We start from the raw sequence: 144,179 nt of genomic DNA on the forward strand, positions 1-144,179 counted from the left end.
CTGATTTCCACCCCCACCCCTGCACTTTCTGCACAGAGTTGTAAAAGACTCCTTGGGAGTGCGGAGATAAACCTGAATAAAGCAGAATTTGAATTGCTTTTTAGGGCACCTCATTTTAATGGCACCTCCCAACAGGCTGAGAGGAACAGGCAGGAATTCCTGATGAGGAGCACCAGAGACACAGTGAGAGCATGAACTGACACCTGGCCTGTAATCCAGGGAATTTCCCTCATTGCAACAGCAAAGGCTCCATCAATTTAAAAAAAGGGTTCTCAACCTGCTCTAAAATTTGTCATTTTTTGTTGCAGACACTGGGAAGTGCTCACAAGGATTAGCAGCCAGAAATTACTTCCACAAACACTTCAGTTGGGAGGAGACTGAATGGGAATTGGTGCAGGAATACAGCAGCGGATAAAACATTTGACAGCAGGAATTAATCATTTCAAATACTGAACAAATCAGCAAATAAACACCTTCAGCATCTGTGTGCAGACTGTCCCTTGCAGTAGGCCCTTCAATTTGGAATCACCAATTTGATGAAGGTTGGTCTCTCCTCTATATTGAATCATCAAATGTTTACTGTCCCTCAGCTTCCCTCTGTTTTTAGAATTATTCTCAGGAATAAAATGAGAATTCACTGTCAGCTTTGATGTTTAAGTGTATCCTGTTGAGCCTGCTAGACCTGGCTGGGAGACAGAAAAACAGGGTCTGTTTTGATCCCTGCTGAAAACAAGATGAAGAAGGAGGTAAAAATAAATCAACAAATAAGCCCTCCAAGTTGAGTTTAGTTTGTGCAAAGTCAGCTCGGGAAAAATTGATCTATTCCATCCTCAATTAATGAATAACAGCTGCATTAAAAACAAAGCCACAAATACATCACTGAAAATCAAAACTAGCTCTGGTAATATCTGTGTTAAGGATGCTTAAAAAAAATAAAATAAGAATTTTGCATTTTTTTTTCAGTTTTCCCACTGGCAGACTTCCTTTCCCAAGATAGGTTTGACTAGAACTCTAAATGCTGGCATCAAGAAGACAAGGGAGAGGCTCATCCTGCACCTGTTAGGTGCAAGGGTTGATGTGACAGAGAGCTGACAGGGTGAGGCCCCAGCACCCACTCTTGTGACAGGCATCACTGAAATGCAAAATCCTGAAAACTTTAACCACAGCAGAAGCTCCAGTGTGTAATGTACAAGCAGGGTACGAAGTCAGCTCAAGTTAATTTAAAATCTATCCATGGGCAGCTTTCCATTGACTTCCACGAGCACTGCTAACGGTGGCCAGGCAGTGGGAAAAGCCCCTGGAGCTGGGGGGTGAGAGGGACAGGATTCACATGGAACAAGGTCTGACTGTCCCTGGGGCATTTCCAGCAGAATCCTGGATTTAGGAGCTGTGAGTTCCAAAGTGCATTCCCTGGAGTTGCAGAGCAAAGCCTTGCTGATCATAACTGCAGCAGAGTGTGGAGCTGAGGGAAGATTTGAAGCAAGAACCTGACTTGGGCGCTGCCATTTGCCAGGAGAAGCTGCAGAGATGAAGAAAGAAGAGGTATTTAATTTGGCTTTGGAAACAGGTTAGAAATGACTGACCTACAAAAAAAAATTTAAAAAGGAGAGTGTTAGATGGAAAAAAAAAAAATCTCGATTCCAAATATTTGATTCAACCTGAAACAAAAGCATTTGTAATAATTCTTTCCCTCTTCTCACCTCTTTTGCAGCTTGAATTTTAAGCCAAGCCCAGCTAGCAATGCCCACATGGGCTGCTTGCTTCTGCATTTCCCTGGTGGAACTCGAAAGCGCCCACATTGTTTCCACACTTCCCAAATGTTCCCCCTCCGTTTATTTTTTCATCCCGTCTGTCCCCCGGCTCTCCCCGCCGCCCTTTCCAGCTGAAGTTTGTGTCATCTGTTCCCGGCGGGTTCCTTTTTTTAACTTGCGGGGCCTGCGCCAGCCCCCGAGCGCGGCAGGTGCGGGGCTGGGCCCGCGGCTCCGTCCCCGCCCGAGGGCTGAGGAGCAGGGATGGGATGGCAACACGGCTGCCAACCCACCGGGCTGGCCCTGCCCGCGGGTACCATCCCCTCCCGAGGGCTGAGGGCAGGGATGGGACTGCTGGGATGGCAACACGGCTGCCAACCCGCCGGGCTGGCCCTGCCCGCGGGTACCATCCCTGCCCGAGGGCTGAGGAGCAGGGCTGGGACTGCCGGGGATGGGGATGGGAACACGGCTGCCAACCCGCCGGGCTGGCCCTGCCCGCGCTCCCATCCCTGCCCGAGGGCTGCGGAGCAGGGCTGGGACTGCCGGGGATGGGGATGGGAACACGGCTGCCATCCTGCGGGGTTCGGTCCTGCCCGCGGGTACCATCCCTACCCGAGGGCTGAGGAGCAGGGCTGGGACTGCCGGGATGGGAACACGGCTGCCAACCCGCCGGGCTGGCCCTGCCCGCGGGTACCATCCCTGCCCGCGGCTCCCATCCCTGCCCGATGGCTGAGGAGCAGGGCTGGGACTGCCGGGGATGGGGATGGGAACGCGGCTGCCAACCTGCGGGGCTCGGCCCTGCCCGCGGCTCCCATCCCTGCCCGATGGCTGAGGAGCAGGGCTGGGACTGCCGGGGATGGGGATGGGAACACGGCTGCCAACCTGCCGGGCTCGGCCCTGCCCGCGGGCGGGGAGCGCAGCCGGGGATGCTCTGCTCGCCTGGTGATGCTCGGTGGTGATGCTGAAGGAGGAGGAGGAGGAGGAAGAGAAGGAGGGGGGAGCTGGCGGGACAGCCTGAGGTGGGCGGAGGGGGGAGGCGGGTGTTAAACCATCGCTCCGGGGAGGGCTGAGCATTTGCAAATTCCGGCTCCAGAGCGCGGGGAGCATCCTACAACCCACGCCGGGCCGCCAGCAGCGGCAGGGCAGGACGAGGCTTCCCGGCTCCCGGGGATCCCGAACGCCTCCTCCCCGGGCCGCCGTGCCCTGCCCGCGCTCCCGGAGCCGCAGCATCGCCCGCAGGCAGCGCTGAGCACAGCCCGGCCCCTGTCCCCGGCGCGCAGCACGGGCAGAGCCCTGGGTGAGTAATGCCGGAGCCCCGGTGCTGCAGGCAGGCCACAGCCAGCCCGGCCCTCCTGCACAGCCTGAGCGCTCAGGTGTGCGCCCGGAAGGTGCGGCAGGTCCCTGTCCGCTGCTAGGGCAGGCAGGCTGCGATCCTTGCCTGGAGAGGGATTTTTGAAAGGCTTCCCTCTATGAAAGCAAGTTACCTGTCACCACTTGGAATTACTCCTCACCTTGCACAGAACCTTCTCTCTTCCCCCCCAACCCTTTCTTTTCCTTTTTCCCTGCCTTACAACTTTCCCAGCCTTGTGGAGTTGCCTCCTTCATTTTCACCCGCAGATTTCCATAGGTAACAAGAAGCCAGTGCCACCCTGGGAGATTTCAGTCGTTGAAGATCAGTGCCAGCAAGTGTCTTAACACACCTGTGTGTTTTTCTTTTGTTCTCCACTAGGCTGAAAAGTCATGACAGCTGAAAAGACTATTCCTATAATTAATGGCAAGCCAGAAGATGCTTTGGACCCAGAAGCCTCAAGTACCAACCTCGTCCACAGCAATGATAAGAAAGTTCATGAAAGAGGTCACTGGAACAATAAGGTTGAATTTGTGCTTTCTGTGGCAGGGGAGATTATTGGGCTGGGAAATGTCTGGAGATTCCCATATCTTTGCTACAAGAATGGAGGAGGTAAGATGGCATCACGTGTGGCTTTACGTGGGAATTAAACAGTTAAGAGTGCTTTGCTGTGATTTATTGCACTAGTAAGAGAGATGTGTTCAGGATTTCAGTGCATGTGCAGACAGGGAAGCATTAACATCTGACAACTCAGAAAAATCGTTGTGTTTCTCTTTCCTTCTCTCCAAACACTGCGTGGTTTATTTTTACAAGTTGCTGTTGCGTTAGTAAATTGACGTATTTTTTTCAGGAGCATTTTTCATGCAGGAGAAGCCAGCATTCAGTTATAGTAGTACACTCTGTCTTCTGCATGTGAATACACACCCAGGCATACTTAACTAAGTTTGCCTGACACAGAAAAGAAGGCAGCACTTCATTTGTCACAGCAGTTTACTTTGGAGAGGATGAGTATTTTTTTTTTTCTAATAATGCCACAAAGACTAAATTTCTTTTCTTTGTCGCATGAAATTTTTATACCTCATTGCTCTTTTTTTTCCCCTCAGTACTTCCCCAATTCCTACAGCAAGGTAGGGGAAGATGTAAAACTACAGGTTACTCAAAGAGAGCAAGCCCTAATAAACATAACATGTGAATGTTATTTGAGAGAGAAAAGAGCAGCCTCAACTTCTACAGAGTATAACATGTGGCATGTATTGGTTATAGCCAACTATAAACTGTATAAGATAAATGACAGTTGAGAATAAGCACATCAGCTGGGACTTGGGCAGCAAGAAAGTAAATTACAAACTCAGTTTAGAATTCTGTGGTGGACTGGGTTCAACTTTCTTCCCACTTAAGGCCTGAGTCAGTGGCAGTGTAAACACAGAGGCTGGAAGAAAAATAGGATGTTCAGGGCTGATAAGCACTGATCTGCTCCTTGATGGGTTTGTTTGCTCTGCCAATTTTCTATTCCTTGTCCCTCCTTATCTGAACTCAGGGATGGTTTTTAGCCCATTTTGTGTGCTGTTTCTACAAGACAAATCCTGCTGTGCAAATTGTGTTTATTGTTGGAAGTTCCTTTCTTTATGTCTCTGTATTTTGGCCAAACGTAGGTACAAAGAGTTCAGCTCTTTAGAGAATGCTGCTACCAGATCCTGAATATTAACATGCTGCACATCATATACACAACCCTTTCTTGTTGATGGTCAAAGTGTTCCCAGAGAACTTTTGGCAGAGGAAATGACAGGAATATATTTTTGGGGTGCGATTTTTTTGGTTTCTTGCAGCTTTAGGTGCCCATTTGTAGGTGTGTACCAACTTGTCAAAAGCTGATGCTATCATTTTAAAGGCTGTAACATGAGGTAGAAGGAATTTTAATCATTGTTTTGGGTGATTTGAAGAAAAATTAATTACTTAAATATCATATTTTATCACCACTGAACTCTTTAAGAGTAGAATAAGGGGGTGTGATTTAATTGCTCGTGTCCTGGCACCATGGGACATTTGCCATTGACCAGTTTTAGTCAATGAAGGCTCAGTCTGTGAGCTTGTGTAACCCCCTGCTGGAATTAAACCAGAGTTTGTTTTTAGTGCTTAAATTTGATGTATCCAACCCCTTGGCGTGTGCTAGGGGAAGACAGTGGTAAATATCTGAGCTAGTTGTGAAATAAATTTCTCTTTACAGAACAAATCTAGAAGCTGTAGTTTGGAACTTGTGAGGTGTGACCTCTCTAGCACTTACTCCAAGTCATAACAGGAGTGTAGGAATAATCATCCATAAGTTTAGGCTGTGGATGTTCAGGTTTTGAGGAAAATTGATTTCTTTGTGTTTTTAGAATGAGGTATTTCTTGGAATATGATCTTTTTGCTGGGCATCCTGATGTTTTCTAATGTTCCTGATGTATGCCGGTTGGAAAAACAAGCTGGTAATTTGGATTTCCACAAGTTGCATTGTTAAACTCACTGTGATAGCGTGTATGATGATGCTGGCCAGTAAATTATCCAGAGGAGCCATGCAAGTATTCCATTCTTTGTGGAATCCCTGTGGATTGCTTGAGAGGCACCTGGGGTTCATCTCTAGGGAAATTTCCTGGCTGAAGGAAGAGACTCCTGGTGATGAGATGAAAGAAACTCAGTCAGAGCAGGTGGATGTAGTTTTCTCAGCTTTCTAATCAGGGAGATCGAATCAGGGTGAAGCACAGCAGCTGTTGCAGGGTGTGGCTGTGCTGTGTTTGCTGTAGTTCACTACCTGTGCTGGAGTTTACTGTCAGCATCCAACCAAAATGCTGATGCTTTATTTTCTTAAAATTTCACATCAATATTCCTGGCTGATAAGGTCAGGCCCTGCTTTTCTGTCCTTGTAAGTAGTTCTGAAGTTTGTTTCCTCATCCCCTTTTCACAATCCTTATGGTATAAATAACATGAAAAGGATTTCTCAGCTTTAATATCTGTAACGCTTCCTCACCCCTGAGAAAAGCAAGGAGGGTGGTGCAGACTGATGTGGTGCTGGGCAGAGCAGAAGTCTGAGCTGAGCATGGCTGTGATCTTTGTGTTTGAGAGACTCCTGAGCTGACTTTGACCTGGCTGAGGAACTTTGACCTGGTCTGTTTTAGTCCATGGCCCTGCTTTACAGGTTAATGTTGGCCATTTGGGGCAGGATAAACCCTTCCTGCACTGCACTGATGGCTCCCAGCTGATCCTTCCCATAATGGAAAAACCCTCACTGAGGAGCCCTGTACATTCTAACCAACACCCCTTCAATATCCACCCTCAGGTGCTTTCCTCATCCCCTACGTGGTCTTTTTTATTTGCTGTGGAATACCAGTATTTTTCTTGGAGACGGCCTTGGGACAGTTTACAAGTGAAGGAGGCATCACATGCTGGAGGAAAGTTTGCCCTCTCTTTGAAGGTAACAGTTCTGTGTTCTACTGCAAAAGAAAGCATTCCATTTGAAGTAAAATGAAATAAATTGTATCAAAATTAAAGTTAAGATAAACTTAAGAGTAAGCTTTTGTTTTTAAATTAAATAGAGCCTCAAAAGCAGAAGTTTTCTTTACTATCTCACTTTTTGTTTTGCTCCTCCAGGCATTGGCTATGCTACCCAAGTTATAGAAGCACACCTAAATGTATATTACATCATCATTTTAGCATGGGCTATCTTCTATTTGTTCAACTGCTTTACTACAGAGCTTCCCTGGGCTTCCTGTGGCCACGAATGGAATACAGGTATGACCCCAGCAGAGATTACCACTATAAAAATCCTCTCAGGTGATTATTATATTGAAATGTCCTGAACAAAGCTATTGATGTAGCAAAATCTGTGCAAATGGGCCAGTCTCATCCCACTACAGCAAAAAAAGGAAACCTGGAGTGAAACTGCCTTGGACCTTTTTGGGTTAGGTCATTGTAAAGCATTTACTCCTCTAGAATATAATGTCAGCAGAAAAAGACTATGGATTTGTTAATTCTGTAAGATCTCCTGGCTAAATCCCAAGACTCTCATTTGCAATCATATCTATTCTCCCTGAACACAGTGAGTGAATTCTGCAGCAGAGAATGACCTGATGACAGGTTGCAATCTTGCTCTTTCACTCTAATGAAGTCAGGAGGAGTTTGAATGGAGAGAGAAAAATATTAAATGTGGATCTTTGGAATTGCTCTTTTAAATGCCAGATGTTGAGGGATAATGTTCATCAAGCTACTTCTGGAAATGTAGTCTCATAAATAATCCTTGCTGCATGTAAAGTAGCCTCCTGCATGAAGGATGAGGTATGTATTCAGGAGGGTTTGCAGGGTAGGGCTCTGCATCTGTCCTCTCATTGATATTTATAGCTGTCATTCTCTGCTTACTGAGTCTCTAGATCCCAAACATCCATGGGGAGGATCTCATCCCACTCTCCTTGTTCCTGAAATTTTGCATGTATCCCTTATATGAATCCAATTTCAAATCAAGTACCCATCATGTTGTCTTTCATAGTTTTCACTAATTGGCCATTTTTTGTGTTCTTTGAGCACACCTAAAGCTGCCTGAAATCTTAGTTTCTGCAATATTAGGGAGGTAATTTTGGGCCCAGTAGATGTGGAAGGCTTTGGTATCAATTTTGGCAGCCCTGCCAAGGAGCTTGGCCAGTGTTATCACTGCTCAAATGCTCCACAGTGCTGAGCTGCTTTGGCCTTTGTGTTAGAGAGAATAATAATAGTGATAATAATAATAATAAAAGCAGTGATAAGCCAGAGGAAATACCCACTTTCTTTACCAGGAAAAAGTGGGAGTTTATGGCTGGCCATGTTCCCTTTGTAGCCATAAACTAGTGAAGCAGCAGCTGGAGTAGGAGCACGTTGTAATTGTAATTCCCAATCCATTGCCTCAATGTTTCTTTTGTCTGCCTGAGGTGATTTGTTGGCCCTGTGCCTCTGGGAAGTGTTGTAGGAGAGTTCTCATGGATGTTTCTCTGAGTTATCATAACCTGGTGTTGCATAAGTAGCAGCTGTGCCCCCTTAGTGCCCCCAAAAATCCCTTCCAGAAAATGTGGTGTAGAGTGGGGGCTTTCCAAGGTGCACAAAGTGGGACATGAACAAGAACTGTACTTGCATGTCAACATAGCAAACTCTTTTATTTTTTTTTTGGTTGTTTTCTAGAAAACTGTGTGGAATTTCAAAAACTCAACATGAGCAACTGCAGTCAAGTCTCTTTACAAAATGCCACTTCTCCAGTGATGGAATTCTGGGAGTAAGTGCACAAAAACTTTCTATTTGATCAGACTATTCACTACCTTTCTATTTGATCAGACTAGACTATTCATTACCTTGCAATGATTTAGACCTTGTAACCCTAGAGCACTTAGGGGTGTGAGTTCAGCTGGAAATTTTCTTATCCAGCCATGGTCTGGATAAGAAAATTTAACTCTTTTTAACTCTTTTTTAAGAGGATACAAGGAAAGGAATTCCATATCCTGAAAGGACATAGAACAAAATGTGCCACTTGCTCGGGAGCTTGGCTCCTGCTGCTGGAGGAAAGAGCCTCCAACCCATACTAATGAGGAGGCAAAGGTGAAAGAAAGAAGATGATTTACAATATTCCTTTATTTTTTTTTCCTTCCCCCCCAAATGTTTCTTCCCTTAGGAGTTTGAGAGCTACATCCTCATCCTTGTTTCAGCTAACTAATACTCTGGCTTCTGGATCTCATTATTTTTTAAAGGACTGTGTAAGTGTTAGTTATTCAGCTAGAATAACAGCAGAGTTTAACTCTCTCCTGTCCCCCTGACTCTGATTTCTTGTTAGACTAAGGGAAGAAAATCAGATGTTTGCAGAGGATGATCTGCTTTTGTGGTGACATATTTTTTCTGACTATAAATATTTAATCAGCGCAGTGTAGCCTCCCATTTGTTCCTTGCAGGGTTTAGTGTGTGTTAAGCCAATCAGAGAAATGGAATGTTACTTTGAATTCTGAGTGATTTCACAATTCAAAGCTTGTTACACAATTCTGGGTTACTACAATTTCTTGAGGACCCATTAATTTTATTTTTAAGACAGAGCCTTTTTCTGAGGCTGTTTTGTGTTCAGGACAGCAACAGCTACACTTTAAAGAACCAGGAATTAAAACTCCTTGAAGGGAGAACTCTACATTGACTTAATTTCCTTCAATCTTAGGACATGCTATTGTCTGCCTGAATCTCTTTTTCTTGCTACATCAGTAAGTTTAGATTTCATGAGTTATTTCAGCAAATAATACTGTTTTATTTAAAAATAAAATACCTCCCCCAACTAAATTAAACCTGATTAATATGAGAGACATATGCACTCTCTGGGTAAAACTGAAATTTTATTTTCTGTTGAAATTTTCAATAATCTGAACACCTAACACCTTAAATCAAAATATATCTACCCACAGATAACATTTCAGAATAAACAAGAGTTTCTCAGGTGGTGTCACTTAATCCATGCAACTTTACCAGATTTTTGCTAAAATAAAATATAGTTCTTTGGGACAACGAGAATTAAGTCTTAACATCAGTGGAATAAATGAACAATACATTTGCTCAAGTATTAGCCAATTTACCCTCTGCATTTATATGATTTTTCAACAATATTCCCAACTCTGCCACTGATGGTAACTCCAGTTATCCAGAGAAGTAGGAAAGGTTTAGTTCAGTTCTATGGAGGGCACAGAGTAAGTTTTACACTCTCATATTCCTATGGTTTTACACACTCAGATTTCTGTGGTTTTGTGGGTTTTGTGTTAGTGCTCATCTCTGGAGTGCCTGAATTCCTGGGTCACTGTTATTTTGAAGCACAAACAAATCCATTTTAAGGATGTCCCTTCTCAGGGATCTCTGAAAATGAAGCTAAACAAGATTGTCTGGCTCTGTTTGCAATCAAGTTGCAGTGGGTTTTAATCCCTTCCATTTCGGGGCATATTTCCCTGCCTGATTTTGGCCAAATCAGGAATAAATTACGAAACTAGAAAGGAGAATCAGATTTAGCCCTTTCTCTAGCTGGTTGTACAGTCTTGTCAATAAAAAGTTGAAAATACACATTCCAAATCTTTTAAAATCACAAACACTTAAAAAAAAAAAAGTTAAATTAAATAATCTGTTATTTATTTGGAATGCCTGTCTTTATTGTGTCACAGACAAACTTTTTGTAACACTAACAGTTTGCTGGCCAAAATAAGTTAAGATATTAAACTTTTCTACTTTCTCAGTCCAAGTAAAACTGGAGTTGCATAGTTTTGCACACAGGAAATAAATGTACTCTCTTCCTGCTAAGGAAAGTGTTTGCCCTGTTTGAAATTTAAGTAGTTATGATGTTGCATGGCTTCAAAATTGGAAAAAAAAACCCCATGAAAAACCAGTTTCATAGTGGAAGAATGAGCTTTATTAAAAATCAGGAATGATTTTGCCTTGAAATAACTAATTGGAATTAAGATTACAATTAAATTATGTCTTAAATATCAGACATAAAAGCACAGCAGGGTCTTTCTGTATAAAGAGCAGACCACAGAGCAGTTCATACAAAGTGAATATTGCTAGAAGGGTTACTTTGTGTGGAGATAAGTGTTATCAGCAACGTTATTTCCCTCAGCTAGAGGTGGTGTTCTCATCATGCTGCTTTATGATTTTGTAAATTCTGCTGCCAGGAGCCACAAACTCATTGCAAGCTTGTTGAAACAAACAGTAAAAAGGAGAGTTGCTGGAGCAGGGAAGGGGGAGGCTCCAGGTTTCTTCTGAAGAACCATTCAGAACCTTCACACTTTGCTCCCTGCAATGCCAAGGCTGCCATTGAAACTCCTCTGAGTTAAATAAAGCCAATTTATTGTGTGAAGGGTTGGCTGTGGGGGGAAAAAATGGGGTTTTGTAGTTTTTGTTTGGTTGGTTTTTTGTTTTTTTTTTTTTTTTTGTCTGTTGATTTAATCTGTGGATTAGAGTGGTAATTGTTGTGCAGTGATCCTGTCTGCTTTTTGTGAGTGAGCTTGTTTACATGTGAAACTCAGCCCTGCATTTGTAAAGTGTCAGGCTGATGCTGCAGCTCTCCTTTCACAACCATGTCCCACTGCCACAGCCTTTTACGGTAATTACACCATCTTCAGATGGTTTTAACTAAACCCAGCCTAACAAGAAGAGACTCAGTAATTCCCCAGTGGCTTTGCGGTGCTCTGTGCTGCTCTCAAGCTCAGTGCTTCAATCTGAGAGCTCCTCATCCTGGGCAGGTTCAGGTTGTTGTTTCACACAGGATTTACGTTCCCAAAGTGCCACCAGAGGTTGGGAGCAGGGGGATAAGTTGGATTTGGATTTAAGTGTGTAAATTAATACATCAGGCCCAAACCATCTTTATTTCTGGCTTTGGAAAGGAATTTTTTCCCTTTTACCTGGTGCTGCTAAGTCTTTTCCACCAGCTAGGCTGTAAGGCTCAGCCCTTATTTACACACGACTGGAAGTAAATCCAAATCCTCAGCTGGCTTGAGGATTGCAAACCCAAACTCCAGCCTCTCTGCTGAAATATTTGTGGGTTTTGCTGTTTCTGCAGCCTTGGCAAGTCCTAAAGCTGTGGCTGAAGTCAGCCAGGGACTGAGCCATCAGCAGAGGTGGCAGAGGACACCTGGCAGTGCCATGAAGCTTTTCCAGCTCCCCTTCCTCAGGTGTGCCCAGAGGATGCTGCTCCCTCAGCCAGAATAGTCTGACCTCTGAGAATTCATCTTCTCTCCCTGCTTTGGTAACTGTCTCACACAGAAAGTTTAATTTTTGTCTTGCACAGACTGTTTCTTTGTTAAAACAAACCAAGGAAGGACCTTTGGTAACTGTCTCACACAGAGGGTGAAAGTTTAATTTTTGTCTTGCACAGACTGTTTCTTTGTTAAAACAAACCAAGGAAGGATTCAGAGAGAAATCCTCCAGCAGGTCCTAGGTGCTGTTTTCCTCCTGGTACACTCTAAAGAACCTCATTAAGCTTCCAAACTTTAAACGTTTTTGTGAGACTGTAATTGATGACCATTTCCCTGTAGCTACACAGTGGAAATGGGCTGATCCTGCTGGAGGTGCAGCAAAACCAGAGTTTGGACACTCTTTTATTTTTTTTTCCTGCTTAGAAATATCTATTTCTGTCAGTGTTTTAAGGCTTCATTTGAGAGAGCAGACACCACTGACAACTGATCAAAATTAGGGGATTAAAGGATTTCTTACTCAAGAAGGCCTTGCAAGCTGCAGCCTTGAGAAGTTCCAAATTCTGTGTGTACAGGGAAGCAGCTAAACTGATAAAAATTCACTTTTTATTCTTCAAACTCACTATTGCTGTGTTCCAGAGGACAGATAAGAGTCTGAATTTCCACTTTTCCCTTCATTCTCATGCCAGCATTCAGAGACTTGACCTGTTTTGTCCCATCTATGGCCTCACCCCAATTGTATAGTTTAAGAATTTTCTAAGAAAAAGTAATAATCACACTTTCAAGGTGTGGCACATAGAATTTTTGGTATCCAAAATTTGAATAGTTAATACTGGTAGCTGCTAATTACTGCTAAATTAAAGCAGAGTATGAAAAAGCACTGTGGCTGTGGGTAAGGGTGCATTTGCAGCCTGGCAAATGGAGGGGAGATGCTCTGATCCATCATTTTTCTGCTTTCCTAGGAGAGGAAATTGCCTGGCAGGTGTGAGGGCTGCAGCCATGCCCCTATGCCCTTTTGGCTGCTGCTCCAGTCTGTCCCCACAGGCAGGAATTGGAGCTTTCCAGTGCCTGGGAAGGGAGCTGGACAGAAAGAGGAGCCACAGCTTTGTGGCTGATTCCACCTCAATGGTTTTTTATTGGCTGTGTAGCAACAACTTGGTGCTCTGTTCAAGGAGGTCTGGTTGTTGGCCTGTCACTCTCTGGAGGGGGTGACACATCCCCAGCCTTTCCAAGTAAAGCCTAGTGAGAAAAAACATTGGTTTTGTCTGGGCTAAAAGAAAAGGGGCTGTTCTCAGCAAAAAGGAAAAGGCACAAACCCTTTCCTTGCAAAGTCAAAGAAGAGGTTTTTTCCTGTTTCATTCAGGCTACAAACGAGTGCAGGAGTCACACTGTGGTTAATCCTCAGCACACTGAAAAGTCAGGGGTGAGCTGAGCCTGCTCAGTGCCCGGGGGATCCAGCACCACCCCGAACCAGCCCCTTTGTGGGTGTCTTGTAGGACATTGAGCAGTGCCAGACCCTCCTCTTGCTGCCCAGCTCATAAGGGGCCGTGTGAAAATGGCTTTTTCTTTGGAGCCTCGTGAGCTCTCCATCTGGGTTTGCCTCAAGATCACTGACTTTGCCTGACTTCAGCTGAAAAAAGCAAATGGGATGGGTAGCAAAATGCTGCCAATTTTTCCTGTATTGAGGGCTGGACCCTAAGTCAGGAGGATGAAGTTCCATGGTTTTTGATTTTTACACTTCCTGTTGTACGTAACACTTTCACTATGGATGATAAAAAATGACCTTCAAGTTTGCAAATTCTCCTGACTTTGTACTGCTCTGGGAATTTGTAGCATTTTCTGTGTTAAAATACAGTCAAGTTTTGGCTTGCAGCGGTGTCAAAACCAGAAATCAAATGTTTGTAGCAAAGGTCCTACGTGAGCTATTTAAAATATCCCTTAATTGCACAACTGTTAAAATTTTAAAAATGTTATTATTGCTACTAATGGTAGGTAACATGCACAGAAACTGAGTGAGGTGCTTAAAATTATGATCTTTAGAAGCTGCTGGCTTAGATATCCAATTTTGCTGAAGAATGGTCAGTCTGTTTTATTTGTAACAACAAGGGCATTTTCATTATTGGGGTTAAGATAGGAATGTGTGTTCAGACTTGCACATCTGTATAAGCACTTTTTGCTGTTGTAGGGAAAGAATGACATGAGAGAAGCACATTTTGCTTGAAGGGGTGAAATTAATATAAAATGGAAGGTCTAAAACAGCAAAACCTCAGGGGTGCCATGATGGGCTTGGCCAAAACAGCCACAAGCAGCACAAGCCAAAATAACCAGGAGTGTTTCTTCTGCCTTTGCCAGGGGTTCACTGGTTTCTCATAACTTGTTGGTTTGCTGGGTTTTTTGTCAGGGTTTTAAAATTATTTTTTAAATTAACTATTTTTAAAATTTTAATAATTTTTTTATTATTTTTTATTAAAACTCTTCCATTGAAAGGCCTCCCTTCAGCTATATCTGGTTTTATGCAATTATAAAACCAGCTGATCCCCTTTTTCCTGAATTGTTATATACAACATCCTACAAATATCTACACAAACTTTTAAATCGTCTAGAAAACTGAAAGTAGCAAGTATCTACACAAACTTTAAAATCTTCCAGAAAACTGACAATAGGAAGTGTCCACGCATACTTGGAAATCTGGAAGACTGCAGTTAGGAAGTATCTATACAAACTTTGACATTTGCAAAACTGAAAGTAGGAAGTATCTACACAAACTTTTAATTCTAGAAAAGTGAAAGTAGGAAGCGTCTACACAAACTTAAATCTGAAAAACTGAAATTAGGAACTGTCTAGATAAACTTTTAAATTTGAAAAACTGAAAGTAGGATACTTCTGGTGCCATTTGCTGGCTGAAACCAGTTAGTCCTCTCCAGCAGCTCCCACAGGACAAGCTGGAAAGTCCCATCCATGTTTGACAAAGTTACCCACTCCAGGAATTATTTCCTTTGCTGGTTGACCACAGGAAAGAGATGTGTGAGACTGGAAGTGCCAACAAATCACATGGAACTCTTCCAAGGCACATTTTTCATACCTCTGTAATCCCTCAAATATCCAAGTAAAGAAGAGACTTTTATTTCCAGCTGTCCAGGAATGTTTCCAGTACATTTATTCCCTGTCTTGGAATTGGGAATGGGAAGGGCTTTGCCAAGAGGGATTTTAAAGATGCACAAGCGACTGAAAACATCATTTAACAGGAATCACATTCCTCTGTGTTTTGGCTATCTCAGCATGGATACTATGTAAAGGACAGATTTCCATGCAATTCATCAAGCCTTTGTCTACTTTTGGCTCTTGAAAAAATGTCATCATAAATAAAATTAAATGTTTAGACACTTTTTAAGCATATTTCCCAATTATGGCTTTGTAGATTCAGGATGTTAACAGAAAGGGTCGTTGCTTGGGATTTTAAATCAAATTAAATGCTGAAAGGAGATGTGTTTTTACTGTGCAAAAATTATAATGAGCACAGGTTGGAAGAAACAAAACAAAATAACTTTTTTTAAATTATTTCATTGCTTTGTACTATATTCTTATATAGCAGCAAAATTGCTTTGCTGTGTCAGGAGGACTTCCTGAGGAAGCTCATTAAATATTGTCCTGGAATTTCTGGAAAGGCTCCAGGACACCAATCAGTGCAGGCCTTGGAACAGCACTGTGGGCACTGCTGTCCTCTGGTGCAAAGGAAATCACTGAAATCTCCCCAGATCCCTTCAACAGCTCTTCTTTCATTATTCCATAGTTGATGTCCATGGGCTTGAGTTCATACATGAACAATTGATCCAGTGGAATGAATCCAGATTTAATTAATAATCTGTCATTTGTGAGTGCTACAGCAGAGTGATATTTTATGAAGACCCAGGAGCTGCAAATGTGAACAAAGCATTGAGACCTCCCAAAATAACTCCTGTCCATTTACAGCTTTCTTTTTTCCCTTTTGGGCTGTAAGTTATTTTTTATTTCTTGTGCCTCCACTCCTTTTCACATCTTAGGGGGTTTTTTTGTGGCTGGGGTTTGAGGCCAGGGAGATATGAAATATGTTGACAGAGGAATTTTTCAATTTTTAAAAATTTTTCGCCAGTCAGGTAATGGTTTTCTTTTACCCTGTTCTGTGAGGAAGAGATAAGAGCTTATCATCTGTTACATGAATTTGTAGCCAAAAACTCACTGTGAAAGTCTGTTTTACAAGACCATGCAGTGGTTCTCAATATTTTGTGCTCAGTAGTTCTCATTTGATGAACATATAATTAATAGTGAAAAGCTGAGTACAACTGTACAGGTTTTCTAAAAGGCTCCACACAAATTCTGAGAGGCATCAGCTTGACTGGATTTCTTCTGGATGCTTTCAGTTCACAGCTGGTGCTGTGTGCTGAGCTAATTTACACCACTCAAGGTGAATAAAAAGGGAGATTTTTCTTGCTGGATGACTTCTTCAGAGAGGAGAAGAGGGAAAATTACAAAAAAAAAGCCTGAAGGAGTCATTGGATATATTGAGAAAAGAGACTGTAGAGCAGAGGTGAGTGGAACAGCACAAAAAGTGATTTAACAGGATTAAACCCTTGGGGTTGGTTAAGGAGAAGTTGCCATGACTTCAGTGAAAGGGGTAAGAAAAATAGGTCAGGAATGGGATGTTCTGTGTTTATCCCTCACTGTCTCAGTGTGAGAGGTACACAGCTACACACATGTAAAAATGAAAAAAATAATATACATTATTATTATACATGTATACACTGTTATACATTATATATATTAACATGTATACAATATATACAATAATATATACATTTTATTATTATTTATACAGTCAACCTGTACTGACCTTAATGAGTCTGGGGCTGACACAAGAAATGCGTCATTCTTTTTGTGTTTTGCAAGATGTAGTAGAAATTTCAGAGAAAATTCTGCAGAGGAAAGCCTAATTTCACTTTTTAATTGGGGGTGTGTAGAAATGGGTAATGAATGGGACAACGTTCAACCCTGGCAGGAATTTAAGGAGAAGGAGCTAGGCTGGATAGCAGCAAATGTGGCTCAGCCAGGAAGAATTCGTTCTGTTGTGTGTCATTCACACTGGATCTGCTGGAAGAGGTAAATTATTTCAGAATAATGCTGTAGCTGAGGGATTTTTGCAAATGTGACCACAGGGAATTGTCTGTCTGCTGCCTTGAGAAACAAGCCAGGTAGGGAATTCAGTGGATTTCCAGGAAGTCTTACGCTTTAAAGAATTTTCAGTAAATTTCTCTCAATCTGTAACCCATGGATTATCTTCTAAAAGCTGAACTCCTTATTTTTAATCCTTGAGCACTGATGGTTGGGGAGTACACGTGGGTATCCAGCAATATCTGTCAAGGGCCATTTTTAGCTCTTTTAGAAACCTGTGGGTATATTTCCTGTCTCAGTGTTTCCATGAAACCCTCAAAAGGGAGGTTGGGACACTACACAGAGCCTGTAGCTCTTATTCTGGATATTCCAGAAAAGACAAAGTGTCACCTCACATTGACTTGCAGGGACAATTTGGTATCCAGACTCTCTCTCTCTATTTTAAACCCTTTTAGTGACTAAATGTGCCAAAAATCCACTGGGATTTGTTTAACTTTGCAGTTGTAGCTGTGCTTGTTCTGGAGGTGTTTCAGTGATTACCACACCACTGCCCTGGGAAAACACCTGGCACAACCAGTCAGTTTGGTTTAGATTCCCAAATATCAGACTATAGAGGGGGGGGATACAAAGTCTGGAAGGAAGAGTGTCTTTTTAAGGCATGATCTCTGTCAGATATTTGCCTTCTGTAGGGTGTTAATGCTGTCACTGCCCATGTCATCATCACATCACCGAGCTCCTCAGGGCAGCAGGACAGAGCAGGGCCAAGCAGTGCCCAGTGTGTCTGCTCCTCCTGCTTTCCTGCTAGTCCAGATTGTTGGATTTGGGTGGAAATAAGGTCAGAACCAATTTCCTGCAGCCTGAGTGTTACCCTGCTGAATTCAGTGTGTGTTCTGTGTAGTGCAGGAGCAGTGTCCAGCTCTGGGCAGCACAGGAGGAGCTGGAGCTGCTGCAGAGCCCAGAGGAGGCTCCAGGGTGAGCAGAGGATGGAGCAGCTCTGCTGGGAGGAAAGGCTGGCACAGCTGGCATTGCTCACCTGCACAGGAGAAGCTTTGGGGTGACTGAGCTGTGGCCTTGCAGGGCCTGGAGGGGCTGCAGGAAACATGGAGAGATGTAGGAAATGGATTTGTAGAGAGTTTTAAAAATTTGATAGAAGGTTTATATAGTGTGTATTTGTATGTAAAGTTTGAGAAAAATGTTGATTTAGAAATGTTATAGAATAGGATAGGTATTGTTGAGAGAGAAATTGAACTAGAAACAAGACATCCAACAAGACTTTGGACAAGAGCATGTGGGAAAAGGACAAGGAAAAGTGGGAATAGCTTCAGACTGACAGAGATTAGGGTTAGATGGGACATTGGGAAAGAATTGTTCCCTGTGAGGGTGAGCAGGCCCTGGCACAGGGTGCCCAGAGCAGCTGTGGCTGCCCCTGGATCCCTGGCAGTGCCCAAGGCCAGGCTGGACAGGGCTTGGAGCAGCCTGGGGCAGTGGAAGGGGTCCCTGCCATGGCAGGGGTGGAACTTGGTGATTTTTGAAGTCCCTTCCAACCCAAACCATTTTATTATTCCGTGCTACTCTGGGGCTAAGACTCATAAAGGTAATCACTGCTCAAATATGTGTTTCCCTCCTGGAAAAGGGAGAGTTCTCCCACACATTTTTGCTCAAAGTTATGTGATCTTCTAACTATTACTTTTTGTTTATGCAATGAAACTCAAAACTTCTCTAATTTGATAGTTATCTTTTACAGTCCTGTAATGTATAGAGGAGGATTTAGGCGTTAAAGCTGAAAAATGTTTCCCAGCTTTGATATTTCCAGGACATAGAATGTTCTATACCTGTTCTCTAAGACAAGATTGCACCATTCTTTACATTTTCAGTGTCAAAAGATAACAAACCACACCAGAGAAGAGAAATCTTGCAAACCAGTACATGAAATCCAGTAATTAATTGGCTGAAGAATAAAAAAAGCTCTTTTTACATTCCTTTCATTGAAGGATAATTTTTTTTTTACTTTGATCTATAGAAAACATGTTTATCTTAAGTAAAAAAATCCAAGAATTTCACAAAGTAAGCTGCCAGCCTTTTGGTTTCACAGTTTTATATTTAGCATTCAGCATAGATTTTTTAAGTTTATCAGTATCATTTTCCAAAGTTGTCATCTAAGTAGATAAGGCAGTGGAGAATATCTCAAATCTTTAATACCTTGTGTTCTCTGGTTCTTTCAAAACAACTTGTTCCTTCTCAGCTATTTCTTTTCCACCTTGGAGTTCTGCAGTCTGGATGCATGGATCTGTCTCTCCCAAATTAGACAGCAATTAGCTCAGATTAGACAGCTACAGGGAAATGTTCCACCTTCCTGACAGGTATTTGGGCATGGGAAAACTCCTGGCACTTCAAGATCCACAGAAGATTCTGGTGCTTGGAATACTGAATTTTCAGAATTCTCAAATACCTGCTCAAGTTTCTGAGTCAGAAACTCTGTATTTGCACATATTTGCAAATGTATTTGCAGAATACCTGAATGCATTTGGGTATGAACTATTCAAAGCAATAAATTTTCACAGAAATAGATGAATATTAATTGCATAAAGTGCAATGAGAGAAAGAAAGATGTGAGTTAAGGAAATATCTTTAGGTAGAAACTTAAATTTACTTTCACACAGGAATAAAGGGTATCTAAAAGATTTTGATCCTTTTCCCTTAAACTGGTGAGGAATCTGTGCAGCACTGGCCCTCAGGTGTGTTATGATTTTTGAACAAGGAGCTCAGTGACGAGGTTCACGAGGTAAATATGGGCTGGGTTTGACAACTGCAGGGATAGAAGTGCGCCAAAATATAAAATAAAAAGGGCTCTGTACAGGGGCACTGCGTGATTTTGTTGTTTTTATGCCCTCAGGATGCTCTGAGGGCAGAGCCTGGCCCAGGGTAGGAGGGAGCTTTGCCCCTGAACTCCTGGCTGGGCACATCCCCATGGACAAGGCACCTCAAGGGGCTCCTCTGTTTGGGTGCTGTTTGCTGTTGGGTTTTTTAAAGCCAAATGGCCTGGAAACTGCTCCAAATGAAAGTGGAACATGAAGGAACCTTCCTCAAACAGACTGGAGCTGTTCTTCAGCTTCCCAAATCATGAAATAACTCAAGAAGTACCCCAGAAGATTCCTTTCAACACTGTGTTGGCAGCTGTTAATCCTCTTTCTATTCAAGAGCCTGCTCCAGCTCCTCCAACTTTATTAAAGACACTCTTTCCCAGGAAAATCCAGTGTTCCCATAGCCAATAAATAGTGTGTAACTTTCAGAAGGTTTGTTTTCAAATTGGGTGGAAATGTTGCTGTTCAGTTATCTCATAACCTTCCCCTCTCCAACAATTCCAACAAGAGAGGAGCCCTTCTTCCTCTCCCATGCACTGAGGCACCAAATTAAAATGGGTTTGAGTACTTTCTTAAACAAATCAGTCCTATTTTCAGCAGGTATCTAATGTTGAAATCATCTCCCAGTGAGATTTTATCTGTGTAAATTTTGCACATGCGGTGATGAGAATTGAGGGAACAGAGGTAACCTTTGGCAATGGGGTGTCCCTGGATGTGGGGAGCACCAGGTCCTTGTATGAGGTCTAATTTCTTCCTGGGTTTATTATTTTATGTGTACTGAAAATATGCTGAAATATTTCTTTACGTAGTTCTACTAGTTCTTTAACTCTATTTAGATAGTTCCTGACTATCCATTTTTATTTCCTTTTTAATCCATATTTGTATTTAGATTCAAGTGAGATTTAAGCCAGGCTTACAATATTTGTTACTCTAAGTAGAATTAATCTGTACTCTAGTAATTTTGTCATGATTTTGTTCAGCCCAACTGCACAGACCCTTGTGACCAGACCTCAGCATTTCTGACAGCCCCCCCTTTGGAGATGTGCCCTATTATTCCCCCTCAAATGTATCTTTTATTCATTAGATTCCTGGAACTTTTGCCACTCTCATTCTGTGTTAATTACAGGAAGAAATGTAAGAATCTTCACTAACATTTAGCCAATCTAAATGTGTGTGATCAGAGGCAATGAAACCTTCAAGCACAGTGTGAGACACCCCAAATCCACTCTGGCTGGGGTTTAATATTCTACTCACAAGGCAGATATGCTATGGAGAATTAATACTTTGGTACTACTGAACTAAAACCTTGCCCTGGTTTGAGTTAACCTTTGATCCCCAACTCCCCCATGGCAGTGGAGTGTGTTTCCCTCAGTATTCTGCCCAAGCTCAAGTGCCACCAGTCCCTGGCTTCTCTCCCAGGCTCTGGGTGGGTTCAAGTGGCTGAAGTGCTGAGGATTTTTACACAACAAAACAACACCCCCCTCAAACTGCTACAACAGAAAAACAAGCTCAATACCTACAATAAATACTTTCAAACTTTCATCAATTTCTGTTTTCAATGAGATCCAACAGCTAATTAATGATTTTTATCTTCAGTGCAGGACAAATCTTTCTCACAGCAAAGTTTCACACAGCCTGAAGTTGTTGCCAGCAAATTCTGCTTAAACTGGCTTGTACCAAGCAGGGATTTGATGTTCTGGAGTAACTCAGATGGTTACCTGCACTTGTACTGCTGTGGTCTCCCAGGTTCTTGGGCTTTTATCTGTCAAGAAATGTTGTTGATAATCATCTCTTCAAATCAAGAAGTGGCAGCAGTGAATTCTAGTGAGAAAGAGTCAAGACATCGCAATGAAATCTGTTATTTCTCATTTGATTAAAGAGGGTCTTAAAGATGCTCAGCTTTAACAAGTCTTAAATTAAAGAAAAAAAAATTAGGCTAAAATTATTTCTTTCTTTTCACCCAAGTATGATTCAAAGCAGCTGAGCTATAGATTCACTACAGAACTTTTCAAATGTTTGCTCTTTCAAGTCAGAGGGGAGCACACTGAGGGCTGATTTTACTGCTTGTTTCTGTGTTCTGTGCAGGAAGAGTTGAGGAGAACAAGGCAGTGCAGGTCTCTTGCAGGTAACAGAAGAGGAGGAAGGATTGGAAGAAGCTACAGAACGTTTTTTTTGTCGTTGTTTTCAGTGATTTATGGCAGGTTTTATGTAGAAGCTGCACTGCTGAGGAGCAGAGCTCTGATCTGACCTCTGAATATCAACCTCACGTCTCAGACTCAGGGGGAAATAATATATTTTCAAATGCTTCTCCTTTTCCTATTATTTCAGTTGAATAATAAAAGAATAGGCGTAGATATGACTGAACTGAGGCTTTGTGAGAAGAATTTAATATTCTGATTGCTCTCTCCTATCAAAACTTCATCCACTGCTGCTGCTCAGATGGTTCCAGCAGCAGAATTTAGGTCTGGCTTTAGGGAGAGTTGTGAGGGATTTCCCTGCTGGCCTCTGGGCAGGACTTTCCCCTCCTTGGATCCATTCTTTGCATACATTTTATGTTGCAGATTAATTATCACTTCTGGACTTGTTGCTGCTCCCTTTCTGAGGGAAACACCAACCCTTTGTTCTGCTGGAACAAAGGAAATCCAAAGCGATTGACAGCATTTCAGGGTAATTACATCCTCATTATGGTGCTGATAGTTCCCCTTGATTGGCACCACGTGGCTGTTTTCAATAGGACCCGCAGGGATAATTAATTGTGGCGAGCCCATTAATTTGCCATTGTGACACTTTACCAAAGTACCAGGCCAAGAGTCCACCGTGGGTGAAGGAGGTGTCTCTGTGCTCTGGGACTTCAGAGCATCCAGAAAACCCTGAGCTCTTTCTGCTCCCAGGAATCAGTTGCTTTTAAAAATCTTCACCTCAAGCCTTCCTTAAAAATTATGTTCTTAAGGCAAAGGCATCTTTTGGTGGGTAAAATATTTCAATCATGAGAGAGAGAGAACCCTTATTTATGAAGTTGTTTTGTGGGTAGGAAAGAACAGTGTAGGCATTGAAGTGACTTGCACATCCACTGTGGAAAAGGAACCTTACTCATGTTCAGGTTCACACGTGCAAAAATAAATCCAAATAGCCATAAAAACCTGGGTTGATTAAAACATAAGGGCTTTTTTTCATTATTAGCTCACAGTGAAAATATAGCTAAATGAAAAAGGTTTCCATTTCACTATTGTTGTGGCCCAACCATAAATATTTTGTCTCAGATTTCATCTTAAAAATGTACTGTTTTAAAAGGCCCTTTAGTATTTATTATTTATTCCTTTTCTTATCATATTATGCCAATATTTGTCCTGATTCTCTTGCAATTAATTCCTCTTCAAAGTGGTCTAAGAATGCAAGGATTTCATTTGGGTGTAGATGAGAGTTTGTAAGGAGGGTGGACCTCATCCTAGGTAAAATTCCATGTTCATCTGTCAAACAGCTTAGAAGAACTTGAATTTTAACGATGTATTTCATCACCTCTCTGTATAATTATGTCTCAGTGATGTTGTGTGCAGGTATCAATTATGTCCTTCCTCTTCTTGATTAAAATAACCCTTCATTAAAAGCCACCTCTCTTCATTTGGGTGCATTTTGATGACAGAACTTCAGGCACTTTGCAGGTCTTGGCTAACTGAGGGTGCTCTGAGCTGCATCACTTCTCTCCCAGATTAGCTGGTGTAGAGCTGAAAAATAAAGATTTGAAGATTGAATATTTGAAGAATAAAGATTTGAAGAATAAATGTTTGAAGAATAAATATTTAAAGAATAAAGATTTGAAGAATAAAACCAGTTCCTGGATGGGGAGGAGATGTGGATGAGGTGGCAGCAATTTTACATTTAAGTAGATAATACGTAAAAAGTTTGTGTTGACTTCCTGCCCCTTTATTTTTGACTGGGAAGATCTGTCTTTATTAATTGGGAAATGTGGAGATAAATTCTGTGATTTTGGGGTTTAATTATGATTTTTGTTTCCCCTGTTAATTCTGTCATTCCCCAGCTAAAGAGGAAATTTTAACCCCACATTTTAGGAGCGTCTGCCTCCATCAGGAGCAGCAGCTGCAGCTCTGGAGGTGTGGAACGTGCCCAGGTGCTGCTTCAATATTTCCATTTTCCCTTGTGGCATCTCCAGCCTCCCACTCCAGCACTCCAGGAATTTCCCTTCATGCTCACCTGCTGAGTGTGACAGCAGAGACAGAGCAGATTCCTCCTTTTTTCCATTTTAAAATTTAATTTTATTTCATTTACATGTTGATATCTCATATAAATATTCTATTTTTCATATAAATATTCTATATCATTTAACTGTTCTACTTCATATCCCTGAATCTATTGACTCAGACAATAACTGAACCCAATACAAAAGGAAGAATTATTTTATATATTTAACTGTGGTTTGCTTGGTTTGAATTTAATGCTTAACCTTTCTACTAAATTGTAATTAAATGTGTATGCCTATGTAGACATTAATTATATCATCAATTGAAAGCAGTGAAAATCAATTAATTTGTTTTCACTCACATTGTGGAGGGAGTGGAGTGCAAGTCAGGTTGTAATAATTTGTAATTTATATTTATTAGCTTATAACTTTAACTTTATTAATTTGTAACTTAGATTTATTTATTTAATAACTTATAACTTTAACTTTATTAATTTATAATTTCTATTTTTATTTATTTATTTATTAGCTTGAAATACAGATTTTAAAGAAATCTCAGGATGGTTTATTTCAGGTTGAGTGTTAAAAACTTTAATGTGAATATCTTTGTGTGCATTCGTTGCTTTAAGTTGCTTCAAAATTTTGAGGTTTTGAAAAGAAATATTTTAATGTTATAGTTCCAATTACAAAAGGAAATTCATGAAACTAAACAGGTAAAAATAAAGTTTAGATTTTTTTTCAGGAAAACATATCAAATTGAAAAAAACCCCATTTATTTAGGAAGGATTTTATTTTTGGCTCCTATGTGTGGGTAACTAATTCAAATAATTTATTTTTCTTGACTTTAGGGAAAAGAAAATTGTTGTTCTAAAATTAAAATTTTGTCACTGACCTGAAAAAGTGAAACATTTGTTCATTCATACCCAGACACAAAATACTGGGAATATTCTGCTTTTATCTTTTCTCTTCCTTTCAACTGTAGCAAGGGTATTTTCAGTAGTGAGTAAAGAGGAGTCCTTGAATGCAATTAATTCAGTTTTAACCCACTGTTTCACAAGTAATGCTGCTTTTCTTCAATATTATCTTTTTTTTTTGGTAATTAATTCAGTTTCATGCCCGTATTTCACATGTAGTGATGGTTTTCTTCAATATTGTAATTTTTTTCATAATAAATTCAGTTTTATTCTGGTTTTTTGTACGCAATGCCATTTTATTCAATATTATAATCTCTTTCTTTGTAATTAAGTCAGTTTTATCCCAGTATTTCCCATGTAGTGCTGTTTTTATTCTGTTTTTTTGTACACAATGCCATTTTATTCAATATTATAATAATTCTATTATAATCTCTTTTTTTTGTAATTAAGTCAGTTTTATCCCAGTATTTCCCATGTAGTGCTGTTTTACCTCAATATTATATTTTTTTTGTAATTAATTGAATTTTATCCTGGTTTTTCATATGTAATGCCATTTTCTTCAATATTATCACACATTTTTTGTAATTAATTGCAATTATTTTGTAATTAATTTAGTTTTATCCCAGTATTTTTTTTTGTAATTAATTATTAATTTTTAATATTATTAAATATTAAATTACTACTAATAATTAATTATTATTAGTAATTATTTTGTAATTAATTTAGTTTTATCCCAGTATTTAACACGTACCACTGTTTTAGCTCAATATTATAATTTGTTTTGTAATTAAGTCAGTTTTACCCCAGTATTCCATATGCAGTGTTGTTTTCTTCACTACTATCATCTTTTTTTGTAATTAAGTCACTTCTACCCCAGTATTTCCCATGTAGTGCTGTTTTAGCTCAATATTATAATTTTTTTTAGCTCAATATTGTAATTTTTCCCCTTCTTTTTCCCCATGGAAGACGAAGGGTGCTGGCAATTTCCGATGGGATTGAGCACATTGGGAACCTGCGCTGGGAGCTCGCCCTGTGCCTCCTGGCTGCTTGGACTATCTGCTATTTCTGCATCTGGAAAGGGACCAAATCCACTGGAAAGGTGAGCCTGAAATATTTCTTTCCACTAGAACAAGAGAATTTTACATTCTGTGTGAGGAACTGTAATTAATTTCAATTAAGAGTTGTTTGTGGCTTTTGTTCCTTTTGGTTTCATAATTTCCTTTTTCCCTAATTCTCTTAGGTGAGGCTGGGTGGTTTTGTTTTATTTTTGTTAATTTAGCAATGAGCTTTACTGGAAAGAAACCAGGTTGTGTTGATTTCTGTGAACAAATTCTGCAAAATTTGGATTTTGCCCCAGACTGTCAGGAGTCAAAACTCTCAATCCCACAAGAGAGTCACTGAGAGTTTTGATGCACATAAAAAGCGAATTTAAAAATACAAATTGAACATGAGGAGCAGAAATAATGAAAGCACTCAGAGAGGGACCAAGATGGGCATATTATGGGGAAAAATAAAAATATTTAGCACTTTTTGAGTGAATTCCACTCAATCCTGGGAGCAGGAAGAGGGAGCCCTGGGGTGAGGGAGAAGCTGTCCCCGGAGTGGTGTAAGCCACAGCTCTGGGTAGAATTTATGAATAATCAACTATACTGAGAGAGGAAAAGAGCCCCAGATCTGGAGGGAGGATCTAAAAAAAGCGCTGGTTTCTCATGTTGGAAATAAAGGAAACCAGGAACAAAATTGATGCATCGAAACATTTAATTTTCAGTTGTTTCTTACATAGTTTGGGTTGTGGTTGGGTTTTTTTTTTTTTTTTTGTTTCTGTTTTAGTGACCTCCATTATAAATCAAATATTTCAAATGTAATGGATTTTTGAAATTCAGAAAATGCCAGAGTGGAATTTTTCAGCTGTGTCAACTGCATACATCCTTGATACTATGAACATTTTGGCTGCTCCCAGTTGCTGATTCTGGGTGTGTTTGCCAACAGTGCCACTCAACCTGCTGCTGCATTTCCCATGCAAGAATTTCCACACACACACACACAAATGCAGAGATTGCTGCAGCCCCACCTTCATCACTGCAGGGAAATCACTGCTGAGAAACTGTCAGGGGTAGGGATTGATGCCTTGAGAGGGCTGCCCTAGAGACCAGACAGAGGTAAAGAATAAAGCAGGGATTTATTCCAAGGAGATGAGAATGAATAGTTTAGAGGGAGGGGAAAAATCCTAAAGAGAGGAATCTGGAGAAGCCAAAGTGATCCAAGGGAATGACAAGAAAAATGTCCTCACGCCTTTGACGTGGGCTCAGGGAGGTGCATGAGCACTTTGGAGTTTTCTGAGGGGTTGCAGCTGGAGGGGAAGAAATGAAACTGAGCAAAACTGGGTTTTTCTCTCCATCAGAAGGAATGTCTGAGGATGGAAATGTATTCTAGCATGGTTTAATCTGCCCCAGGGGTGCAGGGAAAAGCTCTGTGGCTGCATGTGTGTGCACGCACGCCAGGCTGGCCCTGATGCACTCACAGACAGAGCAGGGGGGAGCAAGGCTGGGCTCAGAAGGGGCTGAAGTGACTTTGGAAAGGATTTATTTTACATTTCTGGAGTTTACATCCAGGATTTTACTGTTCTTCCATTCTTTCAATTTATGCCATTTCCCCAGAACCAGATCTTGTGCTTTGAAAGTGGATAACCTGTCTGACCCTTTTTTTTTTCTTTTTCTGATGGCTTAGCTAAACCCTCAGCTTTAGGTAGGTGGACTAAATTGATTTTATTTCAGTGTGATTTTGATAAACACCTCTCTGATGAGGTCAGCCTGGGAAAGAACAGCCTGTCTTGAGCACGAGAAATGGGATAATAAACTTTTCAACAAGCACAAATAACTTCTAGTCTTGCAACAAAAGTGCACATAGAAGGGAATTCACACCCAGTATTCAGCTTTATAAAAACATTTAGACCAGGATTCTGTAAGAGGCAGACTTGTTGTATACTTGCACCATGTAAATCAGTTTGCCATGAGCAGCTGTTCTGTTTCCAGAATGCTGAGGAATTCCTCAGAACTGGTGAATTCCCACATTTCTCAGGACACCCTGTGATACCCATGAACCTGCCTTTGCAGAGGTCCATGGCTCTCAGGAAGGATCTGTCCTAGCCAATACTGATAATTCCTTTTTCCAGCTCTGTTTCTGCAGTGCAGGTTTTCACCCTGGGCATACATTTTCTGGTTTTAATTTTTTAATGCACTGTTTTTTCAGTATTCTTCCACTTGCCATTTTTTCCAGCCTAATCTCTGGAAATCTGGGCCATGGCATTGCCTTCCCAGCACAGCAAACTTCCCAGCTTAAAAACAAAGGCAGCACTCAGGTGTTAGGGATGCTATAAATGGATTAAATGTTCTGAAATATAAATGATGTAGCAGATTTCTCAGCTGAAGTTTCCATTTCAAATCTAATGCCATTTCTAAAATTCATATTTAAGCTCATCTATAAGCCTTCCCACTAAATTGAATTTATTATATGCTCATTTCCAGGAAACGTTGAAAATTGACTTCTGGGGTTTTTATTATAATAGTATAACAGTCTGTTAAATTTATGACATACTTTAATTGGATTGAATAATTTCAATGACAAAATACATTTATTCAAAGCAAAAACTTCTTAAAGTTTTATCACCTTTGAAACTTTTTCAAAGGGAGGTGTCTGTGGGACAGGATAGTGGAGAGAAAGAGGCAGGAGAAACAGAGGTGAGATGGAGAAGGTGTGTCCTCCCCACACACTTGTGCTTGGTGAAATATTCAGGAGGTTGGTTCACCCTTTTCCTCTTTTTTACTCTGCATTCTAAAGCATGGTGGAAAAAGAATCTGAGCCTTAAAAGCTGTTATAAAATAACCCCATCATTCTCCAACCAGCACTACCACAGATCATGAATATTTAATATTTCAGGATATTAAATATATTAAGACTAACGTAAAGTTTAACTCCAGAGGAAGTGCTTATTACACTGTTAACAGGATGTTCCAAACTTTTCCATTACTGTTCTTGAAATTCATCACTTTCTCACAAAGCATTTCCATTTCCCCTTCCAACAGGTGTGAAATAGCAGAATAAATCCAGGTGATTCTGGCAGCTTTCAGGTAGAATAGATTTGTGCCCTTTCAGAGGTCCTTGTCCTTAATTATTCAAGCTTTTCTTGCCCTGAATTATCCAGTCTTAAATCTGAAGGTATTTGTGTGCCAGCTTTCGCATTTTAAATGTTGCAAATATGCAAAATGTAGGATCTTTCAATGAGAAACTCAAAATCAGAAGGAGAAAAATACACCAATGCAGTTATTATAATTTGATGTGTATTTTGAAACTTGCTTGATAATATCTGATCTTCCATCTCATGGAGAAGAGTTTTCTGTAGCAGAGATCAAATGCTTCCAAAGATGAGGTAAGATCTATCTAGAAGACTGAAGAAAGTTAGTTTTTTTAACATTTAAATTATCATTCCGGTCTCTGATCATTAGGTTTGGTTCAGTATCTCATTTTTCCAAAATACTTTTGATTTCTGGTTATGACAATTCTGAGTTTTTCTATATTGTACACAGAGCTGCTGAGTCCCCCTAATTTTTTGATGTTCCTGTTTCATTAATGAAATCTTCAGGTAGAAGGGAACCTGCTTTTTTATGGATCTTGATTGTCCATTTATTAATTTAACTAAATGTCCTCGTGCTTTAAACTTTGAAAGAGCAACACCAGTAGCTGCCAATGTATTTTTCCTAAATTACTTGCTGAAGGCAGTAATCCTAATATTTTCCTTTTTATTTTTTATTTTCATGAGAATTTTTGCAAACAAAGCCTTCCACTGAGCTCAGGTCTCTCTGCCCCATTCCTTTTGAAGCCTGCTGGACTCAAAGTTACAGAAAAGCAATTCAAGTTTTCTTTCCTGCTCTTGGTTAATTTTTGGGTGCATCAACACATCCCTGTCCTGTGCTGATATCCCTGGTCTGAAACCCTGGCAGAGATTTGGAGTTATAAAAATGTAAAGGTTGGGAGGGACCTTGGAATGTCTCTGGTGAAACTTCGTGGTCAAAGAAGGTTCAGCACTCAACTTGGAACTGTTGTCTTGGTGTTTGGCTGCATCTTAAAAACCTCCAAGGGCAGGGATTGCTCATGTCTTGGGAAAACCTCTTCCAAAGCTTGATTTCCCTCCTTTAATCAATTATTCCCTACATGCCGCTTCATTACAATATTTAATTTTGTAAAAAAATTATTTCTTTTTTATTATCTTGTTACATTTCTGTTATCCAGCTCAATTCAAAGCTTGTTTATTGTATCATCTGTGTCACTATGGAGCATGGGTTTGAGAGTCTCCCATTACTGATTTGAAAAGACTTCTGTATTAATAATCTAAATTCATAGACTTAAGTTAAAAAATAATCTAGCTTTTCTGCCTGGACCACTTGAGGTGGAATGAGAGCTAATCAGCACTGAGGTGCTTCAGGATTTTTTGCTGTAGATGAGGAGAAGCTGAATCAAAAGTATTAAAACCCCCCACAGCCTTTGTATAAATTTTAATTTATTGATATCAGAACATTTTACCCCACCCACAGCACATTAATTAAACTGTGCATGAGGTTTTGTCATGCTATGGCTCAACACCAAGGCAGCATTTCCTGATGCAAAGTGTTAAAAGAATATTCTCCCTCTAGGATTTTACTGAATATTAGAATATTAGAATATCACACTGATTGTATGAACACTGAGCCAATTCTAATATATTCTGGGCCTTTTTGAACGGGCTCTTGTTAACATCATGCAAATATTCTTTTGCCAGAGCTGAACTCAAATAGTTCTTGCTCAGTGAGTTTTACTTCTGCACTAGTTACTGGTTAATAAGTGATGAGAAATCCTTCTCATTGTGCAGAACCAGCTGCAAGAGAGAAAAATCTCACAGGAATCCATTCTTCAACATTTCCTGGAACTCCTCTACATGCCATAATCACGGAATATTATTCTGTCTGATTCTGACTTCTGAATATTTTGATCCTTTCCTTCTCTTTGTGCTCAGTTCCCTGAATTTCCACTTCCTGCTGATGTTAGAAGGTGTTGGATTTAAGCTGCCTCTCAATATTTTATATTTTAGAGCTGCCCCAGGAGCAGAGGCTGGTGAATGCAGAGGGTGGTGGTGAGAGCTGGGAGCAGGGATGTTGTAGACCCAGAGCCAAGAGGCTGTGGATATTGCTCTGAAATAAATCTGCTTGGCTTTTCAGGTCATAATCAAATTTGCAAATGTCTTGCATGCTCTCACCAAGCCGTTGATGATATTGGGGCTCTGTCAGACACTTTTTACCCCTTTCCACCCTGCAGATGCTCTGTTACCCACAGCCCAGAGAGCTCTGCTGGGAGGTTTTGCTGTGCTAAATGAGCAAAAGCTCTGATGTGGTTCCTCTCTCTACACAAACACGAGCTAAGATGCTGGATTAAATACTCCTGTGAGTCAAAAAAAATAGCAGATTCGTGGTTGCACATGATCTCCTTTATGACTTTTCACCTGATTTATCACTGAGTGTCCACTGCAGCTCTAGAAGGACACTGCTCAGTTTGCAACTCATCGTTGTAAACCCTGAGAAATTACCTGGCAGATTTCTGGGTGGTGTAGCTGTTGAATATAAACATAGAAGGACAATGGGCTCTGATACTGTCCTTGCCACCTTCATTATTCATTAAAGTATTCCACTTTCCACCACAACCACGCTGGAAAACAAACGCCAGAGCAAAGCAGAGAACTTTTTTATTTTCTCAAAGGAACAACTCTGCTGCTGCAGGTACCACAAGAAGCAGGATTTGGGGTTGAATATGTGCAAATGAGGGCATAATTTCCTCTTTTTCGCTATTGATTTTTTTCTATTTTCCCTGTGATTGTGCTCATTGCCTTCACCTGTAATGTTCTCTAAAAGTTCCATTTAGGAAAATTAGTTAGATTCCATTCAGAGCCCCAGAGATCTCCTGCTTTGAGCATTTAATTTAACCTTTACATACAAAACTTAGACCAGAGTCCTGCAGAGGCTGCTGAGTGCATTTAAAGCTCTGATCAGTCTGAGGTGTTTAAGCTGAATTTCTGAGGGATCTGAGAATGTCCAGCCTGGAGAAAAGGAGGCTCAAGGAGGACCTTAGTGCTCTCTAAAATGATGTGGCAGGAGGGTACAGCCAGGGGAGGTTGGGCTCTGCCCCCAGGAAACAAGGGACAGGGTGAGAGGAGATGGCCTCAGGTGGTAGCAGGTTTGGGTTGGATATTGGGAAAAATTTCTTCCCTGAAAAGGTGATGAGGCACAGGAAGAAGCTCCCAGGGCAGTGGTTTAATCACCATCCCTGGGAGTGTTCAAAGGACACGTGGATGTGGCACTTGGGGACAGTGGTGGCTTTGCAGAGCTGGGTTAAGGGTTGGTCTTTTCCAGCCTTAATTATTCTGTGATTCCCTGCAATTCATTTTCTGGCTGCACAGCTGCTGTCCTTTGCAATGCTGCACTGCTCCTCACTTGGTAATTAATGCCACGGAGCACTTTGATCTGCTGAGCTGGGGGCACTGAAGGGCCAGTGAAGTGTCAGGAAAATTTTGGATTCTGTGTTAATTATATCTGTCAAAAAACAGAGATGAAAGAGAACAGGTACAGCCTGTTTGCTGGGACATCTTGACACAGGATCCTATTAACAACAACAGAAAAATGTCCTGAAAAGGGGTTTTGACATTATTGTTAATCTGTGATGGGCAGGAAACAGTCGCTGCAAGCTGGACCATTTGTAAGGAATAATTGAGGTGGATAAGGAAATTTACTAAAAAATCCTTAATTCACACTCACATTTTAATAAGGTGTAACTAAAGGTAGAGAGCCCTGGTTTTTTTTCATCTTATGGTGCTTTTGAGGATCACCTGTCCCAGGCTGCAGTTCTGAATAATTCAATATAAAATAGACACCTGACCTGTTGGGAGTTTATTCCAACAAATTAAGCTCTACACTGTGCACTACTAAATTAAATATATAAAATAAAGCTGCAACTGTAGTTAACTTTTGGCTATAATTTATTTTTCATTTTGCTGTTGAGGAAAATGCCCAGAATTTTTGTGAACAATTTAAAATGCAAAATAGGAGCTCCCTGGCCCTGGTGGCTGAGTGAACTCCAAATATTCCCCTTTAGCTCTGTTTTTACAGTTCTGCTCCCTCTTCCACCTGGAGGGGAGCAGGGGATGGTTCATGGATGCACTCCCCAGAAAAATTCATTATCCAGACATAAAAAGTTATTTTTGCACCCCTTCACACACTTCCAGCTCATACTTCTTTATATTTTGTGAATTGTTTCTGTCACTCTCAGAACTTTGAAGGGTTTTTTTTTCCCCAAGGTTTTTGTCCTAGGTCTGAGGTGAATTTCAGCTCTGTTGGTTTGAACTGAGCTTTGGTGGCTTTGAAATAATCTACCACACCATGTGCCCCATAATTATGTTCAATCTTATTGCTATTAATAATATTTTGATAATAAAATTGTAAAATGCAATGAGCAGAACCAAATAACTCAGCCCTATATCTGTTCTTTCCACATGTGATCTTTTCCCTGCCTAAAACAAAGAATTTCAAATACACAGCAGTAAGTTTCAATGGTTTCTCCAAAGAACAGCATCTTTTTAAGCTTAAAGCTGGTTGGATTTAGTTGCTTACCTCTCTGTAAGGCTTGAGCCTATCAATTCTGCCCAAAGATTTGCAGCAAGGCTGTAACAGCAGCCAGAAAAAGTCACAGAATTTCTAGAGTTGTCCCAGTCCCTGAGTCACAAAGCAGAAAAAACCCAAATAAGGGGAGCTAATATGTCTTTTGCTACTTCTGGGATATAAGCTGAGAAAGAAAATCAAGTGAGGTTTGGATTTCTGTTTCTGCATGCACAGGCACTAGATTTACACTTATGGAGCTGGGCTAACAATTCTGTGATGGAAAACAATGAAAAATAATTAAATTTTTTAAAAAAATAGGCCTGAACAGTGCTTGTATTTCTGACATGGGGTAATTCTGTGTTTATTGAGGACCTTTCTCATTGCAGAGCCTCTCTTGGGGCCTTGTCATTTCCACTTGTGCAAAAATCACTGGCATGTGGCCCTAAAATAAGAGAATATATTCATCTGCTGGGAAATCCAAGCAGCAAGAGAGCTCAATGTGTCAAGATTAATGCATGAGAGAAGTGGGAAAATTCCTGGGATTAGGTTATTCCTTTTCCTTGAGGAGCAAGGCACTGCTAGGTATCCAGTGTGCTTGAAGAGCCCAAACTCAGAGATGGGTTTTTCTATATTTTACCCATCATTTTCCCTCCCCTCAGGAGTTAAGCCTTGCTTGCCAGCAGTTAAGACACAGTCACTAGTCCCAAAGAAAATTTATTTCTCAATAGCAGGCCATCTAAAGGCCTTAATAGATTCAATGAGGCAGAAAGGAGGAGCAAAAGGACAGAAACAAAAAAAAAAAAAAAAAAAAGAAAAAGCTAGGGCCCATTGTAAGAGCCCAGGAAAAGGAACTGGGCAGCAAGGATTGTATCTCCTGAAGTGTCTTTTGTTTGAGGCTGAAGTAACAGCAAAGAATGGCCCTTCATGGTGAGGCTTTAACCGTGGCCAAGGCTGATGTCTGTATTCAAAGGGGGAAAGTAGAACATTCATGAGATGCATGCAGAGTTCCTGCTCTCTGAGGTTTCTAAACTAAGTTTTTTCTCCACTCTCCTGTGCTCTGAGCATTTAAGGACACCTCGGGTTTGTTAAAAAAAAAAAATCAACTTTTGTGCTTCTCGGTGCTTTTCCTGACCTGTTTGACAGCTGGGGATGGTTTCATATATAGGAAACTTCAATCAAAATCGCGGTTTTATGATTTCAGTCCTTCCCAGCTGCACCTTAGGGGGGAAATCCACTTTTACATGAATATTTAGGGTGGATGTAAGCCCTGGTGCACAGCTGAAGAGAGTAAAAAGTGTTTCAGGGCACAGCTCAGGGCACATGCAGGTAGGAGATGTTTTGGGCAGAGAAATCACCTGGTCTGTGAACTTAAAGTATGAAAAAGCAGAAGGGGCAGGGAGGAGCAGAGGGTGGAAGGCCAGCTGGGATATTTGCTGTGCCAATGCAGGGAAAATTGCTGCAAAATTAAAGGGAAAGTCCCAGGGCACAGATGAACACAGCAATCCCTGTGGGGAAAATGCACTGTTTGGCTCAAGGTGACAAATTCAGCTTCTTTTTGCCATTGAGGCTACCAGGAACTTTTAGCTCATTATCAAAATTACACTGACCCACCAAAGAGGCTTTAGAAATGTGACAGTTGCAGTCATTTATTCAGAGTATGATCTCTTCATGGTTCAGAACCTGCCCTTCCTGACCCATCCTCTTCCCCCCCTTCCCTGTAATCAATTAACAGTTGATTGAACGATAAAAAAACAAACAATTCCCTGCAGCAGAGCATCCAACAGGAGTCAAAATAGAACATTTCCAGGTTATTCTCATTGTTGATGCACATGTCAGGGTTAAAATGTTATTCCTTCAGGTGCAGGGCACTGCTGCAGGCTGGGATTTACAGCTGAGGGTTTTCCAAAGCTGCCTTTCCCAAAACTCTGTGGTTGCCACATCCTGGTCTCTATGTGTGCACAGAATTTCTGCACAGAAATTGCAATGAATATTGCTTTTCTTCAGTCTTGCTTTGTGTATTTGGAATATTATTTGCACCTTTTCTTCTTCAAGAGCACACAGGGTCCCTAAGATGGATTACACAAACATTTATAGCTCTGACTTTCCTAATGCTGCTCCAATTTCATATTTCTTCCCATGGAACAGAACAGCCACAACTCCCTATTCTCACACAGCCTGTTTGTCCTTAGCTCCTGCTAATCTGTCCAGCTTTAAGACTGGCTCCTTAACTGCAATTTTAGGTATCCATTCCCATACCCTGTATGCCAAGGCTATATTAAACCAAATTCCTGCCAGTGGGAAGGCAGACTCTGCTCTCTGCAGCCAGCAAAGTCCACATTTCTGCCTTTATCTCCAGTGTGAAGATGTCTTTGTAGTACAAGTTTTGTTTACAAGGCTGTTCTTGTGAGATTTACAAACTCGAGCCCTGTATCCCACCCCAGTGTCAGCTCCTGTGGCTCACATCCAAACTCACTCCCAAGAATGGCAAAGCTTAATGAAATGAAATAAATTGCCTCATGAGCAACAAAGGCAGCTTCAGGCAGCTGCTGGTGCTGGGCTGGTAACTAAAACACATCTCCAGGAGGGAGCTGGCTGCTGTGCACCTGCTATTCACCCCTGCTGCTGGAAAAAACCTGTGTGCTCCAAAAAAGAAAGGAAGAAACTCAAAACATCCTGTGTAAGATGGATTGTGTCATGGAAAGTAGACACTTGGGACAATTGTAGAAAGTGTGAGGCAGTGCTCTTAATTAAGTGTAGTAAAAAATTCTGGGTTCTTTCCTGTGGGTGTGAAATGAGTTTGGGAGAATTGCAGTGCTCGAGGTCAGTGAGGATTTTTGTGCCTTGGTTTGTGTGTCCCTTGTCCTTGGAGCACCTTGCTGAGGGTGGAATCTCAGTGCTCCAAGTGTGGGATGAGCACAGGGAGAGGTCTGTGCTCCCCAGGGAGAGCACCTTTACATCCCCAGAGCAGCCACTCGGGGATCTCTGCTCAGCTGAGGGCTTGGAGGGAGAGCTGAGAGATCAAAGCTTTTCTCTGAGAGAGAAAATCGGTCTGTGGCAGTCACGTACTCCTCAGCCCCCCTGTCTTCAGCCCAAGGGTTTTATCGTGTGATCCCTCTCATTTTTCTATGCATCACGTTACCTTTTCTTCCCAAACCCACGAATTAATTGCAGCAGTGTCAGATTGGTGTCCTACAAGCCAGCCTTGAGGTGATTTAGCAGCTATGCTAAGAGGCTGCTCAGAGGGGAAGTTAGAGAGCAGTAAACCTCAGTCAAGGTGTGACTAACTGCATTAGGGGGCTGGAGTAGCCACAGGGAAGGGAAACGTGGAGAATCAGGGTCAGGATGATAAGGATGCTTGTTAGTCTGCGTGCTGGGGCTATTTATTGTACTTTTGTTATTATACTTAATGCACAAGTAGCGTTGCAAATGCTCCATGGTGCATCCATCGCTCAGCTGTCACCATGGAGATAAGAGCTCGTGTTGCTCAGCGGCTGACAGGAATGGGCTGTCATGCTGGGGGCACACAAACACACCTTTTCCCAAAGAAGTGGGAGCTCTTTATTCTCCTACAGAAGTCCTGGACTCCCAATAGAATCACAGAATCACTTTCTCACTCTGAGGATGCTCAGATGCTGGAACAGGTGCCCAGAGAGGTTATGGAGTTTTTGTATTTGGAGATACTCAAAATTCAGCCAGTCCTTGAGCCACCTGATCATTTCCTCCTGATTTGTGCAGTGAAATGCTCTATATGCCATTCACATGCCCTACCTATAATTCACAACCTGAATTATACTAAATTTCTATGGCCCTGTAATCATTACAAAGAAATAGAACATTCCAAGACAGGGCCTGTCTGTTTAGCAGATGTGTCAACTAGGGAAAGCTTAAGGTCTGCCAGATATGGGTTTTATGGTTTGGTTGGAAGGGACAGGACAATTAGTGGATTCAGGGAATATCCTGAGTTAGGAGAGACCCACAGGGATCATCCAGTCCCAGTCCTGGCCCTGCACTGACACCCCAACAATCCCACCCTGGACATCCCTGGGAGCTCCTGGAGCTCTGCCAGCCTCGGGGCTGTGCCCATTCCCTGGGCAGCCTGGGCAGTGCCCAGCACCCTCTGGGGCAGAACCTTTCCCTGATTTCCACCCTGACCCTCCCTGGCCCAGCTCCAGCCCTTTCCTGGCTCCTGTCCCTGTCCCAGAGCAGAAATCACAGCTGCCTCTCCACTGCCCCTCCTGGGGAGGTCTGACCCTCTTCCTTCAGCTTCATGATTACAAAATCCATCAAAAGACAAAAAGGTGTGCCTTTGCTATGGGATATCTTTGCCTGCCAGTTTACAAATATTTTCTTTTTCCCCAGCATTTACTGCACAAGATTAAATAGTGCTGTGGTGCCCAGAAAATGCAGAAGTGACTGCTAGATTTAGAGATGTTTCTTTGCAAATTATCCACTCAATCCTCTAAGCACTGCAGCAGGTTTGCCACCACCAAACCTGCTGCAGTGCTTGGAGGATTGAGAGGAAAATTTGCAAAAAAAAGTCTCACATACGATTGGTTTTGGTGCAAAATTCTAGGGAAAATTCTTACTACCATTGAATTAATGTTCTGTATTTTAATATTTGCAATTATTTGAAATGTTATGCATTTATTTGGTGACAGAAGAGTCTGGCTGACACATTGATCTTTTCCAGCTGGCACTTTTTGCCTTTTGAGGCCATCTTTTTTACCTTTTTCTGGCTGGAAAACCTCCACTATAATCCATTAGTCATTGCATTTCCCAGACTTCATCCAGCATTTTTTTTTTCTCAATGATGATGTTCATTTGGTAGTGTGTTTTTGTGTTGTTGTTTTTGTTTGTTTGAGGGGTTTTTTGAATGACAAGTGAGGAAAATCAATTAGGAATCTAAGCTGGAGATGATAAGGAATGCTCTGGTAAATCCTGATTTTATTGAAAAACATTGATTCACTGAAGCTCATAACTGAAGGGAATCCATGATATAATATAATAATATATGATATTATACATATATATATATAATCCATTATATAATGCATAATAATTCCATGAGACAACACTCCTTCAGGAAACCCAGTTTCATGTTCTGCAGTAAGAGTCAGAGAGCAAACAAACCCTGAACCAGGAGAAGGAGTTGGCCAAAAATTTTGAGTCTATTCCAACACACATTTAAGATTTACACATTTTGGAGTGACAGGAAAAATCACCTCCTGCCCAGCCCTGACCTTTGCATCTCTGTCTGCTTGAAGGTTAACCATTTTTAGGATGGGTGAGGAGTGAGAAATGGAAGGTCTGTCTAGAATAAGTAGAAATTCTAATTAATGTAATGTCTTGTTGAACCCCTGTTTCTGCCTGTTTAAAATCAATTACACAACTGGAAATTCAGGTGCTGCTGTGGGATAATTCTGAATTATTTTCACAGAATTGGGGGTGTTATGAGGAATAGTCATCCCACATTACACATTTTTTACAGCAAAATGCAAACCTCTGGGTGTATGTGTAACTCATAGTATCAGGTTTGTCTGTGAAGGTAAACTAGGTGGCATTGAGAGCTCTGAAAATCCTAGAAAGTTCTGGAAAGGAACAGCTTTGTTTTATAAAAGCTTGTACATTTTAAACACCTTTACAAAATGGAAAAAAAAAAAACCCCAACCCTCAGTTGATTAATTAGTCCTAATTTATATTTAAAATTCTTCCTGATTGATTTTTAAAGTTGACTTTTACTTGATTAAATAGAAGTCTTTAATTCTGAGATATTTGTGGCTCTGCAAATTCCCTCCTTGATGGGAGCTCTACATAAACACTTTGCCTGCAGTGATGAGCTCAGCCAAGATGCTGAAATTTGCTTCCTCCCCATCACTCTTCCTCTCTCTGCCCACAACCAAAGGGCAGCTCTTCCTCTTTGTACCCTTGAATGTTACACCAAAAAATCATGTTATAGTTACAGGATGCCATTATTTCACCATTTATGGTGGAGATAAAATAATAAGCTTCAGTCAAGAGCTAAAGTAATAAACTTCAATCAATCATTTTTTTCTGGGTAAAAACCCCACAAAAGCCAAAACATCCACTGCTTTTAAGGAAAAAACCTCCAACAAAGATATTCCAGGTGCCAGGGACAATAACACTAATTTATATTTAAAATTCTTCCTGGTTGATTTTTAAAGTTGACTTTTACTTGATTAAATAGAAGTCTTTAATTCTGTGATATTTGTGGCTCTGCAAATTCCCTCCTTGATGGGAGCTCTACATAAACACTTTGCCTGCAGTGATGAGCTCAGCCAAGATGCTGAAATTTGCTTCCTCCCCATCACTCTTCCTCTCTCTGCCCACAACCAAAGGGCAGCTCTTCCTCTTTGTACCCTTGAATGTTACACCAAAAAATCATGTTATAGTTACAGGATGCCATTATTTCACTGGTTTATCAGCACCATTTATGGTGGAGATAAAATAATAAGCTTCAGTCAAGAGCTAAAGTAATAAACTTCAATCAATCATTTTTTTCTGGGTAAAAACCCCACAAAAGCCAAAACATCCACTGCTTTTAAGGAAAAAACCTCCAACAAAGATATTCCAGGTGCCAGGGACAATAACACCATGATTTTAGCATTGGGATTCTGCTTTTGTATTTCCACTGGGAGAGCTGTGTCTCTGCCAAATGGTTGTGCTGGTTTTGCTTGAGAATTCTACCACAGACCTTCCCCACAAGCAGAGGGCAGCTCTTTCTTTTTGTGCCCTTGCATGTTAAACAAAAAATCAAATTATAGTTATAAGATGCTGTTATTTCACTGGTTTATCAGAACCATTTATGGTGGAGATAAAATAATAAACTTCATTCAATTGTCCTTTCTTGGTAAAAAACCCACAAAACCCAAAACATCCACTGCTTTTAGAGAAAGATATTCCAAGTTCCAGGGACTTGGAATAACACCATGATTTTAGCATTGGGATTATGCTTTTGTATTTCCACTGGGAGAACTGTGTCTGCTTGCCAAATTGTGGTGCTCATTTTGCTCAAGGTTTTCTGCAACTTTCTGCCTTTGAGAAATTCCAGGACAGACCTTCCACACAACCAGAGGGCAGCTCTTTCTCTTTGTGCCTCTGAATGTTAAACAAAAAATCAAACTACAGTTATAGGATGCTGATATTTCTCTGGTTTAACATTACCATTAGTGGTAGAGATAAAACAATAAACTTCAATCAAGAATTTTTTTCTGGGTAAAAGCCCCACAAACCCCAAAGCATGCACTGCTTTTAAAGAAAAAACCTCCAACAAAGACATTTCAGATCTTTGGACAGTGCCAGGGACAAGAACACCATGATTTTAGCATCGGGATTCTGCTTTTGTATTTCCACTGGGAGAGCTGTGTCTGCTTGCCAAATGGTTGTGCTGGTTTTGCTTGAGAATTCTACCACAGACCTTCCCCACAAGCAGAGGGCAGCTCTTCCTCTTTGTGCCCCTGAATATTAAACAAAAAAATCAAATTGTAGTTTTAAGATGCTGTTATTTCACTGGCTTATCAGAACCATTAATGGTGGAGATAAAACAATAAACTTCAATCAAGAATTTTTTTCGGGGTAGACCCCTCCAACCCCAAAACATCCACTGCTTTTAAAGAAAAACCTCCAACAAAGATATTCCAGGTGCCAGGGACAATAACACCATGATTTCAGCATTGGGATTCTGCTTTTGTATTTCCACGGGGAGAGCTGTGTCTGCTTGCCAAATGGTGGTGCTGGTTTTGCTCAAGGTTTTCTGCCTTTGAGAATTCCAGCCCAGCCCTTCCCCTGTTTCCCAGAGCTATTTTGGGCACGCAGTGTTTACAACTGTTGGGATTTTTGTGAGAGCAGTGTGGTAACAGCACGTTCACAACGTGAGGAACACACTTGCCAACAAATGGAGAGCACATTTTTGGGTCTCTTGGTGTTGAGGGTTGTCGCAGCCTTCACTTTTTCACTACCACAACTCCTCTGAGAACAGTTGGCGAGGGGAGGATTAATGTTGAGTGTGGAAAATATAAATTTGGAGGCTGAGGAAGCACTGGGAGGAGGCACTGAGCTCCTGAGTTGTATTTACTATAGCTATTGATCTATGAAATAGATAAAAGCTTTTCTTTCTGACATTTAATGACAGCACAAATGTAATAATGTGAATGAAACATTTTCAACGGTCGCTCAGTTTTTAGTTCAGGTTGGTCCTTTTTAATGTGGATTCATTTGTGAACATTTAAAAACACTTCAGAGCAGTCGCCACAATCAGATTTGTACAATGTGTAAATTTTACTGGGAATTTGGTACTATGAACTTGACCAAGGCCTGGAATTAATTAATTCTGGCTGGAATTAATCCTTGAAATAAAAGGAACTGTGTCTTAAAGTCATTTTTTCAGGATCCAGCTCATTAGTTATGATCATTTCCCCTTTTATTGAAGCTGTTGGCACATTATTTGTCACTGATTAGGTCATTATTAAGCCGTGCATATATCAAGAATTAATCTGGTTATCTTCATTTGCCTTTATTTATTTATTCTTAAAATTTTTTATGAATAAACTTATTTGCCATTACTATTTATTTATTTTAAATTCAATTTATTATGGTGTTTAAATGAAGGTGCTCACATAAATGATTCCAATAATGGGATAAAATTCACTGTTTCTACATTTTCTATGGGTACTTTTGTGTGTCCTGGTGTCCATGACTGGGATTTTTGGATATATCTGCATATTGTGTTCTTGGAAGTCTTACAAATGGATGTTTTGGGGCAGGATCTGGTAATGAAAGAATTTTTACTCAAATACAAGGAACTCTATCTTTACATTAGCTCTAGACAGTACACTGATATTTTTTCTTATTAAGTAGGAGGTTTGTAGACCTCATCAATAGAACTACCAAGCCTGAAGAGCAATTTTTAGCAGAAAGAAGACAGATCTTGATTTTAATTCTCCTGGGCAAGCTGGAAGCAAACCCAGCTGTTGGAAGGAGCTGGGAAATTACACATATTTAGAAAACTTGCTGCTGCTTAAGGAATATTTATGGGGAGAAGGAGCTCATCATGGAAGTGAATTGTTCACTCCATTCAGCTGGGAAAATGAGCTGCTCTGTGCATGGATATTGTCTGCCCTTGGTGCTGTCTCCTTGTTTTCCAGTTTTAGCTGCATGCCTGGGATTCTAATAGAGCACTTTGGATTCAGCCTTCCACCATGACTTCTCTTTCTTTTGGAGCTTTGGACCACAGGCAGGCAGTTTTGTGAACACAGAATATTTGAAATGGAATTTGGGAAGTGCTGAAAAGTGTATAAAGTCAGATCCAATGTAAAGAATAATTCATGCTACAACATATATGGAAAATAGGTTTTTCACCCATTTTAATGTGGGATTAAGGCTTTTAAATAACAACTTGGGCTTGTTAAAGCGTTTTTCATTCAAGACACAACTCTCTTCTGCCCATTCAGTTAAAAGAATCCCAAACCAAAATTAAACAGAACATTTTGATTTGGTTTTTTTGTTTCTTTTTTTTTAATTGATTCAATAAATTTTGGAGTGAAGCTTTCATTTACTTGTGAAGGAAACCATTCCAGTGGGGCTCAGACTTTCATTAATTTATTTATTGCCTTCACCACCATGTGGAAAAAAACCTGGGACTTGCACAGCTCTGCCAGGTAGGGATTTTTCTGTGTCCCAGGCAATGACCTCAGTGTGAGGGGGTGCTGGAATTATTCCTTTCTGCAGTTTTTATTTCATGTGGAAACTTTTGCTTCCTGTGATCACTCAGCTTCTCCCATCCCTTCACCCAGTATCCTCTCCTGGCCCCTCTTTTCTGGCTCATCTCATTGAATTTTCATTCCCAATGGATTGTTCCTTTTGGATACTTATTTCTCAGTACCCAAATCTCACTAAATATTCTTAGCTGTTGGGGTTTGAATTTATTCCTGCACTCACACGTGATTCAATGGTAATTTAGAAGGAATTCTGCAGTTCATAGGCAACCTGGTTAAGGTTGGTTTTCCAGAATTATTCTGGCGCAAGATTCCCTCTGTGGATAAACAGAGATGACAAACAGAAGATGATGCTGAATAAATCCATGAAACACACAGAGAAAATAGAAAAATCAGCCATTGTGCAGATTCTAACCCCTCCCCTCATTCCACCTAAACAAATCCACTTACCTGCTGTTCTCTTGGGATTTTCGTTGCGTTTCTTTCTCTGTATATGAAATTTTACCTTTAAAATGTAGGTGGACCTCGAATGTTTTCTCCCTTTTGACATGCTTTAAAAACCTTGTGCATCAGCTGTCACTCCTTTATACATTTATACCATTTTACTTGTAAATCCAGTTAATGTGGAAAATCTCCCTTTTCAGTTGTCACCTGTAGCTCTGTAGATGGTGTAGAGTCAGATGAACAAAAGCCATTTTTCCCAATAATTTTTCCCAACAATGCTGCATGGAATATTTCACACTATCCCATGGCAGCTGAAAAAGAAAATATTTTATCTTGTTTATCATCTGCTGGTACCATCTAGGAAGTCAGAATTTGTGAAACTGGCAAATATCAGTGAGGCCAAGTCTGGTTTGATTGCAGCTTGTGGGACAATTTGAAAACTTTTGATGGAAATCCTGCCCAAATTGATTCCTGGGAGTGGCTACACAGAGAGCAGAGCTGCCTGGCAGGGGTATGATAATTATATTTCTGTATTTGTGCCAATTGGTTCCCCTGGATAAAAATTACTCTTTTCCTTCTCGCACCACTGGGTGAAATTTTGGGTCCTGAGTAGTTTCTCCATACAGGAGTGTAGTGCAGTGTGGGCACAGCTGTGTTTCTCTCTGGTTCTCCATGCTCATGGTTTCAAATAAATAAATGAGGTTAAATTACACCAGGATTAAAACACTCTGTGAAAAATAAGGATGAGCAGGGCATGGGGGCAGGTCTGATTTTCCACAAACACTTAAATAGTGAGTTCTGGCAAATCTCTGGCAATTTGTGCATTGATATTCCTCATGTTTACAGCCCAGTGGAGCAATAGAGGATTTTAGGGGACAGGAATCTCCTGAAGCATCAAGATAAATTTTCTCCCATTTATAAGACACTTATAGTTCCCTATAGTGCAAACAAGCTTGAACATTGCAGCTTGCAGGGGAGAATTCCACCACCTTCCTGCCTCCAAGTGATGTTTCTATCAGGAATCCTGGCTGTGTGTCCTTAGCAAGAGCCAAGCAATGAGGAAGGTTCGCTGCTTCATGCTGCTGTGAGGAAGTGTGAGAAGCTCAGGCTGGTGTGGAGCTTTGGCCAAAGAAATCTGATCTGGGGCTTAAGATCTCCATGGGCTGGGGCTCAGTTCACTGCATGGGAATCTTCCTCCTTATTCTCAGCAGGGTTATCCTGAATTTCTTCTACTGATCCTCAAAAGCCAGATCTCCCTCACCCTGCAGCATGATCTGCCTGAAGTGTTCACAAAAACACCTTTCCATTCAGGACAAGAAATTCAGCACTCCCAGGGGACAAATTGGAACACAGGCACATATCTATGCTGTTGAGATATTTAGGTATGAAAAGATAAAACTGAGATCTAGCTCAGTTCTCAAAATCTTTATGGTGCCTCACTCATGAAATCATTTCATAGGTACCTGGATATCTACATATTAACCTTGAGTGACATCTAAACCTCTTTAAGGTTCTGGTATTTAAATTTCCAGTACTTGCTACTCAACTTATTTCCTATTCTTTGATACTTAAGGCTTGTGGCAATCAATAAAATATCCATTTTCAGGGTCTTTGGTTCCAATGTACCTTCAGTTAAGCACTCAAGGATAGTTCAGAGTTGTTGGGTGCATTTCCACCTACTTGTATGTATAAATATCATTGTAAATTTTTATTTCAAGTACATTGTGAGAGGAGAACTTGGTGCAAAAACTCGCCTGCCAGAAATTTTATTTTGTTTCCAATTGCTTAAACATTGGCATGGCTCTGACAAGGGTTTAAAAAAAGCATTTTGAGCATTGGGATGCAAATTAACATACCAAGCAATTAAAGTCAATTAAAACAGGATGTGGTGTAATTAGAAACAGTTGTGTTCACATTGATATTCAGAGAGGTTCGATGTGTTGAAAGAAAAGAAAACAATCCAGGAAACTTTTAATGCCCCACAGATGTGATGATGATGCTAATAGTGGCACTGATTCCTAAATTCCCCATCCTGCCTCACCTCAGGAGCTCCTGGGGAGGGCGAGAAAAGGGGAATTAATGGCTCTATCCCAGCACAGTGCACTCACCTGCTCAAGTAAAGAGTTCCTCCATTTCTAAGGGTACCTGATCTAAGGGTACATGAGATTATTTCATGTTTGGGATTAAATAGTCTGGAAATCCAATTTCAGTTCATTAATTACAAAAATGTGTCTGAGAATCCTTTCACAGGTCATTCTTTGATGTATCCCTTTCATTTACATAGCAGACAGATACTGGACTCCTCAGTTTAAAACACATATTTTTTGAGGTTGTATTTTTCACCAAATGATTTTTTTTTTCCATTCAGCAGCTGAACTAATTTTGACAGATGTGATGATGATGCTAATAGTGGCACTGATTCCTAAATTCCCCACCTTGCCTCACATCAGGAGCTCCTCGGGAGGGGGAAAAATGAGAATTAGTGACTCTCTCCCAGCACAGTGCACTCACCTGCTGAAGTAAAAGAGAAGCTGGAGCTTTTCAGCCTCAGGGGTTGTGTGATCAATTACCAGCAGTGTCAGTGGGCTCGGGAAGAGGAGATCTTTCCACCTTTCCCACTGCTGCTTCCTTGATGTCCCTTTCACTGTGCTTCTGGATGTCTGTGTTGGTATTTGTTGCCAGAAATACTGAGCCAATGGTGCTTTACTTTTGTCCCCTTTTTGCATGGCAACCAGAGAGCAGGGAGAGCCCTAATTCCTCTAGGGCTGCCCTGATGACCCAAAAATTGGTTAGAGGTTGTGGCTGCAGCCCTGGCTGCTGGGGGATTGCACAGATCCCTGTCCCTGGCCTCCCTTGGCTGCAGAGATGAATGGTGTTGGCTGTTCCTTGATGGAGATGAGGGAGGAAATGCTCCCAACCCAGCCTGGGAAGGAATCTGCCTCTGCCAGATCCCAGGGTTTGCTCAGGTAGAACGTTCCAGGCACCTGGGATGTGCAGGAAGCAGTGGATGTGGATGTGCTGCACAGCAGTGCACAGAAGGAAGGAAATGCAAGGAAATGTTGCAGACTGCAAGGAAAAAAAGGATTGGAAGGAAACACAAGGAAATATTATAGATATTACAACTATTACAGGTGCAAGGCCTTCAGTGCCATCACATGGATGTGTCTGCTGACTGCCCTCTGTTAAATGCAACTTTTGATTTAAAACGAGGAGGATAAAATAGCTAGCAAAGAACTAAATAAATGAAAACCATTAGCTGGCCACTCCATCCTTTCCACCTAATTTAAAGCTCAGAGCAGGACCGTGTCCATCCCATGTGTTTATTTTTTAATTCTCATTAGCTGCTGATCCTTTTTTATTTGAAACCCAAATGTGGAGAGACAAGGTCTATTTGAACTCAGCCAGTCATAGCAGTTTGCATTCCCACTAACAGCTAACAAATGTAAGCACTGGGATAAAACCTCCCATTTTGCATTGAACTGACCTAGGAATTCATCAATTCAGGCTTTTGGGACCTATAGGAATAAAAAGGTGCTCTACATTTCCTGGGAAAGTCAAGTTCCTCCATTTTTGAGGAATGAGGCACATGAGATTGTTTAATGTTTGGTGTTAAATAGTCTGAAAATCCAATTTCAGTTCATTAATTACAAAAATGTGTCTGAGAATCCTTTCACAGGTCATTCTTTGATGTATCCCTTTCATTTACATAGCAGACAGATATTGGACTCCTTTAAATATGTTTAAAACACGTATTTTTTGAGGTTGTATTTTTCACCAAAAGTTGTTTTTCCATTCAGCATCTTAACTAATTTTGACTGGTGCAAGGCAGGTGTAAGAGTAAGAAAGGTGGAAATGGCCTTAGGAAATTATAGAAAGTTAAATTTATAGAGAGGTGGTTGTCACATAAAGACAATATTGACAGTGGCATGGAATTTATAATTTAATCCTCCTCTGAGTTTGAGAAGCCATGTGCTGCTCTCAGGTTTGAGACTGTGAAACAGGACCAATTCTGCTCTATTTTTCCTTTGGAAAATGTGACTTCTTGCAGATTTCCTGTTGCTCCCCAGAGAGAAAAAAAGTGATTTCTGAAAAAAAAAAAAAAAGAAAGCGTAGCCATGTCTGTGAAAACAGCAATTGCTGGGGTTCAGCACCTCAGACATTGTGCCTGAAGGCTCTTTGTAAGAGAAGGGCTCTCTATCAAATCCCAAGGAGATATGGATAGAACTTAACCTTTGGGCTTGATGAAATGCTTATTCCTGAAAGCCAGACATGCAGGCAGAGCAGCCTGAAGGGAAATCACTTCAGTAATTCTGGGGTGGCTGAGAATCCATTGCTTGTATTGTTATAATATACGTAATTAATTACTTGTTAGCATGTGTTTGGGAATAATACACTTACAGAGGACTTCCCAATCTCTATAAAAAGTGCTGACATCTCCCACAGACCCTGAGGAGTTTAGAAGGGAATATGGTTGGAGGACAAAAACGACCTGCACAAAGGCAGCCAAAACACCTTTCCTCCAGCGAACGTGAAAAGAAGGTGGTTTTGCTGCAGCTGGCAGAAAATTCACAGAACTCACAGAATCCTTTTCTGCTGTTTGTTTCCTCCCCCAGGTTGTGTATGTGACAGCCACCTTCCCCTACATCATGCTGATGATCCTCCTGATCCGGGGGGTGACGTTACCCGGCGCTTCCGAGGGCATCAAGTTCTACCTTTACCCCGACATCTCCCGGCTCTCCGACCCACAGGTAGGACCTTGGCTGCACAGCTGTGTGCCTTTCTGGCTGGGAAAAACTGTAGGGGTCCCTTGGGTTGGAAGTCTGAACACAGGTGACTCCTGGGGATCCCTTTGTGGGAATAAATTTGTAAAGAATTCTCACGGCCTGGCAGAAGGTTCACACTGTGTGTCTGTATGCAAACTTTGAGATAAGAAATGCTGACTTAGAAATGCCATGGAATAGGACAGACATTGCTGAGAGAGAATTGGAACTAGAAACAAGTTTCAAAGGATGGCCTTGCAAATAAGACTGGATACTTTGGAGAAATAGAACTGTGAAAGATGCACTGTAGTGGGACCCACAAGGGGTGGTTTTATATTATTTGCTTTAAGGCATTTACAGCATGGCAGAGTAAAAAGCTGATAGCCAAGAAACACTTATAGTGTATTGTAATTAAGAAATAGCTTCTGATTGTGATGGTGTATTGTCTCACCCTTCTCATGAGACTGAAAATGGAATAAAAGCTTTTAAAACACTTCTCAGTTGCCCCATCTCTGGGTCAGAAAAGAGCTCAATCCAACCCTCTTTGCCTGGCCTCTCTTGGCTGCAGAGATGAATGGTGTTGGCTGTTCCTTGATGGAGATGAGGGAGGAAATGCTCCCAACCCAGCCTGGGAAGGAATCTGCCTCTGCCAGATCCCAGGGTTTGCTCAGGTAGAACGTTCCAGGCACCTGGGATGTGCAGGAAGCAGTGGATGTGGATGTGCTGCACAGCAGTGCACAGAAGGAAGGAAATGCAAGGAAATGTTGCAGACTGCAAGGAAAAAAGGATTGGAAGGAAACACAAGGAAATATTATAGATATTACAACTATTACAGGTGCAAGGCCTTCAGTGCCATCACATGGATGTGTCTGCTGACTGCCCTCTGTTAAATGCAACTTTTGATTTAAAACGAGGAGCAAAAAACAGCTGGCAAAGAGCTAAATAAATGAAAGTCACCAGTTCCTCACTGGAGGTGTGGAATTGGGGACGGGGCTGTAAAGCCATGCTGTGTGTTGGAACAGATCAGGTTTTAAATTGGAAAGTATTTTGGTTGATAAATGCTGATGTTCAGAGCCAGTTGCAGTTGGTGCTTCTGCCACTGAGGGACAAGAGCGCTACCACCAGTTTAGTGGAATAAATTTAACTGGGATTTCACCATTTTTTGGTTCTTTGCTCATTCCAAATCTAAATCTCAGGCATAATTAACAGAGAAATTATTCATTCAGATGATTGCTGTCTTTACAGCAGAATATGCAACCAAGGAGGAACAAAGTGCTCAACAGGAAATCTGCCTGTTTTGTTGTTTCTAATGTAGAGCAGAACATGGAAATAATGGATTAAGTTTGGGGTTTGGGGTTTGGTTTGGTTTGTTTTTTGGTTTTTTTTTTTAATTTCCAGTGACAGAGGATTACAATAGAAGAGTTATTGTCCATCATTTGTGTGATATTGAAGGGGGAAAGTGACACAATCTCTATAGAACCTGACAGGTTGCAGACAGCATTTTACTGATCTGCTGTGGCACTGTGAAAGACATTACACAGCGTTTCTCCTGAGGCTATTACATTATTAAATGGATCCTGAGAAGGAGACAGAAAGGAATTTGGGAATATTTGTCAAAATGATTTTTTAAATCTGCTTACTGAAGATGTGTCAGCATAATTTTTTTTAAATCTCTGCTTACTTTAGACATGTATTTTGTTTAAATAAAAAATAAAATGAAACTAAATAAAAGACAATAGAGGGGCTCCTTCAGGTAATTTCCTTGGGGCATCTGAAATATCTGTAATGTTTGCTTTAAACAAGTAATATTTCAACAGAAAAAAACCCAAAAAACAGAACAAAACAAAACAAAACCAAAACAAACCCAAAAAACCAAAAAGAAACAAAAAAAAACCACTCCATTAAAAAACCTAAACAGGCAAAAAACCAAACCAAAAAAACAGAAAGAAAAAGATTCTTTTAAAAGACTGAAAATTTTAGATGAAAATTGGATCATAAGGTGTATTGTGGAGCTGACAATATTTGTGCTGTGTGTCAGCAGGATTGGGAAGTGGAAGGGCTGTGGGAGTGGGGTCAGTGCTGGCTGCAGAATCCCAGCTGCACCTGCAGCAGAGGTGGCCCCAGCTCAGCAGAGAAATGAGCCCTGGCACACAGGGAAGGGCAGGATTCCCTGGCACACTCCCGGATATTTGTTAGCACGTCCCAACAGGCTCAGCCTGCAGTGAATCCAGCAGTCCAGCCTGGGTCCAGCTGAGCCCCAGGTGCCCAAAGCCCTTTTATCCAGGATAGGGAATTGTGCGCTGTGTTCATGGAGTGCAGGGGTGGCCCCGCTTTGTTCCGCCTGGTTTGAGCTGGTGTTTCACCCCTGGGTGTGGGGCTGGAGCTGCAGGTGCCCCTGCCTTCCCCAGCAGTGCCCTGGTGCTCTGATGCTGTGCCACACCCTGGGCTGTGCTCCACGCACAGTGTCTGTGTGGAGCATGGAGTGGCTGGGGCTGGGAGGGACCCTACAGATCACCTGTGCCACCCTGCCATGGCAGGGACACCTGCCACTGTGCCAGGCTGCTCCAAGCCCTGTCCAGCTGATGTGCTCCTGCCAAAGGCGCACATAAAAAAATCACATTGTCCTTCCCACGGTTCCTGAGCATTTGTATTTTAAAACTCATCAGTTTCAATGGATCCAGATCCCCCCTTCTGGTTTTTCTTCCCATAGCAGAAAAAAACCCTGAACTGATGCCTTGGGAAGGCTGCCCTAGAACAGAGACCAGATGCAGCTAAAGAATAAAGCAGGGATTTATGAAAAGGATCTCCTCCATGGATGCACCTTGGGCAGCACCAGAGCCCAGCAGCCTGTCCTCCCTCCCAGGCAGGAATTCCTTGTAAAAAGTCCCTCTCCATGTTTCCTGCAGCCCCTGCAGGCCCTGCAAGGCCACAGCTCAGTCACCCCAAAGCTTCTCCTGTGCAGGTGAGCAATGCCAGCTGTGCCAGCCTTTCCTCCCAGCAGAGCTGAGCTCCCTCTGTGAGCAGGGGTCAGTGCTGCTGTTCAGGAGCTGCTTCCCTCCCTTGCCCAGTGCTTTTCTAGAGGCTCTTAACAGGATTTTGCCCTGCCTGTGGATTTCCCACGTGCCACTGACACCCTTGCTCGTGTTTGCCATTGAGGGAGGGCATGCCAGTTTAAGGGACATTATTGCCAGCTTAAGGGACACGACTGCCACTCCAGGGAGGGTTTGTATGCTTATTTACTGTCCTGGTGCCACTTGCAAAGAAACTCCTGTTGCCATGACAATTTGCAAAGCCCATGTTGGTGGGAGCAGCCTGGGGAGCACTGAGGGCTGGAGACACGAGGGCTGTGTCTGTCTGTCCCTCACTCTGGGCTATGTCTGTCTGTCCCTCACACTGAGCTGTGTCTGTCTGTCCCTCACAAGTGGGGCTGGAATTCCTTTTGGGAATGCTTTAAGGAGCCAGTTCCTCCTCAGGCTCAGGGAGACTTTCACTGACAAGTTCTTGTTCTTCAGTTGGATTTTAAACACCTTTTAGTAGAAAAAAATGTGCCTTAACAGAGATGGTGAACACCAAGGCAGGTAACTGAACTGTAGTGTTCATTGGTCTTAGAGAATTATTTTTGTGTTGGAAAAAACTGTCATTCCACCAAAATTCAAACAGGTTGTTGAGAATAATAAATTCAATACTTGAAGAAAGCTTTCAGACTAATGGGTGCCATCTTTAGTCCCTTCTCAAGAAACAGAGGAAGCTTAGTTCTTCAGACTTAAAAGTAGGATTTGGCACAACTAGTTTTATTTTAAAAATAGCTTTTTTTTCAGCTTTAGTGCAACTTTTAATTGTAATAGAATGGATTTAGAGGCATTCTCCATTTTATGGAAATGCAGAATTCAGTGTTCAAACCCACAGAAATCAGGAGATCGTCCCCCACTCCATAAACCTCTTGCCAGTTGGTTCTGGAGCTTTCTTCCAAGGAGCACAACTGAAACTACCTGGAGATTCGTGCTTCCAGCTTCCATGTTTACTCATTTCAGTGGATTTACTCCCTAATGCCAAAGCATAAATCACGTGGACCAGCAGAATTTGTTTTCCTCTTCAGTTGCTGGCCTGTTTCAATAATATTTCAGGGAGGGTGCTGGGTCTACATGAGGAGACAGGCATTTGAGCCCCACAGCCAGCTATGTTTACAGGGGATTAAATAAATGAAATTTCTCTTCAAGGCTCACTTCAGTTTGAAGTTCTGGACTCTTTTGTCTTTGTGCAATTTGCATTCCATGGTGGGTTAAAGCTTTGTGAGCAGCTATTCATCTTTGCAGCTCCCCTCAGCTTCCAAGGGCTTTGGTCTCCATTTCATTTTTATATTCTATCTCTCCAGCAGACCCAATCCTCTCACTCTGAAAATGCCATTTTTTGTCATGCTTACAGCTCATTCCAATCACTTTGTGTTGCATCAGTGGAAGCTGCAACAGTCTGGAGCTCTGTTTAAGCCTCAGAAGTGTTTTCCTTCATCAACAAAAAGGTCTCAATAATCTTCATGCTCAAATTGGCTTGAAATAGATCCCTCTGCCCTAATCTGGGAGATACAGGTGCTGTTTATAGCTGAAATGAGGGATCTTTGCTGAGCTATAACTCACACAAAAGCAGTGCTGCAGGAAGTTAATGGGATTGTTATGGGATTTGTGTGCAAGCCTGACTCAGAATAGGGTTCTGCTTGTCCCTGGACAGATTTAAGGTGATTGTAATTGCGTGTGCTGCTCACTGAGCCGTTCCGGGCAAAACACTTGGGTCTTTGTGAGAGGATTTTGCAAACATTGGTGCCTGGGAGAAGTTTAGGGAGGGGCAGATGTAGCAGTTTGATGGGTCAGGAAGTACCAGTATGGATAATTGTATGGGAAATCACATCAATTTAACCCTTGTTAAAAAGGGGAGGAAAATAAGAATAAAGCTTTATTTTTTATTGCATGTTTGTATGCTAAAAATTGGCCAAGTTGCTGGGGTTTTTTTAATTTTAAAGCTGTGAATTGTTTTAATGAACATATTCATGAGAGCATCTCTCAACACAGCCACAATTGCACTTAACAGCTGATTTCCAAAATCTTGGAGAAATTTCCATTTCTCTGTGGGAAGAACACAGGTTGTAGCTCACCTCTGATAAACTCTCATGTGAATGTTGAGCTTGAGGAACAAAGCCAAATTAATCAGATACAGGAAAATCAGAGCCATGACAGGTAAATTGGTTTTAGGTTTCTCAGATTTTTTATTTGCAGTGGGAAAAAAAAACTGCAATAAAATTTGTGGTGGCAGAAATATTTCTGCAATTCTTTGGTAGCTCAGCCAGAATTCCCTTTTAGACAGCTGGGATGTGCAGGTGACAACTGGGACACGGCTTCCAGAAGGACTTTGCCCATCAGGTTCCTTGGCATTGAGACTTGGCTGGCTGGCTTGAAGCCCTCTGGATTTTCCTTCTTGAAAATGAGTACCAAAACATGAGTGCACAGCAATGAGCATCAGCTTAACCTGAAAACCCACTTAGTCTGGGTAGATTTTGTACTGCTGAGATCCCTCTCTTCCTTGCATTGCCCTCTGGATCAAAAAATGCTTTTTCCTCTGTGGCATTTAGGCTGTTTACATGTTTAGTTGCAGAGAAAAAGAGAATTTTAGTACATCCCTTTCAGAGAAAACACTTTTTTCTGGTAGAAAGTCACTTTAAAATAAATGCACATTGTTTATCTTTCCCCTGGAAACTGTAATTTTTCATTACATTTCCTTAATTTTTGTATTAGCATGAGTTTATTTTGGTGTTTTTCCCCTCCTTAACATGATATTAATCTGTTTCAGCAAATAAAGAACAATATTCTTTTAAAAAGGTGCTGCTTACCAAAACTGCAGAGAATTTCTTTCCAATCAGTTTAATTATAATATACATACAGGTGAGAGAAATTTGGGAGTGGTGGATCAGTGTGGAGGCAATATTTCCTCAAATCTTGATCTGAAAACCCCAACTGCAAAAGCATTTGAGAATGTCTCTTCCCTTGGCTTTTTATTTCCAAGATTTCGGGGGGCTGAGTTGCTCTAGGAAGAAGAAGTGATGTAGATGGAGGATTTGCAATTTGAGGATTTGCAGCCCTGGAATCCACAATCCTATCGCCACCTCGAGGCCAGTGAAGCTTTTCTGCAAGGCAGAAGAAAATCCTCTTTTCTGCCTCTGAGAGTGGAGCAAACTGCTGCATTCAAACATAAATGTTAGGGCTCTGCTTTCTCAAAAAAAAAAACAAAAAAACAAAAAAACAAAAAAAAACCAACAACAACAAAAATTGTAAAAGAAATTTGGATTTCATTTTTGGGTGTTTTCATGCTCAGAAAATCCAGGTTGCTGAGCAGTGATTTCATACCAATCCTGCATTTAAACCTGCTGATCCTTACAATGGAAACCTTGGGATTTTCAGATGTTGGCAATGAAATTATCTCTGATTGCTGGAGAATTTTTGGATGCTTTTTAATTTATTTTTTTTTTAAATGTGACAGGTAATGACCTTAGAGGTCTTTTCCAACCTTAATAATTCCATGATTCCCTAAGGGAAAAACTTGCAGTGGAATGAGAAACTGCTCCATTAGGATATCTTCAATATCCTGGTTGGTGAGTTTTTAAGGACAGTGCTTGGGAAAATGCTTGAAATGTGAAAGGTAACGACCTTAGAGGTCTTTTCCAACCTTAATAATTCCATGATTCCCTAAGGGAAAAACTTGCAGTGGAATGAGAAACTGCTCCATTAGGATATCTTCAATATCCTGGTTGGTGAGTTTTTAAGGACAGTGCTTGGGAAAATGCTTCAGAGACAGGTCAAACATCCTGAATTTTGGCACCAATAAGGTAGTAAATCCTTTAGTGATTTACTGCATTTTTGGCTTTTATAAGAGTTTGGGCAGCAGTTAAAAAAAAAAAAAAATAATTAACTGGGAAAAAATAGCAGCAATGAGAGGAGGAAGATGTCCAGCTCCTCTCATACTTGTGCAGTTCTGCTAAGGGGGTGGAATTTACTCTTTTTCCTCCCACTTTCTTGCCATTCTCTGGATTGTTTCCCTCAGCAGGTAGTCACAGTCTGAACCAGGTGTGAGTTGCAGTAAATTAAAACAAGAGTGAAAGTCAGAAATCCATACAAAGGTTGCAAGGATGAAAATCCTCAGCCAAATTTATTATCTGTATAACTGCAACTCCCCCTTTACCTGGACCTTTGAACAAGCAATAATCTAAATTTCAAAGTGTTCTCTCAGTGAAAGGAGAAAGTCTTGCGGTGGGAGGTGAGGTTCTTGTGTTGCTCTTAGGTAGGAATCCCCCACCCAAATTTAAACTTTAAATTTTCAAATTTAAACTGGAAAAAAAATGAATTCTTCTCCAGGTCTGCTGTTTGCACCATTATTACAAATTACTGAGGTTTGAAATTGTAAGGAGTGAAATTCAAGGATACAGCCCAGTGTGATGCTTAGAGATATTTTTCCTACAATGCAGTTTATAACCTCCCTAGTGAGGAACTATTTCATTTAATATGTCCTGCAGATTTTGCACTATGGATTATGTGGCTTTAAAGAGAAGTGAGAGCAACAATTCCCAAATGCAGTGAAAGGGCAGAGGTGTTGAGCAAGGGCAGAAATCCCTCCTGGGATGGTTTCCCCATCTTCCCCAAATCAAGGGAATGAATTTCCCCAAATGAAGGGCCAACCTGGAAGCACATTGCATTTTCCCTGCTCCAAGGCAGCTGCATCCCATTCTCTGCAGGAATCTGGTTGGGGACACACATCCCAAAAGGATGGGATGGAGACACCCATGGGCTTCTCCTGGGGCAGAAAATAACTCTCTTTGGTGCCTGGAGCGTTTGCTCACCACATTGGGTTTTATATTGTGCAATTGATTGGGAATGTTTAAGTGCAAAAGTTTTGTGTGCATTTAAGTGCAAGAGTTTTGTGTGCATTTAAGTGGAAAGGTTTTGGGTAAATTTCAGTATTCTGTGGGAAAGGCTCAGTCTGAATTCCTTACACAAACTTTTGGGGTGTGTCCGTGCATATAAGTCACCTTTTCATGGCTCACCAGACAACTCTGGTTTATTCACCACCATCATGTTGTGACTGTTAATTTTATATGGCAAATGTGCTTTCTGAACTCCGGTTATGGCCCTGGGGTGTTATCTCAAGCCCTCAAGGAGGATTTGCCTCCTTCTGCCCACGGTTTCTTTCTGTGTTTCTTCTTGCTGCTCAAGCAGCAGCAAGCTGAGCAGATTTGGGCAGTGGGAAGAGACTTGTTGGAAGAATGGGCTCATTTTGGGATTTCTCTGGGATTTCTGGGCCACACAGAATCTCCTCCAGCTGTCCCTGCAAGCCCTTAGCAAGCTTGGTGGTGGGGAGGCATCATCTGAGTGTCAGAGAGGCTTTAATTGCACTTTAATATCAGGTTTTATGGCTGGTGCAGTTGCCACTGGAGGGAGACAGGATCCACACATTAACTCAGAGTAGGGGCATGGCAGCCAGAGACTTCCCACTGCTTTCATGGTGGAACCTGAAAAGAAATACAAGAGCAACTTAGAGAGCCTTTTTTGCATAAATTGGAACATTTAAAGGATTACAAATAATATCAATGACTTCACTCTTGTCAGCTACTTTAGAAGTCCAGTCTTCTAGCAGAGAAAAGCTGTTGTTAAAAGTACGTATTTCAGATGAAATTCAGAATTGGTAAAATAAAATGCTAAGTGACAGATGGATATTAATGAGGAAATAATAACAAGGGAGCTTGAACACAATGCGGGGGGAGGGGAGGTCAGTAAGTGAAGAAATGAGTATTCCATGTTATTTCTGTGATGCAAGTGGGTTTATGATACCATATAAATAGAGGCACTGGAAATACAGAGCTATTTTAAGAATTGCTAGTAGGATTCTCAATCCCATTATTCCAGAGGAATGAGAGAAAAAAGGAAAAGATAAGATTACTGCACTGGTGGAATGATGTGCTTGCAGGAAATCTGGAATTTGCTCTTTAGAAAGTTGAGTGCTCCTAAAGATTATTCTTTCAAGACCTGTACAACAAAACGCTTTCTAATCCCCCTGGCATTTCTGAAACTCTTTTTATTTCCACCCTAGAACTGGAGTAACAGCTGAACTCTCAAAATAAGCCAAGAAAAAAGGGGCTGGGCAAACATGTGCTGAAAGCAGAGTGTGCAGCCCCAGAGCTGCCCTGCCCTGGGAGAGGAGCCTGCTCTGGGGTGCCTGTGAGGCTCAAGGTGCTTCCCTCAGCACTCACTGCCAAGGTTTTGCTATCCACTACAATTAGTGGGACATTTCTGCTTAAATATGGGATTTACTGCATTGCTGCCTCTTCCTTCCTTATGGATAAAGGAGCTCCACTGTGTTGGTGTAGGGTTGGCTTAGGTGTTGAATTATTTGTTGGATTATTGTCCCAATTTTATTCTTTACCTCCCATTGCACAGTTGTTTCTCCCTTCTGCTTGATAAAACACACACCCACATATTCACACTGATGTGAAATCACCAAAGCTGCCTGTGAGGGTAAATGACAGGATGGGAAATCAACATTTTCCTAATTTCCCATTTGACTGTGGTGCATTACGTGTCTTCATGTTCTCTCCTCTGAGACGAGTCTTTAAAGAGATAAATTTTTGTGTTAACATTAAATCTCTGAAAACTTTGTAATACAGGAATTCCTATAAAGATCATGGATATTTTAAGGAAAACTTTCCTTAGCTGTGTGTACTTCTCAATTTCCAGATGAAAATGGATTTTCCCATATGGATTTTTATAGGCAGCTGCTTTAAAACTGAGGCTCAATAAATTGAGCTTTTCCCAGAATTCTCCCCAGAATCCTGGCTGCAGGAACAGCTTTTGATGCCACTGGAAAACAGAAATAAATAAAACAATAAAATGGGCTTTGTCCCACCAGGGCCAGCCCCACAGTGCTGCTGAAATTTAGGTCTGTAAATAAGGAAAAGAGAAGAAAATGTTTGGGTGCCACAAGCAGAGAGGGAATGAAATGCACTGAGAAAATGTGTTTACAAATTTGGCAGGAAATCTGCAGATATTGCTGCAGTTTGGGGTCAGGGTTCACTGATTTCTCATTTGTTTGTGGTCAGTTCCAGAGAATACTTGAATCAAAATGCAGCCGAACCCCTTAAAATGGGAAATGGGATTTGGTTCTTGGTGATTCTGCATTCAAGTTCTGTTTGCACACTGATATTTTAGAAGAACAAACAGAAAACATTTCACACAGACCAGACCTTTTAAAAGTATTTTTATTTTAAACATTTGAGTTCTCTACTTTTACTTATTATTACATTCTGAAACAAAATCTTGTTTAGGAATTAAAAATCAAATGCTTCATTTAAAAAATGGAGCAACAACATTTGGCTTCTTAAATCACCTTCCAGTTTTTGGCCAAATGCTTTTATGTTTCATACAAATGTGCAAATAAAATTAAATTGAAGGTTCATTTTTCTGCAAAATTAACCATTTGATCAATGTCTGTATATTTAGCAGGCCAATTGTCAAGAAGTAGGGTCCTAAATATGGTTTCTAAAAGGCATTTTTTATCCTAGCACATTTTTGTCTTGATCTCAGTTTTACTTTATGTTTCTGCCAGCTCTGTGGCATAAATGCAAGGTTTTCCACTGCCCAGCTCTCTTGAAAAAGGCCCAGGCTCACAGCAGAATTCCAGTGAATGTTGAGTGGCTTGTTTACTAAAATTCACCACTTGGGTACACAGCTCCTGCCACTCCAAAAACAACTCAGGCTTTTTAAATGCTCTAAATCCCTCTGTGTTAAACAATAAAACAACATGGGCGCTCTGGGGATGCTCACAAAAAGCTCCTGGTACTTTCCAGCCTGGGGGGCTCAGGGAATTTGTTTATCCAGCCATGAAGGGGAGCACAGCAGAGGTGGGAAATGATGGCAACACCAAAAAATCTGCTGGGGAGAAGCAGCCCTCAGTGAGTTACTGGTTATGAAGGCAGAGGATGTGCCAGAGGAGGAGGAAGTCCAAATTTCAATTGTCTGCTTGGTAATTCCATCTTGGCAACAAAGTAGGTGAGGTGGTTCATGGTCCTTGTATTGAACAGGGGAGGGAAAAGTGTGGTTTAGTTCTATAAATCATCAATCCCAGAAATTCCTCTTTGCCCTGGTCCTGTGGAGCCCTTGGAATGCCCAAGAGCCAGAGCAGAGATGCCTCAGCTTGAGTGAATCAGGCAGAAATTAAATAACACAGGGCTTAATTGACTTTCTTGTGCATTTTGACACTCAGCAGACAGTGACTTTCAGTGCAGGTATACTGCTGATAAATGTATTTTTGTATTTCTAGTACTCCACTTACCCCTGTAGATTGTTGTTTAGTTTTTAAGTAGTTTAGGTGGTTTGTTGTTTTGGGGATTTTTTTGGGGGGGGGGTTTGGTTTTATGTCTGGTTTAAGTTTTGACTTTAGTTCCATGTATATGCAAGGGAAAGTAAGGGATGAGTGCATATTTCCAAAACCTAGAGCTGAGGAAGGCAACACTAAGTGAGCTGGCAGCAAGTGAGAAAGGGAAAGAATAAACAAACCCATGGTTTCTTTTTGTCTCTTCCCACTCTGTGTAGGGAATGTTGTAGGTTGGAGGGACCAGAGAGAAGCCAAAGGTCCCTCCCATGAGGGAGAACAGGCAAGGAGCGATTCTGAGGGACAGACACCACACCAGGGATGGTTTTGGGGTGGAACCACCCCTAAACCACTCTTTGAACACTTCAGATAAGCCTTTAAAACAAGCCCAGACATCAGCAGTGCTTTGTTTGTTTTCTTAATTAACTTCACCCAGATAAATCTGTCACAAGGCAGAGAACACAAGCTTCTGCCTGAAGGTCTAAACCAAATTTGCTTTATTGTGTTGTCTTTTTTGAGCCCTCCCTGTATTTATTTATAAAAATTACTTGGGGAGCTCATTCTGATTTTTCTCCCTGGCTGCTGTTAGTAGCTCCTTAAATTCCCCAAATTGTCAGGGGGACTCTCAGTGCCTTGTAACTGAGAGAAATCACAAATCCCAAATGCCCCTTTAAAAAGAAATTAGATCTTAAAATCAGAGATTGGTTGGACAAATTGTTGCTCTGAGCTTGCTGGAGTAATCTCAGAGATTCTTGGCACGTAACCCTGGGTGGGTGCCAAGCTCTTGGTTTGGTTCCAAGCAAATTCCAGCCACCATTCACCAGCAATTAACTCTGAGGCAGAGGCAGCTGGGCCACCCTGAGTTATCATCTCTGCCCTGGCAGTCCCAGAGCTGGGCTCCTGCTCATTCAGCCACAGAGTCTGAGGTTCTCCTCAGGTGCCACCCCAAATTCCTTCCTGGAGCTTGTGGTCCCAATACCCTTTGTAGTTGTGCTAGTGCAATTCCCACCGTAAGAACTGGCAGTATGGGGAGAGATGAATCTAAAGCTTAATTTAGCTATTCTAGAATTCTGTATAATGACAAAATTAATGACTGTTGCTTGCTCCGTAGTTTCATTGGTGGAATTTGAGGGTGAGGCTACAGGAAAAAGAAAAAAAGAAAAAAAAAAAGCAGAGTGTGTGTTTGTATTGATTCAGGATGACCCCAATAATGTGCTCTGACTCCATGTTTCAGAAGGCCGAACAAATGCTTTATTAAGCTATACCATATTAACTAATACTGTACTAAATTACATACTAAAGAGATACTGCACTAAAGAATACTGAAAAATCCTAAAGAAAAACCTGTGACTGTCTGAGACAGCCAGGACACAGCTTTGACCCAACTGGCCAAGGAATCAAAAGAACCTTCACTGGTGTCCAAGACCCAAATCACTTTGGGTAAACGATCCCCATAACACATTCCACATGTGCCAAACAACAGGAGCAGAAAATAGCGGTAAGAATTGTTTTCTCTTCTTCCCTCTGTGCTTCTCCAGGAAAAATCCTAGGAGAGACAATCATGTCTCTCTCCGTTCAGAGAATGTGAATACCACATGTTAGTGACTATGGAGTTTTGAGGTTGCAGTAAATAAATTTACAGGGTTTTGTAACCTACGTTTCGGAGGAGGTCACTGCAATGGGTTCTGAACCAGTTCCCTGCTTGTGCTGCCACAGAATTGATCTGCTGAGGGTTCAGTGGCGAGGTGGCCTTGGTGAATTCCTGCTTTTGCTCCCTAGGATTGTTCTGGCTGAGGCAGATGAGCGGCAGTGGAACTCACTCGGGTTTGCTGTGCTCAGAGGGACACATCCACCCACCCACAAGTGGTGTTTGCAGACATTTATTGGTTTCCATCTCTGGCTGCTCCTCGAGGTGTTCTTGACCCGTTGTGACCCCCGGCAGGGTGTGGCAGGGCAGGGGAGGCGATGGGATTGCCAGGCTTCCTGTGGGGACAATGGAAGAGGAATCCACCTTTGGGGAGCATTCCCATGGCACTGTGCTCCAGCCATTTCAACTGGGATACATTTTAACTGCCTAGATTCAAACTGGGATTTGTTGCTGTAATCTTTTTCCAAATATCTGCTTTTGGCAACAATGAAAAAAGGACAGTGCGTGACCTCTGCACTGGCTGAACACATTTTTGTGTATTTATAGCTAATGAGTATCTGCTACTTTTGCTAGTATCACTAGCAAAGGTAAAAAAACAGCTCACAACAGTTCAGAAAATTGAGTATTTGAAGTGGCTGTTCAGAGATTTGTATTTATTTGTGATGCTCATTAAACAGCAATGTAGGACACTATACACCCAACAGTCACTGGGGGTTGTTTTTTTTTTGGTTTTTTTTTTTGGTTTTTTTTTTTAGTGGAAAGGCCAAAACTATTTTCACCTTTGCTAGTTTTGCTACTTTTGCTAGTATCACTAGCAAAGGTGAAAAACCAGTTTTATTTCCATGTCTTGACAGTAATTTCAATCCTTTCCATTCTATTAAATCTTATTGACCAGAAAATGTTGCCTTTCAAATGAAAAAGGATGTTTTAATAAAGTGGTTAATGCTTTAGGTTAGCTTTATGGATTTTCATAGATTTCCAGGCCAATTTTTGCTGAGTTAGCATGGGATTATCCACATCAGTAGCTCTGAGAAAGGCTGAGTGACTGAAATGGCTTTAAATTAGAACAAAATAAAATACTTCCTTGTCTGTCCTTTTGGATTGTTGACCCATATTGTCACTACCACTATTTGAAGCAATGTGTTGCCCCAGATTTAATTTCTCTGTTTTGAGGTTACTTCAGAAAAGATAAGTTAACTTTTAATTGTGTCTTTAGGATTTATTCTGCCTAAGCACTCAGTTTTTATTCTGCTTATGGAGGGCAATATTTAGACTGTTCTGTGTGCAGCAGGAAATCAATGCTGCCTTCAATTAAGTTTTTATTTGTGTGACACAGTGGGGTCAGAAGTTGTCACTTGGCCTTTTTTAATGGGTTTATTAAACACTGGGTTTAGTTGAGGGATTTTCTAGAGACATTTCTGTTAAAAACATTTTCCCTTTTTTCCTTTTGGTCTTTAGGCAATAAATTGAGTTTTTAAAATAAATCAAATTATAATAGAGTTACTTAGTGGATAATAACTGGAAGCCAGGCCACAGTTTTGGTGGTATTGTAGAAAATTGAGTATTTGAAGTGGCTGTTCGGAGATTTGTATTTATTTGTGATGCTCATTAAATAGCAGTGTAGGACACTATACACCCAACAGTCACTGGTGGTTATTTTTTTTTCTGTGAAAAGGCAAAGAAAAAGAAAAATAAAAAAGAAAAAACGCTTTTACACACTGTCAAACCTGGAAATGGAGCTCAGCCCTCCTGATTCCACAGTCAAGGCACCATTCCCTGTTTGGGTGGCACTCAGCCAGGAACTCAGGAGGTCCTCCTGGAGCCCTGCCTTGGCTTTGGCAAAAGTCTATAAAAATGGAGATGTAGTGGGTTTAGAAAAATACAAAAGAATGTGCTTTTTCACACAATGAATGACTAAATGGTGGAACTCCCTGCTGGAGGATGTGGGAGGCTGAAAGTATCAATTAATTCAATTAATTACAGATGGGCCAATTGTGAACTGTTAAACACAAGAGTCCAGATTCAGCTTGGGCTTCTGGCTGGTTTTATTGGAAGGTTCCCTGTCCTGGAGAGTCCACCCTGCTGGGGCAGTCTCTGTGTCCCTGCTGTAAAATAAAGTGTAAATTAAAGTGAAGCAAATGGCAGCAGGTCAGAAAATTCCTGTTTGAATAGAACCCCCCAAAGCAGGCTCAACCAGAACAACCCCGGGATCACTTGGGTTGGAAAAGACCTTTAAAACCAACAAGTCCAGCCCTAAACCCAGCACTGCAAACCCCACCAAAGTGCAGTCACGTTCTGAGCTCTCCAAGGGTGGTGACTCCACAAGCTCTCTCTGGGCACCCTGTTCTCTTCACACGTTTTCCTTAAATTTAAATGGCATTTGCTCTGTTTCAGTTTGTGCCTCTTGTCCTTCTGTCAGCACCTCTGAGAAGGCACTGATTCCCTGTCCTTTACTCCTCCCAGGTATTTATTTATACACATTTATCTGTACTCAAGAATCCCGAGTTCTCTCCTCTAACCTGTGCAGTCCCAGCACTCTCAGCCTCTCAAACCTTTCATGTTTTTCAAGACGCAGCATTCCCTCAAATATATTTGCCACTGGGCTCCAGGAAGTCCCTGTTTCTCATGAACTGGGATCCCAGCACTGAATTTGTGGTGTTTGGCAGAGGAGAGGGATCACCTGCCTCCCTCAGGGTGCTGGTAACTCCTCCTCATCCTCAGCCCAGGAGCTGCTGGCCTTTGCTCCAGGGCACACTGCTGGTTCATGGTCAGCCAGACCCCTGGGACCTTCCAGGAGGTTGTTCCCCAGAGATTTTTCCAGCAGTGACTTTCTTAAACCACAATTGCTCAAGTTTCTAAGAGCTTTTAGTGACAGATTTTTCCGAAGTGTTTTTGAATATAAACCCAGGTTTCCTTTACCTTCAACCACGTGGGTGCTGACCACTTAAAAGAACCCTTCAGGAACAACAATCTCTCTTGGGGGGAGTCTATCTTTTTTGTTTGCAGTTTCTAAGCTTTACCAGCAGCTTCTGTGCTGGTTCCAATCCCAAGTAGAGAAGACACAGAAGGTGCAGGCTGTGCAGAGAGAGCGAGGTGAACTCTGCACTGGTAGTGCTATAGAAGCTCCATTGGTTTCTTCATTTTTGGAACGCAGCTGCCAGTGGCACCATTCCAGCAGCTGGCCAGGCTCCAGCGTGGAGGTGCCCACCCAGGGCACTGTGCCAGGGCAGCTGAGAATGGAAATCTGTTCTTGCCCTCTGGGCAGGGCCACACTGCCAAATCCAGCTCTGTTTGCCTTCGGGCTTGGGTTGCTTTTGGTGGCAGCTGGAGTTGGGAGCTGTGCTCTGGGGAGGGTTCCTCTGCTTTCCATGGAGGCAGGAGACAGAGATTTCCTCACTATCACCTGCTGGCTGCAGGCTCTGACAGCAGAGGTGTGTGAGCAGAAACTGCAGGCAGGAAAAACGTAACTCAGAATCAATGGCATCTTCCCCAAAATGGAGGAATCACAGAATCACTGGGTTGGAAGAGACCTTCAAGAGCATCGAGTCCAACCCAGCCCCAACACCTCAACTAAACCCTGGCACCCAGTGCCCCAACCAGGCTTTGTTAAACACACCCAGGGATGGTGACTCCATCCCTCCCCAGGCAGCCATTCCAGAACTTTATCACTCTTCCTGTAAAACACTTTTTCCTAATGTCCGACCTGTATTTCCCTTGGCACAGCCTAAGACTGTGTCCTGTGGTTCTGTCAGTGCTGCCTGGAGACAGAGCCCAACCCCAGCTGAGCACAGGCACCTTTCAGGAGCTGTGGAGTGATAAGGTCACCCCTGAGTCTCCTTTTCTCCAGGCTGAGCACCCCCAGCTCCCTATGAGGAGCTACTAAGGGAGGAATTTGATCTGATCTGAGAAAGTGAGAATGGAGTTTTTACTGCCCCAGACAGCCTTTAGTGCTGCAGCTGCCGCTGTAGAAAATGCGAGAACAAACAAGAAAAAAAAGTATAACCATGAAAGGTGATGCCTCAGGTTTTGGCTTTTATATTTTCACATTCTGTGCTGCTTTAGTGTGTGGGTCTGAGCTTCATACCAGGGGATGGTGAGCTCTGCACAGAGCAGGGAGACAAAACAATTCCTGCTCCAGCTGGGCACCAAGGACAAATGATCCAAATCTCAGCCCAAGAGCACAAACCCCGTGGGCTGCAGAGAGAAAAACAAGCAGGATGGGAGTGCAGGGGCTGAGCTGGAATTGGACACTGAACTGCAATGTGCACATGGAGCAGAGCTGATCCCAGGGAGAGACCCCGGGAGCGCTCGTGCATTTTGGGACCATTTGGGTTCATCTTGGGTGCAGCCCTGGCTGGGCTCTGGTGCTGCCCAAGGTGCATCTGTTGAGGAGATCCTTTTAATAAATGCCTGCTTTATTCTTTACCTCTGTTCAGCCTCTGTTCTAGGGCAATCTTCTCAAGGCATCACGGGCACATGTTAGGAGAGCTGTTTCCACCAGGGCTGGTCTCACCCTGGACTGCTGGTGCCTGTCACATCCTCATCCAAGGAATTAAGCAGTGTTGCTAGAGCTCACTGCAGAATGCAACCCGGGGAGAAAAAAACTGTATTATCAGTATGGAAAACCAACCACTCTCAGCTATCCCTTGACAAAACTGTCCAGTTAAAGAAAGTTCTTTTCATCAGGGTTATGAGGTGTTTGTTGCATACCCGAAGTCACAATTGACTCCTCGGGTGACCTAAGGTCATACAGGGATCTTAACAATGAACTTCTCTGTCTTTGGGACAGTTAATCTGAGGGGACAGTCTCTGGGTAAGTTTATTTTTCCCTATTTTGTCCAATTGGCCTAACACCCCACTGCCACCTTCAGGGTTCCTTTGGCAGTTTTGTCCTCTAAGGGATTTCTGAGGGGAACAAAGCTCTAATGAACACAGTTAAACTTAGGTGAGACAAACTTTGATTTACTGCTTAGAAAATTAAAATATATTCCTGCAGGCTGGTTTTTTTTGGTTTGGTTTTTTTTTTTTTTTTTTTTTTAATTTTTGGTATGTGTAAGTAACACTTTTTATTACCTCTGAGGGGAACAAAGCTCTAATGAACACAGTTAAACTTAGGTGAGACAAACTTTGATTTACTGCTTAGAAAATTAAAATATATTTCTGCAGGGTGGTTTTTTTTTTGTTTTGTTTTGTTTTTTTTTTTAATTGAGATGAGTATTTATAGCATAAATTTGATTACTCCAATCCAGCTCAATTTTAAGGTCTTTATAATGTAGGGGATGAGTTTTTGTTTTTTTTTAATTTTTACTCTGCATATTGTGTGCTCAAGCCCATCATTTGCCAAATGCTGCATTGGAGCAGTAGAATATATTTATATATTAACTCTTCACATATTTAATTACGTTAAAAAATATTTCTGCAAGCAAAAGAAGCTGATAAATCAGACTTTTAGTTGCATTTCTTGTTTTCATGAATTCTTATTCTCCAAAATCTAGCAAGGTAAAATCCAGGCACCTGGAAATTGATGGGAAAATTTCCTTCGAATTTTTTGCCCTAACATAGCAGAAGCTTCACCTATTTGAAATGAAAAAATGCAAAATTTTCAAGCGTTCAGTAGTGAGGCAGCAGATTCTTTGTTTTCTGAGCATCCCTTTTCTCTATTTTTTTTTATAACTGCGCAGTGCTAAATGTAAGTCTACCTCACGCAGAGACATTTGCATGTGATGAATTATGGAAATAGGTGAAATATGGAGCTCGAGTAGAACCTTCAGAACCTGAAGTGGTCTGGGATCTTCAGAGCTCAATGAAAATCCCTGGCGATTCCTGAAGAGCAGGAAAAACCTCAATGGAGTGGTTTTCATTCCTCATATAAAAGCAGAGAAAATAGGTTCCTCTGAAGGAGGGAACTGCAGAGTTTTGGGGAGAAAACAATGCTTTTGAAGTGTGACCTTCTGTGGTGGTGCAAAGGCTTTGTTCTACAGGCAGCAGTTCTGTTTTCCCAACAGAAACTGAACCCACTCTGGGAGGATCTTCTGGTGTCAGATATTTCTACAAGGCTTAGGCTGCTTTCAAGAAAAGGAAGAATTTAAGATCAAACTATCCTCAGCTTTTGTAACTGCATTTTCTTCTGTTTTAAACAGGTTTTTTGGATCCTTTGTTAAGAGTTCAGTTACAGATAAGTATTCTTCAGGTGGCTTAAAAGGAATCCTTGAGAATTTTTTAAAAACAAGTTAGGTTAAATAACATTTCACCTGATGTTATACAACCCAGTTTCAGCTTCCTCTTCATTTCTGAATGATGTCTGTGAATAATGATCACAACCAAAACATTTCCCCTTTGCAAATACTTCAGATATCAGGGCTGGATGCTGTGTTTGGCATCTCCAGTGTTCCTCAGGCTTCAAGGGTGGTGAAAAAACTAAAGAGAGTAAGAGGAGTTAATAAAAAAGCCACTGGAGAAGCGGTTTTGTCACTGGGGTATTACAATTGAGCAGATCTGTAATAAAAATTGGTTATTTTGAAGGGATCAGCTTGGTGAGAGGAGATGGAGCTCCACTGCATTTGCTAATCTCCTCCATCCCCCTGAAAACCTAAAAGGCAAACCTACCCCAGAGCCCTGCTTTCTGGTAAATCTAACACAAATAGAATATCTGAGTAAAAAACACCTTAAAACCATCTTGGTTTGGATTCAGAGCAGTGCAGAAATTACTCAGGGTCACCCCTCCCATGAATGCCTCAGCTGAATTAAGTGTAAATATTTTGAAAGCCCTGGGAGTGCATTCTGGTGGATGTGGGGGCTGTCAGATCTCTCATCCTGAGAGCACTTGTTGGTATTTTTTCAGTAAAGTGGAACTCTAATCAACAGCCTCATTTTAAAAATTAGTTGACTGCACTTCCTGCATTTATTTTAAAAAATTGAGCATCTTTATTTATCATTTATAGGAAATGACATTAACAGGCTGCCTAAAAGACCTGGTAAATTCTGGTGTCTCTGGGACTGAAAATGTATGAAATATACATGGAAATATATGAAATATGAAAAGAGAAAAAAGGCAGTGGTTATTCTTTGTGCTTTTTCCACACCATACAAAAAAAAAAAATTCTTTTATTTCCAAATGCCTGAAGCTTTCTATAGTGAAAGTGTAGGAGAAGGCAGAACTTTTGATGCTTTTAAGGCGAGAGGGCTCCACAGCAAACTGGACCATGGGGATGCTCAGCACTCAGGGATTTTGCCTTCCCAAAGGGTGGGATGGTTTTCCATACCCAAAACACCCCAGAACAATAATGCAAAGCATCCTCCTGCCCTGAACCTTTGCACTTAAGAGAAAGGAAGAAGTGAAGAAAAAGGTGCTGGTCTCAAGAGATATTGGGATTTAATTATACTTGTCCTCTTTTAAAAGGAGATACTGTAATTAAATATCAATACTCCAAATATTCCAGCTTGCCAATTTCCCAAAGACAAGCTATCAATCCACTGAAGACAATTTTTGTTTGCTTTCACTCAGACACAAAATTGTTCCAGATAACTTTTTACCCCCCACCAAATCATGTTATCATAAGGATATAAATGATTTTATATGAATAATATCTCTGGGATAGTCTGTACTTTATAGTGCCAGGCATCTCCTTCCACATGCTCCAGAACTAAATTAATGGAAAGCTGATACATATTTCAAGGGATTTGAATCCTGCCCTGAGAAAACGCTGACAGGGAAGAGAATTCAAAGCCTCTGGATTTCCCTGCTTCCTGTTGCGCCAGGCTGAGTGAGGTAACTTTGAGGATGAAAATGAATCAAAGAGAATCCCAGGCTCAGGAGGGTAAAAGTGAAAATCAAAGGCACTTTCAGACCCCTCAGAACCCTGCTCTGGCTTTGGCTGCTGCCCTTCCCACAGGCACTCATCCCTGCTCTCTGGAGGGAGATTCCAGCCCCTCTGTGCTCAGCCAGCTCTCTGCACTGGAGAGGGATCTTTGGATAAAGTTTATTTCTTTTTTTAACCTAGGCACAATCACAGAGTGATTGGGCTGGAAAGGATCTTACAGACCAGCCAGTGCCACCCCCCGTTCATGGGCAGGACACCTTCCACCAGCCCAGGTTGCTCCAAAACTCCATCCAGCCTGGCCTTGGACACTGCCAGGGATCCAGGGGCAGCCACAGCTGCTCTGGGAATCTGTTCCAGGATTTTCTACCCCCTCCTCTCTGTGAACACCTGTAGTAATTACATATCCTCTGAGCAGAGAGACCTAGTTCTCCCAGGAAAATCCTGGGAAGCTGTGTAGAAGCTGTAAGAAACTTAGACAAAAGAATTCCAACAATTATTATCTCTCTGTAACAATTATTATCTCTCTTTCTGTAAGCATTGTTTATAGATCTGGTTCTCCAGAATGCGCTATTCATAGTTCACCAACAGTGTGAGAGAAAATTCCTAAAAGCCAATCGAGTCTTAAGTCCACCATGGTTTCTATAAGAACTAAAATTTCTAATAATAAAGTGTATTTTCATGCCTTCTGATGATGGAGTCTCTGTATCACCTTTAGCTGTGATGCCCTTTCATTCCCTGATAGCCCTTCAGTGATAAACACCCTCGTGATTTACTCAGGGAACTACAACTGCACCTTGTGGCTGCTCCTCCTGGAATCACACCAAGACACCCCTAAATTCTGGATTAAGGAGTGTAGGAATATTTTACTCATGAAAAGCAATGAGAGGAAGGAAAAGAATTGCTCCTGTGAGTCCCTGAAGGATCCTCAATGCCTGCTTTGCTCCAGCACTTGATTTTCCCAATTGGATGCTGCCACAGGAACATGCAACTGGTGTGGCTCCAGTATGGAGGAAGGTCCCGTCCCATTTTAACTGGGTGGTACTTGGCCGACAACCCCCCTGAGAAATTAGCATTTCAATACCTGTAAAGTGATCCCAGCTATAGTGCTGGCCTCCAAAGGCAGCAATGAATAAACAAAACTCCGAGTATTTAGGTCCTTCTTCTCCCGAGTTTCCATTCTCCCAATGAATTTACTGTATTCAGCCCTCTGCAAGTGGCATTAGCAGAAGGTAGCAGAGAGACTGCCTAGCAACCCACAGAAACCCCAAAGAGAGGTGGAAAGGAAGTGATTTTCATGTAATTATTCACCCCTACAAAAGCTGTTGTCAGGTAGACACTAGAAACATAGCTGTTTTATTCTTCCCCTAACCTACTTTGAATCTTTTGAGAATCACTACCATTAAAGAGAGGGAAAAAGGGCTTAATTCAGCCATTTTCTGCCTGGCCGTTTAAGTGCTGTTTTCCTGCTCTAATGAAGGCTCTGCTTTCAGAAGCTGCGTTGTTTAGAAAGCCCTGGGTAGTAAACTTCAGCCACAAACTCACTCCTGCATCCAAAACTCACCATTTCTGTTGCTGCTTCCCCACAATGCACAGCTCATATTTTGTTTGGGTTTAGTTCCCCACTTAATGGCATTTCCCACTGAGTTGGGAGAGATAAATTAATTTTTTTTTTTTTTTTCCAAGAAGGCATTTGGGGACAGAGGGCAGGGGCTAAAGAGCTGAATTTATTTTAGGTAACGTGGTTGGTGCCAGGCTGCTTGGATCCAGTGGGTTTTTTTTTTCCTTTATTTTCTTCAGCCAGGCACCCCAGCTTTGCCCTCAGCCACAACTCCTTGGAGCTGAGGCTGCTTGGAGATAACTGAGGGATATTTTTGTGCTGTTCTTGCCATCTGGAGGAGCCTGGAGGAGCTGAGCTTCACTTGGCCAACATCACACCAAACACTTGGACATCGATGGCTGTCACAGTGCTGCCACTGCAAGCAGCCCGAGGCACATCTTCAGTGGATAGTCTGGTTTATATCCTCATTTTTCTACATTCACACTCCTAGCAGAGCTTCAATAAATGCAGACAGGATAAAAGACGTTGAAAGCTGTCTTTTAAAGGGCTATATTCAGTGGAAGATAAATATATCAGAAATAAGTGGTATCAGAGATTGTGTTTGTTGAGGCAGCGTCATCCAGAGTCTTTTATTGGGAAGAGCATTCTAAAAATTCTCAGGGCTTTAACCTGTGTCTGGAGCTAAAGTAATATCCTGCTTTGAAATTGTGTTATAACAGTCTGTTTTACTGACTGGGTGTTTCAAGATTCTAGTTCCAAGTGGAAAACTGTATTTTCATACTCAGCAAAAAGGTTTTCATTGGGACCCCAGAGATTAACTGGTTTAATTTTATGGAATAACTTCTTTTGTCTGATTTTTAAACACAAAATGTCTCTTAAATTAACTCTGTTCAGAAGATTTGTAGTCTTTTGCCTTTTTTTTTTATTAAACATATACCAAGACTATTTCATAGTCAAATAAATTTTCATATTTGACTACTTTTTAGTCAAATATGATAAACTATACAGGTACAACAACTGTGCTGACAATGTGGGAAAATGTAGATAATGAAGTTTATTCTTCCCTGTTTGATTTTGCCGGCAGGATTGACAGGAATGAGATATAATCAGTGTGCTGCTAGTCAGGGAACAGCAGGATGCATGCAAGGAATGGATTTATTCCCTCTGAACGTCTGCATCGCCCAAGTGTTTGGGTTGTTTTGTGAATAGAACAGAACCTTGACCTCTGTGTTCTGTATTTTGGCAGCTGCACAGCACAGACACTCAGCTGATTTCTGTTTGCTGCTATTTAAGAAAAAATTTCTCTTGATTGCAGGAGAGTGACTGGAGAGTAAATGCAACCTGCTTGGTTTTATTTTCCTGCCTTTGCACAGGGATTTGGGTTGCTGGCCAAAACAGTGAACTGTGGTTTGTTCTTTGTGCAGAATGCAAAGGTGCTGCACCTTCCTGCTCAGCTGGGCAGATGTGGCGCCTCAGCCTCTCCTCCATCCCTTTCATAAAGCACCCTGCACTGAAAACACCCAAACTGCATCTCTGCCTGCCTTCCTGGGGGTGTCATGGGAATATAGAACATTTTTCACCGTGAGGAACATGGGAAGCGTTAAAGGAAGCAGCCAGGTGTGGCTCTTGTAGATCTGCTGCCTCCCTCCCAGTGTGTGCAGCTCCCTCTCTCCCCCCTGCTGCCACACCAGGTCCAACAGTGGAGGCTGTGATGTGGCTGGATGTTCTTTATAATGAAAAAGCCAGAAAAAAAAATCATTTTATTGGAATAAGAACAGAGGTAAAATGCTCAGTCCTCCACTGCTATCTATTTTAGTATTATTTCTGGAAATATATTTCTATATATACATAAAGATGGGACTTTTAGCAGAGGAGTGTAATCAAATGCAAATTAGGGAATGGTTCTTTTCATTGCACATTACAGCAGAATGATTCTTAGTTGCCTGGTGTCACCAGAAGTTCAGCTTGGGGATAAAACTGTCCTTTATTGGAGAGACCTGGGATGTAAGACTGGAAAAAGGAGTGCTGTAAATAGGAAATATTAAAGCTTGCTGTGTGGGCAGCTTCAGCAAGGTCAGAACACCCTGGTGGATCTGTTTCAGAAATTCCCTGAATTTCTGGGAAGGCTGACAGCACGAGCAGCCCCTGTTCCCTGTGGGGTGAACCCAGCAATTCCCCTGGTTCTCGGTGCCAGCTCCTCCAGCCAGGTGCTCCAGCTGGGCAAGGAAAGCAGCTTCAGGGACCCACTGATGGGAAAGAGCTTCTCAGGATGCTGCAGATGGAAGCACAGGGTGGAATTGGGACTTTGCCTTCTTCCCAAAGCTATTAGAAACTGCATTTTTTAATCCTGTGGTTTTTTTAGCCTTTCTTTTGGGCATTTCTTTTGGGGGTTTCCTAAAATTACTCTGAGCTCTTCCAGCAGTGCTTGGAGCTGAACTTCTCCCACCTCATTCCACAGGAGAGGAAGGAAGCCTTTGCTAGGGAGAGGTCTGGCAGGTACTTTTGAAATGCTTTGATTCTCCAAAAGCTTCTGTTAGTGCTCTTAATTAAACCTGTTGCTAATTGGCCCATGTCTGCTGGGGTCACTCTTTAAGTGCAGGTGTTACCTCAAGGTCAAGACTTCACATTTTGATGTTTTTCTGCAGTCCTGTCATAAAACCTAAACCTGTTCTAAACCTATCTGGCAACAGGTTGTTTTATTCAGGCATTGTGATAAAATTCTGCAGTTATTCTATGCCCTAACCTTGAAATTTCATTTATTATCTCCTGACAGCCACGGCTTTATTTTTAAAATTCTCATTTGAAACTGAAGGCAAACTGCTTTTTAAAATACAAACACTGCTGAGGTTCATCAAAAAGTAATGAATAATTTAAATTAAAAGAAAACCTGGAGTGATTGCTTGTTCTCTGATAACAAAATGGGAAATAAATGACTGTCAACATTTGGAACATAATGTTTTAAAGAGCAAGCAGAGGTTTTAACTGCTCTGTGAGCTCTCCCGTATTCTCAGGCAGTGCTTGATGATGGGATTGTCACTTACACTCTGGAATTAAGGATGCTTTCAGCTTGGTGTTCAACCTCACTGTAAAGAATGAGGGGGAAAAAGAAAAAAAGTGGATATTTATGCAGATCCCAGCCAGTGCTTGGGCTTCAATGTGAAATTAATACCTCTGATTTTGACAGGAATTCTCAAGGGAGCAAACAGAGCTGTGTGGGCTGTAGGAAAGGCCAGGGACAGACAGAAAACCAATATATTAATTCTATTTACTGAGAGAACCCTCCTGGTGCTCTGTTGTTGTTGCTGTTCTCATGGAGACCCTTGGATGTGGCAGCTCCCTCAGCTCAGCATGGCACTGGAACCCCAGACTGTCACCTGGGCAGCGTCCCAGGGATCTGTGAAATGGAACTGCACACAAACCTGTGAGATGGAATTTAGAATGCTGCCAAAAGAGAAGGGGGGATGTGTGTGCTGCTTTACCCACACGAGGGAAGCTGCACATCAGCCCCTGGGCTGTAAAATGAACCTTCTCAGGTGGCAACAGAATATGTTTTCATTTTTTAAAAAGCCCTGCCTCTCTTTTGGGAGGATCAGGCTGAAAAGAGCTGCCTGATTTTCCTATGTTGCCCAAACATGGAACAATTTTACACAATTTTTTTTTTTTTTTTTTTTTTACACAACTACAAAAAATTGTTGAGTTTATTCAGCTGTTTGTCATACAGGAAGTGCCAGTTAAAGTCAGAGTGTCCTGGGAGATGCTTCCTGCATCCACAGAAAGATTTCACAACAGCTGCACTGTAGCTTGTTCAAAATATATCCAGAGAGCACAGAAAGCAAAGGGAAAGTACAAAGTTAGAGAAACCCCTGGAATTTGAGATATTCATTCAGGTGAACACCTGAAGGAATTGGTTTTTATTCCACCTGAAGGAACTGCTTTTTATTCCATGATTTTTTTTTTCCCCAAAAGAAACAACAATTCCTTTAATTGGTTTTTATTCCACCTGAAGGAACTGCTTTTTATTCCATGATTTTTGGTTTTTTTTTTTTTCCCAAAAGAAACAACAATTCCATTAAGTGTTTTTTATTCCACCTGACGATATTGCTTTTTATTCCGTGCCTGATGGAAATAATCACCATCAACACATCCCAGGTTGTCCCTGAGGTCTCTGCTTTGCTCAGGCACTGAACTCATCTCAGGACAGTTATGCAATATTTTGTTTTGTCCCTCTCAGCCCTTGCTTGGCCCCCTAAATTCACTGCACAAGGCCTGATCATCACAAAAAAACTGACTCAGCCTTGCAAAATGACTTATTTCTGCACTGGCCATGTGCTTCAGACACCTAATTTATTTTATTTTCAGTGGATGGCATGACCCCATCTTACTGACAGAAAGACATTTATCCTGAGACTAAAACGAGGGACTGTCACTCTTCTGAGGATTTTCAATTTGGTTTGTTCAACTCTGGTGTTTTTCAGTTGTTCAAGAAGTGACTTTAATTCACTTTATCTGCAGCAGTAACTTTCTCCTTTGCTTTGGACACCCATTGGGGGACAGCCAAGTCAAGGAACATGTGAGAAAAGGTTGCTTGAAGTGATTTATGGACATAACATCCCATAGAAACTTTATGGCAGGGACATGAAAAGATCCTAATTCTCCAGAGCAGGGCTCTGTTGTCTGCACTACAGCACATCCCCCTTCTTTCTTCCTTATCCTGCTTTCATTGCATGAGCTACAAAGGAGGCAGGGCATCCTCCAGACAGCAGCATCCTGTGTTTGGGCAGCTCAATTCATCTCCCTGGGCAGAGAAAACACCCATGGAAATGGAGACTGTGTCCTAGAGCTGCCACAAGAAGGGCAAACTGAGGTTACCCAGACAGACTTAAAACGGGGGCGCTGCCAGACTTGAGAGCAGGATGTTGCAGAGCAGCACTTTCCATTTTTAGTAGAAAATGCTCCTGTTTATTGTTTTGTAAGGTTCTGTCCTTTGAAGTTGCAATTTTTCAAATATTAGGGTTAGTTATCGAAGTATTTGAGCTTTAATTTTAATCTTGTTTTGGCATGGAAACTTTTAATAAGAGATGAATAAAGCTAAAAAAGTCTATTTCCATTCTTTAAGGTAGGAGCTTATAGAAACTAGAAAACAATTCCAATCCCAAGTTTGTGAGTGATAAATTGAATTTATTATCACTGACTTAAGGGTTTTCAAGGCCCAAAGTTCATGAAGCACCCACAGGGTGTTCTCTGGTGTTCTCAGGTCCTTTCCTCATGGCAGAGAAGTACTGAGCTGTGTCACCTTCCAGACCAATGTCCTCTTTGGTCCCAGCTGCTGCCCCAGCTCCTCCTCTGTGTCCCTGCCCTTCAGAATGTCATTGCTCTGCATGGAAAGGGGAACAACTTCTGCTTTGAGGCAGACTCAGCACTCTCAGAAATATCCCATAATGGTTTTGTGACTGAGAGCCGGGTGGCTGGCACCTGGATGGCACCTGGATTTGGGATTGGTGTCTACAAGAGCCCACCAAGTTGGAATGAGAACAACTTCCCCTGAGGTGCCTTTTGGGAATGAGCAAACTGGGGTGACACAGACTAATGAACAATCAGGCTAATGAACAATTTGAGGCCTCACCAAATCCTCCTGCCACGAACTGAGTGCTGCAGCCTGAGGCTAAATGTCAGATGGCCCCTGGCTGCTGGGGAAGGAGATGGAGAACTGATCTGAAATGCCACCTTCAGGGCTGGAAAGTGTTGGTGTATCTGGCAGTTAACACCAGGGTTACTCCTGCTCTTGGGTTTTTCAGCCACAGAAAATCTACCTGTGGTTTCTAAATTTATGTTCCTGTTTGCCTCTTTGCTGATCACTTCTTGCCACTTTAGAAACCTGAACGGATTAAACGTCACTTGTTCTCTGAGCATACAACCCAAAAGAAGCTATACAAATTGTATTCTTCCATTCAGCAAATAAAATTGCTTCTCCATTCCTATTTAAATATCAGTCCTAAGTTCTGAGGAGTTTCTAGACTGATGTCATAGAGTGCAACAAAACCTCTCTTCAGTCTGATTCCAGTTTTCGAGAATATGTGACTGTTTCCTTGCAGAAGAGGTTCCTCAGAGGGTTTGCCACTTTTTAGGCTGACTCCCTGTGGGATGTGACAGTCTTTGTTTCCTTTGAAGGACATAGCATCCCTCGTGATGAGTGATGCTCAGAGAGTGATGCCAGAGTTTGATCTGCTTTTCTGTGTGGCACAGGGGGTCCAGAGGGATGTGCTCTCTGCTCCTGTGCTCCAGCAGCTCTGGAGCTGCTCCCTTCCAGCACAGCTCTCCTCTGGGCCCAGGTCCAGCAGGGACAATCACCCCTGTGGGGCTGTGCCAGCACAAGGGCTGCTGCTCCTCTCAGTGCCCTGCCCTGCAGCTGTGGGAGGGCAGGGAGGGAAGGGAAGGAACCTGAGCTGATCCAGTTTCCCAGCTTTTGTCTGGGCCCCAGCAGACATTGTCAGGAGTATTTTCAGCTGGCCCACGCTCCTCACAGCTTTTTGGGAGCTTCCAGTCTTGTTAAAGAGCCTGTCTGTCAAAACCTCTCTGTATGCAGCTTTTCCTGGTGAGGCTCTGGGATGTAACCAGCTGTGTCTTATTCAGGGTGACAGCAACGAAACCCTTTAAGCCTCTGATGTAAATCAAATGTGATCTTAATGTTATTTCTAAACAGAAACACTCAACAGCTCCAGAGAGCAAGGTCTCACTTGATCAGCTGTAAAACAAACACATTCCCTTTGTGTGTTTAGGAGGATTTGATGGCTGTTATTAGTACTGAAATCATTGCTGTGCTCCCTCTTCCCTGGCTCCAACTTCAGCAGGGAATGGCTGCACAGCCACTGCCTCTGATCATCTCTCAGGGTTTGGTGTTTTGGTCGTTCTGCTTTAACTCAGAGATCATTTATCCCAGGAAAACAGGAGCAGGATTTTTTTGGATGACAGCTCTGTGGGTGTGGGTTCTCCATATCCAGGACATCAAGGGGTACCTTCAGCTCCAGTGGGAACACACCCACACTGGTCAAGTGAAATAAATGGCTTTGCTGCAATACTTTTGAAGTAAAATGAACCTGCTCATTAGTGTTTTTCTGAGGTTGTTCTGAGAAGAATCTCACTGTGTCAACTCACGCTTCCTTTTTGCTGATTTAAAGTTGTTTGCATTACTTTAGGATACAAATGTTCCCACAATGGCATTACAAAGCTACTGACTCGTTAAGCTCTACAGAACTTTTATTTGTTGATTGTACAGTGACCAGAACTGTAACTTTGTGCCTGTTGGATCCACTAAATTTTGCTGAAAACATCCTTTCCCTGGATAAGTTATCCCTTCTTTCCCCAGCTTAATTTATGTATTATCTAGGAATAGCACATTTTGTCTTTAGAGCATTTATTCATGCTACATTTTTAAATTTGAATAAGTAACTGTCCAACGGGAGTGAGATAAATGCAGGTGATTCTATTTAGGCTGCAATTACTAAAACTGTCTAAGAGCAATTAATGAATTTAATGGGTGAGGTTCTTCTCTAGGAATTCCATCTCCCTTTCCATTCTAGGAATGGAAATTCTGACTCCCTTCTCATTCTAGGAATTCTGTCTCCCTTTAGGCTGCGCCTGTAGAGACCAGCTGGGATGGGGAGGGGAATTTCCCTCTCAGCACATTATTTTTTTTAAGGTTATGATTTGTAAAAGCTTTGCCAGACCCTCCTAACCTGCAGAGCCATCTGTGCAGGTCTGCAGCCCGTGTTTGGCAGGAGGGTGATTTCTCCTGGCTGCTCTCTGAAGCTCTCCCTGCTCTCTGTCTCCAGGTGTGGGTGGATGCTGGCACACAGATCTTTTTCTCCTACGCCATCTGCTTGGGGTGCCTGACAGCCCTGGGGAGTTACAACAACTACAACAACAACTGCTACAGGTAACGCCCTCCAGACTGGAATTCTGCTCTTGGGGTGACATTTGGAATCACTTGCCCTCCCCTTTTTCCATGGATAACCATAAGCACACACACGTGGTTTTGTAGGACACAGATCTGTAATGTTTCTTGGAACTGCTCCAGAGGAACTCTGATCCAAAATGTGGCGTTTTCATCCCTTTTGGTCAAACCTGAGCCTTCCACAGCCCCTCAGCACACACAGAGATGGACATTTCATGTAAAAATGCAGGATTTCAGACAGGTATCATTGAATGTGTGTGCATTACTTAAGCTGCCTTTTGAAAACTACTACCAGAAATTGTCATTAAAAATCACCTCAGTTTGGTCTATGCTCTGACTGCCACTTTTCCCCATTTTTTGGGAAGTTTGCAGTCCCCAGCCCAGAGGGAATGGGGAGCATTTCGTGGCTTATCTCTGTATTCCCAAGGAGGGAATTGTCAATGACTTCAGGAGGTTTTCATCTCTCCTGAGTCAATGCCCAAAGGATTGATTTGCACAAAATCCCTGTTCCATGTTACTGGCATAGACAGCAATATGAGCACCAATCTTTTCTTCTGGAATTCATAGTTATTGAATTAGTTCTCCTAAAATTCCTACAAGGACAGTTTGGTTGTAGTAACTCTATTAAGATCTCCAGACAGAGAATTAGTATTTCATTTTTTCTGTAAAGGAAATAACACAGTCCAAAAGTGGAAAAATCCTAAACAAACCACCTCCAACCCCCCAAATTTATTTAAATTCTAAATTACAGTTTTACTTGGAGACCTCAGGGGACAGTTTTAGGAAATGCTCCTTCTTTCCATGTCTTAGCAAAATGTTTTGCTGCAGAAAGTGGTGTGAGTCCTCTACAACCTCCAGAGCTGCTGCTAATGAACCTTTCCCCTAATTAGCACAAGCTTTAGCAAAGGCACCATTCCTCTCCTCTCTTACTCAGTTTTTTTTATATTTTTTCCAGCTGTATCCCAGCTAGTAACTGTCAGTACCTCAGGGAGTGCAGGAATGCTTTTCCTGAGGTTTCTTTGTTTTACAAAAAGCAGGAGTTTGGATTCAAGAATTTTCCTTCCTTTCCTCTGACCCTGGGGCTCAGCTGGTAAAACTCTGCTCTGAAGATCCAGAGCAGGATGCTGCAGCCAAACACCTTTTACTCCATCCAGGCTCCACAATTCCCCTCACAAAACATTTCCCAAATTTCTCAGCTGGGAAATCGATGTTAATGCGTCCTGACATGTGATTTTAACGAGTCTGAGGGAAGGGGCAGGACAGCAGGGAAGAGCAGAATGTGGCCAAGTTGGGCAGGGCAAGACATAAACAGAGCTCTGATGTGAGAACCACAATTTTGTATTCTAACCAGCACTTAAAATTAATAAAATCAAGCTAAGTTTTTTTTTTTTTCTCATGAAAATCCCACAGTCTGATTGTAACATCAATGTTTTCTGCTCTTTTTTACTCCGTTTACTTCCCTTTTCTAAGGGAAAATTGCAGGAGAAAATGGCAAGAGGTATTTCAGTGGGAAATGGGAAAGTCAGGACTGCACATGGGCCTTGTGAATTTAAAGATTTAAATTTAAAGAATTTAAAGATTTAAACCTGATTTAGTTCATTAATGTGATGGTTTTTTTCCTCATGAAAATCCCACAGTCTGATCATAACATCAATGTTTTCTGCTCTTTTTTACTCCATTTACTTCCCTTTTCTAAGGGAAAATTGCAGGAGAAAATAATGGCAAGAGGTATTTCAGTGGGAAATGGGAAAGTCAGGACTGCACATGGGCCTTGTGAATTTAAAGATTTAAATTTAAAGAATTTAAAGATTTAAACCTGATTTAGTTCATTAATGTGATAAATGAATTGCAAAAGTCACTTCATGTCTTTGAATGGGAAATGAGTTTTTATCATTCTTACATATCTTTCATTGAAAAACATAAAAACTGCTCCTCCCTGGATGCCCCAGAGTTTGCATCCCAAGTGACTCCTGTGAGAAGGTGAAACCCTGGCAGTGTTTCCCCACAGGGATCACAGACAGATGTACCAATGTTTCCTCTGATTTTTATTCAGCTCAGAATATCAAATCCATTCCCAGGTACAAGTCCAGGGTCAGCTCCCCTGTTCCCACTGTGGAGCAGGAGATAAAGGAGTGATTACACACATGGACAAAACTTTTAAGACCTGAAGATTTGTCCTTTGTCAAGTTTCTAGTCCAGGAGGAAAAGAGAAATGGGAATTTCTCAACTGGGTCTTGAGGAATCCATAAAAACAAGGAAGGGACTGGAGGGATGCCAGAGGCTCTGTGGGCTCAGAGAGGCTCCTTAAGGTAGGCAGGATGAATTTTCAGAAATGTCCTGCCTGTCTGACAGGGAGAGGAGAAGTGATGCACATCTTGAATTATTCAGCTGATTGGCAGGACGTTAATTTGGAAGAATGTGAAGATTTCATAAAAATTTGAAGTTTTCCTTTCACTTGAAATCAGTCTGTGCTTCAGTCAGGCTCTGATGTCCTCCTGCCAAGGGTGCACATAAGAAATTCATGTTGACCTTCCCATGGCTCCTGTTTTAAAACTTATTGGTTTCACAATTAATGGATCCAGATATCCCCCTTCTGGCTTTTCTTCCCACAGCAGAAAAAAATACCTGAACTACAGGGTACTTCTGCCTGTGGGATAAAAACCAGGAGCTGAGGGGTTGGTAGAACTCCTGCAAAGCCAAGGGAAGGGAAACTGGAGGTTATATTTTTATGAGGGTCCCAAGAGGAGCTGTGTTCAGTCTGTGACTGCCTCCCTGGGATGAAACCATTCAGCTGGGGTGGTGTTATCTGAAATGAACAGGAACCTCACTGGCTGGGCAGGATAAAAATCCCCTTCTTCCTATTTCCTAGGAGAAATGTGTATTTATCCTGCTGATAATTTGTACCACGGTGCTGTGGTTTGCCACAGTTTCCTGAGAGAGGAGATCCCTGCAATCCTCTTGTTCTGGGGGACTGTCCAGCTGGGCTCTGCCCCACTTTAAGGGGCTGATGCCTTGGGAAGGCTGGCCTGGAACAGAGGAATATGAAAGTGTAACCACACAGCAGATGATGCCGAGACAGCCACGCTCCCAAGAGGGCCTTCCTCTGGAGAAGGTGGAGAGCTCAGGCAGGCACCAGACACTCGCACAGCCAGTTGGTAAACACATGCCTACGGAGAAAAGCAGGAGAGGCTCTTTGGATCAATTTCCAATGGCAATTTAAAAACAAGCACATTCAAAGGATTCAGGAACAGAACAGCTCAAACAGAGCAGGGTGCAGGGGTTATAAACAGCCTGGAGTGGGTGGGGTGTCAGTCTGAGGGCCAATGGGTAAAGGGATCAGGGGTGGAATGAAGGCAGGGTCTGGGGGAAACATCCAACGGGGATACAGGGGAGGAGTGTCTACAAAGGTAAGCCAATGGGGAAACCAGAAGCAGTGAACTTTCCAGAACTGGGGAGGAGAACAGGGATGATGTCACTGAGGTCATTAACATACAGAACCAGAAGAAACTAGAGGACTGTGGGGAAGAGTCTCAGGGTGTCACTCAAACAGGATGTCCTCCCACGGCATTCCATTTCCACCCCCCCAACTCACCTGGGATGCTGCATAAAAGCTAAAACCTGAGGAATCACTGTTGGGGGTTCCAGCCTGTCTCTCCCACTCAGGGAGCTCTCAAATATGCTGTACCACAGAAGGAAATATCTTGTTCAGACAGCATTTGAAGCAGGGAATTATCTAAACCAAATCTTATCTGAAGAAAACAGCCTATGTCCAGTGGAGGCATCATCTGGCTGCATCCCCCCCAAAGCATGAGCTCTCTTTTCCTCCCAGAGGATTATAAATTTCATGTTTCTGGCCTCTCCTACCAACACGTCACACTCAGTTTCAATTTCTCGGTGTTGAACTCACCAGTTCCTGAGGTGAGAGAGGTGGGGTGAGAGTCCCTTCAGAGCGGAGTTTCACTGAGAAGGGGCTGGTTTTTCTTTTTTTTTTTTTTTTTTCTTTTTTTTTTTTTTTTTTTTTTTATCTTTGCTAAGCACAACGGCCTCTGTGCTCCTCAGTCCTTTATTTTGGATTGCTATTTTGCTTTAAAACATCCAAAGTGTAGAACTGGCCTGGCTGGGCATAACTACGGGGAGAATTTCAATGAAAAGCAAATGAATAAAGTTTAGAATTGTATTTTCAGCAAGTATTTCGCTGCAAATGAACAGTGTTAGAGAGTGTCCTGGCATGAAAGAAGTGTGAACATCGCTGCACTTGTCCATGTCTGAGTCTCCAGTTACCATTTTATAGAGTTTATTAATGAGTTCACACCCTCTGGAATCTATTAGCATAATTATTATGGAGAAATTGTTCTTAACAATTATTACATGTTTGACATAGTTTTGCGTGTTTTTTAAAGATTTTTCTGGAAAACAGCAAGTGACTTGCAACAAATAAACTCCAGCAGTTAAAACACAAGCAAGGATATTCTGATGGTGTCCTCCTGCACCTGCTAATTCCTGGTTGCTCTCAGGAATAATCTGAGTTGGGACCTCACTGTTAATGAACAACTTGCTTTCCATTCCTGCAGCCCAGGGTTCTGTCAGTCCTCTGGCTCAGCGGATGGAAGAAACCCCAGCTCTGGAGATCAACTGCAGTGTTTTTTATTTATATTTTCAGAGACTGCATCATGCTCTGCTGCTTGAACAGTGGCACAAGCTTTGTTGCTGGTTTTGCTATCTTTTCAGTTCTTGGATTTATGGCTTATGAACAAGGCGTGCCCATTGCAGAAGTTGCAGAATCAGGTGAGTTCCAAAAGCAGATTTCTGAGTTAACAAGAAATGCCCAGAGGGTGAGGCCAGAGTTCACAGTCTGTGCCATGGCCTGTGGATGAGATGACTCAATGGAATAACTGCTGCAGGAAGAATTCTGAACTATTTTTGTGGCCATACATTTGTGTGTGAAAAAGATGAATGTTGCTGTGCATAAAACCAAAATCATGAATTCAAGGGGTCCCTGCTACACAAACTTACTCCAGCTGAGCATCCAGAATGTTGTTTAGCAGAGTTGTGAGTGTTAATCCTCATCTGCATTCCACCTTCTTTCAATGAGACAGACTGAAATCCACAAATATTTATTCCTTCTGGATTGGAAAAAAAAAAACTAAAAGGATATTAAAGAAGAAAAGCTGCAGCTGTTAAAGTGAGAAATCAGAAGGGCACACAGGCCCAGATTTATGAAAAATTAACCATCCACAACCACCACTGGAGCTGGGCAGCCAAAGGAAATTACTCCACACCTTTGTGGCTGTAACATCCTCAAGCAGAAAAAAATAACAGGAGGCTGCACCCTCCAAAAAAACCCCAATGTAATGCTGAGCTGTTGAGGAGGAAAAATGACTCTCATGGAGTTAATCCCCGGAAAACTGCAAAACAAGCAGGGTTTCATTGATGCTCTCATGGAAAATATTTATCTTTTCCTAAATTCCATGCAACTGGCTTGCAATTCATTATAGGAACTTATAAATGCTGCTTTAAATGAAAAAGCAGCAGAGTGTAACTGGTCTGCACTGAAGTTACTGCAGCGGGAGCAGAGCGCTCCTTTAGTGGCTGGGGAATGGCCTTTGTGCCCCTGCTTTGAAAGCTGGCTGCCTTCATAAAAAGCAGCTGATAAATTAAAAAAAAAAAAAAAAAAAAAAAAAAAAAAAAAAAAAAAAAAAAAAAAAAAAAATGAAAAACAGAAAAACATGAGCAAGGTGAGAAGATATCTTAGCAGCTCTGAGAAGTAATCAGTGTTGTTACAAAAATGTTCTATTTTGAAGATTTCTCTAAATATGTAGCCCATGTCACACAGCAGCAGCACCACAAAACACAAAGCAGGATGGGAAGCAACCTTTGCCTTGCACCAGGTTAGGAGAAAAATAAAGACTCCAGGATATATTCCTAAGTTATATATAAAGAGTCCAGGATGTGTTCCTAAGTTATATAAGGCAATCACAGGAGCACACGCTATGATTTATTCAGGGATGTCTGTAGAGCTGCACATCCACACAAAAAAGGGGAACAGAAAGCACTGGGATGTCTGAAGAGAAGCTGAACATCCTTTGGCCAGGATGCAGGCAGGGTTGTGCCATTTCTGATAAGCCTCATCACCAACTGTTTAGACTATGAGAGATGTAGAGTTTGTCAAGGAGTTCAGTCTTGGTTTTAGTTCTTATCTGCCATGGCAGAAGAATCAGGTTGTGGTGGGCTGACCCTGAGCAGCAGCTGGGCATCCTCGCTGCTGTTCACTCTCTCAGCTTCCACAGGGGATGGGCAAGGGAGCAGGAAGAGGAAAAGTGAGAAAATGGCTGCGTTCAGATAGAACAGTCTGAAAAGTGATGCTGAGAGCCCTGCTCAGCCAGAGCCACACTTTTGGTGTCAGCAATGCTGTGCTCCCACAGCTCAGGCTGCTCTGGAGGAGCTGAACTCTATCTCAAACTCCCACACAAGTATAAACTTTTCATTTCTTTACTCCTTTTCAGGACCAGGGCTTGCATTCATTGCTTACCCTAAAGCTGTCACCATGATGCCTCTGTCTCCTCTGTGGGCAGCTCTGTTCTTCATGATGCTCATCTTCCTGGGCTTGGACAGTCAGGTATGAAACAAACCCCATTGCAATGAGTTTTTAGCCTCCCCAACAGATGGAAATCACACCTAAACAGCATCAGCTTGATGAAAGACTGAACCCTAACTTGATTCTTTGCTATTTTACATCTTAGTTGTGATGCTGGCTATTCCTTCATGATTCACTGCAAAGGCTGGTTCAGCCTGACTCCAGCTTTCATTATTAACATGGAAATCAGTCTGAACTTCAACAGGGCTGATTAAAATTCATGCTTGAGTAAAATACCAGCCCATTCTTAAAGCACTTGGCAATGAATTTTGAAGCTGCATATCAGATAGGGATAATGTAATTTTCTATGGTGTATTTTTACTGCAAGATACCATAGCAAGGAATGTGTAGTCATATCCTGCAGCAAAGGGGCAGCACAGAAGTCGTTGTCCCTGTGTGACTGTAAAAATTACAAAAGCTGCTCGAAGACAAATGTGAAGTGCCTGGGATTTTTAGCAATCAGCTCAGTCTTTGGCATGACTGGGTACAGAAAGCTTATGATTCTAGAGCTCAGCAGTGCTCATTCTTCATGACATTTTCAGTCCTTAAATTTAATGTTTTAATAACTGATCTCCTTAATGATCTAACAGGTTCTTAAAAGTTTTTGTTGTTTTTTTGGGTTTTTTTTTAAGTGAGTAGTTCCTGGATTCTGCTCTTGACTATTCCAGTCTCTATTCTGCTCAGGCCTTTTGCTTGTTCCTGCCCTCCTTTGTTAGAGGTACCTGGCTTGGGCACTCCACAGCTCTGGGGAACTTCTCTCTTCTGGTAAATGGAGAGAACTTCCCCCAAACCCTGCTGCTCCTTTAGCAGGTTGGAGGATGCATGGCAAAATTGGCAAAAGTGCCTGGAGTGACATGATCCCATGAAGGGTTTGTACATTATTTAATTCTCATTCAAGCCACATTTGCAAGGTTTAATTTTCATTTAGTCCACCTGCTACAGGGCAAATGCAGTCTGGGATAATATTAGAGATAAGATGAGACACTTGAGCATGTCCAGAGGGGGCAATGAGGCTGGAGAGGGGCTGGGAGCACAAGCCCTGTGTGGAACCACTGAGGGAGCTGGGGGTGCTCAGCCTGGAGAAAAGGAGACTCAGGGGTGACCTTATCACTCCACAGCTCCTGAAAGGTCCCTGTGCTCACCTGGGGCTGGGCTCTTTCTCCAGGCAGCACTGACACAACCAGAGAACACAGCCTCAAGCTGCACCAAGGGAAATAAAGATTGGATATTAGGAAAAAGTTTTTTACAGAAAGGCTGATAAAGTTCTGGAATGGCTGCCTGGAGAGGGATGCAGTCACCATCCCTGGGTGTGTTTAACAAAGCCTGGATGTGGCACTGGGGGCCAGGGTTTAGCTGAGGTGTCAGGGAATAGGTTGGACTCTATGATCTTGAAGGTCTCTTCCAACCTGGTGATTCTGTGATTAGAGAATCCAACTGTTTGAATTTGGTCGAAATCCATAACTTTGGACTTTTTCACTGTTCTGAGATGTTCCTCTCAGTTTGAGTTTCTGCTTATGGAGCATCCCCAGGGATCACCCACCCTCAGTGATGAAAACACAGGAGGATATTTAAAGTGTTAGGTGTCAAATCCCAATGCCAGCAACTGAGGAGAAAGATTTGACTGGATCTTTGCTGTCATTTGTTGCAGTTTGTGTGTGTGGAAAGCATTGTGACAGCCGTGGTGGACATGTACCCCAAGGTGTTCCGCAGGGGCTACAGGAGGGAGCTGCTCATCCTCGGCCTCTCCGTCGTGTCCTACTTCCTCGGCCTCATCATGTTAACTGAGGTGAGAGCTGCCCTGCTCTGTGGGATTCACACTCTGAACCTGAGAGAAGCAGAGAAAAGAATGATCAAAACAATTCTTATCTCATTTGCTGTGCCTATGCTGTGCCAAAGTAGAATGCAATGTGGAGATTGTTCACCCAAAGTGATGTGGTTTGTTTCCTTGGCTATCAAGGCCAAGCATGTGTCCAGACTGTCAGTCAGCTAATCCCAGAATCACCTGGGAATATCTACAGCTTGATGTGATAAAAAAAAAACCAGAGGTAAAAGCAGGGAGGTGAGAAAGCATTTTTGGAAAAAAAAAATCAAATTTACTTCTCTCCACTCCAGATTTACCATCCTTAAAGAAGTGCAGAGTTAAAAAAAAAAAAAATTAAAAAAAAAACCCAAGAAATTAATATTCTTTGTTCAAGAAGGAGCCAGCTTGAGTAGGAAGCTTGCTAGGGAGCCAACAGCTTGACAGTGTAATTAAAAGAGATTTGCTATGAAATATTCCCACTGGTGCTAACCCAATTTTTTTTCCCCTTTCCTAATTTCTCTTCCAGGGTGGGATGTATGTCTTCCAGCTCTTTGATTCCTATGCAGCCAGTGGGATGTGCCTGCTCTTTGTGGCCATATTTGAGTGTGTCTGCATAGGCTGGGTGTATGGTGAGTGATGAAAATTGCTCTGTTTTTCTTATCAAAGCTTTCTATTTGCATAAAAGCAAAGTGAGAAACTTGTACCCTCATGGAATGGGACCTTCCACATTCTCATGCCCCAAAAAAAGTCATAAATGCCTTTTTCTCCACAAAGATGCACACTATGGATAATTTCACTTTGTAAAGCACCACAGAACTGCAGATCACGTGTGCCCAGCTATGCTTGGGTTCACACATGAGCTTGTAGCATCTAAATGTAACATCTAAATATATTTATATATAAAATAGATACTCTTTGACTGGAGTTGTTTACAAACTGATCCCACAACAAAGAGAATAAACCAACTAATCAGAATATATTAGGTTTATACTTGCTTTGAAGGAAAAAAAAACCTCAAGGTGTGGAGGAAAAAGGAGAGTAGGACGAAATGAAATGTTCATATTTTTGTGACAGCTTGTGCTACACTAATGAAATCTCCCTCTCTGATAAGAGATACAATGATCTGTACGAAATAAAAGTTTTATAGCACCAGAAGTTTCATAGCAGCAGGAATTGTAGATCAACCCCACCACGAGCACAGGGCAGATGGCAGGGAGGAGTTTTCCAGGAAAAGAGGAGCAGCTTCAGCCTTCCCCTGTCTGTCTTTCACTGCTTTAAATCCTGATCTGGACAACCCCTTCCATGTACACTCTACATCTGCTTTTCCTTTGGTTTTGGGCAGGCAGCAATCGCTTTTATGAGAACATTGAAGACATGATTGGGTACAAACCTGTGTCGTTGATTAAGTGGTGCTGGATGGTCCTAACTCCAGGTATTTGTGCAGTAAGTACAGAATGTCCAAAACACTTGTTTTAGATATAAAGAGGGGCTCCTGTACTTGTTTTTTTTTTTTTTTTATTCTTGCTGCTGCTAATAGTTGAGAGAAATGCCTGTTGATTTGTAGCATGTATTTCAAATAAAAAACACTGTAGGATCTGTAAAATTGTTAAATATTCTGTGAAAAGTCTTAGTATGTACAATCATAGGAACAAAAATAATGCCAGGGCCCTAAATGAACATTTGCCAGAACAAGAGAGATGTTTTTCCCTGTAGCTGGTGCACCTTGTGTGCCAATACACAGCCTGAGCTCCTCCAGACTTGTGCTGGGTCCTTTGCTGCTTTCTCCTCCCTTCTCCTCTCTCTTTGTGGGGAGTGGATATTTTCCAAAGGAGACAAGACATTTTTTACTTTTAAAAGTAGTAGGAGAGGCCAAAAACTCATCCCACTGGCATGAAGGAGGGGAAGGAAGCTGGTGCCAGCTCTGCAGAGCTGTGGCAGCATCACAGGGACAAAGTTCCAAAAGCAGCATGATCTGATTGCCCTTAAAATTGAGGATGAGGTGCCAAAACCCCTTCCAGCTGTGTAACACTCCAGTGATGGCAACTGCAAACCACAGCAGCTGGGGTACCTCGAGATCCAGGCTCCCATTTGCAAACTTAGGAAAATTTCTGACCCATTTGCACCAAATCTGAAATGACCTCTATACCGTTGGCTCTTGTGTACTCGTTTCACCACTTTGGAGAAAATTACATGGTAGCTTTTCTCTATTTCATACATTGAAATGGTCCAAGCTGCTTGATTAGAAATTTAGACAGATTTTTTAGGGGTTTTGGCAGGATGAAAGCAGGATTGGAACTGCAGATAAACACAGTGGATTAAGGCAACTTCAAAAATGTTGGCTTTCATTTTTCATCCTGACAGGTTGGAGAGAACCCAGCTCATATTATTTAATCACAGCTGGTTCACTGTAGCAAAACTTAATCTTTCCTGCCCAGGTGCTGTTTGCCATCAAAGTGCAGGGTTTATTGTCATCAAGAGGTTAAATAGGATTAAACTTGAAAGGTTGCTCGTTTCTGCAGGAGCCTCTGAGATGTGTTATTTAAGCTGTACAGAAAAGAAGATGTTGCTGGTGGGTTTTTTGCTCTGAGGGAAGAGCTTCCCTCCGCTCTCCCTCCTCAGGGAGCCTGGCCTGGCCTAAACACTCAGCCAAATCCTTGTTACACACACAGGGATTGCCCAAATACCTCTGACAATATCTCTGCTTGTTTCAGGGAATCTTCATCTTTTTCCTGGTGAAATACAAGCCCCTGAAGTACAACAATGTGTACATCTACCCTGACTGGGGCTACGGCATCGGGTGGATGATGGCACTCTCCTCCATGGTCTGCATCCCGCTGTGGATCTGCATCAAGCTCTGGAAGACAGAAGGCACCTTCATGGAGGTGAGAGAGAGCTGCAGTGCAGTGATGCTGGAAAAAGAGCTGGGAAGGGGGTGGGACTCCTCACCTGCATCCTTTCATCACAACAGCAGTGCCACATCCCTGTACCCTGCGTTAGGGCTCTCAGCCGCTGCTGGAAAGAGAATTCTGAACTTTCCCTGCTTTGTTCTGAATTCCTGTTGGGTTTTTTGCTGCCAGTGGTAAATTAACCAATTTAAGGTGCTCTGTCCCAGCACAATTTGTAGCTTAAAATGTATGTAACATCACCCAAATCCCTCAAGGTTTGTACCAGCCATTCCCTTTTTTCATAGTTTTCTTTGTGCTGCCAGGATTTTCTCCAGGAGCTGGGTTGCCCACATTCCCATTTTCTGGACAGTTTTCCTAATTTCAGTTCTCTAAATGAGAAACTCAGGCAAATAAAGAGATTCAGTGGAATTTTCTGACATTTGGTTTCAGGTTAGCTCAGGTCTAGGCTGAGGTTATATTATCAAATTTAAGCTTGGAAGATTGCTTGTTTCTGTGGGAGCTCCAAAGAAAGGCAGTGAAGGAAGCAATAGTGGAAGGAACAAAAATACAAATCTTTTTCAGCCATTTGGAATTCCAACATTGCAGAAAAGTCTCATTTTGTCCATATTGCAAAGACTCTGTTCAGCTGATTAAACACAGCCTGGAGACTGCCTAGGAAATCTTTACTGGTATATAAACTAAAAGTGGATTGTCCGTTGTCTCAGAGAGTCAAAAAAGGAAGTCTGCACAAATCTAAACATTAAATATTTCCTCAGTGGACCAGCCCCACCTGTCCTGCAGGTGAGCGGACTTTGCTGGAGCTGCAGCACTGCAGACAGGTCGTTATCTTTTCCCTGCCAGGATGACAAGAGATTCTTTGAATCACAGCTGGGAGCTTCTTGAGGAGCCAACTTCCTGCTGTGAGCAGCAGCCTTGCTGTGGATGTCATTGCTAGAAAAGAGAAAGTAGATTTTGCTTTATCGCAGCTCAACACACCTCGGCTGTCTCTGGTTTATTTGCTTTTTCCAGTGGACTTCATTGATGATAAAATGAGAAACAAAATGCACCTGTAGAACAGACAGAGTGCTGAGAGTCTTCATGAAAAGGGATGATTAAATCAGCATGAAAATTCACTTTGGTTTGAGCTTTGCCTTCTTTGGTCTAGCAGGATTTACCCAGAATTGTGCAGCCTGCAGGTCTGAGGGTGTGTCCACAACAGGGAAATAAATGAGAGGCAGACATGCAGGAGTAAAGCCTTTTATAATGGATCTGTTAAAGAAAGCTGTGTCTGTGGCCAAGAAAACATAATGATTTCCAATTTCTCCAATTTTCTAGAAATTCAGGAAGCTGATTACACCTAGCTCAGACCTGAAAATGCGGGGCAAGCTCGGAGGAGGAGCCTACATTGCAGCAATAAATGACTGCGATGCCAAACTGAAAGGAGATGGCACCATTTCCACCATCACAGAAAAGGAGACACATTTCTGAAAGAACTTTTTTTTCTTGTTTTATTTTTTTTGTATAAAGAAATAAATAAATTCACTTAATTATAGAGGCTGGCTTGTTTTGCACAGAATTTTATTAACCAGTTAATTTTAAAGTGAAAATTGTATACTTGTTTAAAAAGTGATTTTTTTAAATTACTCTATCTGTAATGATTCTGTAAAAGAAAAAGAAATAGTATTATATGGTCTGTTAGTGATGACTTCTTGTAATATGGTGATTCCAGTCAATGTTTTTTTTGGTTTTTTTTTAGACTTTAGAGGGACCTGTATAATGTGCTGTAAAACTTTTCTACTTTGATTTGTGGCAGGTGTAATGTTGTATAGACCTTCTAACCTGTAAGCATTTCAGCCCATTTCAGCTGTCCATGTGTGTATATAAAGGGGACCAGCCTGTCCTGTGGTTTGCTTGGGAAGAAATCTCCTTTCAGGGCGAGTTTGGTGATGCTGACAGCGCCTCAGCTGCTCCCACCTCCTTCCCTCCACCCTCCACTGGCTTCAGCAGGGCTGGAAATGTGGAATGGGCCCATCCTGAGCCACAGTTTTCCTGGAGATTGGATAGAGGCTGGTTCTGAAGGGCTCTGAATTTTGCTGCTGTGAGTTCCTGGTCTGTCTCAGGATGTACTCCCAAACTTTTCCATTTTCCTCCGTGGGTGGCTGCTCCTGAATTTTGGCCGGCACTTCCCACTCCCTGGAGTGACCTGAGTTTGTGTGTGCTCCTCCAACAGGAGGTCAAGGTTATTTCACTGAGCTGGAGATATCCTGAGGGGAAAAGAGCAGGTTTAGGGCCAGGTTTAGGGCTCTCTGTCTGTACAACTCATTCCCCTCCAAAGGAATCCAGGATCCTACAGTGCCAATGTGGATCCCTACACAGCTCCTCTGCTGGCACAGGGTGGGGTTTGGGGCGTCCTGTGCAGGGCCAGGAGTTGGCCTGGATGATCCTTGCAATTCAGGGCATTCTGATTCCTCTTCAGGGCCCTTCCCAGGTCCCCTCAGGTTCCTCTGCCCTGGATGGGATGGAGTCTGAAGTCAGAGCAGGGATTTCTTTAGCAGAAGGTTGGGGTGATGTCCTTTATCCGTGCAGGAGCCCCAGGAGGTCATTTCTGTGTGGTGCAGGGAGGGGATTCACACAGGGCTCTTGTGACCCCTCGGTGGCACAGAGGGAGCAGTGCTGGCTTTGTCAGTCAGGACTTGCTCTGGACTGGTTAGGGTTAAAATCCCGGGTTTAAAGCTGGTTTTGTACGTGCATCCAGCTGCTGGATGGTTGTTCCAGGAGGTGTGCAGATGCCCCAGTATGGAAACTCCTAAACTCTGTCTTAGGATGTGGTTTTTTTACCTGATCATACTCCAAGCACTGTTATTTGTTCTGGACATTTTTTTTTTCTTGGCCTGTTTTTGTTATTTGATGGTTGTGTGAGAAACCTGTGGAGGAACAGCATCCTGCACTGCACAGCATTTGGGGGCAGAGACAAGAGACAGCCCAGAAGAAATGTCATAAAACCTGCTGCCTTCTCTGCAACTCCAACCCCTTGGAGATCATAAACAGCACCTGGAGTTGTAAGCAACAGAAATGGCTCCTGACCTTCTCCCAAGGAAATATTTTCCTAGAAATCACTAAATATATCTTAATATTGGCTAGAACTGTACCTGCAGTCAGCACTTCTCTGAGCTCTTGCTGTTACTTCTTAAAAAAAGCATTTTTATGGAACTGTTTTGTCTCGAGTCACTTCATTAAATCTAACAGAGTCATTTAATTTTACTTTATCTTATTTGTAGGGGTTTATTTTGTGTGTGGCAAGGTGGAAGCCTAGCAGAGGACTTCAGATCCTGTAAGTCCTATTTTCATGTCTCCATTGTGAGGTGCTTGGGGCAGAACATTTGGAAGAAACCTGGACTTAGGAAGGCACAGAACCATCATTTTGTGCCTCCCTCAGAGGGAGCCAAAACTCAGTCCCATGGGAAAACTGGGAGAGAAATGTTTCCAGAATTGAAACCACAGATTGATTTCTATACAGTGAAGAAACTGAATTGACATCAACACTCCAAAATCTAGGAATTCTCAGTTTTGGAAGTCCCAACAAGCCAGGAATATTTGTGACCCAGTTTCCCTTCCTGGGCTTTCTCCCCAACCACGCAGGCTGCAGAACCAAGTGGGCCTTGGGGTGGGTTGTGGTCCCTCCCAGGGAGAATGTGAAGATATTTTCTGATCAGTGAAGGGAGATGCACCTTTAGGTTATGCTGGGCCTGGATTTCAGGACTCCTGAGAACCTTTAGGTTGCGCTTGGCCTTGGTTTCAGGACTCTTGAGAATCTTTAGTTTGTCCTGGGTCTGGATTTTGGGACTCCTGAGAACCTTTAGGTTGTGCTCAGCCTGGATTTCGGACTCCTGAGAACCTTTAGGTTGTGCTCAGCCTGGATTTCGGACTCCTGAGAACCTTTAGGTTGTGTTTGGCCTGGATTTTGGGACTCCTGAGAATCTTTAGGTTGTGTTTGGCCTGGATTTCAGGACTCCTGAGAACCTTTAGGCTGTGCTGGGCCTGGATTTCAGAGTCATTCCCTCAGCAGTCAGGATTCTGAGGAAGTGCCGAGAGGTGCAGCCCCTGCTCCTGGGGCCATCCTTGGGCACAAAGTGACCCCACACGGGCTGAGGTGTTGCCTTGGTGGTTTTGGCACCCCAGATGGGACAGGAAACTGATGATTTGGGGGGGCCCCCAGAGCAGAGGCCAGGCAAGGTTAGGAGAATAAAGTGTGGATTCATGAAAGCCTTCAGCAGGCACAGCTCGGGCAGCCACAGCCTCCAGAGGCTGCACCCAAGGTGGGCCATGGGCACGAGTTTTTCACACAATTATCAGTTTGGCCATTCACATATCAGGGGTTAATGCTCCAATTCCAGCTGCAGGTAATGAAGTCATTTACCCCCAGTTTGCTCTCCCATTTTAGGTTATCCTTTTTGGGGCCTGAGGCAGTGAGATGTCATTGGATTCCAGGCCTAGAGAGGAATTGTTGTGTCTGCCCAAAATGTGAAGACAGTACCCAGCACTCTGTATGGAGTTTACATTATGCACTAATGCAGCACAGGAATTGAAAAATACAAAAGCTAAAACCCTAAAGCGTCATTGGGATCGGGATAAACGCTGCTGTAGGACAAAAAGGGTTCCCTGTGCTTTGTGTGAGTCCTGGCCCAGGGCCTGCAGCTCACACATTTCATGTGCTCTAAAGCATCCCCGGTGTTACTGCTCTGTGTGCTCCTAATCGCTGATTTGTTTAACACTTTACTGATTTAAAAAAAATAATAATTTTTTTTTCTTTTTGCGGGGAGGGAAGTGGGAGGGTAAATTTCCTAATTGTGGTTGGGAGTTTTTGTGAAATTATATGAGGGGGAAATGTACAAAAACCCAGCTCTGTGGTGATGATTTTTTTATGCAGTAGGAACAAACTGCCCTTTTCTGAAATATTTGCAGAATTATTAAAAATAATACAATAAAAATGAACAACCACTAAGGTTTATGTAACATTTTACATAAAGAAAGATTCTGTCTGGTTTTGAAGGGCACAAAATTTCATCTATTGACTTTGTTCTCAAAAATTAAAGGAAATGGGCAAACCCCATTCTGTGTATTTTAGTTTATATCGATGTACTTGACATGACACTCCCCTAATGAATTAAATAATCCCAGCTACCCTGGCAGAGCAAACAAATGTCCCTTGATGGGAAGTGTGGAACTGAGAAACAAGAGGAGGTTCAGCAACTTGTTTGAGTCATGCAGCAAATCTGTGGCTGAGAGAAACTGAAGTTCCCTGGGGTCTATATCCATATTTATTTATATCTATCTTTTATATATATATGTATTTAGGTATAAATAGATGTATATGTTTAGATATAAATAGATATATATATTTATATAGCTATAGATAAATATCTAAATATCTATATAAAATATAGATATAGACCCCAGGGAACTTCAGTTTCTTTCAGCCATATATATTAATTATATTATATTATATTATATTATATTATATTATATTATATTATATTATATTATATTCATTATATTAATAAATCTAGCTATATAAATATATCTATAGCTATTTATATCTAAATATCTATATAAAATATAGATATAGATATAAAGCAAAAGTAATTATAAATATAAAGATTATACATATAAATTATAAAATAAAATATAAATTAAAATAGAAAAAATATTTTTAAAATATGTTTAAAATTGTAAAAATTTACAATGCAAATTATAAAGTATAAATTTAAATATTATAAGTATAAAAATATAAATATAAATATAAATATAAATATAAATATAAATATAAATATAAATATAATTGCTGAGCAGTCACCACTTCCCTGCTGCTGGCCCTTCCCTCGCACTCCTGGCTGGTTTGCTGTGCCCCTTTGTGTCACTGGCACAGTCAGAGCCATGCAGGGAGTGGCTTCAGGAGCTGCTGGGGATGAAAACCCTGCCTGAGCCGAGCCCCCAGTGCCCTGCCCAGCCAGAGGCTGCTGCTGGAGGGAGATGCCACAGGGAGAGGAATTGCATCTTCCAGCTGCTGAAATGAAGTGAAATGAAATGAAATAACCTCACAGCCACAGCCTCACTCCCAGCCAGGGCTCTCATTTGATGCTTTTGTGCTCTGCTGGCCGCCTGGAGTGTTCAACCCTGGGGCCTCCAGCATCAAAAGGATGTGGAACTGTTGGAATAAGTCAAAAGGAGGCCACAAATGTGATGAGAGGGCTGGACCTCTCTGCTCTGGAGCCAGGCTGGTTTTAAGTTCCCTTCCAACCCAAATTTTTCTATGATCCTTTCTTATATCTCTGGCCCATGTACGGGGAGAAATTCTTGCTTTAATACACAACACACTCATGAAAAATTCTGCTCTTGCTCCTGAGGCACCCTCTTATACAGCAGCCTGCAACACAGGAAATGAAATTCTTTTCTTAAAGGCTCTTTCTCATCTTGACTACCCAAGCCTGGCTCTAATAAGGAAAATGTGCTATGGATTTTGACAAAACCTTTCCACTCCTCTCTGACTGTACCACTCCTGGTGCTTCTGTGCTGTTTTACTCTGTGCCAGAAGCCACAGCCAGGTTCCTGTTTCTCCCAGGATGCTGCTACCAGCTGTTGGAGAGGCTCCTTCCAGACTATGATGAGCTCCATGGCTTTTAGAATTAGGGAGTCCTTGGGGTATTCCAATTAAACAAGAAGAGAAGCTTAAGGACAGTCAAGAATTCCTTGCTAGCAGTGGTTAATGACAAAATATTGGAGTGTTCCAGTTAATGCAGCCCCTCAATCCCCCTTCTGTTCCACTCTGGAAAAGGCACAGCAGCTTTTCTTCAACATTGCTGTAAAACATCTTCTGAGGAGCACTGAGAGCTGGGGCTGACACCATCCCCTTCCTTCCCCTGCTCCTCAGGATGAATCATCCCTGCCCTCTTCCCAAAGGGCTGGAAGCTGTCTGCAATTGAGGCATGCCATGCTCAGAGGAGCAAACAGCAGCTATTTGGGCAGACTCCTCCAGGGCCAGGGCTAAGTTTGGCAGCAGCAGTGACGTGGGACTGCTCAGCACTGCTGTCACAGCCCTGGCACCCACAGGCAGGGGGAGGGCAGGGCTGGAGCCCAGCGGGGCAGGGGACAGGGGCACAGCCAAGCCATGGCCCCTTGTGCCTTCACCAGCGCCCAGAATGGAAGGAATGAGAGACATCTGTCTGTACAAACAAACTGGGGGTCTGGTGAATAAAACTAGGTACTGAGGTGAAAGAAACAAGGGGAAGGATTCCACTGATCCATGAAAGGAATGAGGGAGATCTGTCTTTACAAACTGTGGGTAAAGCTGGATGCTGAGAGGTGAAAGAAGCAATGGGAGGAACCAGAAATTCCTTAGGAAAATAAAAAGGAGGGGGGTATACATTAGAAGGGGTCTGTCTTAGGTGATTTGGGAGATCTGTACCTCTCATGTATCTCAGACAATGGGGAAAGAGAGGGAAATGCAGCCAGGAAATTGGGATAAAAAGGAGGCTGTGTCCTCTAACAATTTGAGAAACCCCAGGGGAATGCCCCATGGCCTCTCCCTTTATTTGAATAAAGTTTCAGGACTCCTCTGCCTCCTTTTTGGACACAAACCTCTGGTGTTTAAGAATTAATGTTCCTGAGCAGAACAGTCTTTCTGTGGGTTATTCACTGGTTATGGGGGGTCAGGGCTGTGCTTATGCTCACAGCCCTCTGTGGGGCAGCAGAGCCTGGCTGGAGCAGCAGGAACTGAGCTCTGCCTGCTCTGGAGACACTCAGGTCTTCCCCCAGCCTGCCCCCCACATCACCTTTGAAGAAAAAATGTGTAACCTCCAACAGAAACCTGCTCAGGAATTCTTTTGGGCTTTAGCACCTTGCCTGGTTTTGATTTCCTTTCCCAGTGAAATCTGCTTTTTTGTCTGGGTTGAAATGCAGGCAAAAATCACAGACTAAAGATCTTGGAACCTAAAACTCAGCTCAGAAAAACAGAAAAAAACAGCTCAGAAAACAGAAATCAGAGCAGAATAGGCCATTGAGATAAAACAGGAACAGGGAACCTCTGTGCATGATGTGCTACAAGTGACACTGAAATCAGCTTTTCATTTTTCCTGCTTATCCTTAGGTATTATTTCCAGCAAACCAGGACAGGTTATGCTTAAAAGTCTCTGTGTGTTTGCCAAGCTCTTTCCTGATACTTCACAGGAAACTTTTTGGGTTCTTGGGGACAGATTTCTCCTCTCCCACCTCCTGTAGGTACCATTTTGTCCTTCCCCTTATCTACATCTTCAGCTGCCAGTGCAGCCTCTGCTCATGGAGCAGAAGAGGGAGGGCTGTTGGAGCCTATTAGAGGCTATTAGCTAATTGGATTAGTTAAAAGAATTTGGCTGCACATGATGACCATGACTGGGGAAGGAGAATGAAGTGATAGGGAGAGAAGGCAGGGAGAAGTTGGATTTTTGGGATGAAGCTGTGGTCTCTCCTTTCCTTGAGCACACAGCAAGGAGGGGTGGCAGCTTTATTTTTCAATTAGTTTTCTAGTGTTGTTACTTCTGGAGTTTGTGGGTTTTTTCCATGTGTTTCTGAGTGTTTTCAGAGGCCTTTTTGTGATCCAAATTGACTTTTTTTCAGGTTTTAGATTCACTGAATGTGCATGTTTTTCCTCAATTATTCCCACCCTTGGCAAGCTCAGCCTCCTCAAACCCCTATTTTATCCACCCCACCCCTGCAGGTTGAATTGTAACCCTGCTCTGTCTAGTATGGCGCTGTTGCTAATTAAAAAATCCTAATGATTTGGCTAATTCAAGTAAAGTGGTTTAGAACTGTTGGAATTAAAGAGGGGTTTTTCAGCAGATATTGGAAAGCCAAGTGTGGGGTTTTTTTTGGGAAATGTAACACATAATCCTATTGTGCATCCTAAGTGTCCTTTGAGTTGTTGCAGTAATGTGAAATAAATTTTTATCTATTCAGCTGCAGGAGTTCAATTTACCTGTATTTTTGTAGAGCTTGGGGATTTTATGTGAAATGATCCAATCTATGGGAAGCTGTGTTGTTAGCTCTGTTTTGGAGAGGAATCTGCAGGCAGGATGGAGTGCACAGGCAGCACTGAGGGCAGGAAATGTGGTTCTGCCTCTCTGGGCTTGTTATTAAATAAATGTGGGTATTTCGTGGGCTGACAGAGCTGTCTGAGGAACCCTGAAACTCAGGGAACTCTGCACACTGGAATTCTGCTTCCTGCAGCAGCCACCACTCTGCATTTACGTAGAATAATCCAAGACAGATTATTTCTTCTTATCAAGGACATAGTGAGTGAAATTGGACTCAGAAATCAGATTTCTCCCAGCTGAAAGTCCCATTTCAGAACGGGAGTTGTAGGAAGCTGCTTGTGCTGCGTGCCCTGTGCAGGGCAGGAGGCAGCAGCTCCCTGGGGAAGGTTTCTGTGCTGCTCTGCAGGGCAGGGTAACCTCACCCCGGGCTGCAGGTGCTCCACAGAGAACCTTTGGACAGGATTTCCGTGGTGCTGTGGGGACACCTTTTGGTTAGAAGCAGTCTGAACCTGGGTTTGGAGCTAATCCCCATCTCACACCCAGTTCTACCCTCAGCTTTTCATGCATGGACGTGCCCTTCCCTGTTCTAGGTGATAAAATTTACAAATCCCTTCTGTAACTGCTTTATTTTTTTTTTTATGCAATTCTGAGGTTTTTCCTTCCAAACTCTTGGTTTCCATATCATTAGGTGGCAGCACATGCCAACACAAAATCTGTTTGTCCCCAGAGCTGGAAGACAAGGTCAGGAGAGGTTTCCTTGGATCTGAATCATAATGCAAACAATGCAGTGAGTCTTTACAAGAAGATAAAATGAAATCTCTTTCTTACATATCCAAAAAACTTCAGGCTGAAGTTGCCCTGAGCTGCCACTGAGAGTGGTACAGATGTTTAAATTATGGGGAATAACATGTGGTATGAGGGAAGATAAGGACAAGACATCCTGTGGGAAAAGCCACTCCCATAAATTTCACATCTGGGTTTGTTGCTCAGCTCAGGTTACATGAACCTGGAAAGTCAAATTCAAATTTGACTTTTTTTTTTTTGCTCCTCACTTTATTCTTGCTCTGTCTGAACCCTGCTCAGTATTTCTGAAGAACATCTTAGAACATCCAGTCTGCACACCTAAAATGTCAGCCCATACTCAGCCACAGTTCTGAGGTTCCTCATTGAATATCTGGGAATCACAGCATTAACAGGTAAAGCAAACCTCCTATTTAATTAGCAGCAGCTGTAATTAACACCCACAGACAGTTTTGTATCCAGATGTGAGGTAATGAGGTGCAGGTGAAAACCAGCATAGAAAAGGCAAAGGAAAACGGGAACAAAGTGCAATTTGTATTTAATTATGTTGGTGCTTGCATTTTAAGCAAAGCCTTCCCTATCTATGTGTTCTTTGTGACCAGAGCTGTGTGAGAGGAAAAAAACCACCAAAGATGGGCCAGGACATGGCTGAAACGGAGAAAATGAGGAATAATTCACACTGAGGCTTCAGCTGGGAGAGCAGCATGGTTACTGGCAGGTTTCTCATTCTCGAGGCCCGTCAGCTCTAATTTCTGGGAATTCTTTGAAATCCCCAGTTTGGACTGTCAGGGTTTGCCCTGGGAATTCTGGGGTGCTGCAAAGGAGCTGCATTGCTGCGTTTCTGTCAGTAGCAATGGAAATTCTTCTGCTTTCTCAATAAGCCCGTCTTTTCCCAAACCTTGTTAATGCTTCCAAGTCTAGTCTTGGACTGGAGCCCTGAACATCCTCCAATAATCTGAATTGTCTTGTCACCTCTGACTGAATATTTCTTTTTCAGACAGGAATAAATATGTATCTATTACAATTTCACATGAAAAGTTAATTCCTACAGCACAGTTCTGAACAAAAAGCCTGATTTACAATCCTGAGGTCTTGCTCCATTACTGCTAATAAACCTATTATTGTTGTTGGTTTTAATGAAGGCATGGGACTACTTTTATGTTAAGAATGAATTATTATTTAGATAAATATTAGTTTTAGAGATTGTGAGATTTTAAAGGAGTAAGTAATTGACTATAGGTTAAGAGTAGTTACAGGTTTCTGTGATATAAGGTAATATATAACTTTCTAAACTAATAGCTAGTTGTTATAGGGTTGGGGTTTTTTTTTCTTTATTACCTTTACTTAATTTTGTTGTATTGTGGATATTTTTGCTTAATGGGTATTTATTTTTGTTGTATTGTGGATATTTTTACTTTTTTTTTGTTTGTTTTATATATATATATATATTTCTATTTTAACTTTTAAACTATTATAACTTTTAAACTAAACCCTAGAAGCTGGTGACTATTTCAAGCCCCACATTCCCCCTGCTTTCCTCCTGACAAGCTTACACATTAATTCTGACATGCAGACTGACAGCTCCATGGCATTTTGGGATGTTCCAACTGCACTGAGGATTTTGTGGTACTATTTATTTCAGTGCCCCCATTCCCAGAGCAGCCACTGACTCACAAGAAAAAGCTAAGAGCAATATTTGGCATTTGTTTCCTGTGCAGTACAATTTGCCTGGTTCATTAACCTTCTTTATGTAGATGTAAATTCTGAGTCTGACATGGCTATTTTTGGGGAGCATGTCAGAACCAGATTTGTCTGTCTGAGAAACATTTGCTTCAGAAAAAATGTTGGAAATTGCTTCAGCAATTTTGTCTTTTGAAGCAGATTTTGCATTGGTTAAGCTGTGTTTGTGTTGTACTTTTGGCTCTTCAGCACCATTAAACTTGCAGGACAAAGAGTGTCTAAAGCACCAGCTGGAGGACAGTGTCCTGCATCTGTTGAACCAGAAACATTTTCTTTTCTTGTGCATCCCAGCAGACTGATGGAGGCTGAGCCTAAATTCTGCTGTCACTTGTACCTGGGTGTACCAACAGTGCTGGCTGAGTGGCTGGGCTCAGTCTTAGGGGGCATTTCCAACCTAGATTATTCTGTGATAATTCTGGCCTTCCTCAATACCTTTTCTAGGTTTTTCTCCCTGTTTTGCCAGGAACTGTGTGGGAAAGGAAGGAGGGGGGCAGAGGGAAATCCATTGGCCTCTTCTGCTGCTAATTTCCAGGCTTTGTCTCACCCCAGAAGTTCCCATGTAGAACCCATGGATAACTCAAACATTATATCAGGCTAAAATATTCCAGGTTTCATTTTGGATTTTTATATCATCTTGGGTGTTTCAGGATTTCTTTCTAGAGCTTCACAGTGCTGCAAGGGTTGTTTGGGGTGTAGAAAGAAGGAAAATGTCAGCTCTGACTATTTTTCTGTCCCATTTCCTTAAATGTTTGAGAGTTTCTGAACAGTGTGGAAGTTGGGTGTTCAAATCAAATCAAAAATCAATAAAATCTAACCCTGTCCTCGACTTACTATTTTCAAAGAGTGATAAGAAGGCAGAAGCTAATTTAGCTCAGGGACTGTGAATGGTGCCATTACAAAATTCAAGTATAAAATGTCTCTGTAGAGAAGTGACTTTCCTGAGGACAAGCAACAAGTCATGGGGTTGAGCTGCTGCACAGAGAACCTGAGCCACAAATCAGCCACAAATTATAAATTGAGGGTGGGTGCTCTTAAAGAGATCTAGAATCATCCTTTCAGGTGCTTGGGAGGGTGGAGAAGCATTAAGGGCACCAGAGGAGCCTCTCCATTCATGGACTACTGCAGGATTATCTTGGATAATGCATTTTAAATTATCCAGGTGTGACATCTTGACCTCTGCTGAGCAGAGCTTCTGTGATTCTCTTGCCCTTCCCACCTTGATTAACTTTTATAAGCCACTGGTCACATTCACTGTCACACAACCTGGGCTGGTTCTCCCTCCCTCTTCCGCTTCCTTTTACTCCCAGTGTGAGAAAAAGTGCTGAAATAATTGCACAGAGGCTGCAGACAGTGCTTAAAATCTAAATAGACTCACTAATTACTCCTAAAACATGTTTAATACCAGATACAGATAGCTGGAAAATCCAGTAAATGCTGTTCAAAATGTAAGTTCTGTGGCAAGCTGGATAATTTCCCCGTCTATTACAATAGAATGGAATGTCAGGGCACTGTACAAAATTTTAATTACGTAATGAGTTGACTGAGTCACACAAGTTTGTCTTTCAACTGGAGCCCTGCTCTAGAAGGGTTTGGCAAGCAGGAAGATGTTTCCTGGTGGAGGTTCCTCTGGAATTTTGATGACAGTAGAAATCTCTGAGGGACCATCCTAGGAATTGTGATCTGGGGCTCTTCTGGGAGAGGAGAAACAAGATGAGGTGAGATCAGCGATGTCAGACAGCTCCTGCTGCAGAGGGCTGATGCTTTTGAGTCAGTAATGACCTGCTGTTGACTCAGTGACTCCAAGTGAGAATCTCTGAATTCCATTACCCAGCTCATCTCTGGGAAATCAATGAATGCCTCCCCAGTGACACATAAATAGCTCAGCCCTTTAAACAAGTGTCAGGAAAGGGCCTTCATTTCCCCCGTGTGCCTCTTTATCGTTCATTTAAATGGGCAAAAAAATGCAGCCCTTGGAAGTTTCCAAAGGCTCATTAATACAAAATGCAAGATGCACAGACCTCCTTCCCAGAAAAAAAAAAACAACAAATCATCTCTCTTTCTGTTCATGTGTGAGGGCTGTCATCAAAGAGGGGATGTGCCTGTTATTCTGAAAATATTCCCACTGAGTTTATTTCTTCTTTTTGATGTTGTGCCAGCTCATGGCCATGAGGTGCCCCTTACAGAGGCTCTGTGGGTTGCTGTGGCCATAGCCAGAACCCCATTTGCACCCTTTTAGGAGGGCTGGATGTGTTCAGCTCAGTTTCAAACCCAGGTTTGTGGGGAGAAAAGGCTGCAGAGACCAGAGCCAGCTCCACAGCTCTGCAGAGCCAGAGAGGAAATGGGACTGGGGGCTTTGATGTGCTTCCACCTTCTGTCCCAAAATTGAACCTGCAGAGATGAAAGGCTGCTGCAAACTCCTCTGAAAGGAGCCCAACACCAGTGATAATTTTTGGGGGTTCTCTGATACTATTCTATATATTATTTATTAATGCTTAAATTTATCAATTATTTATTAATGCTTAACTGCTGGGGAAGTGGGGTGGGAAATAAAAATCCTTGTGAGGCAATGGTGACACAGTGAATGTTTTTTGGGTTTTTTGGGGGTTTTTTGCATTGGATTATTGGTTGTTTTAACACCAATTGTTTATTCATGTGTCTGGTTTTATTCACCAGGCAATGCTGGCCTCATTAGCCATAAATACATTTACACCTGGCCTTGCTTTGGCAACTCCCTGTTTTTACTGCACCTCCCCAAGATTTGAGTAAAACAGCAACAAAAAAAAAAAAATCTGATTTCTAGCAGGTAGCTGTGGTGCATTTCAAGCTATTTTGGTTGATTAGGAGCTTGATTACAGTGGCTGATTGTTGCTGCATTTTACTGCAAGTTTTACCCAGCACAGCTGGCTCCATGCCCTAAACATCATTTACATGCCTGAAGCAGCAACGAAAGCCCTTGCTGGAAGTCCTTTCAGGATCAATCCTTGCATTATTTTGGCATTCTTGCCATGAAAAACCTTACAGGGTATGGGTGGTTCTTCATGGGACCTGCTGCAGGAACATGAGAGGCTTTGTCTAAAGCTTGGCCTCTTCAAGTCTGCTCTGTGGCTGTCACACCAAACCTTAAACCCACCCCGAGCTCCACCTAAACAGCCCTGTGCTGGGATTCCAAACAAAACCAGCATTGGGGCGAGGTTCTCACCAGGTGAGGACTGTCCTGCTGCACCTGGGGACTTTCCTAACCCCCAGAAATCCAGATGAACACATCCAGAAAGGAAATTTGCAGAAATAAAAAAAAAAAAGGAATTTTGCCTGGAAAAGGCTCTTTCTGGGAAAAGTTTCTGGTGACTTCAGGAAAATCTGCTTAAGAGATTTTATGGGAATATTCCTGCTTAATTCAGCAAAGCTCTTAAAGTGAGGAGATAGTGCTTCTGGGCTAAGTTTAATTTTGTATCTGCAGTGGATTGGGGAGGGTTTCTAAGAGCTCTCCTGGAGCTTCAAATTTTGCCCTCAACCTGATATAGTCAAAAGACTTTTGAATTCTTGTGCCTATGTAAACTCATGCAAATTGAGATTTTTAATCATTAAATTTGCATTATAACGTCAGAAATCTGGGCAGATCCACAGCCCAGAGCCTGTTGTGCACAAGGAACCCTGGGGGCTCCAAAGGTCATTTTTGCCATGGGCAGGGACAGCTTCCCCCAGAGCTCATCCAGCCTGCTCTGGGATGTTCCCAGCAATCAAAGCCTCTGCAACCTCTGGGCAGTCTGGTGTTACAGCACCCTCACAAAAAGAAAAATTCTGGAACACTTCTGAGTTAGCTCCAACCCACCCCAGGACAGCCCTGTTGTGTTTGGATGTCCCATTTCCAGTTAAAAGCAGAAAATGACCAGCATTAGGAGCAGAGATATCCTATTTTTAGGTCCCTGTGCAAAAACACATCATCCTTTTAAAATCTTCCTGAACATCACTCAAAGCTTCGGCACAGGTGGAAGGTTTGGGTTGGTTTTTTCTTTTGTGGTTTGCTCACATCTAATTGTGCTGTCACTGATGGGAGACACAGCTCAGTAAATGAGAGGGGTTTTCAGTCTAAACTCAAAGCCAGGCAAGATTAGGCCTTGTCTGCCTGATTGTTCCATTTCTGCATGACGAGTGTGCAGTTATCTGTGGGTTTAGATAAAGATTTCCTGCAGCTCTTATCAGCCAGAGGCTGGCAGTGAGAGGCAGCACAGGGAACTCTTGCAAAGCACAAATATTGGTTTTGGGAGAGCACTTGGTGGTGTTGGGATCCTGTTGAGCGCTTCCAATTACAGCAGCTTCTCTTGAGAGGAGGAAGCAGATTGGAGCCACCTCTTGTCCTTTTCTAACACTTCTTAAGCCAAAGCCTCCATATCCTTGACTGACAGTGCATGGTGGTAAAATTGAGATGCTCAGCTGATTTCTGCTTGCTGTCTGAAGCCCCTACCACCCTGTAATTTGAATTTTTCCTGCTGGCAATTGTTCCTTTAAGCTCTTCTCACTGCCTGAGTGCTGACCTGGTTAAATGTCTGCATGTCTGAGCACAACCAACCATTGAAAATTAGCAACAAATAGTGAAAAATAGTAAATTAATAGTAAAGAGATAGCAAGAGATGCTTAGCCAGTCTCCTTTCAGAAGATAGGTAAATTTTGCTCAGGTAAAAGGGTGTTTGAGCAGTGAAAGGTCACTTGTCTAATGACCCAAACTCTTTTGGTTTTTCACTTGTCTGAGGCAGTGTATTGACCAGAACACCACCAGATCTTTAATATCATTTTATTTGTGTTGGTGCCTAAATTCACTTGAGTAAGTTTTCACTTTTAATACTTGAGGGGTTTCTTCCCTTCTCATAGTAAATATTCCAGTAGCTTTCCGTAAAAACTTGTGGCCTCTGCCCACCACAAACCAGCTATTTCCCACAATAAATTGAATTATATCTTCAAAGACTGACACAGGATGAGCCAATTCTTAAATTAAATCCATCAATATCTAACATGGTGATGCACATAACGTATGTTTAGGAATAACTTTTGAGATCATTGAGAGTTTCTCAAGTAGGACAAAGCCCTCCTGCAGCCAAGTCTGAGCTGTGGCAGCAAGAACAACAACTGCTGACCAAGAGATGAATGCACTGAAAAGTTTTCCCCAAAACTGTGTCTCTGACCTAGAAACAGCTCTGGCCTGATCAGTTGTTGCATTAAGTGTCCAGTGGTTGTGAGGAAAATTATACACTGAACATCCCCTAACTATAGATTACAGCAGTGTAGAAGCAGTTTTATTTCTGGAAATGTATAATCTTCTTACATCAACCTCGGGCCTTTGTGCAGAGGATTATTTGCACTGAGTGGCTGGGGCTGGGACAGGTTTGCAAGGAGAGAGTGCTGAGGGTGCTGCCTGCTCCCAAATTGCCTCCCCAGTTGCTTGATAACAGATGCTGAGCTCCCAAGGGACTGGGAGCACTGGGATTGTGTGGCTGTGTCCTTGGGCAGCCTTTCTGGAAGCTTCCAGAGTGAGGAAACCAAATCCCTCTTCTCTGGAAATGAGATATTTTATATATTCCTCAGTATTTCAAGTTTTGGGTTCAGGGGATGCTGGTTCTTTTGGATTTTGTTCTCTTGATGCCTTGAGAAGGCTGCCCTAGAACAGAGGCTGGACAGAGTTACAGAATAAAGCAGGGATTTATTCCAAGGATCTCCTCCATGGATGCACCTTGGGCAGCACAAGAGCCCAGCCAGGGCTGCACCCAAGATGAACCCACCTAAAACCTGAGGCATCACTTTCTAGGCATTTCCTGGGCAATTCTGAAGGCTGGGAAGGTGAACTTGATGCTCACTTGTCCCTCAGCTCCTGAGCTCTGCTCTTGAGTCAGACAAAACAGGAGAATTCTTACTTGTGGCGTTGATAGGTGATAAACTGTTCAAATTTATACAGAAAAATGTTCACCAGGCTGTGGTTGAGAATGGTCAGAAAACTGAGTAAATCTAGAGATCATAATCTTTCATGCCATTGATACTCTTGGTTGGCTTAGATGAACTATAAACTGTAGCATTTTTTGCCATATTAAAACCACTGCGTTATCCATGATAATGGAGCATCTTCCTGCATCAGTGCCTGAGCTGGAATCTGGGTCTCTGCAGGACACCTGGGTGCTTGAATCTCATCAAATATCCACTGAAGGCACAAGTCCAGCTCTGCTCTCCAGAGGGCAACAGGTCAGCTCTTCCCCAGAATCCCCATTTACAGCAGGTAATGGAAGCCTGGGTTTTAGCAGGATTCTTCTCAGCTGAGGAAAATTCCTGGGTTTCTGGCACAGGAATGCAAAACTCTCTTTAGAAACTATTCCAGTAGGTAGCCACCTTCCAAAACCCAGTATAATATAATTTAGATAATTTATTTATAGTTTATTCATATTTATTTATCCTTTATTTATAGATAAAGCTATCATTTAGATTCCAAGCAGAACAGCAGCTCACTGCCCAGGTGATAAAGACTTCTCCTGCCACCCTGACTTTGCAGCAAAAGAGAATTAAAGGCTGAGGTTTTGTGAAAAGGAGAGAAATTCATCTGATCCTGTTACCACAGACTGAAATCACTCTGCAACACCACTCAGATGAAAAAGGAGGGATGTGAGGAGCTTTAACTCTGTGCTGGGAAAAAAAAAAAAAAACTCCAAGAGGTTTTCAGACATGAGTCCAGCCCTAAATTCCTGTTTATCAAATAAACCAGCAGTGAACGTGGCAGCCCAAGCGCCACATGAGCATCCTTGTCCCACCTGCAACTTGGATTTCCAAAGAAAACTCACCTGAGAGTGAGGAGATGGACAAACACATCTTTCAATGAATCCCCAAAAAAGCATTGGGAAGGATGGAGACAACCAACTCGTGCAAAATGATGGCTCCAGGAAAAACAGACAGCCTTCCTTAGTGCATTTTTATAATATTTACAGGAGCCTGTAGCGACAGGATAAGGGGGAATGGCTTCAAACTGACAGAGAGTGGGTTTAGATTAAATATCAGGACAAAACTCTTCCTTGTGAGGGTGGGCAGCCCTGGCACAGGTGCCCAGAGAAGCTGGGATCCATGGCAGTGTCCAAGGCCAGTCTTCAGCAGTTTATTCTCCACCTTAAAACTGCCTTTTTTTTTCCCCTAGACAGCTCCTGAGAAATTGATTCTGGATCATGGGCATGAAAAATGAAACCCAAACATAGGGAATAAACAAGGTTTTGGTGAGAACACTGAATAAATTATTTTATAGCAATTAAAAGTTCAGATGAAACTCACACATGGTGTGACACAAGACGTCTTGTGGCCATTTTTGTATTGGCTAAATAAGGACCAATATTATTTCCCAAATTATCTCCAGCTGAGCAAAACACTTGAGTGTATTCTTAATTTTTAAGCCCACAAATAGATATATGGCCCTTCACTTTCTGTTCTTTATTGCTGTGTAAAATCCTGAGCTCCTTCCTCAGAGATTTTTACTTCTTCTAATCAGGCAAAACTCCCAATAATTCTGTAACGCTCTTGAGGCATTATGCAGGTTATTTATAGCTGCCTTTAACAGAAATAACTTGGACAAATCCATCGTGCAGAGACTTCTGAGCAGCAGCAGCAGCAGGGTGCAAAATTCCCTTTGCTTCTTTTCTGTGAATCCACAACAGAAACTGGAAGGGCAAATCAGGTAATTGAGGACCTGTGAGGGATCCTGTGTGCAGCTCCAGGGGCGTGCTGGGGGATGGAATCATGGAATGGGGAGGGTGGGGAAGACTTGAGGGCTGAATCCAGTCATGAATCCAGCACCGCCAAACCGTGGCCACAAGTGCCACATCCAGGGATTGTGATTCCACCACTGTCCTGGGCAGCCCCTTCCAAAGTCTGGTCACCCTTTCAGTGAAGAAGCTTTTCCTGATATCCAACCTCAACCTCACCTGGTGCAACTTGAGGCCATTTTTTGTCCTGCCCCTTGTTCCCTCAGAGAGGAGATCACCTTCCACTTTACTACATCCCCTCTTCAGGGTGTTGTGCAGAGCCACAAGGGCCCCCCTGAGCCTCCTTTCCTCCAGGCTGAGCCCCTTCCCAGCTCCCTCAGCCCCTTCCCAGCTCCATTCCCTGCCCTGGCCCCTCCAGCCCCTCCAGGTCCCTCTCGTGAGAGGTCCCCTCTTGTGCCCTGCCCCAGGGTTTGGGGTGGTGCCTCAGCAGGGCCAGCTCAGGGGACAATCCCTGCCCTGCTCCTGTGGCCTCACCATTCCTGACCCAGCTCAGGTGCCCTTGGCCTTTTGCCCACCTGGACACCCCTGGGTGTGGCATTCACATTTTCTGAAAAATCCCTTCATCCGGGATTTTTCTCCTGGGAAGCTGAGAAGCCTCAGAGGAAAAGGAGAACAATAATTATCTGATTTGCTTCTCCTGTGTTGTGCTCCTTTGGAATGTGTTTGGAGATTGTTTACCCATAGGTGATTGTTTCATTGCATTCTGCTGTGAGTTGTTTTGACTCTTTGGCCAACCAGTGCCAAGCTGTGTTGGGACTCTGGAAAGAGTCACCAGTTTTCATTATTATCTTTTTAGCCTTCTGTAAGTGTCCTTTCTGTATTCTTTAGTATAGTTCAGTTTAGTATTCTTTAATATAATATAGGATCATAAAATAATAAATTAGCCTTCTGAGAACATGGAGTCAGATTCATCATCCCTTCCTGCCACAAGGGCACCCTGCAAATACAACACCTGGGCACCCCTGGGCATCCCCGGGCTCGTGTCCAGCCACTGTCCCCAGCACCCCCAGGGCCTCTCCCAGCCCCTCAGCCCCAGGCTGCAGCAGACCCAAGGGCAGGGCCCTCACAAAGATCTCAGCCCATGGATCCAGCCTGTGCAGATCTCCCTCTGAACCGTCAGATCTGCTGCTCCCTGCCCGAACTGCAGCCTGTATTTGTAAAATTTAGCCGGGTTTGGAATGAAAAGAGAAGGTTCACCCACATACAACAACTTCAGAGGATGATGGATGCATTTAGCTGGAACAACCTACTCTAAAAATAGAGTTCTGGTTCTTTTCTTTTGGCACAAGAACAATGAGATGTGGGAAGAGAAGGAGCCTGAGAAACTCCACATGCACTGCTCCCAGCAGAGCTCAGAGGCAAGGCTGGAAAGTCGCATACTCCCAAATTCTCCAGCCAGGGGTTCATCTGAAAATATCCGAGAGCTGATTAATCTTCATCATGGGTTCCTGAGGAAATGCATCCTGGGAAGTTTTGACACTCCTTTCTCCTCGTGCCCTCAGGCATCTCTGTGCTTGGTAAAGCTCAAGTGGGTAAGAGAAGGGAACAGAGGGCTTGAGACAATGAATTACTGAAAGGTTTCTGGAAACATGTGGCCAAGGAGAGAAGAGCCAACCTATGAAAGGTGCTGCATTTATAGGAATTCTTTTCTCCCAGAGGGAAAAGCTGCACTGTTATGTTTTGACAGGAGAAAATTTGCATAGAAGGAAGGTGTTGAAAACTTCCAGTCAGGGGAAACTCTTGGAATCCTTTTGTGGTCTCAATGTAGTCAAATCTGGAACAAGACCTTTAGAAATCACAGCCCTAGAATGGCTAATCTTTGTAATAGGTCTTCTATGACAATTTCCCACTGGTTTCAATCTGTGAAATAGTATTAGCAGGAGATTGGGAATATCTGTTTCTCTGAAGAACCTTTCCCTCTTATTCTTCACATAAATAAATCACTTAGAGAAAAAACCAAAAAACATTTCAGCGTCTCCAGTCCTAATAAAAAAGGGACGCCTAAAAATGCGATGTGGGCAGTCAATATTTTAGTTTGCTTCAGACTATTTTAAACTTTTCCCAACTCCTTTGTCATTAATGCAATGGAAAATGGAATGAATTTCATATCATTGAACAGTGCTGTGAAAAATGCCCCATCTAGCACAGAAACGTGACTGTGGGTTTGCATTTTCAAGCACTTTGGTTTCCCCTGCACGACCCTGGGGAGAGACCTGACTGAGACTTTACTTGGGCTGCCTGATTTAGTCCCAGAGTCAGCGTGAGCTTCATGCTCAGAGCAAATTTAGACAACCCAGTAAGTCAAAGTTCCCTTGTGAAGAACTCATAAAATGTGAAGAATGCCTAAATTTTATATAAAGCACAATTTGAATCTGATCTCAAGCCCACATGAACGTTACAGCTCCTTTTGTACTTCTGTCACAACTAAAGGAAGGTGATGGTAGATTTTTTTTTCAAACTGTTTGTTTGTTTATTTGTCTGTAAAAATAGTATGTTTTAGGAAAAAGGCAGAAAGTGATTGTGAGGCATTTCACTAAAAATACAAACAACCCACTGTTGTGGGGGTTCTTGTGTCTGTGCTCTTCTCACTAAAAGACAAAGAAGCAGAGGAGGATCTGGGTTGCAAACTCCAGAGCTTTTCCATAATAAAGGGATCTGATCCCTCCATCTTCGCTCTGCCCAAGGACAGCAGTGTCAGCCCCTGCCTTCTGCATCCCTGTGCATTCTGCAAGCACTAAAGAGGGGCTGGAAGCTCAGAGCAGCTTTTCTCTCTCATCTCCATCAGCAGAGCCTCTCTTCTGTGTGCTCTCCACAAATTATGTGCATTTAAATATGGAATTTATCAGGTCTTTTATGTATTTCTTAATGCCATGACACTATTCAGCCACACATGCATGTGTGGAAGCACACGCACACACCCAATCACACCAAGAGCTCCTTTTACTTCCCCAATTTTTTTAAACACAAAATCAAGCCTACATTTTAGTTCCACTGTAATTATAATCAACATCTTCTTCTAGGAAGATAAAAAGAGAAAAGTGGGAATCAGGAAAAGGGAAATGTTACAAGCCTTTTCATTAGGGTTTTATGTATTTAAAGAATTTACATTTTTAACCAGTGGCAAATTTATTTCATACTCCATAAGCTCTGAGGATCCTTTGGGATAAACAGCATGAAAGCTGTCATTTGAGAACAATCATCTATTTTCTGTTTATTGAAAGTTTGCTTTTTTTTGTGCCACGGTGTTTTGCGTGGAGCTGGAAATATTTGTTCAAAATTATAATTGTCAAAGCGCTCATTCTGTTTGGGATTCACTTGTTAAAGAGAACTGCCTCTGCCATGAAAATAGAGGGAATGGTGCCAGCTGATTTCTTTGGGATGAAGGTTGAAGCCTTCCCCAAAGCCAGTTGAGGTCCCATTGCAGTTTCCTGGCAGCCAGAGCAGAGGCAGAGAGGAAAAGTTGGATTTGAGGAGAGACGGCAGAAATCTGTGTGTGGAGAGCTCTGCAGAGCTTAATGGCTGAAATTCCGGTTTGAGGGCATGGATGGACAGTCATTTTCTGCTGGAACCCTGGCTGCTGAGAATTTTAGTAGAATGCTGTAGAACTTAGGGTTTGTGAGACTGTGACACAGGTAAAAACTAATAAACACCTGAGTCTGAACACCAAATACCATCTCAAGTGCTTCAATCCCAGCCTGGACAGAGGCAGAAGAGAAGCTGAGAACTGGCAATCTTCAGTGGGAATGAATCCATTCCCATGTGGAATTAGTGGAATTCTGCTTCCCATCAAACTTGGGATGCTTCCATCCAGTCTGGGCTGGATCTTTGGGGGGTTTTGGTATGGAGTACCCTTGAAATGCTGCAGTCTGACACCAGCTTGTACAGGAGCATCTGGGTGAGGTTTAGCCTTCAGTCTGGGCTCAGGAGTGTGGTATTCACCAGGAACTGCACATGACAGGAGCACAAATACTGTGAACAGGACTGCCCTCTGGCCCACTGTGCTGGATGGAGCCATCTGTCCCTGCCACTCTCCTCAGATCCCACAGCCAGCTCCCAGCCCTGCTCTGTCCTTGTCTCCAAGTCCCTGCTCGGGTACAGAGGCTTCACAAATTAGGGGCTTAAAAATCCTGTTTGGTGTGAGCTGCACATCAGCAGATTTCAACCTTCTGGAAGAAGAATCCTCCAGCTCCTGAACTGAAAGTGTCTCTTACCTGAGCAGCCACCAGAAGATGAAGGAGTAGACTTTCCCCAAATGCAAATTAAGACTCATTTCTAGGATGTACTTCACACCTTGCTGATTTATTTGCAGGTCTATAAATTCTCCGTCTCATTGATTCTTACTGTGCTGGCCATGGGATTTAAGAGCCCCAGGATTTTCTTGTCCAAATTTTGCATTTTAATACTAATAGAAGAAAAATATTTGTTGTAGCAACAGCTATGACTTCTCTGTTCAGATCAGTAGAAACAAAGGGGAATAAAGTCCTGTCCTCAATCATTGAAGGCTTTTTGTTTGTATCTTTGAGCTGGTGGTGCCTTAGGGCTGAGGCAGGATGGAACAGGAATTCGCCACGTTGCCCAAGAGTATTATTGTGTTTTCTTAAAGACACAAATCACTGATGCCTTTGGTCTGGGTTTAAAGTAATCCATTTGTATGTAATAAACAGCTCCCGGGCCTTACACTGATTGCAAGAGTGAAATAGAATTCATTAAAAAGAACTGCAGTGAGTTGAGGTGGTGTTGGTGTCATCTCCTTAACCTGAAATGCTTTTTTCCTGTGGCCTCAGAAGTCATACCCAGCAATAATTCATGGCAAATAGTGACTTTTGTGTGGGTTTAGAGATCTCCAGATGCTGTTTGTTTGAAACCTGCCGTTCTTTTGCTGGACCCCGTGCCATGTGCTGGTCCCAAATTCCCTGAGAGAGCTGACAAATAGTTAGATTTTTTTGGAAAGCAGTGACTTTCACACCAGCAAAAACATTAATTAAGAAAACAGGGTTATTAGTGTCCTTTATTGTTCCAAAGCATCCTTTGGAACCAAACTGTCAGTGCAGAAATCAGTAGCAGGATGATCCCACCAGGCTCAGTGCTGTCGCTAGGCAACCCTTGATGTTGGCTTTGAGGCCCTCAAAGGATAGGACTGGGGTGGAAATCAGAGGTGATGTGGAAAAAAACCCTGCCAAACAGGTTTGTTGGTGTTTTGTGGGACAGGAGACTGAGTATCACATGGCTCTCAGTGTTTAATGGAGCTAGGGGAGGCTGAAGTTGGAGCTTTTCTTCATCTTTTTAATATCTCATCTTTTCTTCTGTCACACCTCATTTATGCTGTGCTCCTAACTGAGTTTTAGAGCCAGGGGTGCATTTTATTGCAACTGTTAATCCCATAAAAATGTCATTCTCAGCTAGCTAGGAAAGCTCTGGGAAGTCTTGCTTGGAAGAGTAATAAAATTCCTGCTGCAATATAGAGAAGAAGATTGTGTGCCAGCCTCTGGGTACCTGTGGTGTGGCCTGGGACCCACGGGCAGGACTGAGGATTTCAGTTATAGGTGACAAGAAAGAGCATCTTTGGGAATAGTTGAGGTATTTTCTTCATCCTTTTAACTCCAGGTCTTTGAAATGAGATTGGAAATCATTGCTGCAGTGAAGAGGAGCTGCAATCTCTTCCTCTTCAGAGACAGAGCTTTCCCTGGTGGAATAACGAACCTGTTGTTCCTGATGCCTTGTGCAGGCTGCCCTAGAACAGAGGCTGGATCTTGGGCTGAGATTTGGATCATTTGTCCAAAACTCAGCTAGAGCTGAGAATTGTTTTGTCTCCCTGCTCTGTGCACAGAGCTCACCATCCCCTAATATGAAGCCCAGACCCACACACTAAAGCATCACAGAATGTGAAAAATATAAGTTTAAAACCTGAGGCATCATTCCCTGCTTGGCAGTCCGTGGACCCTAAGTCCCTGCAGGGCTGGGCACAGAGCCCCCTCTCAAACAGCACAGAATGAATTGAAGGTGAATTTTGACTCCATTCCTCTTGCAGGAGAGCAGCAGGAACACCTGGTGCTCTCTTTGCTCTCTCTTTGGAGTGAGGGCTGCAGAGAGCCCGGCCTGGCTTGGCCAGGGGCTGTGGCACAGCTCCATGGCCAGCTTGCTCCTGGGGGTCTTTAATGACAGTGCCACCAGCCATCCCAGGAGAACGTGGGCTTGCTCCAGTCTGAGTCAGAGCGTGGAACTCTGGATATCTCTGGGAGGAGGGAAGTTTCAGTTGCAGGGAACATGTCAGAAACAAGCCCCAAGCTTTGTTACAGCAGCCTGCAGCCATCCCATCTCCCTCAGCCTCAAAGCCTTCATTGCATTTCCTTCAGAAGGAATAAACAAGGATCCTTCCAGGGGCTGTAAGGCTGTGCTTGTCAGAGTGCTAATGGAGCAGATCCAGCCCTGTGTCCTGTCACCAGCACTGCTAAACTGATGATTCTTGCTCTTGCTCTGTCACCTACGAAGAAAGAATCCATTTGGTGTGCCTGGATTTGTGCTGCTCTCCCCAGAACCCCCATTTCAAAACCAGGGAAAGGTGAGCTTCACAAGCACAGCCAGGAGATATTTCTGTACAATCAGGAGCGTGGTTAGGCAGCAAGATTTGCTGGCTGCTTCCTGAACTTCATCCCTTTTCTTCCTGGCTTTAATTGCCCCAAATAAAACCCCCGTGCAGCACGTGGAGGCCAGCAATGCCCTGGGCATTCCCTGTGCCTGGCTCTGCTGTAGCAGGGCACTGACACTGCCTTTGACAGCTTTTCCCTGGAGCTTTTCCTCCCTGTGGACTATATTTGTACATTCCAGCCTTGAGCCCTGAGAAGAATCTGCAACGTGAAATTCTCCTTGACTCTCTCACGTAACAGGAAAATTAGCAGAAGGCTCAGTTCAGTAATTTGAACTAAAAACTGTTTCCCTCATTTTACTTCAAGAAGAGGCAGGCAGACAACCCAACATCAATGCACCCATGCAGGCTGCACTGGATTTTGTATTTTGTATTTTGTATTTTGTATTTTGTATTTTGCATTTTACATTTTGTGTTTTGCATTTTGCATTTTGCATTTTGTATTTCGTATTTTCACCCCTGGCATGAGAGGTGAGCACTGCTGGCTCCAGCAATCCTGATGCCTCTGCAATGTGCTGTAAAATGCCCTGGAAAAGCCTAATGTGAGAAATGGATTTCTAGAAAAAAAAAACCCCATCTCTTCTAGGATTCTTTTATTTTTCCTTGTCTCCATTTCATAATATTAAGAATAGCTTAGTATAAAGTACTTTATTGAATATATGTTTCCTGTAAAATCAGCTTAGAAAGTTAGTATTCTTGTGCTAATCTTTATGTTGTATCACACAATAATTTCTATGATTCATGCCAGTTTTAGTTTTTTATAGAGATTTTTTAATAGAGATGTATAGTTGTTTTAGTTTTTTATAGTGATATTGGAGTTTAATAAATAATAACAGAAATTATAACATCTATGTTATCTCACCCTTCACATAAAACTAAAAATAAAATTAAAATTTTTAAAACACCTCTCAATTACACCATCTCTAAATAAAAACAACAAAAAAAAATTAATCCAACAGCCTGAGAAAAGGTTCAGTGACCCAGGCTTTTCCAATGGGATGCTCTGCTCTGGGTATCAGGGTGGGAATGAAGTGAGATGTAGGAAGTTCTGTGTGGAAATGGAAAACAAAAAAGCTCTGCCACACCCTCACATCATCAAAGACACCAGCACAGAAAGAACCTTAAATGAAATACTGGAAACCTGTGGGTGAAGCTGTTGTTCGGAGCAGTTTGTAGCTTTTAAGTTGGAATCAGCTCTGAGTATCCCTGTTTATTGAAAGGGATGTGACTGGGACTGAAGAGAATCAGCTGAGGAATTAGAGTGGAAAAAAAATTTTAAAAGGGATGTGTTAAAGGGAAATCTGGTTTTGCTGAAAATTGGATTGAATATTCAGTCTTATCTGAATATCTCCAGAATATGTGCAATGTGTGGAATTTACCAGGCCAGGGGTTGAGGTCTGGTCCTGAACTTTTCTCCAGCAAACCAAGGGAGGACCAGGCATTAATTACTGAGCAGAAGAATGTGCAGCACGAGCATGTAGGAAAAGAGCCTGAAAATGTTCCTATATCTCCAAGCATTCCCCTCAGATATCAAAAGGAGAAATAAATCTGTGGATAATAAAGCCTTTCCCTCCTTGGCTGCTGTTTGCAGAGGTCTCAGCCCAGCTCTGCCTTGGTTTATTCTCTGTGAGGTGCAAAAGGGTGGCAACATTGCCACCAACATTGCCAGGCCCTGAGCTTGCTTGGCCAGTGATTAAAAGAAGATCAAGCCAAGATTCTTCACGCTGCAGCAAAACCTTCAGAGCATCCTGACTGCCAGATTTAGGAGAAAAGGTTAATATAAAACTCACAGCTGAGACAGTAAAGGATATTCGAGGTGACATCTTGGCCATGCGCTCTGCTTTGGGCTCTGGGGGAAAAAAACCAGAACAAGGTTAGTTCTAACCTTCAAATTAACCTTTTTCTATTTTTTTTCTGCAGCCAGAAGAAGACCTACAGGCCAAGATGTCGGCTCGAATATTTTGTGTGTATTTCAAAGCTCAGCTTTGACCCCATTTCCATGGTTTAGTCTCTGGACTTAGCCAATATCAAGTGGTGCTGTGCTGATTCCTCTGTTTTCCTGGGACCAGAGGAAAAACTAAATATTATTTGTGGGCTGGTTTAGAATTCCAGCTTTGTTTCAGCCGAACCTAATTCAGTTGTCTACTCTTCACCATGCTGGGTTGGTTTGTTGTTTTTTTTTCCCGTGGCCCTGCTATTTTTTTTTTTTTCCTGGCCATTTGTTCCTTGTCATTTGCAGTAATCTGATTTCATTTGTTCAGCTCTTGGCATAGTCTCCCAATATAGTCAGCTGCTGCCATGAATATGTGGAATTTCTGCAATCTGACTAAATATCAATAGACTATTGAACTTTTATATTATGCATCCTTGTAATCAAGTCAACTGCTTGAGAATTTGCACATCTATGCATTTAGATGTGGAAAAAATAGGCTGTGTTCATGTAATTAAAGTCTATATCACAATACTTGTGCATAAAAGGGCCAAATTAAGGTTTTGCAGGCAAGTTTAATTCCAGCACTTCCTTTGTTTGGTGCTTGACTTTGCAACCTGAAAGAGATTTCTAATGTCTTTTTTTTTCATTTTTAATTTTGTTCATAATATCCATGGAAAATTGAGCTGCTGAATTGTCTGTGGCCACAGCCCCTTGCTGTGAATTATTAGTCCTTAATAAGGTTTACAGCTATTAAAGGTGAAGTGAGGCAGGGGAAGCAAAAGTTACTGAGTTTTCTCAGCACCAACTTTACATTGGGATGGAAAGTGGGGGGAAAAACCCCAAAATCAGGGGGTTTGTGCATTTTTGTGCCTTGGAACCCCAATACAAAAATCACATTTTTTGCAGGAACATGTTCTATGCAAGTCAGCAAAAGAAGGGCAGGGTGAGACAGCTGTGACAGGAAAAATGAAATGGGTCTGTTCTCAGATTTTTCACAACATGTGGAGTTTTGAGCCCAGGATGTTTGGTTTGGGGTTTTGGGATTTTTTTGGGTTTTTTTTTTTTGTGTGTGGTATCAGAAAACCACAGGACACCTTCAAATTGTCCAATTCCACCAGCTTGGTATCATTTGGGTGCTAAGACAGGAATTGAACTGTCAGATAAAAATGAAATTGTCTCCTTTGAGTTGGAATTGAGTGAAAGGAAGGAGCTGGAGGAATTAGGATTTCTCATAAAAATGTATTATTTTTATGAATTAAGATCAGCATAAATCAAAGAGAAGATGATGTTTGTAAAGGCAGCTCAGTCAACACGGGGCCAGAGAGGCTGAAAGAAAATCCAAAAAAGCTGGAATGAAAATTGTCTTCTGCCAAGCAATCCAAGGTAACCAGTAAGAATAAAGGCAACAGCAGCTGCATCCTCTGATGGAGTCAGAAACTGTCAAACCCTCAGGTATCATTGTCCTCAAGACAAAAATTTCAGGCCAATAAATCACCACAATGGGTCCTACAGTCTTTGCCACTTGGAGGGAGATGCAGAGGAGCTGCATGTCATATCAAGTGACATTTTATTTTAAAATATATTATTAATTTCTTGTACATGTATTGTACATGTATTATCTTATAATTATTTATTATTGATTTGTTATAAACGTTATTCTAAAATATTTATTATTTTCAATATTAAAATATTTTACTGCAGCCTTTACACGATAATCCTTAAAGGAGTGGGCCCTGTGCTTTGCCAAATGGCCTGTGCTGGACGTCTCCAGCAGCTCCCACCCTCCCAGAAAAGCAGGCAAAATTTCCAGTCTAATTGTTTCCAACACCAGGAGGACCAAACTTATTTAGGGCACACATGAGAAGCTGACAAAAGATCCATTTCTTAACTGGAACAGCTGGTAGGGAAGGTAGGAATGGAAACATCAAAAACAAAACAAAAAAAAAATTACTAAATTTGATAACTGCAGTGCCTTTGAAATTTCTTTAAAAGTGGAATTATGTGGGCGGTATCACCAGAGAAAAGTGTCCTCAAACTTAAGAGGCCTTTGTTGTGCTTGGATCTTGGACTTGGCTGAAGCTGAAGCTTTAAGGCCCATCCCCATTGGCCACAGCAAAAACCCCAAAGCCTGCAGACCCAAATGCAATAATTCACCCATGAAACTGCACAGGGAGTTGCCCAGCATCAGCAGCCCTGCAGAATTCCTGCTCTTCTGTCCGGTACTCGAGTCCTCTCTGAATTCTTGTTTTTCTGCCCTGCATGGGGCTCGTTTCCATGCATGTCAGCAACATGGAAATTCTGCGTTTTTCATTTTTGGCTGTTCCAAGATGTCTCTGATTTACATCCCTGGATTCTCCGTTGGTCCAGCACAGGATCCTCTCCTGAACACACACAAATAAAGACATTTCTACTCGTTGGAGGCTCAGCTGAGAATCCCTTCTGCATTGCCTTGAGAAGATGGATTTTCTCTGAAATCCTCCAAGAGGCTGTTTGCAGTGTAAACACTCTGTCTTCAGCTGGAGGTACACACAAAAAATGCTTTGAGGAAGTTCCTACTGCTCCTGCAGCACCACGCTGGGAATATTTTGTGCTGTTCCCAGCAAATCCTTCTATTATTTCTGTAAATATTTGCTCTGAGGAACAGCAAACAAAATTTTGGAAGACTGTAAAGACTTTATTCAAAATTATGGTTAATATTCAAGGAATGTTCTCTTGAGTCACTATCTGCTCTCTCCTGGCTGCCTCATTTTATTTCTTGTGTGTGAATCTGAATTCAGGTTCTGTATCTGAGAAATACCAGCAGTACTGATTTCTGTATCTGGATGTTGTATAAGTGAAAAAAAAATTTAATGCATTCTATGCAGCCACTCTGTACCTCATTGCATAAGAGATCATAATAGATAAAAGGGGCTTTGACTTATATTTAGCTTTAACATCATTTTTAAAGCATCATGGATACACTTACAAGCATGAAACTCTTTTCAAAATTTGGTAATTCTATTTAAAAAAGAATAAATAAATTCAGTAATTTCTATTATAATTCTATTTTTATTTCTAATCTACAATTCTATTTCTATTTCTAAATAAAATAAATAAATTTGGTAATTTCTATTCTATAGTTTAAATTAAAATTTAGACATAAGAAAAAAAAAAAAAGGTTGTGTCAGATGGGTGATCCAGCAAAAGAGCATCACTATTTGAATTTCAAAATCATGAATTCCCAAAATGTGCACCTCAAAAATTTGATGTTCACAATTTAAAAAATACTACTGGTGGGGGATGCAAAGAGGTTGCTTTCACACATTTTAAATTGCAATTAGCATGGTTGGAAATTATTAGCAGGTCTTTGAGGGAAGCTGAGATTCCATCACTTGGCTCCTGCAGAAGGGCTTCCAGAACCATCCCAGAAATGCCAAACTCACCGTGCACCACGAGGCCTGGGGAGGCTTGGGAATGAATCCAGGAGATCCCTGATGGCTGCTGCTCAACCCCATCATTTTCATCTCTTTGCTGGCAAATCTCAGCGCCAGTGGGAAGGCAGAAGGAAATTCATGGAATTCTTCCTCTGTCCTGGACTGCCAAGCAGATTGTATTCTCTTTGCCATCTGCATGGCAGCTGTCTTCTGTTCATCAGGCAGTTTTCCTGATCTCTTCCACAGCCACTCCTCCCTCCGGGGGGACACCTGCTGATACCAGGCCATGGAATGTCCCTGCGTGGCTGATGAGAACTGCAGCATCCACTGGGAGATGTGAGCCCAGGGGAGGAGCCGAGCATTCCTACCTGGATACAATCTGAGATTCTGGAACACCAGCACGGCTCCTCCACTGGATTCCCAGAGGAGCAGCTGCCCCTTCCACTGGATCTTCAGAGGAAAACTCCACCCTTCTCCAGGATCCCTGCCCCAGCAGAACCACCCCTGGCACTGCAGGAGGGCTGCAGCCACGATTCCAACTGGATGCTACCAGCACCCTGACCCACAGGGAGTCAGGTTGTGTTCTGACTCTGTCAGTGTTGTTTGAGTTCACTGCATTGTTCATGTTATCTTTTTATTTTCTTCCCTATTAAAGAACTGTTATTTCTGCTCCCATATTTTTTGCCTGAGAGCCCCTTAATTTAAAATTTATAGCAATTCAGAGGTGGGGGTGTTTACATTTTCCATTCCAGGGGAGGCTCCTGCCTTCCTTAGCACACACCTGGCTTTCCAACCAAGACATCCTCCTTCCATGAAAACTGGCACAAAGTTCTGCCTCCACTGCCTTTCTCCTCGAAACGGGCTGGGGTCCACCTAAAATCTTAAATATCCCTTTTCCTGAGGCCTCTCCTGATCCTTTCTGGCCCCTCTGCCCCTGCTCCCAGCCAGGCAGGTGAGAAGCCCTGCTGGGAGAAACAACTGGGGACAGAACTGGGGACCCTAAATGGACTTTCCCCCGCCCCCAGCTGTGATCCCCATTTTGTTGTCTCTCCCCAGTCCTTGGAGCACCTCCCTAACTGCAGCACTGCTGTTGGGATGAATTTTCCTGAGTGTTCTGACACTTTCCCCAGCCTGGTGAATAGATTTGATAATTAGACAATGGGATTTTTCTGTTCCTGCCCACCCTCGCTGAGTGTTGCTCGTGATTCTATTCTTACCTGGCATATCCCAGCAATGTTCCTGCTTTTAAAGGGTTTGGGGAGTGCAGAAAAATATCAGAGGAATAATTCAGCAAATTATCAGAGGAATAATTCAGCAAAATGAAGTTGGAGAGAAAGGACAATGGGCCTTGTGTGCACTTCAGCACACCAACAACCCCACAGGGTTTTCTGTTCCTCCACCCCATTCTCTGGTACCACAGTCACTTTCCATGTCCACACTCAGAGCTGAAATGAAGTCTCTCTCTTCTTTGTTGTTATTCCTGCTCAGAGATTAAATGGGAATAATTTCTGTGGATAAGTAAGTGCTGGGAGTGATTTCAAATATTATTTTTTTTCCCCTCAGTGCTGTGTGGATGCCACTGATTTGACTTCTCCTCTGCTTTCAGAGCTTATCTGAAGAGTCTCCATCCCACAATCACAAGTTTTCCAGAGTGGTAAAAAGAACACAATGCATGTGCTAAATAAATATTAAACATCAATATCTGTGGTGCACATTTTATTTGAGGAGGTGGTAGCTTGCAAGACCTTTGTAGAGGAAGCAAAGCTCTTAAACTCTATTTCTTGATGTTGTTACTGCTGTTGAAAGTTTGTTTTGCTTTATAAAATATTTCTGAGGTGAAGCAGAGGGACAGAAATGTGTGGGTTGGCACACTGCTCTTGTCCTCAGCAGTGTCACTTGCCATCAGCTGTGTCACCTCTGGATGTGCCCTCAGTCACAGAGCAAGCTTTGTAATTCCTCCTCACATCAGCGTGGGAGGGAAATTAAGTAAATTCCAAAAGTAGGAGTATTTCTGGTTTCTAGTGCAGTTATGGCTCAATATATCCTGCAGTGGAGATGGAAATAGGGGAGAAAACTCTCTGGTGCAGAAAACACAACTGCATCCTCTCCCCTTCATTGTGCAACAGCCTGAGCTGGCTAAAATATTAAATGTGAGGGAGAGAGGCAAGGTTTCCTGACTCCAGGCTCATCCTTGTGCCAAGCTACACAATTCTGCTCTAATTCCACAGAACCAAAATTACAGTCAAGACCAGAGATCAACAGACAAATTTACTTCTCTCCAAACCAAAAATCTGACTCACATCGGTGACTTTTTTTTGTGCGATTTTCACCAAGCTTGGAATTAAGAACCAAGTTTGGTGGGATCCAAACATGAAAAAAAAAAGTCTTTCTATTCTGTATACAATTCAAAGATATTATTTTGAAGTAAAATGAAAGAGACTTTCCCTGCTAAGTGATGCAATTAACTTCTAACAGCTCTTGTTAGAGCCTGGGCTGCCTCTGAGCCCTGTCTTTTTTATTGTTGTTGTTGTTGTTTATGGGGATACAAATCTGCAAACAGGAGGACTTTTCTCCATCCTGACAAAATATTGGGTCTGAAAAAGTTTCCTGAGCTCGTGACTCAGATGTGAATAAACAAATACAATTGCTCCTCCTGTCAGTTTTCCATCCAGCTTTCAGCAGGAGCTGAGCAGTTCCTGGGGTGTGAATTGCTCTGGTTTAGGAATCATCAACAGAAACTTTTCTTCCAAATTTTTCTTTCTTTTAGTCTGCAAATTGCAGCAGCAACAAACGAGGTCAGTTCCCTTTGTTAGATAATACCCAAAGAGGGGTTGAGGATCACTGGTCAGTGGAGATGAAGGGCCTGGTCAAACTCTCAGTGAGTCAGTGGTGGGAGATGTTTGGAAAAGTTGAGAGAGGAAAGCACAGAGAAATTCCTTTGTGATTCCTGCAGCTCGTCCCAGGTGTGCGCTCAACGTGCTAATTAATCCTCATCCCAAAAGCTTTTAACCGCAGCAGATGAAGGCTCACTCTGTGCTCTGCATCATCCCTCAGAAGAGGGGCAGAATTCACCAAATGGATTGTTCAGGGGTTAATGTACAGCAGGTTGAGATGTTTGTTGTGTTAAATCATGCTCCAAACAGCTTTTGTGGGGAAAAACAAGTAAAAGTAGGCCCTCTGCTAGCCTGGAGGTTAATTATCTGCGTGGTGTTGGTGACAGGAGATTGTATTTGTTTTGGTTTAGGGTAATTTGTGGAGAAACATTTTTAAAGAGGTTTTTTAAAGAAAAATAAATTTAAATGTTCTTTGTTAAATTGGTTTGGGAAAAAGATTTTTTTCGAGAAAAGTGGAAAAATATTTAATAGGTAAAGTATTTATTAGTATAAAAAAAGAATAATCTTAAATAATAAAATAAATATTAAATAATAAAATAATTTAAATTATAATATATATCTATATAATATATCTTATGTGTATATTTATATAAATATGTATTTATAATATATTCTATATATGTTTATATGTTTATTATATATGTTTATATTTCTAATATGTATATTTATATACTATTTATATATTATAAAATAATTAAAAAGTTTATTAGATAATAAAATTAAATAGTATTATATAATAATAATTTTAGAGAGATTATAAACTTAAAAAATAACTTTGGTAAAGTTAAATTTTGTCATTATTATCTGTAAAGTTTTGTGGTTAATTATTTGTGTGGTGTTGGTGAAAGGAGATCCAGAATTCCCCACTGAATCCCACATTAATGGATTTACAAGGAGCTGGGGGAACAGCCATGATACCTTAGGTTTTAAGTTTTTCTGTTCTGCTTTGGTGTGCAGCTTTTAGGTTTTCATTCAGTGTCACTAGGATCTTTTCACAGGACAAAAATCCCATTCCAGCTGGAGACTCAAGGACAATCTCTTCAAAATTCAGGCCCAAAGCATAAACAATGTGAGAAGAGGAGGGTGGGCAAGCAAGAAAGGAGGATGAAACTTCATCATTTTAAGCTCTTAACTGGATAGTTAACTCCTGTATGCAAATGGGCTAAAACATAAAAATATGAGATCTTGTGACCAAACTCTCTTTTGCTTGCTCCATTCTGGAGCCATCCAGGTACTGCCAGGGTGTGGCCTTTGAAGGCTCTCAATAAATATGCAATTTATTCCTCCTGATCCCATCTAGGCTCTGCTCCAGCTCCTGGAGGCACCAGCCAGCTGGTTCAACAGGGAATTAATTCCGTGCTCCTGGGCTGTGGGTGCAGGAGCTGCCCAGAGCAGGAGAGTGAAAGGAGAAGAGCTCTTGATTTTGGGAGTAAAGCAGTTCTCTGGAAAGGGTTCTGTGTGATTCTCCCCATGCCCTGAGGCATCACTCTAAGCTCTCTGAGAGCCCTTGGGTGGAACCAGGATGTTTTTCATATTCTGCACTTTGGTGTGCAGAAATAAATAAATTTCCCTCTAAAAATAAATAAATGAATTGACACCTATTCCTTGGGCTCACCGCTTCCAAAAAACAGTTTTGGCTGGGCTAATTATTTCTCCATTGCCAGCAGCTCTGGTACATGTGTGAAAACCAAGCCCATGCTCCTCAAGGGGAAACTGGGACAACTTTTCTGCAGGTAGATTTTCTCTTAAACAGAAAGATGGACCCTGGGCTTCCCAGAGCCATGTTCAGACCCAGCACTACCTATTTTACATTCCTTTCCATGTTATTGTGGAAGAGAATTTGGCACTTTTTGGTAATTACCACGAGACTGAGCAGGGAATGGTTATTTTGCAGAAGCTTTGAGGGGCTGTGGTGGTTCAGCTGCCCTGGGGTGCTCGCTGGAGTTTTGCTGCTGCTGCTCTGTCCCACATTCTCAGGGCTTTCTGCTCTGGAATTTCACCTTGGGCTGCACCAAAAGGGGGGCTCCTTTTGCTTGGATCATTTTGTGGAGTTTGTGCAGCTTCTACCCCTCCTTTTCAGGAGAAATCAGCAAAATCCTCTCTCCATTCTTCCCTTTCATGCTCTGCCTTGTTAATTAAACCCTTTACCAGGCCATTCTCTTGTGGTGCTTGGTTCACCCCGAAGAGCTGCACCCAAAGAAGCTGCCAGGACACTTGGATTTGCAGCTAATAATGGAATTAAAACCTCTCTGCTGTGCTGGCCCTCAGGTCTCGAATTTTCAGTTTTATTGGAAAAGCCAAGCTCCACGTCTGAGGTATTGTTTCTCCTCAGATAACAACCCAGCAGGACTGCAAATGAAATGAAACTCCCTATTGGAATTTTTCTGTAAAATGTCTCAATTTTACATCCTGAAAATAACCCTAAGAAATTACTGAGCTATCATCTTTGGCCACTTTTATGGGCTATTTCTTATTGCTTTGGATTTAAGGAAGTAAAAGGTTTTTCTAGGCATTACCCAGGTGCTGCTTGCAGTTTTTAAAGGTTTTAAAGTGAAAAAATGCATTTTTCCTGTGCTGCCTCTGCCCTTCCTTGAGCATGTATACATCCACAAAACCTACACTATAGTGGCAATCTCCTAAAAATAAAAATACACTCTCAAGAGTTTGGGACCTTTTGCCCAGATTTAGCTTCCAAAGTAGCTTCTGCAATACTTTAATTTTTTTTTTTTTTTTTGTTCTTTTCTTATTACTGAAGTTGATCAGAACCAAAATTAATTCTTCTTCAATAAACAGCAATATGGTTTGAAAGAAAACCCAAAACCCTCAGAGCTCTCACTTTCTCTCCAATATTTCCATAATCTTTATGTAGCTTCATTTATACAGGAATTATCTGTGAGAAATAAATTGCCATGGCAGTGCAATGAAGTCTTCTATGTAAATCAAAACACTGCTAGATCATATATTGTGTTGTAAATAATATTTTTTTTATCTTAGTGCATTGTCTGAGGCAGGGGTCAGTGAAAAACTCTTCATGGAGTGTTTGATTCAATTCTGTGCCTTTTGGGGAGATATTTTTTGGTTGTGGTGTATGATTTGGGTAGGCAGTGTTTATTCTTGCAATTCCCTTCCATCTTGCTGGGAAATGTGATACCCAAATGTCCTGGGTAGGTTTTGGATGGCACAAATCTCTGCAGGGCTCTGTTTGTGGCACAACACTACGTGCAATGCTCTCTGCCATGCCTGCCCTGGTGGAAATCCCAGATATTCCTCCAAAGTGAATGGGAAAAGCAGCAGGAGAGATCAGAGCCCTGCGCAGGGCAACCATTTCAAAGAGATGATTTTAGAAAGGAAAAACCAGACAAAACTTGGAGGTCTGGTCCTGAGACAAGCCATGCAAAGTCCTTCAGGGGTGCACCTGAGCACTGAAATTCCCTGTGGTTCATTCCAGCTTTTTGCTGCCCACACTCCCTTGTCCATATCCCAAAATCCCTTGACCATAAATCTGGGATGGCTCCAAGTGAGCCTGTGAGAGAGGTGAAGCCTCCCTGGAATTTGGTTCTGAGATGTGTTTTCTCTTTGTGACTGGCCCAAAAAAAGGGATTGTGCCACTGCCTGAGCATCTTGGCTGCTCCAAACCCTTCTAAGCCTGGTGTCTGGCTTAGAGCAGCCTCGGTTTTCTCCTGCCAAAAACCACGTTTAGCCAGAGCTCTGCCTGGTGAGAGGCTGCTGCAGATAAGGGAGCAAAACCTCCTGGGCTGAGTGGCTCTGAAATAAATGAGGGGCAGCACATTCCTGGCTGCCTCTGTTTATTTCTTTCTCCCCTTGGACATCTCCCTGTGCTGCTGTACTTGAGGGAAAGGTTTGCCCTCGGGTGGAACCAGGATGTTTTTCATGTTCTGCACTTTGTTGTGTGTCTCCTCCTAAAAATAAAATAAAGGAATCAACACTCATTCCTTTGGCTCATGGCTGCCAATAAATAGTTTTGGCTGGGCTAATTATTTCTACATTGCCACCAGCTCTGAAGGCTGACTTCTCTTATACTTCAGCAGGAGCTTCCACAAATGAGGATTGCTTGGTCTCTCTACAGGATGGAAGAGATTTATATTCACATAAGCTAATCCATATTTTTAACAGGTATCTCCATGGTTTTCCAAAGTTTTATGGCCCCTGATAAAAAATAATTTTGAAATGCTCTTCCCATATGATTTAGAGGTGAAATGCATATTTAATCTCAAAGCAGTATTTACAGGGTCAAAAGCAGGATGCAGGACAACTTGAAAGAAAAATAAATTCACATACACCTGCAATGTAATGTGTTTGATTCAATTCTGTGCCTTTTGTGGAGATATTTTTTTGGTTTGGTTTGCTTTGGTGGTGCATGATTTGGGTAGCCAGTGTTCATTCTTGGAATTCCCTTCCAGTTTACTGGGAAATGTGATACCAAAATGTCCAGGATAGGTTTTGGATGGCACAAATCTCTGCAGGGCTCTGTTTGTTGCTGAGGCTTTATTAAAGTCTGAAGCTTTTATCTGTGGAAGCTTTCTGGTCACCTGGGCTCAGAGCAATGTACATGAAACCTTTTCCCACTTAGATTTAAATGAATGCAATCATTCATTTAGCTGTGAAAAACTTCCAGCTTTATTTTGCTTTTTAAGATTCTCATGTCGTTTTTTTTTACCTGCCGAGAATGAAAATATTTGCCTGTGCATTAATTTTCAATATCCTCTTTGTGCTGAGATTTTGAAGCAGATTAAAAAAAAAGAGAGAAGAAATGCCACTGGATGTGTCCTAGAGCGAACAATAATGGGATGTGACACTGCTGAAGGAGCCCTTGGTGTTTGAGGCAAGTGTGGAGGTAGGCTAAGGTCAGGAAGGAAATATATCCTGAATTTCCAGCTTTCACCTCAGACACCTTGCTGGGTGTTCCACACCCACCTGGCTGGGTTTGAGGTGCTGCACAAGGAATCACCTGAGTGGGGGAGGATTCCTGCAGCATTCACATTCTCTGAACACGATTCCCTCACCCAGGGTTTTCTCCTGGGAAGCTGAGAAGCCTCAGAGAAAAAGGAAAACAATTCTTATGTCATTTGCTTCTCCTGTGTTGTGCTCATGTGTGGAATGTGGTTGGAGATTGTTCACCCACAGGTGATTGTCTGATTGGGTTCTGCTGTGAGTTGTTTTGACTCTTTGGCCAGTTGGAGCCCAGCTGTGTCAGGACTCTGGAGAGAGTCACCAGTTTTCATTATTGTCTTTTTAGCCTTCTGTAAGTGTCCTTTCTGTATTCTTCAGTATAGTTCAGTTTAGTATTCTTTAATATAATATAGTATTATAAAGTAATAAATTACTGCTAAGATGGAGTCAGATTCATCATTCCTCTCTCCCCTGTGTCGGGTGTCCTGCATTTACAATAGATTCCTTCCCTCTCAAATTCCCCCAGGCATGAGAACAAGACCTCAGCCAGCAGAGGCACAGGAAGGAGCCAGGAACTTCTGCACTTAACATTTTACATTTAACACCCTCCTCATCCAGTGCACTGCTGATTTTACTGGAGCACCTGGGCATTCAGAGTCACTCCCCCCGTGCAGTTTCGTGTTCTGCTTGCACTGAATTATTTGGTTATTTTGGATTCATTCTCCCTTGCTGTAAACCCCAGCTCCAGCTGTTTGCTGCCCAGCTTCTCCCCTGTGTTTCACAGAAGGGAACCAACACTGTTCCCTCTGTGTCTTCTAACTGGTTAATCCCAAATTTTTACAAGGTAACTCGACACAACAGGCACCAAAAAACATTTGTGAGTGTGGAGTTTTTTGTTGTTTTTTTTTTGTGGTTTTTTTTTTTGTTAGGGTTGGAATTAAATGTATTAAATGGAATTAAATGTACCACAAAGATGCTATTTTTTGTTTGGTTTTAGATGTTTATTAGTTTTTATTCATATTATAGTTTCACACATTGTGAGTTTTATAGTATTTTATTTTAAGAAACTAAATATGGAGTTGCATTTTTTTCTCTATAAAGTTTTTTGAGGATAAATTTTTTAATTAAGAAATGAATTATCACATTAAATTATTTTTATTTTGAACTTAATAACTAATTACTTGCGGTTTGTAATGTGGAATTTTTTATTTAATTATATAATACTATTAAACTTACGAAGAAGAAGGTATAGAAGAAGGATTAGTTTCTGCTTTAAAAATTCAGTTTTGTTTTATATACATTGTTATATTTTAAAACTTTAAACTTTAAGTTTTCTACGATGTGATATTAAACTATACACTTATAATTTTAGTTTTATTATTTCATTTTGGAAGGGCTTTTTGGGTTAAATGTAGTGGATTTTTTGGGGGGTCAGTGCTTGTTAGCACAGAAAGTCTCAAATTTTCAGAACCAGGGCTCTAACATGTGATGACACCAAACAAACAGGTGAGAGAGAAACATCACTCTGTGCTCACACAGCTCCAGGGAAAAGATCCTTCATTCCCTTGATCTGAAACCCCAGCTGCAAATACCAACATTAAAAAATCAAATATCCCTGCAAAAGGCAGAGGGCTTCTGCTGTAATTCCCAGGAGTTTAAATGGATGTGCTCAGAGGTTTAAGTGAGGTATTGAATTCCTGCTTTCTCTTTGCCAAACATGGAGGTGGAAATGAGTGAGGAGGAAAATGATCCAGCAGCAGCCACTCTCAGCTCTCAGGATGCCTTTGGAGATGCTGTGATTTGGTTTTGATTGGTGTTTTTTGTGATTTGTTTGTGACTTGTGTGTGAGCCTGGAGTGATTGATGCCATTTGGTTTTTGCCTTTTATTCTTTTCTATGTTCCCTGTATTCCCTATATTATATTCTTCACACATATATTTGTAGCTCTGTAGCCTATTGTATTGGCAGCTAATTTTCCCAGTAATTTTCCATGGCCTTTCCCTAAGCAAAAAAACCTCAAATTCCAGAACTCCTAGCCCCAAGAAATTCAAAGCCCCTATACCATGTTGGGAACCAAGGCCAAAAACAACTATTGTCTTTCCCTAAGCAAAAAAACCCCAAATTCCAGAACTCCTAGCCCCAAGAAATTCAAAGCCCCTATACCATGTTGGGAACCAAGGCCAAAAACAACTATTGAAAATACATTTCATAAACAAAGCACAATTAATACCAAGAAATAAAGTTCTAGAGAGGGGTCTTAATGTGGGGAGAAATTAAATCACCACTTCTCCTCCTAACAGGTGCTTTTTATCAGTTATGCTAATTTCCTAAACCTATAAAAATGTACTCAACATACATTTTCATAAACAAAGTACAATTAATACCAAGAAGGAAAGGTCCAGATAAGTTTATTGACACAGGGAGAAATTAAATCACCACTTGTCCTCCTAATTAGTGCTTTTTATCAATTGTGCTAATTTCCTGAAACCTATAAAAATGTACTCATCCACGTGGGGATGGGCTTTTGTGGACATGTTTCCATGCCTGCCCCTGAAGGTTTTCAGTTAAAGATCCACACTTAAATTACCTCTTCACCAAAATTATTTTGAGTTTCATTCCCAGGCTGGGGAAAAGGCACCATAATGGCCCAAGAGCAGCTGAGTCACCTGCTGCAGGTGAGGGGCTTTGGCAGGCACTATTGAAAATACATTTCATAAACAAAGCATAATTAATACCAAGAAATAAAGTTCTAGAGAGGGGTCTTAATATGGGGAGAAATTAAATCACCACTTGTCCTCCTAACTGGTGCTTTTTATCAATTGTGCCCATTTCCTAAAACCTATAAAAATGTACTCAAATACATTTTAATAAAGAAAGTACAATTAATACCAAGAAAATAAGTTCCAGAGAAGGGTCTTATCATGGGGAGAAATTAAATCACCACTTCTCCTCCTAACAGGTGCTTTTTATCAGTTATGCTAATTTCCTAAACCTATAAAAATGTACTCAACATACATTTTCATAAACAAAGTACAATTAATACCAAGAAGGAAAGGTCCAGATAAGTTTATTGACACAGGGAGAAATTAAATCACCACTTGTCCTCCTAATTAGTGCTTTTTATCAATTGTGCTAATTTCCTGAAACCTATAAAAATGTACTCATCCACGTAGGGATGGGCTTTTGTGGACATGTTTCCATGCCTGCCCCTGAAGGTTTTCAGTTAAAGATCCACACTTAAATTACCTCTTCACCAAAATTATCTTGAGTTTCATTCCCAGGCTGGGGAAAAGGCACCATAATGGCCCAAGAGCAGCTGAGTCACCTGCTGCAGGTGAGGGGCTTTGGCAGGCACTGGGACAAGGTCAGATTCAGGATAAAGTGACACAGGGATCAGAGACAGCTACAGAAAATGCCAGGAAATGGAAACCCGAGTCATTTAACCCCCAATTCTCTGCAACAAAAGGCCAACACATAGCAACCCAGCTCATTTTCTGCAGAAAATGCCAGGAAATAGAAACCGAAGTCATTTAGCACCCAATTCTCTGCAGAAAATTCCAGGAAATAGAAACCCAGGTCATTTAACCCCCAAATTTCTGCAGAAAATACCAACAAATAGAAACCTAAGTTATTTAGCACCCAGTTTTCTGCAGAAAATGCCAGGAAATAGAAACCCTGAATAGAAACCCCCAAATAGAACCCCTCCAAGTCATTCAACCCCCAATTTTCTGCAGAAAATGCCAACATACAGAAACCCAAGAAACTTAGCACCCAGTTCTCTGCAGAAAATGCCAACGTATAGAAACCCAGGTCATTTAGCACCCAGTTCTCTGCAGCTCTACAAAACCTCCCTGGGAGAGCATGATGTTTCCTGGTGTTGGTTGAGGGTTGTTTTTTTTTTTATTTCATAATAGCCACAGATAAGGAAAATCAACTTGTTCAGTGTGTCTGTTCTTCTCTTTGAGCTCCACAGAAGGCTGAGGCCTTCTGTGTACACGCATTTGGGGCTAAAATATCCTATTTAAAGCCATATAATGTGATTTAAATAGGTATCTTCTGTGTGTTCTTCTCTGCAGAGCAGGTATTTCACTGCTTATTTCCTGTCAGTCCTTCCAAACAGGTCTGCATCTCTCGTGGTCCTGCAGTGGCTGCCAAGATGAAATGAAGAGAATTAGGGAATTATAGAGCTGGCAGTAGATTGAGAGGGATATAAATGTCTTTGAGCACAGAAATAATCCACCGAAATCAAGTTAAGAATCTGGCTCAGAGTTCAATAAGGCTTGACCAGGAAATTGTCATTTTTGATACTTTCAAAGTGATTTTGTGGATGTGAAACCTTGAAAATTATTTCTTGTGGGAGTGTATTGGACAATAAAGTGGATACAAGGGAGAGAAGATGAGCTCGAGGGAGATTTGGTTACTAAATGTGATTTTGGTCCATTAATTTCTGGAAAATAATTTTAAAAGAGTGCAATTCCTTTTCCCTCCTTTTCTGAAGCTGTTTTTCCTGGCACTCAGGCTGTGATCCAGGGGATAAGCACTGACCACACCATGTGCACAGCACTTTGTCCTGGGAGGATTCACCCACTCAGCTTCAGGGGAAAAAATCCATTTTCCTCACTATTCCTGAGCTAATCAAACCAAACTGAGACCCCAATCTGGACTGGTTGCCCCCTTACCTGGTGAGTTTCTCTTCTCTTCTCTTCTCTTCTCTTCTCTTCTCTTCTCTTCTCTTCTCTTCTTTCTTTTTTTTTTCCTCTTCTCCTTCTTCTGGCTGTAGCAGCATCATTAAATCTGCTCCTTGCCTTGATCTTGATTTTTTCCTCCAAATATTTGCCCTTGATCCTGATCATGCCAAGCTATGGCTATTCTAACTATGAATTGAAATATTATAAACCCCCTAAATTCAGAGTTTTGCCTTCAACAGGAAGAGCATTACATTAAATTGTGCTCACACTTGATGGAGTTTAAATTTAATTTTTTTTAAGTCTATCAGTGTTCCTCAGACAAGCCAAGTGTCACATTGAGGCACCACTTGCATATTTATGAAATGATTTGTATTCAGAGGCATTGTCTGATGTTTTCTGGACAGTTTTCTACACTAATAAGTGTTTAACTCAAGAGACTACACAGGTAACCTGAGAAACCAAAGCCTACTGTAATTTTTTTTGCAAAATACTTCTTGTAAGTCCAAAGTAAATAAATAAATGGGGGCTGAGTGATTGCATTTCTTTGTTTTATTGAACGTGTTGCTTGCACAGCACTGAAATACACTCTTTACAAGAAAATAATTAGGGCTGTCCTGATTCCTCAGAGGCACATTTATTTCTTTCTGCTCCTTGCCTGTAGATCAAAGAGATATTGGACAGTTATTTTCGAGTAATAGCAGGGTTCAGTTCTAAGTTTGATTTATACCAGCGTTTCTCATGCATTGAAAATGTGCACTTGGTGCTCCTCGGGCTAAATTAAATCTTGACTTTCAATTTATATATTTGTCAATCAATAAATATGTTTGATGGGAGCAGATAGACTCCCTCTCCTTTTTCTGTAGTAAACAGACTTTCCATCATTTTTGGGTGTTAAATACAAATAGAGAGCTCAGCTGGCAGCGAAGTCTTTGCTCTCTCCTCCGTGGAATTTTAAGGAATTAAGGATGCTACTAGAACCCAGCAGATGCAGTGTCTGTGTTCCATGGTTGCAGTCCCTGGGGGATTTTCTGGGAATGTGATGGAGGCAGAGCTGCCAGAGCGGACTGGAGGAACTTTGCTCCTCTTCATTTCCTGCTGTGGTGTCTCAGTCAAAGCTGCAATCTGAGCCCTAAAAATCAAAGTTCACCCACGTCTGAAGTGTGTCCAGCCTTTCTCTGAGCCTGCCAGATCCATGACCAGTAGAAAAAATGTTTTATAGAGACTTTTTAAGGATTTCTAGTGATAAATCTGGGCAGGGATGTGGGCACATGCATGCAGAGCTTGTGTGAGGATGACAGGGAGCCCAGGAATGAACTCCTGAGCCAAGCCTACGCCTGGAGTGAATGGCTCTGCAGGTCTGGAGTTAATATTTGTGAAGCCCAGAGGAGCACAGTTAGTTAAAGGCCTGCTTTAAGTCCTGAGGAGTTGTTGCTGCAGGAACCTGCTCCTGTTTTTCTTTCAGCAGTGTTCCCACACTGACCATGGGCAGCCTCCAGCCCTGTGCCCAGTAAAACCCACTCATCCCAGTGCGAGTCCAGTCCTGGACAGCAATTCCCTCCTTTGCACTGCAGGGCAAGAACTCTGAAATATTATTTACAACTCCAGCTAAAAAACTGGGCTAAGCATGACCTCTGCAATTGTATGGTGTCTGTTTTCTAAAAAACTCTTCAAATTAACTCAGGGCAAACACAGAGCAAAATCAGGACTTGTTTTTGCACTAATTCTCTCTTGAATGGCTCTTCATCCTCAGCTTTAGGCACAACATAACCACAGACCCAAAACTGCAAAGTAATGCATGATTTTCCTTATTGTTAATTGATTTGAGGGTTGCAATTACAGTTTCACAAATAATAGTTCTTAATTACATCAATTTTTCCTTAAAAACGGAGGGGAAGAGGGGTAGAAAGGTGAAACATTCCCTATGGAAGATTAAGAAAATATCTTAGGAAGGTTCAGGAGGAGTGCTGCAGTGCTCTGCTCATTTCATCTTAAGGAATTTTCAGAGAATCCACTTCAAAGAAAACAAGAACACCAAGAAAAATAAAGTATTTAAAACATGAAAACCTCCAGATTTTCTGTGACCTGCCTAAAGGCATCCCCACTCTGCATTCCTGTGTGTTGTGCCTGCATCCTCTGGCACGAGCTCCGCTCTCCTGTGGGATCAGGGAAGGTTTCTTCTTGGCTCTACCTCTGTACAATGTTTGAAGAGCCACTTTAGAAGCAGAATGAACATTTGCCAGGCCGGAAGCTGAGCAGCAGCTCATCCCCACTCTGACTGGTGGACAGTGTGGCATTCACATTCTCTGAAAAAAAATCCCTTCACCCAGGATTTTTCTCCTGGGAAGCTGAGAAACCTCGGAGAAAAGGAAAACAATAATTATCTCATTTGCTTTTTCTCTGTTTTTCTCATGTGGAATGTGTTTGGAGGTTGTTTACCCACAGGTGAATGTTTCATTGGGTTCTGCTGTGAGTTGTTTTCACTCTTTGGCCTATTATGGCCTAGCTGTGTTGAGACTCTGGAAAGAGTCACCAGTTTTCATTATTATCTTTTTAGCCTTCTGTAAGTATCCTTTCTGTATTCTTTACTATAGTTTAGTTTAGTATTCTTTAATATAATATAGTATTATAAAGTAATAAATTAGCCTTCTGAGAACATGGAGTCAGATCCATCATTCCTCCCTGCCACGGGGGCAACCTGCAAATACAATAGGCCAGAGAGTTTTCTCTGTCTGATGGAGCAGCTCTTGCTGCTTGGTGCTGATTAATTCCTACCACGGCTCATGGTGAAACATAAAATTACAGGAAAGCTAAAACAGCCCTGTTGTTCTCCACAGAGACACTTGCTATTGTTCCCAAAATCTTTCTTACGGGGAATTGTTTTGTTTAAGGAGTTATCTCCCTCTGGAGGGTTCTTAGAGCAGTGATCAGTAAAATATCTTCACCTTGAATAGCCAGGATGGCTTCAGAGGCTTTTGATGGTGCTGAGTAACTGCCAGGAGGCTGGAAAGTGCCAAATGGGACAAAAAAAGGGATGAGAAGTCACCATTCATAACCCTCCCGTAGCATTTGTGCTGTGGGAAGCTGAGCAGGCTGGGCAGCATTCCTTATGGATCCACAGACTGTGAGAATTCAGAGAATTCACAGAATCTCATCCAAAGCTAACTTTGTTCAGTGTGGGTTCAGAACACCTTCAGTTCAAGGTGCCTAAAATCAAGATAACTAAAACCTGTACAGTTTGGCACATCTGGGTGAAATAGCCACAGGGCTGGAGGGATCTTTGGACACCTGAGGATATTTGGGGTGTGCAGTGCTCTGGGTCTGGGTCTGACCCAGGCTGCTGCTCACAAAGGGGCTCTTGATAAGTTTCAGAGGTCAGCCTGAGCCCTGTGCAGATTTTGCCAAGCCCACAGATATTTCTACATGTATACACACCATTACCTTCAGCTTCCTGCAGCATCAAGGATTCCATTTGCAATTTTATTGGTTCTGCATGGAAATGAGCTACCTGCTCAGCACACAACACTCCCAAGCCTATTTTTCCCCGATGACTGACAGAAAGTGAAGGCCTCCTTTCAGAAGCAGGTTAGTGTTAGAGGAGGGAAATGCCAAAAGTAAAACCTCTGGAAAGCCTTTCCTTGGTTGCCTTCTGTGAAAAATGCCAATAATTTGTTTTTAAGATTTTAAAAGTTTAATAGTAATATAATGGTCATAAAAATAGCAATATAATTAGGGCAGTAAAAATGTGGACAATTTGGATTAGGACAATACGAGACAATACAAAACAAAGAGTTAAGGACAGTCCGGGTACCTCTTTCTAGGCAAAATAAGCCCAACAAAGGACACTCGTTAACAGAGGATTAACCCTTAAAAGCAACAGCCTGTTGCATATTCATACACCTCATACATGATGCATAACTTCCATTCAAACAAAGGATTCTGTCTGGTCATCATCAGCTTCTTCCTCTGAATCCTAATGGCATCTTCAGGGCTGAGCAGGCAGGAAGAACTTCGTTTCTTCTGATAAGAGAAGAGAACAATGAATTCTTTCTCTCTGAAAGGTTTAGGTGTCCTGTGGCTGCTATCTTTCTTTTAAAAAAGTATCTTAGCATGGTTTCTATTTTAACATTATGTTATAACCTAAAACTATATTTAACACACTACTTGAGAAAATTAATACAGCGTAACTTTCTAATGTAACACATATAATATTCATTTTAATATGTATGAAAAGCCAGTCATAAAATACACATTTTTCACACCTTCCAAGCCCCAGCAGCTGCAGAGGGTGATGAGCTCTGTGTGGTGTCATTGCACTTTCACCCAGCTTTATTCTGGGTTTGCATTCTCTACAGACATTTGTCCTTGCTGAGGCTCCAGCTGCCTGTGCCCCATGTAGACACAACCCCAAGGTGTTTTCCTGAAGGATGGAGGGGATCCAGCCCCTAGGAAAGGTGTGCCCTGTGTTCCCTGGTGTCAGAGCCCAGGACATTCCTCTGGCTGCCCTGGATGGCTCCAGACCCTGGCAGGGGGCTCAGAGACCTTGGCATGGAGTCAAAGACACCTGTGCCTTTGATTTTAGCCCATGGAAAAAATTACCAGCTTTGTATGAAGATGTACAAGCCACGAGAGTTTGAGTAGAATGATAGTTAATTTGTCACAGGGTGAAAAAAGTAGAATTTTAGGGTTTTAGAGTGGGGGTTCAGGAGGCACGATGGAGGGGTTTGAGTGTGCCTTGTCCTTCTTCTCCTTCTTCTTGTCCTCCATCTCTTGCTGGGATGGTGACACTTCAGGATTGGTTTAGAGTAGAGACAGCCTGTCTAACATAGGTGATAGGTATTGGAAAATTATTGTAAATAAAGTGCAAGTAGTTCTGAGTATAAAATATTCACACCACCCCAAGGGCAGCCAGCGTGCCACAAACCAACCTGCCAGACAGACCCCAGTGGGTAAGAAAAAGATAAGGAAAAATAAACAACCTTGAAAAGCAGAACTGACAAATCTGGGATTCTTCGGTCACGGGGCTGGGAAAAAGACTCTTTAATACCTCGGGGGCCATTTCAGCAACACAAAACCCCAGACCCTGGCTCTCCCCAAAGGGAGGTCACTGAGCTTTGCTCTGCAGTCAAACGCTGCCATCGCCGTGTCACTGTAGCCAGGGGACAGCTCTGCCTCTGGGAGGTGGCCAGGGGACAGCTCTGCCTGTGGGAGGTGGCCCGTGGAGGCAGCAAGGCAGGGGCTGTGCCTCTCGGGGTGGGAGTGTGAGAAACGCCACTCACTTTCAAAAGTGTAAATGGTTTATTAAAACCTTACCAAAAATACAACAGGAGACTGAATAGAGAAAATGTCACAGCACCAGGAGCAGAGGATTTTCCCCACCGTGTGTTCACCCATACAATGAGGGTTTCACCTGTCAGGAAAATTAAGCCACAAACACCAGATGTTTGTGTCCAAAAGGAGACAGAGGAGTCCTTTGACTTTATTCCAATAAAGGGAGAGGCCATGGGACATTCCCCTGGGGTCTCTCAGATTTTTAGAGGATGTAGCCTCCCTTTTTACCCCAATTTCTCGGCTGCATTTCCCTTCTCTCTTTCCCCATTGGCTGAGGCACTTGAGAGGTACAGACTTCCCAAAACACCTGATACCAGAGATTGCCCTCTAATGTATAACCCTCCCTTTTAATTGTTAATTCTTATGGAATTTAGGGGTTTTCCCCATTGTTCCTTTTATCTTTCAATATCCAATTTCAGTTATGAGCAAATCTACAATTTGTTTGTAAAATCTTTCTCCATTCATCAATCAGTGGAATCCTTCCCATTGTTTCTTTTATCTCGGAGTGCTGGTTTTAGCTACCAGCAGACCCAAGCTGACCCAAGACCAAAAGCTTGTTTGTGAAGACAAATCCCTCATTCCTCTCACACCTTTTAACCCTTTAGCTCTCCCAAAGTTCTGTCCATCGACTCCTCCTTCCCTGCTCAGTGGTGGAGATCACCTCCTTTAATCCTGATTGGAGGTCAGCTGTTGCCATGGTAACAGTCAAACCCTCCCAAACCCAGGGCACCCCTGAAAACAGCACAAGGAGGGTAAAACATAACTATAAATCTATAAAGCTTCTCTTAACATATAAACATGATATTTGCCTTTTAATTGTGAGAGTCACCCCTGGCATCACTCCTCTGTCACAGGAGGGAGGCACTGGTGGTGCTGCAGGCACAGGGCCCAAGGGACAGGAGTCCCTTGTCACTTGTGCCATGTGACAAAAGCTGATGCCATCACCTCCAAGCAGAGCTCAGAGCAGTTCCCTTCTCCTCACAAGTCCTGCCTCATTTTCCATCCTGGGTTTCTACCTCCACATCCATTCCTCCCTTCAGGCCAAACCCTACTCCATGGTTCTTGCAGAGCTCTGGTATTTCATGGAATAATAGGGAAGGTTTAGAGCAGATATTAGGGAGAAATACTTTACATGAGGGTGGGCAGGCCCTGGCACAGGGTGCCCAGAGCAGCTGTGGCTGCCCCTGGATCCCTGGCAGTGCCCAAGGCCAGGCTGGATGGGGCTTGGAGCAGCCTGGGGCAGTGGAAGGTGTCCCTGGTGGAAGTGAATGGGCTTTAAGGTCCCTCCCTTTCAACCCAAACCATTCTATAATTTTATTATAATCTCCCTTAAAAATAAGCTTTAAAAAGCTTCAGGGAGTTTATTTTTTTGGTGGGGGCTGGTTTTGGGCTGGGAAGGTCACTTAACTCATGAACAGCTCCCTGCCTCTGAAAAAAGGAAATCAAGGCAGAGCCTGCCCAGGTTGTTTTGAGCACTTTAGATCTGTGGAATATCAGTGCAGCGCAGTCAGACTGAAGCAGATAAAGGAGCAGCAGCCCCAGGGGGCCATCAGGGCCCAGGTGTGAGGAGCAGCTTGTCCCCATCACCAAAGTCCCCTCACAAGAGATCTAAGGGATAAAACTTTCCCCTGCTTTTTGTACCCAGAGTTCCTCCTTTCAGCTCTGTGGGGCTGCCAAGGTGACAGTGCCCATGGAGTTACCCAGTTTTCTCCTGGACTGATGGAACTTGTGCAGTTTGATGTCCAAGCAGTGCAGCAGTTGTAAGAACTGAGCTTGTCGGTCGAGTCCTGTAGTTTTTTCCAGTTTTTTTAACTCTCTGACTCTCTCGAATGCTGTGCCTTTCAGTTCTTTCCACATTTAATGGAGTGCTAGCTGCTTTAAAAAGCAGTGGGGTATTCTGGTATATTCTGCTGCCCCACTCTGTCTTTTAGAGCCACACTTGCACTTTGTTCACCCCACCCTTTGTGCCTGTGAAACCCTGGCAGTGCAGAGCAGAGAGCAGGACTCCATTCTTCCCAGGCAGCCTGGATCAGAAAATAGGGTTATTTAATGATGCTCTCATCGCTGAGCAAAGATTTGTACTTCAACTTCTGCTGCAGCTCAGAGCACTCCGTGTTTTCAGAGCTCTTTTGTGAGTGAGCTGCTCAGCTCAGCCCCCGCTGCACTGACACTGGCATTCACCCACTGCTGCATTAGCATCTCATTAATCTGCACCCCAACAAAGGCTCTCTGCTCACTGCTGGAAGGTCAAACCTCTGGAGAGGGCTCAGGTTTGCACAGCTTCACTTGTGCAGTCCTCCTAGGTAAGGACAGACAGAACACACAGGGACATCCCAGCCCAGCACAAAACCAGGCAGGGACAATTCAGGGATGGTCAGAGACTCACTCAGAGCCTGACATTAATAATTATTGGGGGAAAAAAGCCACTTTTAGGTTTCTAAAGGTTTACTGCATCTAAATGAACACCTTTCCTTCCACATTTCAACTTCCCCTGTCTTTGCTTTGACCTGGGAGATGTTTGCTGGATTTCCTCTCAATGCCCTGGTGTCAATGCCAGGCTATTGACCAAGAGCTTGCCCTGGCATTTCCAGCTGCTCCCATCCTTCCAGGGCTGTCCAGGGCAAAGTGTCCCTGCAGAAGCAGAGCAGGACCAGTCTGTGGCAAAGCAAGAGCCACCAGAGCCCCGTGGGGACAAAGCAGCTCTGCAGTCCTGCCCTGCTGGGGACAGACAGGACAGAAAACCTCCTGAGTGCCTGATGCCAACCAGACATTCTGGTCTGGAGGACATGGGTGCTGTGATGGCCTCACCACAGGATGCTCAGAACACAGAATTCATCTCCACCCATGAAGATGTGGGTAGAAATCCACTCCCAGGCAGCATTTCCTTTGCTAACTCCACTGCTTCCACTGGAACATGGAGCAGGATTTGCCTTCCAAGCTCTCTCTGCTGCTCCTGAGCTGTTCTGGCTCTGCTTCCAGCTCTCCCCATCTTCCATTTGTCATGTTCCAGCTTTCCTAATCCCTCCCTGTGCTGTTGAGGCTCTCCCATCTGTAGGGGAATGGAGATGTCTCAGGGACCACACAGGGCAGGAAACCCTCAACAAAGCCAGGGGCTACTGAGGAGACAATTTCCTTGCCATGGGACAGGAAGGAGAAGTTGCTTTTCCTTTCCTCTCTGAAATCACACAAACGGGATCAACCCCCCAAATAAACAAATAAACAAACAAATTGACCCAACTTTGCTCAGGGTGTGTGGGCTTGCTGTGGTACAGCACCTCCAAAAGACACATTTGCTGCCTTGGAGGGTAGGTCAATGTCTGTTCTCTCCTTCAGCTTGGCATTTTCTACCACTCATTAGGTCTCTGTCACTTGCTCCTTCCCCTCAGTCTCTTCAAACTGCTGGAAGGACCAGAGAAGGAAAAAAAGCTTCCAAAAATGGGATTTCTCAATCCATGCCACACGATTTTCAGATGCCTCAGTTTGACTCTTGCAGTAGCAATAGTTTATATTATGGGATTATTTCAGCCAAGCATTTTAGTGTTCATTAAGCCCTGCAATCTCTTACAGCCCTCAGAGGATGTTGCTCACAAGGTGTTCCATGGGAGGGGGACTGGAGCTCTGGGGAAGGAAGCCAAGCTGAACATTTGAGATGTAATGCCAATATCTTGGGGCTCAGTATTTGGAATTCAAAATCTTGGATTCCTTTCCAGAGCATGAAGTGGACTGAGGAGAAAAGCCTTGCCTTTCCCACCTCCCCGTCCCAAAACAGAATTGGGAAAAGACAAAAAGAAAAATAGGAAGCCAAATCAGATATCATACTTGTGCCTTATTACTTTGCTGTTTGTATTTGTATTAAAGAACACCAACATCAGGGCAAAATGCAGCAAGAAGCAAAGGCACAGGACACTGATTTAAAAACCCACCTCAGCACCAGAGAGCAGAGGAATATTTCCCCACCACTTCACTTTGACTTGATTTGACAACCTCATTTCATCCTAATGCCACAGGAAATCACAGTCTCATTTTCCTGTGGCACACTGTTGGAGGCAAAGAGCCCTGTGTGTGTTCTGCATGTTCTGCTTCAGAACAGAGCAGAGTTAACATTTCCAGGGGCTGCCTGCAGCACCAAAACTGCCTATTAAGTCCCCTCCCAATTAAAACAAAAATGGAGAGGTTTCACTATTCCTGTGTTCTTTTGCCTTTTCACTTGGCTGAGCATTACTGGATGCTGTCTCTCCGTCAGTCACATCTCATCTCATCCCTTTGCCTCCAGCCCTTTCGCTCTGGAATTGATTTTCTCACCACTCTGAGCAGAAACTGTGAGATCTGAGCATTTCTCAGAGCTCTGTGCAGTGGTGGCAGTGGGCTGCATCCCCCATGCAGCTGCTGGGTGTCTTTATTCCCCTCTGGAAGGCAGAGGATCTCGCAGACACTCAGGAATTGTAGCGGATGCTCGGGATTTTGCTTTCTCAAATCCATTTTTGATGCTTCTGGCAAGTGTTTTGCATGAATGTCTATGGATAAATCCATGTAAATGTGGGCAGGCCTGTGTGCATCTGCATGTATAGATGCACATGTTTCCTGACTGGAAAATTCTGCCTGATAAATGAATTTGTCTCTCAGCCATGGGAAAAAAAAATATTAAAAGCTTTCAATGATTTAAACAAAATTTCCCAAAACTGCATCCCAGTCATATTCTGTCAGTTTATTTTCTAAATAACTGAAATAGCCCCTGATTTAATGTGTGATGGGACTGGAATGAGTGA

The 144,179-nt window shown here is 42.3% G+C and overlaps 1 protein-coding gene across 1 annotated transcript; it reads left to right on the plus strand.

Annotated features, from left to right (window-relative positions):
* Window positions 1–3,483: 3,483 nt before the first annotated feature.
* Window positions 3,484–91,772, plus strand: SLC6A11 (solute carrier family 6 member 11). Its single transcript, XM_041489955.1, has 14 exons — window positions 3,484–3,708; window positions 6,410–6,544; window positions 6,721–6,861; window positions 8,275–8,365; window positions 25,877–26,009; window positions 48,374–48,508; window positions 78,776–78,879; window positions 83,558–83,682; window positions 85,401–85,513; window positions 87,180–87,317; window positions 87,859–87,961; window positions 88,675–88,775; window positions 90,044–90,214; window positions 91,553–91,772. The coding sequence occupies exons 1-14, from the start codon at window positions 3,489–3,491 to the stop codon at window positions 91,703–91,705; spliced, it is 1,863 nt and encodes a 620-aa protein (XP_041345889.1). The 5' UTR covers window positions 3,484–3,488; the 3' UTR covers window positions 91,706–91,772.
* The last annotated feature ends 52,407 nt before the right edge of the window (window positions 91,773–144,179 follow it).

This window comes from Pyrgilauda ruficollis, unplaced genomic scaffold (genome assembly GCF_017590135.1).
Source record: "Pyrgilauda ruficollis isolate IOZ18807 unplaced genomic scaffold, ASM1759013v1 scaffold97, whole genome shotgun sequence".
Taxonomy (NCBI): Eukaryota; Metazoa; Chordata; class Aves; order Passeriformes; family Passeridae; genus Pyrgilauda; species Pyrgilauda ruficollis.

Bases quoted from the DNA above. Each gene is read 5' to 3' on its own strand.
- SLC6A11 (XM_041489955.1), top strand. From the start codon at position 3,489: ATGACAGCTGAAAAGACTATTCCTATAATTAATGGCAAGCCAGAAGAT. The intron at 6,862-8,274 runs GTATGACCCCAG...GTTGTTTTCTAG, and splicing joins TGGCCACGAATGGAATACAG to AAAACTGTGTGGAATTTCAA. The intron at 85,514-87,179 runs GTATGAAACAAA...CATTTGTTGCAG, and splicing joins TCCTGGGCTTGGACAGTCAG to TTTGTGTGTGTGGAAAGCAT.